Below are 144,179 nucleotides of genomic sequence, written 5' to 3'. Positions count from 1 at the left end.
GCCACTTTCTCCCTTTCCCTTTATTATCAGAAAAATAAAGGTCAAATAAACTGGATTATGAAAAATGAAACCAAAACCCACAAAAACAAAAACCCTTGTTTATTTCACGGGCTGGGATCCAAATGGCACAAAGCTAGCTCTTGAAAGTAGAGGAAGGAGCCACGCCTCCCCTCTCCCCTCCCCATCCAGCCCCCCCAAGTCCTCCTGTTAGCTTTTCACTTTTTCTCACTGGTATTATTTCAACTAGCTAGCTAGGAATGAATTGTGATTAATTATATTTCCCTTCTGACTTTGCAGATTCAGGGGCGACTGCTCACTGGCTCCTGTCCTGTGAGAACTTTGTTTACATTTGGCAGTGTGCTTTCAAGTCACTGAAAGCAGTGCTGAATTTGGCTAAAAAATACTTGATAAACTATACCGTCTGTTTTAGGGCTTTAAATAATCACCCGGCTATTTTGTTTTCTTTTTGAATGCAGCCTTCCCCAAAGCCGCTGTAATTTCACTGTGGATCTTCACATCCCGGTTTGCCTGTGTATAGGCTTTTCCTTACACATAGCACAAGACGAAACCAAAAGGGGTCCCGGCCCTCTCTGGTGGGCAGTTCTCAGTGTATCTGTAGCACTTGGACATTAGAAAAGCTTTATTCCCTCATAGAGGACAGGGCAGAGGTTTTTTTAAAAATTTTTTTTTAAAGAAAAGCACCAAGATAAACCTCCAAGGGCCCTGAGGACTCAGTGGGTGTGTCTGTGTTAAATGACCCAGCCAGCTGGACAGGTTGAGGTACAATTTGCTGGAGATATATTAAAAGTGTCTTGGGAAATGAGTCTTAAAAATGTTCCCACTGCTGGTGGGATGCCAATTAGGACCCTGGCGTGCAACTGAGAAAAAATTAAATTGTAACAAGAAACCCCTGATAGTACCATGATGGCTTGTGGGGAAGAAGGTTGAATTCTAGAACTAAAGGGAGAAAATGAACTCTGATGACCCTCCAGCCCAAGCCAGGTCTGCACAGGGCAGGGGATGGGACAGGATAGGGTACCTCCCTTTGACAACCGACATCTGTGTGTATTTTGTAGGTAGCTGAGGTGTTGAACCCGCATTTTCCTGTTTCTTCACTCCGCCCTAGTAATATCCCAAGGGACACAAGAGCAAGACTCTTGTGCAGCCTTACACATAGACATATTTGTCAGCCATTTGTATGATATGTTTTATGCCTAGGAAAAAAGTTTCTGGGTGCATTCAACTTGATCTTTTCCCCAAAGCAAGAACTGTCTAGAAATTCCTATTTAAAATGCAAATGGTCCAAAGAGAGGGAATGGACGTTTATCAGTCATTAATACCATGGTGAGAATTAGTGTCCTTGAATTTGGCTGCTGAACAATTAGGACCTAAAAGAGTGTGACACAGGACAGAGGAGTTTTGATGAATAGAAAGAACTTCCTTGGAGTTGCTCAAGTGCCCAGTCGAGTGAGACTGGGGTGCTCACTGCTCAGGGGACTAGGGTCATCATGAAGTGTTAAGAAGACTTGGGTGAGGGAAGCACACAGAGTGGAGAAAGAGACTACAGAAATGAGATATGAAAGGGCATCAAAATGAATTCCATCAACCTTGACTTTGACTTTAAATTGTCCTTTAAGTAACATGTGAAGTTCTATAAATCTTGTCACTTACAGTTCTGTTTTAGAAATCTCATCTAGTATCTCTGAAATTTTCCTGGTCCATTGGCAGATGGCCTATTAAACTCTGAATTTAAAAGAAAGTAATAAACATATACAACAAGTATAAAACTATGCAAAGTACTTTCACATATGCCCCTTTGGTTATTTTTGTGATCTATCTGGTACACGGTTGATGATTAATAAATGTTTTTTTTTCCAGATGACCTGGATATGTGGAACAGGTCTTAATATTGTTCCCATGTTATGAATGAGGAAATTGAGCCTTGAAGGTGTTGAATTGTCCAAGATCAGGGCAACTTCAATCAGTGCGGAGGCCTCATTCCACTGTTAGTGACCCCTTACAAAAGGCCCAGCATCTTCCCTTGCAGTACTCCACCTCCTCTGGCCCTCCTCAGGTAGCTTGAAAGCAGTGCTTTCTGCTCTGGTTCGGACTCCCAAGGCCAGCTCTCCAGCTTTGCCTCCAAGTGAGAAGAGTCTTGGGCAAGGCTCTGTGTGCTCCATCCTATTAAACCAGGCCCATGTAGAAAAATTGAGTGTAATCTACAGGGAAGTCCTTGACATTTTAATGAAAACCTGCTGAGTCTGCTGAACTTCAAGGTCCCCAGCTGCCCAAGCAGATGGACTTTTCCAGGCAAATTGAGGCCGTGCACAAGATTTTAATTGGAAATAACTCAGATGTCTAAAACAGGGATCAATGGCTCATTTTCTTCTATCAGGTGTGATAAGGCTCGTTTACTAGGAGCACTGTTTGAATCAAGAGTTGTGTCCCCAAAGATCCGAGATCAAATGATTATATGACCTAAAAGGAGTCAGTCCGTTCAAAGTAGGAAGAGCCGATGGGGAAAATGCCTTTGATATTCTCCAGGAGCAGCTTAAAGCCCCATCCAGAGCACTGGATGGTAAAGGCAAGTCCGGAGCTATGTGATAGAGGTGGAGGAGGTGGGGTGCTTACAGCAAGATACTGGTGAGTACAAACCAACTGTGGATAGTATTTGGAGCAGCAGATTGGCCTAAAGGTAGAGAGAGTAGAGATAGTATGCCATGTACACAGTTTGCCCCGTCTTGAACACAAAAATTTGTTTCTCTCACTGCCGCCCACCACCCCTGTATGTCTGGGCCATTCTTGTTCTCTCTGAGATATGAAAGTCACTCTTTCCAGACCCGTGAGTAATCCAGTGGCTGTTGGAATGGGATTTTCTACACCATTCTCTCCCTTTTTATCATGGATGCAGTTCAATCCCAAAGCATTCACAGATACTTTTCAAGCACTCCAGTTGAGACACAAGGATCATAATATTTCTTAGGATTACTCTTTCTTTTAATACACCGTGGCTTTGTTATTCCATGCTATTCCTCTTGAAGTATTACAAGTTATATTTTTCCTTTCTTCCTTTTTTCCCTCTTTTGGGCATATATGTGGGTCATGCAGCTGTAATGTGTAACAACTAATGTGTGAGGAGGAAGAAAAGTGTGTGACCTCTAGGCCTGTACCATCCCCCAGTTAAAGCTATTAGCCACTTACATGCGCAATTAACCAGTTGATTCTTAGATTGAAGGCTGAAGGAGCTAATTGCAGGTACAAAAATTTCACCCAGATAAAAAAGGTTTGTCTGGAAATTTATTCTTTAAACTTTCTTCTGCAGGTAGTGTGCATGTATGTATGTATGTACTTTAGGTTGACCCATCTCCCTGTTTACACTCTTCATAATTACTGATGGCCTCCAGTGGAATCCGCTATTTGAGCCATAAATAGCTTCTACCAGATCACATTCCATTCAAGTTCTGGCACCACGTACTCTTGCAGGCTCTTTCTGTATAGTAAATTTTCTCTTAAATCTAGAATCCTGAAATAATTTATTAGAAAATATGAATGTCGTATTGTGTGTGTCTCTCTCGGTATATATGTATTGAATATCTTACTAGGAAGTATCTCTGGGAGGGGGATTCATATTTATTGATAACCTACCTTGTACCAGGCACTTCTATCTATTATCTTATTTATGTTCTAAATAACCCGGTGAGGTTGGTAGACTATATCCATTTAATACATGAGGTTACTGAGGTTCTACAAAGTGGAGTAACCTGCCCATGGTCACACAACTTGTCTTACATGTATTTGGTGTCTGATTCTGGCTTTTTGTGTTACTCAACACAAACTTCGGCTTGATAAAATTCCACAAATTGGACAAACTCCATTCTTAGTCTCTGTGTAGATACAAAATGCTGTAGTTCAACACCGTTCTCTTTATACTGTCTCTTTTAGAGCTAGTGGTGGTGAGACTGAGCAGATCATCTCATACTGCACATGTTACACAGTCCGTCTGGATTTCAACTTCAGGCCTTTTCACAATGGCACAGGGTGGTACTGAGGTAGCATGTTTGCTACATTTTTCTCTGTGTTCCTCTTCCATTTTTCATGAACATTTCTCTGGCAGCCCTACTTTTGGATGCCCTGGGAGTCTTCGTTTGGCCGAGGACATGTCCATCTAGCTCTTGCCCTCCGTAGGTAGCATTCCATGATGTGGATCTTCCCTTCCCATTTCCACCCAGCCTCTTTCAACAAAGGCCTTGAACTCCAATGCTTCTGCCCCTCAGGCTGTGCTCTGTGTTTCCTAACTAATTAACAAAATAATTCTGCAAAAATATGGAGATTGTTAGATGTTAATGGGTAAATAAATTATGATGTAGCCACTATCTTTCACTATCAGTTTCGTCTTTGGAAAAATGAAAGGATGGGACTGAAGAAGCTCTAACATTCCATCTTTTTCAATTTCATTTTCAATCTATGATCCATGAACCTCCACACGTTATTCTTACATTTTGACAAGGACCTTCCGTACATAATGGGTCTTAATTAAATGAGCACTCTTTCCTCTTCTGCCCCTTAAATGGAATGTCCAGGTTTAACGCTTAGCCATCTCCCCCCTTGTGGGGCATCTTTATGACCCCACATTTATGCTAATGACTCCTAAATCTATGTTTCCAGTCTGCCTCTGACCTTGAACACCAGATGTCTACATATAACTTCGTTTGCTACCATTTTCATTTGGGTTTTTTATAGTCCCTTGAAATTTACTAAATACAGAAGAAAATCATCATTTTTATATTCTCCCCAGCTGCTCTTCCTTCCTTATTCACCATAAGTGAATAATGCCGCTCTTTTTATGACCACTGGAGAAATTTGGTGATAGTCTTATGTTCTCTTCCTTCTTCATTTCCTACAACCATTCCAGTCCATCCAACGTGTTTTTTTATTCATCTTAAACTTCTCTTTCATTTGTCCTTAACTCCTCAGAATAGCCTTTATTGATTTTGTTAGAAATTTTTGCAATGACCTTGTAGAGGTTTCCCCTCGTCTAGCTCCGTTTTATGCTAAATCTTTCTGTCACACTTATGCCACAGGGTCAGTAGGAGAAGCAAATAAGATAAGCAACATGGACGTGTTTTATACAATTTAAGTGTGTACTAGAGTGCTCTATTGTTTGTTGTGTTCTGGAAGACAAAGAGCAGATGATTCTGGCTTCTGAGTCTTTGCTGCTTCTGTGTCTAGAGTGGGCCACTTTCTTTCCCCTCTTTGAAAAGAATACCCATTCCTTAAGACTATTATAATGCATGCCCACATCTTCCAGAAGCATGATCTGAACATCATAACCCTCTTTAATAGCTCTTCTTTCTAAACACCTGTGCTTCTACCCTTTGCTTTTTGTTAGTTATTCTCTTGATGTGCTATTTGATTTCTTGGTTTGTGGTTTGTTCTCCACAGTCAGGTTGAAAGGTCGCTTGAAGGCAGGGACGGTATATTTGTTCTTTTTTAAAGCTTATTAGAAGAACACCACGTGGATGGACAAATGGATGAACGGGCGGACACTTCAGTGGCCATCTGTTTTATTTGGCTTGGGGCTATAAATCTGGAACATGCAATCTATATGAGAAGTATTCCTAACTCCCTTTGTCACAGAGGCCTAGTTACCCAAGTAAAGGAACAGTATCAGGATCCTCAACTTCTTATTTCACTCAGGGCCAGAGAGAATGAAGCTGGTGGAAATACCAGGAGCCAATGTATTTTTGACACCTTTTACATCTAGTGCTTGTCTTTTTTGCATGGTGTACTAGAAAGAGATGGCACAGGAAGGTGCACTAGCTGGGTGGTGTGCAAGGCAAAGGAGGCATCCGCACTGCATTGTGCTTGGGCCTCTCTCTAGCAAGCAAGTCACAGTTTGGTGCCCATTGTTTCCTCTGCTCAAATGGGCATGTTCAGCACTTCTCTAGCAAATGTTGTCAGTGTCCCCTCTTGCTTATCCAAATACACAATTGGGCAATAAAAGAAACCGTGGAAAATATGCAGTGCCAGAGGTCTTCATTCATTGTTGATTTTAAATAAACCTTGATGCACAGGATGAAAAGAGCCATTAGTAGGAAAGAGTTTAAACTACATTAGAGGAGAGGAGAAAATTGTCCAACATTTGGTCAGTCTGACAAGGGAAAAGGGAATGTGGGGTGGGGGCAAGCTATTAGAGACAGAATGACTTTCTTGCACAATGGCAATGAAGAGCAGGCATGGGGTGGAATAAAATGCTGGTGTGGGTCTGGAAACAATGCTTAAATATCTGCAAAGTTTCCAGGCAGGAGAACAATTCTTTCTTTACACTTAAAAACATTACAAATGCCTTCATGCTTCCCCCTTTCTTCTTCCAACTCTGCCTCCTCCTTCCTTTGATTCTTTGTCTATGCAACTTAAAGTATATTTGAGGTGCTTAAAGGAAGCCTTCAACTACTGTTTAACAAGTCAATACTAATTATTGTTTAGCACTGGATTATGGGCCGGATCATGGAATTAAAACAGAGCTGTTAGGACACCTTTGTACCTGGCAAAGAGTTAATGAGCACATGCTGGGTGCCTGTAGTAAACTGCCAGGCTGGTTTACTATTTTATTTCAGTGGCACAGGAAAAAAAATCTAATAAATTGTTTTACTTTCATCTCTATGCTTCCTTCCTTCATTAGGAAAATGAGGAAGCTTCATTGTAAGGTTTATCCTAAATTGAAAAATTATTTTTGATATTGTTCAATTAATTGGTTATCTAGAGTGGTGCAGGTATGTATACTGGAAGAAGAAAAAAATTACAGACAAATCTGGTATCAGCAAAAGGTGCTAGATTAATAGCATAAATCACAAAGAATGTGGTTTACCTCTTGAGGCCATGGATGGCTCCTCATGACAATGTGTGCACGTGTATTGTTGATACAGAATACAGACAGTAGTGTGTATGTGTGTGTGTGTGTGTAGTATAGCAGTGGTTTCTGATTCCAGGTCCAGTCATTTGGGGTTTCTTGGTCAGGGCTTCACAGCTAGGACAGCATGGGGGTGGGGAGGAAAGCTGGGAAGACCAGGGGTGAGTTACGAACAACCTCTTTGTTCTGATTAGATGTCCAGCTGGGATGGTGAGCAGACTTCTCATAGAAGCTCAATTCACCAGATCTCTGAGCAAGTAAATGGTCAGGGCTTTGGGGGTCCCATTGACTGGAGTGAGATTTGAACCAATGACCTGTAAGTGTGAATGCTATTGCTATTGTTAGGTCATGTGCTATTTAGCTTGACCCTCTCACAAACTCCCATGGGCTCATCAAAAGTAACATTTAGACACGTTCAGCACTGAAACGTGGGATACAGATGACTGGCCCATTAAACCAGGTGGTCAGGTCTAAAGTTGATATTAAAAGCTTTGGGAATGTTCAGTAAAATATATTATCTGTATAAATTCTCCAAATTTTCTTACATGAACACAAAGCAGGAGAAATACTCTATACATAAATCACAGTATATGGAGTATAATGTATGGCTTAATAACAGATGTTATTTTTCTTCAGGTTAAGTCTTATTACTTACTTCAGTAATTTACAATATTAGAGTTGCTTTGTGGGAACTAGGAGTCCATTAAGATGTGTATCTTATGCAGCTAGTATTACGTGTAATATTAAAAAAAACAACTCTTAATCTCTAACCTCTGTATTGCATAAAGGTTCAGAGAGGATCAATTATAGATAAATAGAGGGGAGATCTCAGAGGACTTGCAAACCTATTGGCAGTTTCTCAAGATACTGTACTGGGTTTGTATATATTGGTATTTAGTTTTTCCATGGCTCAGACAAGGAGAAATGTTGTATTTGGTTTTATTTGAAAGCAAGAGATGGGGCCAAAGGGAACTTTTGGCCTCCACTTTCTGCTTTTAGACCACGTAAAGTAAGCATTCCTACCAGAGGTGTTTAATGGTGTACTCAGTCTTATTTTTTTGTAATACAAGTGTGAATGGATGCCTCAGGCTATGCAAGCTCCACCTCTCAGAACCTCAGAGGCTGTGGGAGTGATCCCTGCCCTTCTGACCTATCCTTAATTGGCCTATAGTCCAAGAAGCAATTAAAACTAAGGGTCTGATTCATGAAATGTGAATATGCCATTTAAATGTGTGCAGGGGGATTCCTGTTCATGACACTGGAATAGAAGCAGCATGGACTTTATTTTTATCCTCAAAGTCTACCTTTCTTTTACTTTTCTTTCTTTTTTTTGAGTTTACTTTTATTTTCTCCTCTGGGCCCTAAATGCCCTCCATCCTTTTTCTGACAATTCTAAAGTCAGCTTCAAAGCCAAGGTTGAGATCCGGTCCTTGGGTACACGTCATGATAGCCCGTTGACCTGGCCCTCACGCTGCCCACTCTGGGCTAGAGATTTTAATCATGATTTTTTCCATATCTATTCTTATTACTTAATCATTTTTATGTTTTTCCCACCAGTATGTGAGAAGAGAACTCTAGAAACTGAGTTGAGCGTTGCTGTCTGCAGAGATGGAAACTATAGGAAAGCTACCAGACCTTGCCAGAGCTAAGCTTCATAAATGAGCTGGGGGAAGAGAAAGTACCCCTGAATTCCAAGAAGTTTAATTATAATACCAGGGAAACCCTCACTTGCAAAATCACTGTTTACATTCTCCCACAGTTTATATACCCCTTAATCTCAGCCCTCCACTCCATACTATTAAACTCCTAATGTTAATATACTGAGTTTCTGAAATCCCTGTGGAAATTCTGTTAAGTTGAACATGATTCTTGGGAAGCACTTCATAAATTTCTCTGTTATTTGTTTTAGAACTAACTCTGAGAAACAGAGGGAGTCTTTTGTAGGAGATACTAATTAGAGCACAGAAATCATACATTTTTTAGTTCAAACATAAATCCAAGCTCAGGAGTCCATTTGAGATGTCTTTTAGACTAATGTCCGACCCTAGGAAAGAATTGTAATAATATGCCCTTGAGAATATTGTGCTAGCTGTCTGGACAAACTAAGTTGACAAATAATCACTTGATTCAGTTCTTGGGTTTTCTTTGTCTAATAAACAATAGTCTTAGTCTTTATTATTTCCTGCATTTTGTATTCTGCTACTCACAAAATTTCCATTTATTTTCCAGAATGGTGCTATAGGCCTTGTTATCTTGGGCTCTTTTTTGAGCCTCTCAAGTAGGGTAGGAGGTTATCTGCTACTTTAGCCCAGTAAAGGGCTGCATCTACACCACACCAAACAACCAGGCAGAAAGTGAAAAAATTCAGCCCGTCTCGCAGATGGCCCCAGATGCATGGCATGGTGTAGACGGAAACAGCCAGATGGCTGGATGGATTTTTCCCTTTCCATCTGGGTGCGTGACATGGTGGAGATGCAGCCAAAGTGTTGAGCCAAAAGAAAATGCCAGCCAAGGAGATGAGGTATTGCTACTTTCCAGGCACCTAATTCCTGCTGGGTGGTACTGTGACCTTGGTTTAATTTAGTCTTTCAGAAGCAGGTCGCCCTAATGGGCACAGTGATTGTCAACCCGCAGAAATACAGAGGGAGGCACACAGACCCACAGAGCCTTGGAGAGAATGAGTCATTTCTTTTCTTGGGAGCACAGGTCTTTGACTGACTTGGTGGGAATGAGGACTCCTCAGGAAGACCCTTTCCTTCCAGATCTCTAGGGGTCAGTAAGCTGGAGGCACTACAAACACCAAGTGAAAACAAAAACATCAAGGGGCTTGCTGTCTATCACGGGCATCACTAAATCTCTTAGAACAACCCTGGGCAGTGAATTATGGCAGCATGGAATTGACTTACAGTTTATTTCTAGTAACAGGCAGTTACTATGTCAAATCTGAAACCATTCAGAAAGGCCTATAAAAATATATGACAAAGTAACAGGCTACCTCTTGCTCCTTTTAGCATGTTTATGGGTTTAAACTGCATTGAGCTTGTGTTTATAGAAATGGACACGGGGGTTGCTTATGTCCTATTCTTTTTCTCTCTCCCGGCCCTGCAATCAGCTCTTTTGTGACCAGGGGGTGGTATCCAAGATCTTTGTAATGTTTGCACTCCCAACTGGAGTTATTATTCTGCTTAGAGGCAGTCTTATTGATGAGCATACAACTTGCATTTTTCTGGAATAGTTGAAGTTCTTTTGTTGAAGAACAGGATAGTTAAATGACAGTTGCAAAAGAAAATCATTTCCACGTTACCTTTCACCCACTCTCCCCCTTCCTGGGCTGTTTGACACTTACTGAGAAACTAATTGCAGCCTGAGTGGGGCCACGGGACAAATGCTGCAATCCAGGCATAATGCGACACCAAATATAATAAGGTAACATATTGTTAAAAGTCAATACCCCAAGTCTAACAATACGGTGTCACAGACTCCTAAACGTGTAACCATATAATACATAATTGTCATCTGCAGAGAAAAGATCTAATTTTGATAATGCATATTGAGATTGGTTGTCTGAAAAATGCTTATGGCTCCAGAAGGTTTGACAGTCCTGAATATCACATAATAGCATGTAGCCAAGGAACATGGGATGAAGGGAAGAAAAAAAGACTCTATTCCAGAACACAAGCACTCCCACTCACAGTTTTATTTTTAAAAGAACACGATTCTGCTCAGACAATGAGCAAGCTTACTGTGAAGGGTGATTTGTTCCTGGGTTTCCATGCCTGCAATTTGTGTGTGTGTATGTGTGTGTGTGTACATACATGTGAAGGTCCCAATCCATCCTCCGGGGTCTGACCTGTAGGATCCTGCTTTGACAGCCACAAATATCCTGAGATCTCTGACTTATGAGGACTGATTGTAGCTTTACATTTCATAGAGATTAAGCAAATCAATGCACTATTGAGATATACTAATACCTGCAGATTGCCTTAATTGTAGGAAATAGCTCTTAAGTATTTTAGGGTAGCTGTGGTCAGCATCCTTCTTATAGTCTGTGTATAGACTTACTGTATTACTTTCCTTCTTTCTCACCCTAAAACACTGTTTTTAAATCAAAGACACACCTTCTAACCCGTGGTACCTTAAAGTTGAGGAAATATTGTCATAAAAAGTGCTAGCTGCTATTTATTGGATGTATATAGTGTCCCTAAGGTAGCAAAAGACCTTTGATAGGTTCTTCTTTTAAATCTCATGTCAACTCTATGGAGGAGCTAATTTTATTTCTGTTTTACAGATGAGGATTCCAAGGCCCAGAGCCACTGATATTTCAGGATCGATTTACCCACAAATGGGTTACCTCATAGCAAGGTATAGGGCAGTGCGGTGCTTTGTTTCCATATCAGTAACTTTGATGGGGTCCACTGACCTGGATCACTGATCCTTGATTCTATTAGCTCCTGTAAACTTGGCTCTCCTACTAGATGGTTCGCATTGCTTTCAAACTGCTGGAACATTTGCATGTATCTCTTGTCTCATGTTTTTCACCTGAGGCTGCCCTATCAATATATATTTGTGACTGTGCCTCAGATCCCTTTACTAATGAAGGCTTCTCAAGGGCAGGGACATTTCTGTGGCCCTTCATCAAGCACACCATCAAAGCACTTAGTCTGCACATTGTGTGTGAACCCTGAATGTATGTGGAACAAGTATGTGGCATAAAAAAGCAATAAACATCAGCCTGGTACTGTTTAAAGAGTGTGAAAGGAACTTTGAGGTCATCAACCTTGCTTCTCGACAGCCTCTGACTGCCTGTGGCACTTCCTTCTTGAGGCTCGTTTTTTATTTGTTCATTCATTCATTCATTCATTCATTTATTTCTTCATCAGTTTTTTAATTGTACTTAGTTCTATGTCCAAAGTATTGGGTAAATTCCCCAAGGAACATAGAGAGAAATAAGAAATAAAACCTCTGTCTCGGAGGGTTGGGATTGTAATCCAGTTGCTGAGATCACACAGCTATAAATATTAGAGGAGACTGGAGTGTGAGGCCTATGTAAGATGTTGAGGTGGTTATTTTTATGATAATTATTTAAATATCACTCAGTGTAGAGCATGTTAATTGCTCTGGGAGTTCATGGAAGGGAGCAATGTCAACATGGATCATTGGGGAAGGCATTTGGGGGCGATGGTTGTACTCGTGGAAGTGAGGAACAGCACCAGGAAACAGCAGAAGTAAGTGAGGGTCAGGTGCAGTAGTCATTTCCATTTTAGCTGAAGGTGAAATGCTGGTGCAGAAGTGACCACAGCCGAAGTACATGCTTGGGCAGAATCATAGAAGGCATTGAGGGGCACGTCAACGTGCTTGGGGAGATGCTGAGAGGGTTTGAGAAAGGGAGAGGTCTGATTGGGTTTGTGGCCTTGGAATATGGATGGTCTTACTTTAGGGTGACTCCTCCGAGGAATGGGTGGAATCAGGAGAGAATGAAGAACATAGTTTAGAAGGGTGTTTTTTTTTGTTCAAATACATTTAAAATATTTATATTTAAAAAGATAGGAAAAGTTTCTCTTTAAAAACTAGAAATGTTCAAGAAGATTCTAAGTGCTGACAACTATGTACCTGATATATCAATAGCATGGAATCCTCATTGTATGGTAAGGACGTAGTTGTTGGGGACTCAAGTGGGTGAGGCTGGGGGGGATTGGACCGCCAAGGCAGCTGCAAGCAAAGCATAGTTGGGAGGTAGAGCCAAGGGGGAAAGTCTGCCTCTATGCACAGCAGGTCTGTGGAAGCATAATTCCCTGGGATGCTCTGAGAAAAATGGGTAGATAGGGAGGAATGTGGCAGGAAACTAACAGTTACTAAATTCCTCTAGAATGAGCATAGAATGCTATGCTTTTTCCTTTTTTCCTTTGATCCCTCCTTAAATCCCCACAACATCCCAATGAGGAAGGTGTTATGACCATTTCACCTGTGAAAAAAATGAAGCTCAGAGAATTCAAATGACTTTTCCAAAGTTACAAAACCAGATTTTGTGTTGGATTTTGTCCCAAGAGCTGGTCAACCCATGCTGTCCTCGCTGCACCAGCAACATTATATTGACACGCCAGAACTCTGTCTGTTGTTGGAGTCGCAGAGGTGGTACATGCCTCCCAGCTGCATTGCTAATACACCCCTGCCCAGGCTGTGTGGATCTTAGCCCCCTCATCACAACAGGAAGAAATGGGTACATCAGAGAAACAAGTCCCTTCCCTCCCAAAATTCAGAACAGAGATGGCTCAAGCCACCTGTGCTTCTTTCCCTGGCTTTCCATCTGGGATCAGGAGGGTAAGATGTTCTGGTCAATCACAGAGTGAGCTGGAACCTTAAACAGGGAATGCAGTGAGGAAGGCAAAAGAGAAACACTCCAATAAGTGTTTGTCCTGTCTAGTTTTATTTACCTTTCCTTTACTCCTCCCATTTGTAAAGACCCTGCCCTTAATATGGGGACGAAAATTGTGCGTCTTTAGGGACTCAGTTTGTCATTGATCCATTCCGAGCTCCTCTTCTTGCTTGAGGGTGGATTTGGGGTGTTAAGGTGGCAAAGCTGTGAACATCCCCTGGAGGCTAGAATAGTGCCTCCCAACATTTTCCCTGCCATGGCACAAATATAAAATGACAATATTTGGATAGAGCACTGGCCCAGAGCTCTGGCCCCTCTGGTTTTCTGGAGGCCTCGGCTGTGACCCATACGAGGCATGCCTCTGTGCACACCGACTAGAGGCCCAGAGCCGGAAAGGGCCGCCACTCTTCACGCTCAGCAGTGGATTCATAGATTTACCATCACAGGCTAGTAAAGGCCCCTGCATGTCTATAATTTCTTAGGGTCTCAGTATTTTAAAAAATGGAAAAATTCCCCAAATGGAGCAGCAAAATTGTGATGCAGTGGAAATATATGATTCACATGATAATCACAGAATTTATAAAATAATATGCATCATAGAGTATGAATAACTCTATGACACAAGTTTAACCTATGTAGTGAGTATATTCTTTTAAGCCTCTCAGCATATCCGGGTGTAATTTCATCTGCAGAACATGCTAAAAGTCTTCATTTGATTCCTGGGTAAACTTGGAGTCCAGGCTAAATGTTCCCTCCCACCTACTCACGAAATAAGCCCTGGTGGGTAATAAAGATTGGAAATGATGAAGATATATCAGGTGATTGCTATGTGCCCAGAACTATGCTTTTACATGGTCTGTTTACTTAATTCCCACAGCAAGTCTAATTGTTCCTCTTTTACAGATGGACAGACTGAGGTTTAGAGGGACAGGTTAAGTAACTTGCCCAAACCTGCACGGATATTGAACAGTGGCAGTCTGATGCTGCTACCATTGGCACCACTAGACTATGCCGCCGGAATTCCTAGAGCATTCTTTTTAGATGCAGGAGGAAAAAGAGAAACAAACTGCAAGCATTATTTGCTAGCAACTGGTCTTAAAAGCTGATCCCTCAGAGGTACCAACAGTGCAGGGTGAGGGAGGTAAATGTGTAGCACAGTTAGTGAAGTTCTTCACGCTCATAAGTAGCCAATGGACCATTACTTAGGGTTGCTAGATTTTGCAAACAAAAATACATGATGCCCAGATAAGTCTGAATTTCATATAAACAAGGAATGATTTTTTTAGTGCAACCATGTCCCAGATATTGCATGGGACATGCTAATACTAAAAAAATTATTCCTTGCTTATCTGAAATTCAAATGTAACTGGGAGTCCTGTATTTTATCTGGCAACCCTAACATCATTGATACTGTCTGTTGGCAAGTAGGGGTTTCCTTTAACATTTTTGATTTCTCGATAGTACTAGACAAAGGCAAGTATTTAAAATGGAAAAAATAAATAATTGTGACCATAAAATCACAGGAAAGAGAGAACATCAGAGAGTTATTACAGTTTTGTTGCTCTTTGCTAGGCAGTGACTGTGTTCATACCCAAAATAGACTGGGTTTTTGTGTCTTACCCTCAAGACAAATCAGAGGAAGCAACTGAGGCCATGAGCCCAGATTTGGGAAATCTCAGGGTATGTAGTGAACATTTGGGAAATAAAAATAAGAGAAATGCTCTTCATGGGCTTTCCTTGGTGTGAATCTCTAAGAAGAAGTAAAAAGGGGTGACATTATGTAGTTGAGAAGATGGAAGATATTTCTAAGTAGAAGAGAACAGACCTGGGTGTGCACACGGACACAATGCCAAATTCCTTGGAGCTGTTGTGAGTGGAAGGGGGTCAACGGGCTTGGAAACTGGTCAGAATGTGTCATGAAGGGCAAAGAATAAATCTGTGGAGTACCAAGTATCAAGCAGTTGAATAGCGTTGAATAGTGTTCTTCCAAAATTCTTGTCTTCTGGAAGGTGAATATGACTTTAATCAGAAATAGGGTTATTGCAGATGAAGTCAAGTTACAATGAGTTCACATAGAAATAGAATGTGACCTAAGTGCAGTATCACTGGTGTCCATATAAGAAACAGTAAATGTGGACACAGAGATGCAGGCACACAGGGAGAATGCCATGTGAAGATGGAGGCGGAGATCAGAGTGATATATCTACAAGCCAAGGGACACCAAGGATTTCTGGTGACCACCAGAAGCTAGAAAGATGCAAGGAAGCTTCCTCCCCTAGAATCTTCAGACAGAATGCAGCCTGGCCAATGTCTTGATTTCAGAGTTTCATTCTTTAGAATTGTGAAAATAAGTTTTTGTTGTTAGTAGCCACCCAGATTGTGGTAATTTGTCATGGCAGCCCTAGGATACCAACAAAAGTATGTGCCAGATTCTGTGTTGTTACTTATTACTTTCCAAGTGGATAAAAAGGTCAGATGTCACAGAGGAAAGCTGGGGAGAAAAGACAATGCTCCACATGTTCTCTACTTTAATTAACCTCTAAAACAGACTCAGAAAGGACTGGGGCCGGCGAACTTTCTGTGAAAGGTCTGACAGTAAATATCTCAGGCTTCGCTGGCCGTGGGTTCCCTGCCACAACCACTCGCTGCTGCCTTTGTAGAGGACAAGCAGTGTAGACAGCACATGAACAAACGGGCTTGGCTGTGCTCCTGTGAAACTTTATTTACAAAAACAGGCAGTTGGCTGGTAGGCTGCGTTTGACCCCTGGCTATAGCCTGCCAAGTTCTGACAGAAGGCATGGCTTTGCAGACCTCCCTTGCCTTGTGACCATGTGGACATTTGCAGCTCGCTACGTTGTTTGAAATTCCACTTGTGTGTTCTTGATTTCTCTCATGCTTGGTGGCATGGAAAATCATGGAAGTCGTATTTTGTCAGGCTAAGGGACATCTTTAGTGAGTGTGACTCTCAATGCTATGTACTTGTGCCCTGGGCTGCCATTGCTGGAGGTGGGGAGTTTGCCTTTAACCACCACTCTCAGGACCAGCATTGGAGCCAGCCAAGGAAGGTAGACTCATCCTTGATGATGAGAACTCACCTTGTTCTCTAGGCTGGGTTCTGAGCAACCTTTTGACTCACTACAAAAGTCACATCTTCCCTCCAAAGGATTTGCAAAAGGGTCTGGCAAGGAGCCCCAGTGAAGAGTTCCAAGCCCTTCCTGTACTGACCACATCATTGGAGTAAGTGCTCAGCTTCCTGGGGCAGCTCTTGGGAAAGGGTGGTGCCTCAGCTGCATGTGTAAGTGGTACTAGGCTTATTAGAAAGGTCATTACCATCATCTGCTAGGCTCACTTCAATTGTCTGGCCCAGATGTGGTAGGCAGTTAGGCACATACTCGAGCAATCCAGGCATTCAGCCATTCCTAAGACTGGGGACACCAGCCAGATTTGCCCAGGCAACCACCACCGTTACTTCCCAGCCAAGTACCCATCACCTCCAAGAAGTCATTCTTCCTGCAGTAGCTTTTCTGAAAGCATCAGCTACTTCCAGGCCTCGTCTCAGTGGAGGAGCAGCTGCACACATCACCGTTTATCGGTACATCTGAGAGGGGTCCCTTCCCCTGCTCGCTGCTGCAGACGTGGGTCTCAGCAGGGCCCTTCTGGCGGATTCTGCAGGACACTTTTTTGCCCTCTCCACTGCAGAGTGTTAGTTTCCTACTCACCACAGTGCTCTTCCCTGTCAGAGGGATGCTGGGTGTGTGAGGACAGGTAATGCCTGAGACTCACTTGAGGCTGTCAGATGTGATTTCACCTCGCCGTTTGAGGCGCTGAAAGAAATGCTGGGTTTCATTGGAAAGTTGAGTCTTACTTGGATACAGGGAGCGATTGTCAGACAGTCTGTTCACTTTTGATTTTTAAAATTGAAATGCACTATAATGTGTTATTATATGCTATATATTTACATAATGTATTATATATTATAATTATGTTACTGTTAATTATTAATTCTGGTGATGATATGACTTTCAAGACTCTCAAGAGATAATCTCCTGTTTAATTCAGAGGAGAAAAGCATTGTAGGTTTGCACAAATAAAATATTCTCCAGTAGCAATACAACCAGAATGGTATCTGCAAACACCTTAGCTTTGCCGAGCTTCTGAGCCAACCCCAGGGTGTCCACGGAGAGGTACCACATTAAATAATTCACTGTAAGTGTTTAGAGTCATATTATCTTCTAGGAAAGTAAAAACATTTACGAAGCTTTTCCAGTGTAGCTCCGCAGACTGTTTCTCCACAGACTGAATGCTAGTAACACACACCTTAACCTCTTGGGAGCATGCAGTTTGCTGACATACACCTGCTCTGTCCAAGTATCAGCCTGACCAGAGAGAGGGCAAACACTAGTAATCTTGTTGAAACAATTAGAATTATGGGCGGCCCTGGCTAAATGTATATAATTATTCTGTACGTGCAAGTGGGAAATCCTGGTAGTGCCGAAGCAGGGAACACATACACCATTGTGTATGCAGCACTTTGTGAAAAATGGGGGAAATAGCAGTGTGTTTCCTGGGAGTGAGGTGGAATGTCCACTGCTTGGCATTTGAATGACAGAGGTGGAAGTCACTTTGAGGGGCTCCTCACTGACTCATATGTTTAAATGGACTACAAAGGTCCTGTAACCGCATGGTGCATGGGGTGTGTGTGGCCTCTCTGCCCCAGGGTGGGCTGACCTTGAGAAAGTGGGACTGACTCCTTGTGATGCAAGCTCCCTCGGCTGAGCTTCTGGCCATTTCCACCACCATTGTCCCTGGGCTACTCAGGTTTACTCAGCAAGGCATTTAGACAGCCACCTGAGTAAAGGCATTTGAGTCCCCACCTCCTAGTGATCCACAGCAGGGCTCAACACACTTTTTTTGCAAATGTGCAGATAGTAAATATTTTAGTCCGTGTGCGCCCCATAGTCTCTATCATTACGACTCAGCTCTGTTCACGACACGGTAGTATAAACAAACCGTGGCCAATACATAAATGAACAGACCCAGCTGTGTTCCAATAAAACTTTACCAAAACAGGCAACAAGCAGGATTTTGCCTTCAGGCTGTAGTTTGCTGACTCCTGGTCTGTGGGGGCAAACAGAAGCTATTCCTCGCCGTGTGCAAATCTTATATTTATAGGTTCAACCTGGAACAATACAAAGATCATTAAATTAGGAACGAGAAGGCGTGGACTGTAACCTCAGTTCCGCCATGGCAAACAGTAACTTGTTAACCTTCATGCCTAAATTTTCTCTTCAGAAACAAAGGGTTTAGATTAAATGATATCTAAGGTTCTTTGCAGTTGAAAAATTGGATCTGCTTTTAGTATTGTTAGTTCTAATTTAGAGGCTCTACAGAATATACTTCCTATGTCTTCATTGTCATGTAGAGTTCTTAATGGCAAAGGTGGCGTATTGGAGGGGGTCCTGGGAGAGAGAGTGATGCTTCCTCTAGGGCCTGTTCACTGTTTCCTAAACCTGGCCCTAGACCCCCTTGGTCTGGGACTCTGGTCATCCTCTTAGGAAATTCCATGTTTGAAACATTCCCTCCTGGCGCCCTTTTTCTTCACTGATGATGGTAGAAGCGAGAAGTGATGTTTCCTGCTTTTGTTCAATTGCCCCCGAGGATGAGCTCTTGGGAAATTATTGCTCCTTCATTTGAGTGAGTTCTCTCTTCAGCGGACTAGAGTGGAGCCCGCACTTTAGGTCAGTGTGTCTTTCCCCAGAGGGCTTGGCGTGGTGAGGAGCACGTGGCAGGTGACCACGGTGATTGTGTTGATTTAAGTTCAAGGAAGAAGGTGATCACTCCACATTCACCTGGAAGATTGCTGGAGAGCTTGTGGGATAACCTCAAGATAGGTAAGAAAATCCATGTTAATTATAATTGTAGCTCTGATGTGTTGAACACTCCAGGGGATGATGTTGGTACTCCGACCAAATACTCTTGGATCTTTTTTTTTTTTTTTTACCATTGTTGTGTGCCCCCTGGCCACTTTACTTCTAATGGTCAGCAACAGCATCTCTTCTGCAGAACTACCTTCAGACTTCCAGAGCCTGTTTTGTCCATGGTTTGGAGAACTGAAAGGTACCTGGGAGTTCAGATCTCCTCGGGGGTGGGGTGGGGCTTGACCAATGACTGGCACGCCCAGGAATATACATGCCCAGTTTCTTGCCTCGTGGTAACTCTGAGGCCTAATTTACACTCTAGAGTTCCCTTGGGGATCAGGGTGAAGTTACCGGTCATGGGATTTCCCTGAAATCAAGTTCTTTCCTGGCCATCTCCCCTGTCTTGTCCTCCTTTTCCCACCCCTGTCCAGATTTGTAGAATTTCTTAGCAAGTCACAGATACACGTTAGTCCTCATGTGAGGGTCTGATTCTAGGGAAGCCTCTAAAACAATAACTTATGTTGCAGCCACTGGATTGGGCACTTGGCATGGTTTGTCATTGATCCTCCGCTCCATCCTGCAAGGTAGGCACTACCATCCCCATTCTGCCGATGAGGAAACAGAGAAGTCAGTAAGAATAATGACTTTCTGGAGTAATTCAAGAGTAATGACTCAGCTCGAAAGTGGTGAATCCAGAATCCCAAGTCCAGAATTCCAGCTCTGTATCTGGAGTCTGCCCCTTTCCAATCTTGAGTTTTGTTACAGGAAAAGTGAAACATTTTCAGAGAGGGGCTATCACAGAGGTGCTAGAGGGTCTCTGCAGTTTTGTCTCAGAGAAAACTCTGCTTTAGGAAGAGCTCTTTCACCCACACCAGGACAGGGTGATTTTCACCTCTTCCCAGGAGGGCTGGGGAACCTGGGCATCTAGAAAGGGTGGGTCTTTTCTTGTTTTTAATACAAAACACCAGACTATGTAAACTAGCAGCTGTCAGAAATATTGACCTTGTCTCTCTCCAGTACCAGTAAAAAAATTAAGTTATGATTCTATCCTCTGCAGAAATGGGCTTTCCTGGGGCTGGGGTAGTCATGGGCCTCATCTATAAGCGATTCATCCCAGTGGCGTTGGTAATTGTTTTCATTCAGTGACTACCCCCCCGCTTCTGGTGAATCTCTTGCATTTCCACAGTTAATGGTTAAACAGGACTCGGGCTGATATTTGCATCTCTCCCAGCCTCTGGCAATCTGATTATTAGTGCAATAAATGTACAACATTTAATAACTCTTCACTTTTCCACTTTGAAGTCATTAGTTGTCTCCAGGTTGACTATGAAGAACTTCAAATTCAATTCATTAACATTTCCTTCAATAGTCCTCTTAACAATGCAGGTCTGGCCTTCCCATTATGTACCGACACTAATAAAGGTTTTTACTTCTAACCTATTATTAATTAAAAAATTAAAAAGGGCCCTTCACTCTCTTCATTTCTGAAAAAGGTTTATATCCTCTCTGTGTGAACTGTAGAGAGGCCTTCAGAGTATGGCTTGTAGTGTTTGATAATTGCTATCAAGGTAAATAATTTAGCTGGTCCGACAGAGTGCACTTCTTCCTGCCTTGAGTGGTTGGCTCGGGATGCGGCCAGTCGGGCAAACCTGACCCGAGGCAAAGAGAGAAACGGAGCTGAATGAAACTTGCATTGGGAGCGAAGAAAAGGCGGCCTTTCCTGGGCGTTGCTGCGGCGACCTCTCAAGCTCGCTGTGACCTGGAACACCGCTGTCCTTCCCACATCTGCAGCCAGACAGGGCTGTCCAGACCCCCGGAGGCCCAGCAGACAGAGGCGTCTTTCCCCAGAGGCTTTCAAGATTTTGCCATGAAGGACAAATGAACAGGCACAGATTTTCTGGATGCCCTAATCTTTTCTTTCCCTACTTCAAAGCTTCTGCATTGCCTCTGAGCCTGTAATTACCCTGGAGGTATTTTAGACTCGAAGCGACACCAGCAAAATTGCACTTCCTGATCATGGGAGTCCACAGTTGTGTTTAATCAATTATGAAGCTGGTCACGAGATGGAGTTTTTCAGCCATAACCATTAAAGGGGAATCATTGTCTGGCCCAACTCCTCGTGCTCAGGGTAGGGGACCCGCAATCTGAAATTAAAGAAACACTAGCCACTTGATGTGGTTTAATTTAGTCTCTGCCTCCTTAATTAAAAGCATACCATTACCCACCCACATAACAAACTGACACTTTTATGCCAGACTGTAACTCAAAAAAAATGGCAAAAGTTAGGTGGAGCTAAAATACTGATTTTTAGACACCAGCAGAAGCTCCCAAATACCACAGTAAAATCTAGAAGCTTTACTTAAACTGGAAGCTTCCAACAAGCATCTAGGCTATTTGAGAGTAAGTTTTCTGTCTGTATGTGTCCCTCTTCTGACCTTCCTCATCCCCTCTCAGTCTGTTGTCTGCGCAGTGTGCTCGCTCTTGGCTGCTCTCCCTATCTCCGTCTTTGTTGCTGTCTTTCTCTCTCTGTCTGTCTACCTCTCCATCTGTCTCGCTCCGTCTGTATCTTTCTCTCTACCTCTGTATCTGTCTCTGCCTCTGTGCCTTTCTCTTTCTCTCTGCCTCTTTTTTTTTACTGTCTCTTTGCCTCTCTGTCTATGTCTGTTTCTCTCCTGTCCAGTCTCATGCACACACACATCACAACTGACACACATCCTGTGTGTCTTTTGGTCAGACCTGGGGCATTCCAAGGGAAAGAAATTCAGATAAACCCTCAAAGCCTTGAATTCTCCCATAATCCTGGCCATGCAGCCATGAGCCTGGAGAGGCCTGGCTTGGAGGAGCTCATCTGTGGCACCTGTCCATGGTGGGTGCAGGACCATATAAGCCACGCTGCATGTCTGGGATGAAGCTCCACTTGCCAGTTCTATTCTGAGATGTCCAGGAGCCTTCAGAGGCTTAACCTGTCTGCTCGGGAGTTAATTCCATACACTCAGTCAGGCCAGCTGGGCTGCTCTCTGCTCGTATCTCTTGCCATGCACTTCCTTGTGGTGCATAAGCCTGAATTGAGGCAGCCAGACCACCTGTCCCGGCCAGCATCCTTGGCTTACTTCTCTTCCCCACACCCGCCCAACTTACATCATTTTTGGTGGCAATTTGTTTTTCTACTTTGAGAGGTCCCATAGCACAGTGGCTTGGAATGGGAACAGTCACACTGTTGTGTTCAAATTATTGCTTTGCAATTTTCCAGTTAAGCAATTGCATCTCGGTTTTCACATCTGTAAAATGGAGATGGTGACAGTAATGACTTCAGATGTTTTTTTAATGAAGATCCAAGGAGTTAATTCAGATTAAGAACTTAGAATAGCATATAACAAACTCAATATGTTATTAACTTTTAAAATCTGTTGCCAGTTCCCATTTCCATATCTTTGAATGAACCACGACAGGCCAGATTATAAAATTTCAGCAGTTCAGAACTGAAAGGCCTTACAATTGACCAAACAGAACCCCTCATTTTTAATTTTTTTAATTTAATTTAATTTTTTAAAGATTTTATTCATTTATCTTTAGAGGGGAAGGGAAGGAGAGAGGGGACAGAGGGAGAGAAACATCAATGTATGGTTGCTTCTTGTGAGTCCCCTGCTGGGAACTGGCCTGCAACCCAGGTATGTGTCCTGATTGGGAATCAAACCTCGATCCCTTAGTTCGAAGGCCCGTGCTCAATCCACTGAGCAACACCAACCAGGACCAGAACCCCTCATTTTTTTAAATGAAGAAACTCAGGCCTGGTGAGATAACATAACCAACATATTAAGCAGATTCAGTGGTGGAGCAGACTCTGCTTAATCCAGTGCTCTTTCAAACATGCTCTTTGAAAATATTTCTCCTTGCTCCTTACAAGAGCTCTCAGGGACTTGGTATTCCTAGGAAAAGCAACACCTCAGAGTGCAGGGTTTAAAACTAAAGCTTGATGACCAGCTCAGTTCGCGAAAGCAGTCAGTGGGCTCTGTGGAAGGACCTGCAGGATGCTTCAAAGGCCCCAAAGTGTTCCCCTGCTGGTGCTGGACACCCCACCTTTTCTTGGGTCCTGAGTTTTGGATAGTAATTGCATCAGGAGAAAACAAGATCTCATTTTCAAACAGTGTGCATAGTTCTCTGAATATACAGAAAGCACTGAACATTTTAGTATGAATGAGATACCTTTTCTACTCTGAAATGCTTGGAAACCTTAGGCTCCAGTGAAAAAAATATTTCTGAAAATGGGAAAGTATATGGAAAAAGCAGAGGTCCCTGGAAACAAGCTATTTGGAGTCTCCAGTTTTGCCTAGAGCTAGAGTGACCCTGTGCTTCCAACCGCATTTCCCCTTCCCCTTGGTTGCCTCTGCCTAGATGAATAATAGATTGGGAATGAATGTTTGTAAGCAAGCCCTGGAATGGTTGGGTGACTAACCTGTGGTTGGTAACAAGTTACCCAGATGGGTGTTGGCTGTCCATCCCTGGTGATGGTCATGCTGCAGGCACCGTCACCTTCCAGATTTAAATCAGAAAGACAGGAGTGAGGTGGCCCTTCCCTTCATCCCCTCCCCAGCCAAGCCCACAGGATGCACAGCCTGGGCAGAGGTGACTCCGGGACCTAGTGTGGAGTCTTCTTCCCTGTCAGCTCTTGGCTGCCAGCAATGCTCCTGCCATGGCCACCTCTAAGAACCTCAGATTGAACTGAAAATCACACTGCCTGAGTGAGGAGCTGAGGGTGGAGGTTCAACTCAGGAGGTACAAATTTCTTCATTTTGACTTAGAAACCTGGCATGCTCCTGTGTGATTGGTGTTTCTGAGGACTGCATTGCCCAGTCCTAGTACACAGCTCAGGTCTGAGGTGGAAAAGCAAAACAGAGGGCATGTGCTTCCTGATGTGATGTCCTGAGAAATTCCCACCCAAACGCATAACCTGAACCTAATAGTGAGAAAATATCGGGCAGCCAAATGTAGGGATGTTCTACAAATACCTGGCCTGTGCTCTTCAAAAACACCAGCCTGAAAGACCAATCTAATTTATAAGAGGAACTCCAGGTCTCCACTGAGACCACCGATGGCTGCTAACCTGTACCTATAACCTATCTTCATGTAAAATTCCAGCACTTCCTGTTTCTACCAGAGCCCTAGATGGTGAAGAAAAACCATAATGGCCATGCCAACTATAGTTCTCCCACCTTCAAATGCAAAGAAACATTGCTCTTTATTATAGGGAGGTGGCTCTCTGGCCAGATCACATGTAGCATGTTTCACAAAAGCAGTGATTTGGAGAGAAAATGTTGAAACTCTGAAAAACAACAAACCACGTTCATAGAAATTGTCACCCTCAGTGTAACCCTATGGCGGCAGCCTGCTGGCAGAGGGAAGGGCATTAGGCTGTGCCATCCTTGAGAAAAGGCCAGATTGTCCTCCCGGAAAGTAGGGCCAGTTTCCCTGCAGTTTCAGACCCTTGACAGCCCCTTCCCAGGGCTTAATTCAGAATGCGATGCCCTCTAGGGCAGGACTTGCTCTATGACCTCAGGTCTTAATTTCCTCTCCTGCACAATGAGAAGGAAATGTCTGTGGTCTCCTCTAATTCTAAATTTGTATGACTATATTAATAGAATACAACAAGCTATAAGGATATGTGTGCATTGACTGGTATGTTATTGGTTTGGGATATCTCCTATAAAGTCTGCAATTTGATGCTTGTAAAGTAATGGGGATGACTTCTGTGTAAGTCTGAGCACTTCATTCATTAATCTCACTTAGAAAAAAAAATCTCACTTAGAAATGGCTCTGGTAAAGAGCCTTTCTTTATAGTGTTTGTTCAGATCTAGTTGTATACCCTGAATAGGAGAATGTATGTTGTACCTCTGTTACTCTGAAAAGCAGCATTTATGACGTGGCTATTTCTGAACCTGAACTCCAGATTATGATGGGGTCCCGCTATCATGTCCTCCTCACATCTGGAAAACATAACCTTATAGTCTCTGTAACTAAGACCATCACTTATTGCCTACACAAAAGCAGACCAGCGGTTTTAAGTGAAGTTTCTGTAACAGATGGTTTTAAAAATGAATAAAACCAATGACTCTTTTCTTGCATGCAAAACATGGCATACGATATTGGGGCTCCTTGTACCTTCAGAAAGGACTTCAATGCCAGATTAAGATTTTCTGCTATACAGTTGCAGATATGCTGTAGCTGCACAACAAATATTTGTTTAGTGGTAGTTTGAAAAATAAAGGTACCTAAAATCAAATCATTACAAATTTCTGACTCTAAGAGGTCAAAAGGTAGACAAGTGTCCTGAACCCCCAAACTAGACCTTTTTAAATCACTACTGCCACTAAAATATCCCCCGTTGAGTCTCTGCTAAACTTCTGGCCTTGGCTGGGATGTCCTGCCAACTCCAGGCTCCTCTTGACTTGGAGGACTGTCCCATTTCTTGGGAATAGTAGGAGATCAATGGGAGACATAGGTGAGTCTTAGGAGGTCACACTCTCATTTTTCTGCGGATGAAGAATCTTTGTGCAGGTAGAGGTCACTTACATGCAAAACATTCTGGTCACATAGCTTGCTAAGCAGAGCCCTGTGGGGAATGCCTACAGATATGCTGCCCGAGACATTGCTCTGTACTTCGTCCCCATCACTTTAAAACTTCCAGACAAATGCCAGAATAAGAGAGTAGGAGAAACACATTGCTCAGTCAGTTTGGCGTTTTCTCTCTGTTCTTTGCTTTTGAATTTTTGGTTGTTGACCATTGTCTAGGACCATATGGCTCTCTGCTTTCATCTATGTCTCCTCTCTAGTTCCCCACACAATGTTGGGACTGTTTGCAAGGCTCCTTTCCATCAGTCTGCCTAGAAGCATATGACATCTTGGGGATTTGCATTTTTTTAAATTTAATCATTAGCTTAATGTTTAGGGGACATTAGTCATAGGAAGTTAGTCTCATTCATCCAGATGCGTTTTTGAGAGTTACAGCTCTTCCCTCTGCACCATAATGCCCCCCTTGAGCATGCTTTCCCCCATTTCCTTTTAAAAACACTCTGTTCTTCTGGAACTCTCAAATGAAGATATCAAAGCTGGAAGGAATTATTAATTCAGAAATTACATTTGAGTCTTCCAGAGGCGCTGTACCTGGCTGGAGCTGGGGAGGATCTGTGCTGGTGTATGGTCAGGAAATGACTTAAACCTGATCTTCAAGGGCTTGCAATTGTTCCCCTGGAAAAAGGGGAGGCATTTCTCTTGCCTACAACCCTCTGGAGAGATTAGAGTCCAGTGTTTGCTTCTCTTTCAATGGATATGAATGAATGAGCTTGCTCCCCAGGCTTTTGGCCAAGAGAACTGGGAACCATTCTTGGAAGTTGAGCTGCTTTTTGAGTTCTTGGGCTTTGTAAGTTGCTAGAAAGATGGCTCTAGAGGGGAAGGTGGGGCTCGACATGACTTTCCAAATATTGACTTTAGATAAAAGGGAAGAAGATTTTTCCATGTGAGCAAATTACATGAACAAACATGTGGAGGTAGTATAATAAGGAATATTCCCATCCCCTGAGGACATCCATCTAAATGTAAACAGGAAATCAAAGTTGCAGAGCCCAGATAGGGAAGACCGGGGCACAGGTAGAAGGCTTTCTTGCCATATTTTTCAGAGTTTAGTTTTATTTTCTGTGTAACCTAGAGCCATTAAAAACATAAGTTCAAGAGTTTTAGCATCACAGAAGAGCCTTAGAATGATGAATTAGTGATAATTCTGTAGTTAATCTCATGGGGGTCCCTCTTGGGGGCTTTCTTTATCAAAAAACCATGATAATTATACTTTTCTTGATAATGAAATCTTCATTCTCTTATAGTTTCCATTCTTTATATGTGTAGGGCCCCCTTTCAATTTTAAATGTGGTTTGAATATCTTTCACTAACCCTCCCCTCTCCGAGTGGAGCTGTTGGACTGTTCTTGTTCCAAACACAAAATGTATATACTAGCTCTATGTAGACTATAGAGAGTGTTTTCATTCTTTTATAACATTATAATATGCCATTGTGTAGATGTTTATTAATTTATTTAACCTGTCTGCTGTTGATGGGTAGTTAGGTTGTTTCCAATATTATTGCTATGTTATTATTATTATCATTATTATTATTATTATGTTTTGTTATATGATTTTGCAAATTATACTATACATTCATACCTATATCATTTTATATATGTGTTGGTATATTTGTAAGGTAAGTCCCTAGAAATATTATGCATGGGTCAAAAGTGTATCATTTTTAGTTTTGATGGATGCTGTTGGATTGCTTATCCTAGAGATTGCTCCAATTCACACTTTTTTCAGTGGTGTATAAGAATGTCAGTATCTTCCAGTTCACCACCACAACCTGCTACTCATCTCTTTTATCTCTGCCAATCTGATACATGGGAAAGATTACTCATTATAGTTGTAATTGCATTTCCACAGAGAAAACTAAAGGCATTGGAGAAAAAACCCTAATTTTATCTCTACTATAACCATAAACATATATGATTCCACTCTTGTCACTTTTAACTCCTGCCTGTGGCACTGAAAAATGTGCACTCCCCTCAGTCAAGGACTAGACCTTTCATATATACTTTACATCTAATCCCTTTTTTTTATTCTCAGACAATAATCTTCATTGGTAAACCATTTTTTCTCCTGCATCAAACTTTCCTCCTTACAAGACTCTTTCCATGGACTTAAACAAGCATTAGTAGCTCCCAGTCTTAAAATATCTCCTCTCAACTCCTGTATCTTCCTCCAGTTACTACCCTTATTCTCCTTCACAGCCAAGTCACATAAAAAATGTCTGTACAAATGTCTGTTCCTCCCCTTGCCACCTGACACCTGTTCTTTAGTACATACACAGGTGTCTTTTTTATTCACCAACTCCAGTCTGTTCTTGTTGAGGTTACCAATGGCCTCTGTGTTGCTCCACCACGTATTGACTATTCAGCTCTCATTTTTCTTGACCTCTTTTTAGTAGCATTTGTCAAAGTTGATTTCCCTTTTATTCTGATTTTCTCAGTGTTCATGACACCACACTCTCTGGTTTCCCTTTTACACTGCTCATCACCCCTCTTGGCCTCCTCCTTCCTTACCAGGTCCTGGTTGTTGTCATCCCTAAGAGCATAGTATCTATGTATTCTTATATTTTATTCTTTCCCAAAGAGAATTTATTTTTTCTTCTTTTTTAAAAATTTATTTAATTATTTTTCAAGTACGGTTTTCTGTCTATTACTCCCATCCCCCCCCGTGTTTCCCCCCTCCCTCCCATTTCCACCCGTCTCATTTGTTGTCCATGTGTTCTTTATATTTGTTCCTCTAAATCCCCTCCCCTATTTCCCCTGAAATTTCCTCCCCTCTCCCCTCTGGTCACTGTCAGCCTGTTCTCTATTTCAGTGTCTTTGGTTATATTTTGCTTGCTTGTTTGTTTTGTTGTTTAGCTTCCTGTTAAAGGTGAGATCATATGGTATTTGTCCTTCAACACCTGGCTTATTTCACTCAGCATAATGCTTTCCAGTTCCATCCATGTTGCAAAAGGTAGGAGCTCCTTCTTTCTTTCTGCTGCATAGAATTCCATTGTGTATATGTACCATAGTTTTTTGATCCATTCATTTACTGACGAGCACCTAGGTTGCTTCTAACTCTTGGCTATTATAAATTGTGCTGCTATGAACATTGGGGTGCATATGTTCTTTGGGATTGGTGTTTTAGGGTTCTTAGGATACAAGTTCCAGCAGTGGAATTGCTGGGTCAAAAGGCAGGTCCATTTGTAGTTTTCTGAGAAAATTCCATACTGTTTTCCATAGTGGTTGTACCAGTCTGCAACCCCACCAACAGTGGACTAGAGTCCCATTTTCCCCACACCCTCTCCAACATTTGTTGTTTATTGCTTTGTTTATGATAGCCATCCAAAAAGAATTTATTTTACTCCCAGTGATTTAAACACCACCTACATGAATTGTCTCCCAAATGTCTGTCTCTAGCTGCAACTTCTCTTTGGAGTTCTAGGCCTGTATGTCCAACTCTATATTTTAAATCTGCAATTGCATAACTTACTTGCCTTTTATTTTTTATTTATTTTTTTAAAACATTTTATTTATTTATCTTTAGAGAGGAAGGGAAGGAGAGAAGGAGAGAAACATCAATGTATGGTTGCCTCTCATGAGTCTCCTGCTGGGAACTGGCCTGCAACCCAGGCATGTGCCTTGACTGGGAATCGAACCACGATCGTGTGGTTCACAGGCTTGCACTCAATCTACTTAGCTACACCAGCCAGGGCTCTTACTTGCCTTTTAAATGTAAGATGTCCAGAACTAAAACCTCTCTGCACTCCCCCCCTTGCACTCAAATATTTCTTTTCTCTAGTATTTTCCATCTCTATAAGTGGTGCCTTCAGAAATATGGTTGTGCCTGCAGCCAATTTAAGTATTATACTGGCAAACTCTCACAGCTCCATTCCATGTAAAATATGTTAACATTTCTATTCTTTTATCTTTGATTTAGATCTTGATTCCACCAGGTTTTTCCATTTCTAATGATTCTGCCTTTGTCAAAGCCACATCTCTTTCCTGGGCCACCATGGCAGCCTCTAGCTGATGTCCCTATTTTCACTCTTACCCGTTCATGAAACAGCCAAAGTTTCTAAGCATGCTGACTAGATAATATTACTTCCCTTCTTAAAACCTTTTCTATATAGGCTTTGTATCATACTGACAATAAAATCTGAACTCTCCATCATGGTATAGCAGAGACTACCTACCATTGGACTTCCCGATATCCATGCTCCCCCACAATTCTATCCTTCATCCCAGTAACAAAATCTGCCTGGTTACAAGATTTCATTTCTCTCCCTCCCTTGCAAACAGGTGTGGTTCTGTAACAGTCTGGCCAAATATATGTAAATGGAAATGTAGCCTGAGAGTTCAGGGAAGGATCCTTTAAGGAAGCTTCCCCTTGGCCTGTTCTTCATACCTTCTTCCTTTTGTTTGGGGCAAATCTGATGGCTGGATCTATGCAGTCTGTCTTGGACCATGATGGGAACTGTCAAATGGAAGCCACATGCTGGATGGCAGTGTAGTAAGATAGAAGGAATCCTAGTCCTAAAGTCCATGGAGCTGTGATTTTAACCCTGGACCGCTAATCTCTGGATTTCTTCAATGTGTTTTTTTCTTCATGTCACTGTTATGTTGTGTTTTGGTTATATGCAGCTGAACTTAATTTTAACTGATCATGTGGCTCGTAAGGCCCTCTGTGATGATCTGGCCCCAGCTTCCCTCTTCAACCTCGTCTTGTGCGCCTGTCCCCCTGGATCAATGTCTGCGCCCCACACTGTTCTACTGTCAGTTTCTTGAACTTCTTCCCACCTCAGGGCCTTCACACCTGTCATACCCCTGCCTGGAACGCTCTTCTACTACTTTGTCTGAATAAATGTCATTTACTTGGAGAGGACTTTTCTGATTCTCTGATGCAAATTATGTTTCCTGTATCTTTCACACCATTAATTTTTCTTCACAATACTGATAACCACTTGAAATGGTGTATTTATTTGTGAGCTTTTTTACATCTGTCTTCTTACAGGGCAAAATCATGCCTATTCTTATACTCAGATCCTAATTCTAAGCCAGGCATCTACTTAGATAGAAATCATGTGAATGGAAGAAAATACAGAGTACAGTTTAGAGAGTGGGATCAAGAATCTAAGAGATGATTGCCCTGGCTGGTGTAGCTCAGTAGATTGAGTGCGGGCCTGCGAACCACACGATCACGGTTTGATTCCCAGTCAGGGCACATGCCTGGGTTGCAGGCCAGTTCCCAGTTCCGGTTCCTGGCAGCAGACACCTGAGAGGCAACCATACATTGCTATTTCTCTCCCTCTCTCCTTCCCTTCCCCTCTAAAGATAAATAAATAAAATCTTTTAAAAAAAAGAATCTAAGAGATGAGATTTAATCCTAACTCTTACTGTCTGTGGGACTTAACCATGTTACTTACCCTCTTTAAGCCTCATTTTACTGATCTTTAAATGAGGCTAATAGTTGAATATTCCTGAGGGGACTGTGGTAAAGATTAAATAACCAGATAAAACTAAAGAATTCAACATAATGTCCTTCACAGAGGAAATGCTCAGTATACACAAGCTATTATTAATGAATAAATGAAGAAATCAATGAAAAAAGCCAAGGTCGTTTTAGCAGCTTGTTATCTGACCCAGGAAAGAGACCAAGGCTTCAATAGTGGCCTTTATTTGCTGAGGTCACAATGCCTTCAGCCAAAGGACAATGGAAATATTGTTTGTCATGTGCATTTTGAACATTTACCTTGACCCTTTTGTAGGGGAACTCAAATGCTCCTGACCTGACAAGGCCCACCCTTGGCCTTTGATAGTGATTTCTCTGGTCTGTACTACACTTTGACTCACTCTCCTGGCACCCACCCCAAGATCCAGAACTATGATTCTTCAAGTCCATGTCTTATCTTTGTCTACGGATGCCAGGCTCTCCCATGGTGGACCATGTCCTATGTGCTTACTCTCCCCTAACTCCTCCTCTGCCTAAGGAGTAAAATCTTTCTAAAAGTGAGATTTTAATCTTTATTATCTAATGAGGGTGAAAAACAAAACACCAAGAAGTGAAGAATATGGGAAGGGAGGGAGTGGTTGTCTTCCTGTGTATAAACAACTATTCACCCAATTATTTCAACCCCCTGCAAGATTTGGAGAAACCACCTCAAAGTTTGTTTTGATTCTATCAGGGAAATGCCAAAGCCAGTTTGGAAAGGCTTCAACCCTTCCCCAGATGAGCTGTCTTTCTATTTATAAAGTATTCCAAAGTCCTGAATTCAGTAAGAATGGAGTAGACACACATACACATGCACACACATATGCATACGCACACACAGCCACACAACAGCCCACTGTGGATTCGCTGTAGTACTGGCTTGAACATTCAAGAGAATACTTGAATAATACTTACCTACCTCACTGGGGTGTTGTTAACGATTAATTACTTAATGTTTGTAGAACACTTTGCAGATGTAAAGTGCTTGTGTAAGTGCTAAGTGTTATTATTATTAAGCAGAAGTTCTATGGTTTGGCTGAAAATATTTTTTGTAATCACACATTTAACTGTAAATAAATCAAGTTTATTTACAAGGAGGTTTTTCCTTTTAGCATTACTTCTTGGTTATTATCACTTAACTAATTTCTTTTATTTTCATTTGGGTTACAAATAGAGCTGCCTCATCCTGAAAACCTCTACTTTTCAGATACTTCTAAGAATATCCTACGAAAATATACATCCAAGGACACCACTCATTTCCTCAGGAGTGAGGCTGATTGTGCATTTCTTCAGCAAGGACTCTATACCTACCCAGGCTCCAAGGCCTTCTCTGTAGGGATCCTGTCTCATTTAGTCCTAAACTGAAAAAATAAAGCATACAGAACGGTATCCTGTCAAGTAGGTCAGCAGAATAGATTTGAAGATGATAAGAACAGTCATGATAACAAAAATAGCGACTGGAGGTATTTTGGTTTCATTTTTTCCTTCCCTGTCTTCAATCTGTCTTTGTTCTGCAGAAGAATGTGAAGAGGTGGAGGTAGTGGCTAAGGAAGAAGCAAGTGGCTTCTATGGCACAGGGATATGCAAACTGTCCAGTGCAAGAGCAGCCTTAATGAAGTAGTAAACTGTCTAAGTCCATAGCCACCTGCAAGGAAATTTCTTTCTTCCAGTGCCTTAGGCAATTCCATGGGAGTCTCGCTGGATCTTTAATGAACTTAGTAGACTATAAATCAACAAGGAATATGACATTGGGGAAAGGGATGAAACAGAAGAAAGTCAGACAATGAAGCCTCCTGCTGCTCCCTTCTAAAAAGCACACTGTGTTTTTGATGGAGCATATTCTTTGGCATGTGTGTGTATATATTTGAAGATATGGCTGGACAGTGGCTATTTTTAGCAGGGGCTTAAATTCTCCAGATATTGGATCAGTACCATGGGAGGGTTACATCCTTAATGTGTAATTCTAGGGTAGGTGGGAACAATCAGGTTGAATTACTGACATGGTGAGGAAATGAAAAGTCAAACTGCTGACCACGCGTATTTTATATTATTTAATTAAAAGTTGATAACGGCGTATGAATGAACCACAAATCAGATAAAAATGGCAGCATTTTCTCATATTTAACACATATTTGACTTGTGGTTCTGTGACAATTTGCCAGGTCTATGATGTCTCCAAATAGAAAGTCAGGAGTGTAATTAAAAAATACTGCCGGGGAGAAGCAATATTCCCTCCAACCTGAGCAGAGCTAATCTCAGCCACAGTTCCCATCACTGTTATTCCTACTTAATGAGACTCTCCTCTATTTTGTGCTTTATCTTGAAGTAAAAAAGGGAAATCATCAGAATTTTTATTTTAAATGTACCATGTGCCTTTTATAGAAATAAAGAGAATGGATGGATTATGAATTCTAAGTGTCAAGATTCCCTATTTATTCTTTTTAATGAAGTCTCATTAAAAATCCAACAGTCAGTCATTCAAAGTTGTCTCTCAGAAGAGAACTGCCAATTCACTGGGTTAGCTTTAGAGTTTTTGGTTTCATCAGATGAGTGGTTGTGGAGAATGTGTCCCTCTAGTCTTCTTCAGTATCACTGGATTAGCTATTCCTAAACTGTGCAGAGAATGTTCTCAGTGCATCACATCTCTTTAGCACTCATTCAAACATACCTGGTACACAGCACAGCATTGTCAGACCCTGAAATAGTACCACAAAGCCCCAAGAGTCTGCAACTCTTTTTTTTAAAAAATTTATTTATTTATCTTTAGAGAGGAAGGGAAGGAGAGAAGGAGAGAAATATCAATGTATGGTTGCCTCTCATGAGTCCCCTGCCGGGAACTGGCCTGCAACCCAGGCATGTGCCCTGACTGGGAATCGAACCGCGATTGTGCGCTCAATCCACTGAGCTACACCAGCCAGGGCAAGAGTCTGCAACTCTTGCTGCCTGGTTCCACTTGGCTTTTAGACCAAGTGAGGAGATTTTGGTCCATTTTCTAGTTTCTAATCTCTAATTATTTGATGATTCAGATCCTTTACTCATTCTTCCTTAGAAATTTTCACACAGAGCTTTCACTGTACCTTGGTTTTTCTGTTAGGGGGGAGAAAAAAGTACATATATATCTTCAATGACAAATTATAGGTAATTATTTGACATTTTGGTACCATTTTCTGCTTTGAATTGTGTGAGATTTTGAGGTATTTTTACATTAGAATCTGGTCTCATACTGCCACTATCCATACTTCCTTTATCTTTAGTCAGAATAAATGTCCTACTCTTTGAATTAAAATCTTGCATCTTATCCTTTATTTCCCAAAATTAATAGATTGTTTTAGTAAGTGTTTTGCTTGGATACAGGACAAAGAATTTGGTATTTTATCAATAGAGAGAGGCTTCAATTTGTAGGCAAAGGAAAAGTATAGAGGCTGGTGATTCCACATAAAGAACCCAACCCATGTTCTTACATCCTGAGCAAGCCCAGTAAGAGTGTTGCCCACGAGGGGTGGAAATCAGGGAGGGAAAGTCCTGCACCATATCATCTGGGAAGAACGATTATCTGGCTCAGACTGATAGGTACAGCTGGGTGTTGAGGGGATTTGGGAAGTTGGTACCATCAAACCAAAGATGAATATGAGAATGATAACAGAATACACATGGGGAAAGAGTTAAGAACACAGTGGAACTGGGTGAGAGACATGTTTCAAGAGAGGAGTTCAGACCTGAGATTATTTTGTAAGTATGGAAGAGAGAATTTGCATTCCCCCTGAAATACTACCCAGTGGCCATTGAGACAGTGTTCATGGTGGCTTAAAGAATTTTCAAAAGGTGTGGAAGTAAGTAGGAGCATAAGACCCACTCAATGGAGCAAAGGCAGGGCATGTACTCTCATTGCCTATCGGAAATACATATAAACTTAGTCTGAAGAAATAGAAGAGAGTCAGAATTACTCTGTGTCATAAATTTTAAGACATTCATGTTCTAACATTTTAGCATCTCTAGGTTTGGTTTGTACCTCACAGTTGATGACATTTAGGATTTAGTAATGTATGATTTAACGCGAATGCTTTTCATGAAGTCACAAGGCAGAGATGCACCCCTAGCCATAAGCAGTCCTCGGCAGATGCAAGGGGCAGCAGTGGGCAGGGGCGTGCTTTCGGTGGCTTGCTCACGGGGAGTATTTTGAATATGGCTCTTTTACCTATCATGATGATTTTTCAAATGAAATTTTAGGAAAGTCTCACTCAGATGCTAAATCTCAGCTTCCTTTTTTCTGATGCCGCCACACATTGCTTCTCTTTTTTCCATTTTGACTTACATGTGTTTAGAGAAAAGCAGAGATGGTGGGAGGTCAAGTTAAATTCAGCTCCTCACTAAGGCTTTCCTAGACCACCCAGCAAATAACCATCACATCACCTTGTTTTATTCTATTATTATAGGACTTCCAATTTTCTGATATTTTTCTAATAATTCACTGGTTAATTTTGTTTGTGATTCATCTTCTCTGCTAGAATGTACACTTGAAAAGGGCTTTATTCACTTACATGTCCTCTGTGCTTAGAATAGTGCCTGGCACATAGCTGACTCTTTGTAAACACATGTGAATGAGTAAGCGAATGAATATATGACCTTGAAAAGCATTGAACTCTTCCCTGGAGAGTTAGGGCTCCCTTGAGCAAATATATTTAATGAGAATTATATCTAACTAATGTGTTTTATGGTGTCTTGTGGGTTCCTCTGCCTTTCTCATATATCTTTTAATGAAATAAAAAACTTTAAGAATCTGTGATTCTGAATTTTTAAGACAGCAACCTCTAAAATATAGCTTGAGATTTTCCAGAATCTTAAATTAAAGCCTCCTCATTTCCCTGTCTGGGCTTACGCATGCTGACCTAACTTCAAATCCGCCGACAGCTATTATTCACCCTAAAATTAAAAAGTAAGAAAACAACCTCTCTTCATGCAAACAGACATTCATGAAAAGTTTTGTTCTTGTTACGTTGGCTATGGTCTGTCTGAGTGATCCATATTTATATGGTTATAAAATATCTCTCACATGTTTAAAATAGATTTATAATGAATGTTATACTAGCAGTTATAATTACTAAGGTTATCACTTCAACAAATTTAAACCCACTGAAAATACTGTCCAAGGAAATTAATCTACCTCCACATACAGGCAACTCTCAAAATAGCTCACTTATTGCCTAGAGATGGAAATCATGCTAGGAGAAATTGTGAAAAACGGACATGAGTCATAGAAGCAACTTTTAGCTTAACCTACATTAATCCCTTGAATAAGCATCACTCTCAGAATGAAAATTAACCTCTTTGATTTTAGCAGATCAACTCCCATTATGCCTTCATTCCAAGTTAAAAGCAAAAATGTAAACAAAACCTGTTAATGTTTTGAGTGTGTGTGATGCTGAGTCATTCAGGAATTACATAAAGAATGTCTCTTGCTAAATGAAAGAGCAATTGGAAAGGCAGGTATATGTGAGGGGAATTACTCTCACTTGATCATGTGAGGGCCATCTAGATACTGGCAGGGGTCCTTGTCATGCTGGGAAATAGTAGTCTAGACGGTGTCATCATCATCTTTAGTGTGATGGTTCAAGGCGTGGTACTCATGTGGGTAAATAGTGTTTATCATTCCTTCATTCTGAAAGTCTTGTCCTTCTTTGTTCCACTTGGTGAGTGAATTTGTCTGACCTGTAATCACCCAGGCTCATTTACGCCCCAACCCTTAACTGACCATCCACTACATTGCAGATGCTTAGTGTCCCCAGACCCCATCACACTAAGGCTGGGTTCTGGGGATACTAAGATAGAGAACCTGGTCTTTCCATTCAGACAGCTTGGGCGTGTCTCTGGCTTTCCGGACATTGTAGCAGTGTGGAAATGACACCGGGGCGTCTGAGCCGGAAGTGGAAAAAGAGTCATCATATGCCTGAAGCATGTCTTATTTTGGGGCGATTGAAAAGTGAGTTATAGACCCAGCTACCAAATGATTGACAGAAACTTCTCTTTTGATCTAAATGTTTCCATCTTTAATAGACATGACCATTGGGGTTGGGTAACTCCTTGGGCACTTCTTTTTATTTGTTTAGATCTATAGCCATGCCAGGTATGTGTCATCATCTCCTTTTTACCTATTAGGAACCTGAGGCTTAAGAGAAATTTTATTAGATACCTGTGGCTGCTCTAACAAATTATCATTAACTGGGCAGCTTAAAACAGCAGAAACTCTTCCCGCTACAGTTTTAGAGGCCCAGAGTCTGAAATCTAGGTGTTGGTAGGGCTGTGTTCCCTCTGGAAGTTCTGGGGGAGAATCCGTTCTTCACCTCTTCCAGCTTCTGGTGGCTCTTGATGTCCCTTAACCTGTAACTGCATCATTCTCATTTTTACCTCTGTGGTCACACTGCCTTCTTTTCTTCTGTTCGTGTGTCTGTTCTATAAAAATGCATGCGGTTTCATCGAGGACCTACATGGGTAACCCAGGACTTTCTCCTCCACTCAAAATCATTAATTTCGTTACATCTGCAAAGACCCTTTTTACTAGTAAGGTAACATTCACAGGTTCCCAGGATTTGACATGGGTATCTTCTTGGGAGACATTTTCCCATCTACCCCAGAGGTTAAGCCTTTGCTCAGTGGTATGAATCCGGCAGAGATGGGGTTTGAACACAGCCAAGTCTGGTTTAGAATCTACTCTCCTCAACCTGTACACTGACTCTTTGGAAGCCACGTGGCCATTCAGGTGATGGTGAGGTTTCAAGGCAGTTATATAAGTAGTTTCCACCTAGACATCTAGCATAAAGAACTTGGATGCAGTTTTTGTTGACAGAGTGTTTATTACCATTTTGCTCTTGGTTCACTCACTAGGGATGAGCCAGTACTTGAAGAGTATCTGAGCTGGTCCAGGCTCTGTGCTGGGGCGGAGACTCAGCAGTGAGCAGAAACAGCCACCACTCCTTCCTCCACGCTCACTGTCTGGGGGCAGAGGCGCGGAGGTGGATGTGCAGCATCACACAAATGAATGGGTGATCACAAACTAAGAAGGAAAGGGAGACATGGAGCAAGGGAAGCTGACCCAGGCTGGGTGTGAGGAGAACTTTTCCCCGAGGAAGCGATGTTTGAGCCCAGGTTTGAAAGCTGAGTAGGCAGCAGGGATAAACATTCCGGAAAGATGGAATGGCATATGTAAAGGCCCTGTGGCAGGAGAGTTAGTCGGCTTTTTAGGAATTGAAGTCAGACTGCAGCGCCAAGTGAGGCAGCCTCATCAGTATGAACATTTGTTTCTATGTGTAGTGACTGGTTGTGGAAGAAGATTTAATAAATTATCTTATATTGTCAAGTTCTTTGAGGGCAAGAAATGTGGTTTTTGCATCTCTGATAGCTCTGGCCCAGCATGGTGTCTGCTGTAGGGTACACGCTCAATGCCGTGCTTGTTGGTCGACTTAATGAGCCGGTGAAATAGCCACAGTCCTGCTTCCGAGACATTCTTCTTCCAAGCCAGGGGGTCAGAGGATAGCGGGGATATTGTGGCCATTGCTTACTTCCACACGGTTGTACCCTGTGAGCAAAGGGCTGATGAGGGGGCTGGCAGTCAAGGCCTTTGTGCACATGGTTGTGAAGAAATATGCCAAGGCCACTGGCCTGAGGAGAGAAAGCTGAGAAAATAAAACCCCAAACAGCTTCCTCAACCCTCTACACCAGGGGTGCCCAACCTTTTGGCACTTCTGGGCCACACTGGAAGAAAAGTGTTGTCTTGAGCCACACACGAAATACACTAACACTAATGAAAACTGATGAGCAAAAAAAAAAAGGTTTTAAGTAAATTTGTGATTCTGTGTTGAGCCGCAGTCATAGCCATCCTGGGCTGCATGTGGCCCGAGGGCCACAATTCGTCCCTGGCACTGACAGCAATGACTGTGTCTTGAGACCATGGCACCAGCACCCTGTTGATTCTGCCATTTCCTACGAGGGGCAGGAGAATGGGAGGCTTTTCTGCCAGCCGACCTCGATTTCTGTCGCTTCATTTTTAGGGCACAGCACCAGAAAAGGGCTAGCGTTGGACCTTGAAGGAGCAGACAGGCCCTGAGGAAGGTTTTCCAGTCTTACCCTCTGAGAGTGCTACCTTGTGCCCCGCCTGCAGACTGGGCTGCCTCCTGTTGGAGGGAATGTAGGTGACGCACAGTCTTTATAAACATTCATTTAGCTTCTTTATCTGAGAGGGAGCAAATTTTATTTCTACGCAAAACCCATTCAAAAGGACAAGGTCTTGGGTATTGCCTTAGAACTCATTCACTGAGAGTTTTCATTGGGACGAATCCTGGCTGGTTGTTTTAGTCGCATACATGCCATGGAGGTTTCATAGGCAAGGAGGTGCAGGCCCGTGCCTGTAACTGCCACCGTTCCAGACGGAAAGCTCTCAGGGCTGATAGATTGTATCTGGGACAATATCAATTGCGTGCAGTGGTGTCTACTCAGAGATGAGTATTATTTTTTAAATTTACTCCCCAAAGAGAAATTCTCGGCCAACCCATGACCCTTGTACCTCTGTGACTATTTTTATTCCACCCCTTCCTTACTTTCCCCTCCTCCTTCTCTCTTCTCTTTATTCTTGAGATGGAATGTGGCCCTAAATATGGACAGTGAATCAGGAGAGTTCTGGGATCTGGTGTGAGTAGCTGTGCCACCTAGGACGTGTCACAGAACCTCTGTGGGCCTCAGTTTCCTCACATGTCATATGGAGCCCTGGACTCTCTGAGGACCCTTGAAGAGCCCACTTCACGTCCCTCTTGCCTCTTTCTCCGCAAGTCAGTCCGTACCCGCAAGGCCCTTGTCTTCTCTTTCCAGTCATGTTCTATACTTACATCCCCTTTCTCCTCTTCCCTCTCTCTCCCTTGCTCTTTTGGGGAGCGAAGGATTACAAGTCAGATTTGGTGTTTATCCTCTTTTGGACAATAATGGAGAGCTCTCTAAGTCCCAGTTGATAAGAGATTGGGCAGATGCTACAAACAAGGGTTTGCACTATTTGGTTAGGACATCTTCCTGTGATGTCACAGGCTGGGGAGAAGCCAGGGACTGCCAGAACGTGACAGTTCATGATATAAAAAGGAATTGGGAAGAGTGGGACCACATAAGGCATCTCTTGCCCTTTCTTATGTGTTTTCATTTATTTCCTTGTCAGGGGCACAGTCCTCATGGCCCTTTCTCAGAGGGCGGCCCAGAGATGCCCCAGCCATTTCTCCTCACAGAGCTCCAACTTCTCCCCCGACAGCAGCAATGTTGGGTAAATTCGCAGGAGACTGTCTTCCTCCTTTCATCTGTTCCCCCAGATTATACCTTCTTTCCACTTTGTTTTACAAAGACAAGACCACCTTAGAACATGGCTTCTTCCAAAAGAGCGTTTGGCAGCTTTTTCCCAAGCCTGAGGGGAGACTGAGAAGTGGTTTCTTCTTTCTCTTAATACAGGTATTAAGCTGACTTAATATTCACTTACTCTGAAAAATCCCACTTCACAGAAACATTTTTTTAACACGAGCCAAAGCGTTTCTCCCTAATTCAGCACAATTGCGCCTGGTTTATATCCATTGATGTTAAATGATTTCCCGTTTAATATCAATTGGAAATGGCTGATTTCCTACCCCAAACAGTACTTAATGTCAATTATGGCAGGCAAGGCAGAGCAGTTTTTCAATTAACTCCACCACTCCATTTTGTTTGCCGGCAAGTGGTGCAAAATACATGCACACAGAGCCGCTTTGTGAAACAGTGACAGAGGACTCAGTATCGAGTTTTCTCCCCGCCCCTGACCGCTGGGTTGGCAGGTGTTTATGGTGTGGGCGTGGGTGTGGGGTGGGTGGGTGAAGGACCTCACCTTTCCTACTTTGCCCAGGGTCCAGTCGTGGTTTATTGGGAACCTGTCCTTCCTTCAGAGAACCCTCTGCTGTGTTGATCACCAGAACTTGTTTGGGAAAGTACAGCACTTAGCTGTAAATAGTCTTGTTAGAACAGAATTCATAGAAATGTGGAAGGGGTATGGATTAATAGAGAGAATATGACTGTCAGGTGATTCTCTAGTAATTCTCAGAGAGCCTGGGCATGGTTGCCCTGTAAGGCTGAGTGTGGCAGCTCACATTTATTAAGTACCTGCTACTCTGGGTTGGCAATGTTGTTAGTTTGAATCTTGTCAGTGACTTGTAAGAGATAGTTTACACCTGTTTCATACATGTCCCCATCTGAGGCCGATAGGTTTGTCTAATGCCATTGAGCTGGCTATTCAGTGGTTGAAGCTGGAGTTCAAATCCAGGGCTGATAGACTCTATCTCATGGACCAGTCTTCCATTCTAGTGAAACAAATGGCATCCAGTGGTTTCTCCTCTCTTTGGTCTAGGATCCAGAGCTTTGCACAGTCTCTTCTCATGCTGCCTTGTGTTCCCCCACCTCTCTCTCCGGGGAAGCCTTTCCTCATACTTCTGTCTGTGCTAATTCCACATGTCTCAGAGATTAGCTTGAGTTGTCTAGGAAACGTTTCTTGACTGTGCTGGTCACCTTGGGCACTTCACTCTGAACTTTTTCAGCGTTTCTGCACTAAGATCCTTTGCTAATATTGTGCACATATGGCTGCAGGAAGTTTCTTAAGAGCAGAAACCATTTGGGTGAAGGGACTCATGGATCTGAGCTGAAATCCAGTTCTGTCATTTTCCTACCTAACTCCTACATGCAACAAAGATGTATTAAGTGCTTACTGTGTCCAGGCATTTTGCTGGGAGCTGTTGGTACCTTGGTACCAAGGAGCCTGTATACCAGTGGAGTGAACAGACACTGAAGAGACAGCTTCAATGGAGTGTGAGAATTACTTTGGGGTTGTCCAAGACAGAGGCACTTAGCTCAGTGGTGGCGGACGTAGAGAAATCAGAGAAACTTCTTTGTATTGGACATCTGAACTGAGTTTGGAGGCTGTGGTTAAACAATAATAGGATAGGTCAGAGAGGGGTGGGCACCTGAGGGGATGTTTTAGCATAGGAGTCAGCAGCTGCTTGGGTACTGATATCACTGGGCCTGGCAGGTTTTTGAAACTCTTAAGGCTCAGTCTTTCACCTACACATTCATCATTGGGATGATGTAAGGATGGATAACAGCATACATTCACTGAGTCCTTACTCTGAGCGTTGCGTGGTTATAAGTGCTTTATTTGTATTAACTCATTGAATCTTCATAATGATTTTATGAGGTAGGTTAGCAATGTGCTCATTTTACAGATGAGGAAACTGAATCGCTAAGAGTTTAATGAACTTGTCCAAAGTAACCAAGCTGGTGAGAGGTAGGGCTAGAATTCAGAGCTGGTGGTCTAGCTCCCAAAGCTAATCTTTTAGCCATTAATCTAGCTCCCAAAGCTAATCATTTAGCCATAACAGCTTTTATGCTGTTTCTTCAATGAACAGCTGCATATGGATCAGAGTGCAGTCCTGAATAAAGCAATCACTCCATTAATAGTTATTGCCTTGATTTCTTCATTTCTACATTTAAAAATCCTTTTTCTTCAGAGAGATAGGTTCTCTCCACTTTAGAACATCACTTTCTTGGGTATAGGACTGTGGTAACTACATGGTGATCCCCTCTCCCTCCACTTTGGGACCTATTTCAATGCTGTGCAAATAGAGAGCATATGAAATAGGATGCTGAGATAGGTGCTTGTGCAGATGAAGGTCACCAGCCAGATTAAGAAAAAGTGAAGCTTCTTATTTATAAGGTTTATTAGGCATCAGAAATGCAGAGGATTTCTCGTCTTAGTATTACCAAGTGGGTGGACACTCTTTTCTTAGCTACTTTTTCTAAGATGGCTCAGAAATGAGCTTTTGGGGGCTAGGACATGGCCTCTTGAGCTCTCAGAATCCAAAATAACTCATGTATTTTGAGGTGGTTCGAGTGTCATACTGGCTAATGCAAGTTTTCCATCCTGACCAATTTATTTGGAGGATTTATCAGATACTAGTGCAGGGGTTGATCCCATTTGTTGAAAAATACAATATATTATGCAAGTATTGTTCGGACCAGCACTTAAAGATATACCGTATTTTGCTGTGTATAATGCACACCCAAATTCTTGGCCCAACATTTCAGAAAAAAATTCTTTCATTTTAATTTTTTAATTCAATTACTTATTTATTTATATTTAGAAACAAAACTGATTATCATATATCAGGGTATTGTTTTGCATATATATATTATGATTGCTTTCTATGGTTATACTTTTAATACATATGCATAAATAAAATAATTAAAATATTTATATAGGTACAGAATTTGTACTACCCATATATAATGTAAATCCTTATTTTTTACTCAAAAGTTTGAGCAAAAAAGGCACATTATACATGGCAAAGTGTGGTACATTTTACTTTTTTTCCCTTCCCATGTCTTTCATTGACCTACATAAGACATTCTGTATATCACACATGTTTCTGAGATATTCAGGTTTGTGTAAAAATCTATGGGATTATTTAATAGGACTGTTTGATGGGAATTTGGATTTTCTTTGAAATTCTTATAGTCATAAGTTAATTTACATTTTTTAAACTTAAGGTGGAGAAGTCAAAGAACTTCCATGCATAATCCATGGACATGAATTGAGTGTGGGGAGGCTTGCTGGAGGGAAGGAGGGAACTAGGTGGAGGGGGACAAAAGGGGAAACACTGGGACAACTGTAATAGCACAATCAATAAAATATAGTCTAAAATTTATTTAAAAAATAAAATCTATTAAAAAACATAAGGTGATTAAAGTGATTCATACATTCTAGTTGTGTTTATTTTACGATATGTTTTTGAGTTTTTAGGATCAACTTTGAACATTTTAAAAGGGAAGGAGAACCAAAGAGAATGGACATAGGGAGGAGAGGGGACTCAAGACCTCTTAATAAGTTATGGAGTCAGCATATTATTGTTTTTAAAAGAATGGTACCACAATACAACTTTTCCGCAGTAATTTCTAGCCTAGACAAACAAAGAGAGTTCTGCTATGTGACATTAGACAGTATTTATGGGCATTATCCCATCCATCCTTGCAGTATCTCAGAATGTCAGGAGAATAAATATCTTCTTGAATTCAGGCTGGCTCAAGGTCAATGCTCAGAAGCCAGACCTTTGGACTCCCTCTTAATACACATCTGACTCCCAGTGGTTGTCCCGTGCCCTGATTGAAAGCTTCCTTCTCTAGGGTGGGGCCTTCAGAATTTCAAAGAATGGACAAGAAGAGGTTTACGAAGAAATGAGAAGTTTATAAAGAATGCCTACTACATGCCCAGTACTGTGCTACGCAGATTTTAAACACCTTCATAATTGCTCAGAGGAAGCCCAGTTCTCTATGCCTTATGTACATGTCCCTTTGGTGTATGTAGTATTTACAACACTAGGTGGTGATTATGCCAGGGCACCCCAGGCTTTGACAAACAGAAACAGGCATTTTCCACAACATAGGGGCATCAGGCCCACACTATTATATCCATCTTACAGATATGGTAGAAATATGATCTCAACATCCCTAAGCAGAAATGCTTGACATTTGTTTCAGGTCTCTCCTTGGTGCTTTTAATTTTTCACCTCCAAGGGCATCTAATCCAGCTGCTAATTAAGGGAAAAACAGAGGCAGCAGATGAGAAGTGTGACTTTTATTTTTCCTTTCAAAGCGATTTAAACCTTTGGAAGGTACACAAATGTAGTCCTATTATTCAAGTTAATTTATAGTCTTTCCCCTGTCCACCACAAGGAATTTATGAACCTGGAAGAGCTGAAGTCCCTTGGCAAAGTAAACAAACTGTAACTCAGGGTTGCATACTTCTGAGGAGCCTCTTTCCTCAGGTTTTATTCTCACACCAGAGGTGAAAAGATAATTTGGTGAGCTGTACTTTGTCTCACTGGGAGCAGCCCAGAGCCTGCCTGTACCCTGCAGGGAGAGAGCGGCTGACTAGCCATCTGTGGGTTAACAAAGAGTAGCTGCCATTGTCCTGGTGATAACGATGAGGACAGTAAGAGCTGGCATTTACTGAGATGTCACCATGAGTCAGGTACCACCCTACACACTTCAGCCTTACCACAGCTCTTTAAAATAGATAGTTATTATCTCCATTTTGCAAACGAGGAAACTGAGGCTTTTTAGATGTCTGGATATTTTTTTGCCAGATGCAAAGTCAGAATGTGACTTACACAATTTGTCTACAGATGGGACGTTCAGTGTAGAATGGCTCTGGGGTGGGGAGAATGGCATTGGATAGTGTTCTCTCTAAGGGAGAGATTTCTCGTTCTCTCTTTGTCTCCCCCCTCTTCCCCAGACAGTGAACACTGGACTGAGAGTCAGGAGGTTGGTGTTCCAGTCTAAGCCCTAGAAGGTGCTGCCCCCTGATCTGGGACAAATTCCTCCCCCTCTTCTGGTCCCAGTTTCCTTATTGATAAAAAGAGAGGGACACATAGGAAGCTGATGTCTAGGGCCCATGGCTCTCAGTTTCCATGGCTTCAGGATTCTGTGAACCAAGACGATCGATCTTTGCCTTTCAACCCCTCCCTCCTCCGCCCTCGTGTGTGGGTCAGCGATGCTTCTCTTGGATGTGCAAGGCACTGAAAAGAAAGAAAGTTGTTTTTTTTATGTGCTGTATACCAGACGACCTTGACGTGATGGACTGTGGGATCCGGTGACACTGCACACTCAGTACTATTCAACACTTTGCCTGAAAGGGAGAAAGGAATGGATTTATTGACTTGCGACTTTGACTCAGGCCCGTGTATCAGGCCTGTTATTATGTGGAATGATTAGGCTGTAGTGGTGGGGACAAGTTAAACTAGAACAACAAAAGACCTCCTTAACCTTTACCTGGACACAAGGCCATTCATAATGACTTACATAGTTTGGAAAACTAAATCTCTTCTGGAGCACCCAGTACTTTTGCAGCCCCAGAAAATGAGCAGAAAAGAGGAAGACGGATGGGTGAGGGGGATGAAATGTAATCCAATTCTGCATAGTCCTGTTTAGAATACTGAGTTCAGGTCCATGTCAAAAAGCAGCAATGGCTTAGAGACCATCATCATTTTTTTTGGCTTGAAAAGGAATTTGAAACCAGATACAATGGTTGCTCACTGAGAAGACTTCCAACTATTTGTTGTCCCCTAAACAAATTGTGCTATTTCTGAAAGGTATTTTCCCTCTTGAAGGAACCACATGCGTTCTATTAATGTGAAAGGAACTAGATACATAGAGCTTTCACACACACATACACACAGTATCACACACAAGGTCTTCTTGAAAAGCTGAAGTATCTGCAACCATCTCAGACTTCTCTCACTTCTGAAAAGAAAAACCAAAAACACTTCTTCCCTTCTAGCTCAGCTCCCTGGCTCAGCCAGATGAGCCATATCTCTTTTGGTGGAATGGCTACAACATCAACCATTTATAATACTGGGTAGATGGGTTTCTAGTCAGACACTTTTTATGAATACTGAGTTTTAACAGAGCCAGAAATGACAGAAGGATCAGAGAATCAGAGTATTAAGTTTGAAGAGACTTTATCAATCACCTGACCCAGGGGTAAACAGACTTTTTCTTTAAAGTCCAGATGGTAAATACGTAAGGCTTTGCAGGCCAGTCAGTCTTTGTCACAAATACTGAGATCTGCTGTCACAGCAAGAAAGCAGCCATGGACAATACATAAACAAGTGCGTGTGCCTGTGTTCCATAAACTTGACTTAGGAAAATAAGTGACAAGCCAGATTTGGCCCACAGGCTGTAGTTTGCTGACCCCAGTCTGACCTATTGATCAGATGACACAGACTGAAGCCAGGAGATGGGAAGAGGCTGATCCCAAGGCCAACTCAGACAGCTAGCCATGGAGCTAGGACTGGAGATTTGTGGAGGGGGGATCAGATGCTTAACTCCAGAGTCCCTGGTCTGGAGACTTCCTTTAACTATGTGGTCTTCGTCCACTTGAACTCATTCGTATCCTAAAGCAATTGGTTGTAAAAATTAATTTATAAGGTACAATGTGGAAGCCATGCTTGGTTAATGTAAAGGTCATGGCTGGGGGTGAGCTGAGATGTGTGTGTGTGTGTGTGTGTGTTGGTGACCTTGAAACCAAACACTTGCTCACACTCATCACCCAAGTAGGGTCTGACCACATCCATGGACTTACATGGGCCCGTGGGCAGAAATATAAATCCTTTCCATCACTGGGGCACAGCCTTAGGCAAACATGCCTGGGAGAACTTGGGAGGGGGGTTAATACAAGAGATATGAGATTACAGTGGGGCTTTAAGAGGAACACATGTGTGTGCACCCGTGTGTGTGTGCACCCACACAGTGAGGAAGTGTGGTAGAAGTGGCCCAACTTAACCTCTTTGGTGAAGGATGGTGCAACCATGTGCTTGCTATTATATAGAAGAGACTTACTTCCACTGCACCCACTCCCCCTGGTACTACAGGACTCTAATCTTGCAGAACCAATGGTATTATTTCAGAGACTGCCCTTTGAAGCAGGCCTACTTGTCTGGTTGCTTTGGGGTGAAATTTGAGGAAGAGTTTCCCCCCATCCTTAAAAATGTACAGAAAAGTTGGAAGAATTATATAGTGACCACCAGGTTTCAACAATAGTTGCTTGGTCTATATGTAAATGTCTAATCACACACATATTTATATACACACATACATACACACATATATGTACTGAAGCACTTAAAATTAAGTTGCAGACATCATGACACTTCACCTAAATCCTTCTGAATGTACTTCCTAAAATAGAAACATTCTTCTAAATAACCATATTACCATTACTATACCTAAGAATAAATGTTGAAGTCTCCAAGATGTCACTTGTAACTAGTTAAATTTCGGTACCAGGATGCAATCAAGGTTCACACATCACATTTGCTTGTAGTATTGATTTAGGTTCCTTTAATTTATGAGAGTCCAACAACACCCCTACTTTAAGAGTAAAGATTTTCCTTGGAAGATAAGGGTACAGCTGTCTTTTAGAATACCCCATCATCTGAATGCGCTTGCTCAATTTCTCTTGGTGTCATCTGATTTTTTCCTCTGTGCCCTGTTATTTCCTAGAACTGAAGTTAGCACTGAAGGCCTCTCGGGATTCCCACCAGGCCTTGATGTCTAGGATATTTCACAGGAGGCTCTATGTGCTTGACATCGCTGCTCACCAGGGTGCATATTTGTCAGGACATCCCACTGTCTTTGTTCTCAAGTTTGATCATTTGGCTAAGGCAGTGAGCATAATCACTCCCCAAAGTAGGCTTATTTTTTTCCTTTAGATGATATCTTGAAATCTTGTAACTATCTTGCTCCTCATAAACCTCCACCTCACAGTTTTAGCAAATATAAAAATATAGATGCCCAATTAAATTTGAATTTCAAATAAACAATGAATAACATTTTTGTATGATTATGTCCCACCCCAAATAATGCATGGGGGCATATGCATACTAAAATTTTTGCTGTTGTTTGTCTGAAATTCAAATAAAACTGGGCATCCTGTATCTCCTCTGGCAAACCTGGTCTCTGAGAGCTTCAGCTGGGGTGCATGGAGGGTGGGACGTTGTGGAAAAGGAGGAGAGAGGAAAAGATACCAAATGCTAAAGATAAACTTACATAGACCCAGTGACACACCTAAAGACAAGTTTGTACCTAAAGGTTGGGGAGATGTGGTTAGAGATGATGGAGACGCAATCACAAAGGATTGGGCTGGTCACAGTGATGTATGAAGATGCTCTGAAAGATGCTTATTTCATGCAATGTGTACTCTTCTAATTCCTACTGCATTGAACCCCCTGGGTGGGCTGTAGTTTAAGACAGAGTAGTGTTCTGATGGTTGTTTCTCAATTTTTTAATGGATTTTGGATAGTGAAGGGGCCTTGAAGCTTGGAGTCTAGGGAAATGGTGTGGACCAGTGTTTCTCTAACATCATTGTATATACAAGTCATCTAGGACCTCGTGAAAGTAGGTCTGGNCAGTGATGTATGAAGATGCTCTGAAAAGATGCTTATTTCATGCAGTGTGTACTCTTCTAATTCCTACTGCATTGAACCCCCTGGGTGGGCTGTAGTTTAAGACAGAGTAGTGTTCTGATGGTTGTTTCTCGATTTTTTAATGGATTTTGGATAGTGAAGGGGCCTTGAAGCTTGGAGTCTAGGGAAATGGTGTGGACCAGTGTTTCTCTAACATCATTGTATATACAAGTCATCTAGGACCTCGTGAAAGTAGGTCTGGGTTGGGCCTGAGACTCTGATTTTCTGACAAGCTTCTGCTTGATGCTAACTTCTCATGTGGTCTTCCACCTTTGTAACGTAGTAGATGAATGAAGGTACTGGGGCCAAAGACACCTGGTTTCAGGTCTTCACTTTGCAACTTTTCATCTTCATGTTTATGTATTGGGAAACTCACACAATCTTTCTAAACTTCAGTTTCCTCTTCTGTAAAATAATATGAATTATATTGAGCAAACAAGGTTGATACAAGGATGAAGTCAAATAGTGGCCACAAAGTGCTTGTGATGATAGCTTAGTATGTTATGAGGTATACAATAAATATTTGCTATTTTTACTACTATGAACATTAACCTTATATGCAAAATGAGTAGATATCTCCAAGCTCATGTATTTTACTCTCTTGGAGTAGAGAGCCACCCCCAATTCGACGTGATTTATTATACAGTATACAAAGTACAACAAACCAAGGGGGCAGCTGTCTTCTTATTCAGAGTAGTATATTGCTTCCTAGAAAAAAAACCCCACATATTTTCCAGAGGGGACAACTGATTAAGAGCAGTGAGTTCTATGAAGGGAAGAGAGCTGTGAGACGTAGAACTAGTAGCAGCCCTGAGATGTAAACAGTAGCAGGTGAGGGGGAGGGAGGGCTCCATAAATAATAAGCCAACTGGCATGTAGAACAGCGTGGTGTTATGGAGTGTGAGGGACAAACAGCCTTACCTCGTTGTATAGCCGATACTCAAATCCAGTTTCCTAAAGGAAATTAGAGGTAACATAGCAGGGGCTGCTACGTGTGGACAGTGGAAATTCATTAGAAAGAAATGACATCCTACTTTTGATTCCACACAGTAAAGGTTTGCTTTTGGGGGGTTTTTGGATGACTCCTTCCATTGTATAATGATGGTAATATGGCCAGATCATGAGAGATTTAAAACCTGAAATCAGAGTTGTGATTTTGGGAGGGCCTGTGCATATGTACATCTGACTGTACCTGAGATTTTAAGCCAGACAAATTTGAATCTCTGTCCCAAGTGCTAGAGAGTAGTGGCCAAGAGAATTAGCTCCAGAGTCAGATTGCCTGGGTTGAAATCCATGGCAACCACTTATTAGCCATGTGACCTTGGGCTAATTATTTAACCTCCCTGTGCCTCAGTTTTCTCATCTGTAAAATGGGGATAAGAATCACCATATNTAATAAGCCAACTGGCATGTCGAACAGCGTGGTGTTATGGAGTGTGAGGGACAAACAGCCTTACCTCGTTGTATAGCCAATACTCAAATCCAGTTTCCTAAAGGAAATTAGAGATAACATAGCAGGGGCTGCTACGTGTGGACAGTGGAAATTCATTAGAAACAAATGACATCCTACTTTTGATTCCACACAGTAAAGGTTTGCTTTTGGGGGGGTTTTGGATGACTCCTTCCATTGTATAATAATGGTAATATGGCCAGATCATGAGAGATTTAAAACCTGAAATCAGAGTTGTGATTTTGGGAGGGCCTGTGCATATGTACATCTGACTGTACCTGAGATTTTAAGCCAGACAAATTTGAATCTCTGTCCCAAGTGCTAGAGAGTAGTGGCCAAGAGAATTAGCTCCAGAGTCAGATTGCCTGGGTTGAAATCCATGGCAACCACTTATTAGCCATGTGACCTTGGGCTAATTATTTAACCTCCCTGTGCCTCAGTTTTCTCATCTGTAAAATGGGGATAAGAATCACCATATTTTTCTCATGGCATTATTATAAAGTTTAAATAATTAAAACTACATAAAGTACATAACATAGTGCTCAATAAAATAGTAGCTCAATGAATAACATCACTACTGATTCTTCAAATACTATGTAAATAACAGTTGATTCTTTTTTGTGTGTCCAACCATGAAAACACAATGTTATCTTTCAGGGCTATGTCTTTACAAACAGCCATGAGATAGTATCTTGCTCCTGTTTAAGCTGCATGTCAGGGCATGTAGCAATCTGAGCTGAAGAGGTCTGTTTGGTTGAAGTTGAGGCAGGAGTGGGGAGACTGTGGTGAGGGGTACTTGCAAGGCCTGAGCAAGAGGTGTGGCAACATCATGGTGCATGAAGCCAGATGAAGCACTGAAGGGACTCATTAGGTCACCTGATTCAGAAGGTTGAGATTGAGACCACCTAGCTGATGGTTGTGATGGAATGTGAGGAATTGATGCTACGGAGGTTGGAACAGGGTCAGGTGGGCCACGATGTGCTGGTGAACACAGACCAAGACTTTAGTGCCAGCTATGGTTAGGTCAGCTGTCTCTTCAGTTATACAAACCTTAAACCTAGAGAGATCATCTTGACAACCCCAAACCCCCATAGCTAATCAGAGACTTTTGCTCCTAATTTGCTTTCACTTTCCTTTCATTTCTACCTCCACCACCACCCTTAGCCAAGCCACACCATCTTTCACTTGGATATAAAAGAGTCCAAACAGACCCCTCTGCTTCCATGCTGTCTTCCTTCCTTTCTCTTCTCCACCTGCAGCCAGAGGGACTTTTTGTAAAAATCAATATGATTATGAGGTATCCTGTAAGAGCTTTCCATGGTTCTTAGGACAAAATCGCAACTCCTAAAGAGTGTGGTCAAACTCCCACGTATTCATCTGCAGCCCCGTCTTCTCCCAGGTGCCCTGTCATCCTGTGTCCCAGCAACGCTGGCCTTCCTTCAGCCCCACCGCTCACCACAGTGCACCCTGCTCTTGAGGCTGTAGTTGCCTCTGCCTGGAGCACTCTTTCCCCCTTTTCCTACTCAACAGCTTCTTATCCTCCCAATCAGAAGCCAAGCCCCAGTGATATTGTCCTGGATCTCCCTAATCAGGTCAACCCTGCCTTCCCATTGTAGGCCATCAGAGAACACCAGGAGTTTCTCCTTTTTTTACACAGTTAAAATTACACATTTATTTGCAATGAATAATTAATAAGCTCCATTAAGGCAAGAATCATGTTCGGTTTTACTCAGCATTGTGTCTCTAAAGCAGAGCATGGTGTTTACCCTATACTACGTATTTGATACATGTTGGTTGACTGAATAAATGCATGTATGAATGAATGGGTGCAGTAATGAATGAGCAGAGACTCAGGCAGAATCAGGGTATGGGATTATATGGCAATATAGATTCCCAAGTGGCACTGACAACTATGTCATTCTACCAGGAGATGGCTCAGATTTCCCCTGATTGGCCTCATTCCTAGAGCTGACCTTTTAGGCCATGAGGGGTCTTCACTCTCATTAACGGTCAGAAATGCAGAGGCTGCAGCTGGTTGGTTCATCTCCATCCTCGAGTCAGTGTGTGGCACATGATGGACACCTAATCCTTTTTTTTTCTTTTGCCTAATGATTGAATGAATCCTTGCTCAGGAAGAAATAAGGCTGCCACATTCTCATGTTATCTACGATTGTACTGTTGGCAGTGGGGTTGGGATGACTGGTTTCTATTGGGGTTGGTATAGCTGATGCCTCTGACTACGTCTCAGAGCTGCCTTTCCTTGGGAAAGGGTTCTGAACGCTGTTCCTTGGTGTTCTAGGCTACTCACCACCTGACCTTTGGCTACACTGTGGTGTTCCAAACCCAAGCCCTCTCAGTCTGGGGTGAATTATTTAAAACTATTTTATTGATTTATTTTAGAGAGGGGGTGAGGGAGGGAGAGACAGAGGGAGAGAAACATCAGCTGGTTGCCTCTCGCAAGCCCCCAAGCGGGGACCTTTCCCTCAACCCAGGCACGTGCCCTGACCGGGAATCAAACCAGTGACCTTTTCGTCTGTGGGACAACACCCAGCCCACTGAGTCACACCAGTTAGGGCTAGGATGCCTCCGGACCAAGGCTGTTGTCATTCCCCTAGGACACTAAGCTGGGTCAGGAATCCTGCTTCTCTGTCCTCAGCCTGGGAGTACCTCTGTTTCCTCAGTCCTTCGGAGGAAATGACTTTTACGGAAAGAATAGACCCAGGCCCCAGTTTCTTGGCAGCCAGAACTGGAGGTAGAATGTAAGCTGAGCCTCATCCTTTCCGCCTGCACTTTACAAATATCTCATTCTTTGTTTCCCTCCAACAACATGCGATGACCCTTTGGCGAGTCCTTAGTGCTGAATTTCTTTTTTATGGAGGCAGCCGTAAAAACTCCAGGGCCTCCGATAGGCCGTGCTGGGATGCAGAGCGGATGTAAATCACTCGAGCATTGGCCGGGTTCGGTGGACAGATTTCTAGGTTCAGTGAAACTTTCCTTTCCCAAATAAATCAAATTCTGGCCTATGACCATCTAAGCTGGGAACACTTCTGAAGTGTCTGAATTGAGGCTGAGCTTGGAGGTTGTCCTGCTTGGGTGACGGGTGTGGGTTTTGTAGTGAGCATGAGGAAAACTCACCATGCAGACTTTTGCACTTTCCCTCTTGCTTGAGGCTTTTCGAACTTTTTGCCGTTGTTCCCTCAAATAAAATGGATGCAAAGCATGTACAAAGGAAACTGAGCAGGCCTTGGAGTAAGGATTCAGAGTTGAACCCAAGCTTTGGTGGTGGAGACATTTTTATTTGAAAAGAAGTGTGTATGTGCGTGCGCACGTGTGCACCGTGAATGTTCTCCACAGCCACAAAGAACAGCTGTGTCTGAGTCCTTATGAGGGATTTGTATGGGGAATGGTGTTGAGAAGACTGACTTTTGAGAACACTTGGAATTTTAGGGTTGCCCCAAAGTGTCCGTTATCTTGCTGCGACTCAAATAAACTTGATGGTTAGACAGGGGTATCAAACCCATTTTCACTGGGGTTTGAAAATGGGTTTGAAGCCACATCAGCCTTGTGGTTGCCTTCAAAGGGCTGAGTGCAATTTTAGGACTGTATAAATGTAACTACTCCTTAACGAGGGGCAAAGAGATTGGCATTGCCACCGGGTAGAAACAAGGTGTTGGGCCAGATAAAACAAGGTGGAGGGCGGGATTTGGCCCTTGGGCCTTGTTTGTTACCTGTAGGTTAGAGGGACTTGCCTTTTGCTTTTGGGCTCAGTTTTATCGTTTCAAATGGTGTATTTTTCCCCATCATAGGCTAAGTGCCCATAAGCTTGTTTACTATAGGAGTCCCAAACACAGACCATAAAGGGACACCACATGTCCAGAATGGGTAATTGAGCAAGTCACTCACCCCACCTCTTACCTGTGGGGGAGCCCTCAGGAATGGAAATGTGCAGCTTCTCTGAAGCCAGATGTAAGTCAGGTGGGGGACTCACTGACACTCACTAATGGCCCAGTTATCACAGAATAGCACAGTGCCATTAACAACTGATTATACACATTATTGGGTAGCTCACAGCTAATGGGACCTGTCACGAGATCTCAGAAGACTGGGCTTATGATCTGTTGATAAATAGGTACGTGGTACACGTGGGTCAGTCATTTCCTTGTTAAGAAGAAAGGAGGAAATGAAGTGACAGCCTGAGCAGTTTCACGTAGACCAAGGCTACGTGTCTGCCTGGAGGTTGGTGTCAGGACACAGGGCCTGGGGGTGTGCTGAGGTGCAGTGGGGTGTGTCTCCATGCCTGTCCTGCAAGTGTAAAGGGTGGCTTTATGTGAGGTGACGCCATGGGGGTTTAGAAAGTACTTGGGAACTTCAACATTCCAAGGGAAGGTGTCCCCCTCCTAACAGTCCCCTTGGAAAGCTAGAAAGTAGCCTTTGTTTTCATATTTTCATGTGGGTTTTTTTTTTGGGGGGGAGGAGGTATTCTTTTTGTGTGTGCTCCATTGTGTCAAATCTTTGAAGGAGTCATTTGCAAATGTGAAATAGACAGGGATGGGAATATCACTGCAGACTAGTACTGTGTAGTTTAAACAATGGGTGAGGACCACTTCCCATCATGCTACAATTACCCAGGACGATAGTGAAGTAGATCTGAACTTTAGACCACGAATATAGATGGGCGACATTATTTTATGTAAATCACGTTATATCTGTGTTAGCTCAGAAAAGAAATTTAATCTCATTCATTCTGGTGGAGAGAAGTGGGGTGAGGACATTTCTCGGGGCCCCCTGGCATCACTCCACCCTGGGCATTGTTCAGCCCTAACCTGCATTGGTTCCTGAAAGCCTGGTGAATGCAATGCTTCCTCAGCAACACATTTTGCCAAAGCCGGGAGTCCTTCTGTCTAGGGCCAGCCTCCTTAGGTGCATGATGCCAATTGTTCATGAGAGGTCCTGTCACCTCCCCAGGGTATTGCAATAGATTCCGGGAGTCTCACTTCCCTCTGGTCCCTTCTCAGTCTTTGGAAACCCAAAAGCATTTTTTTTTGCTTTCTTATATCTCATGGAGCCCAAACTTTTAGGGAGAAAAAAGGACAGGCGGGGACTTCTCTGCAGGCAATTTTTTCTTTCAGTTTTTACAATCCTCTGCTAAAATAAGGGGACGCAAAGAGCTAGGCTCTCTTTGGAAACCAAGCAAGGGGAAATATAGTGAAAACAAAACACATTAGTATGGCATCCCATTATGCTACTGTGATAAAGGTGGTGATGGCAGGTGATGAAGATACTGGCATACTGCTGTGGAATTTCAAAGCACTACCTTGTGTGATCCCTGTAGGAGGTCAATAAGACCAGATGGTATGCCAAAAGGAAATGAAGACTCAGAGAGGTTCTGTGAGTTGGCCAAAGCCACACAGCAAGTTAGGTACAAGTTCTGATTCGTTGGTTCAACATAGTTTTCTCTGAAAGAGGCCACATGTTGCCTTTTTTGTTTGTTGTTTGGAGAACACCAGACTCAAATCTTCTGGGGCAGTGACTGATGCTGACTTAGACAGTCATGGAGAGGTGGGGTCTTGAACACCCAGGGCTGTTATGTTAGCAGAAGAAATCCTGAGACTCACCAGACCCTGCAAAATCGGCCTGCCTTCCGAGTAGGCAGGGTACCTATTAGGTCAGACTGAACTTGACCCTGTACCATAGGTGATGGGCTCTCCTGGAAAGGAAAGAAAGTTTATTTTGGTGTTATTTTTCTCCTATGCATCAATCTCCCTAAACTTCTGCTACTCTTTTCCTTGTACCAGGACTAGCTGTTTGCTCAATTATTCTGACAGTGAAAATGGTTAAGGGTTGGCCAGAAGAGGCAGAAAAAGAATTGTGCTAGAAGGAAAGAGAAATGTTCTATATATCCAGGGAGACACAGATTTATTTTAGTTTTAGTAGTTCTTATCCAAATTCATACAAAGTAGTTAATGAAACCTAGAAAAAGGCCTGTATGCAAACACACACACACACACACACACACACACAGATGCACACACTGTCTCTCACACAGAGACACACACAGGCACACCCCTTCCTAGGATTTTTTCACTCTTGCTTGAATTATGTTGAGCTGTTTGGTCTATTGGTTCAGTACCCCAAGCCTAGTGCAGTATCGTCATCCCTTGCTTTACAACACAGTCATTATATCCCTAAACCACATTGTGATACACGGTGCCTTCTGTTTACGACTCCCGAAACTCCCACTCCATATATCACCTGCCATAAAACCCATCAAACCGCTGCTACTAGAATGGTGCACAGTGGTCCAAGCAGGAGCCAGGCAAATTGTGGGATACCCTACTGTGGTTAATGAGAGTGAAAATGTGGTTAGGATTTTATTCAGGCGATGTTCATTTGCAGGGCCATTGTAGTGAGATGGCAAAGAAAGATTCTTTTGTTAACTTGAATGACAATATATTTTCTATTGTATGGAGTGGCTCAGTGCAGAGTTTGCCAAGTTATTTGTCAATTGTAAATAAGTCAAACTGTGACCTTGAACAGCTAGATTTTTCATTGCTTGGGGGTCTTGAAAACTAATTAATATACTGAGATTGTGAGATTGAGTATCCGAAACCTGTTGCCAGATTTTAAAGCACAGTAGTGCAACTTGACTCTAATAAAGACAACAAAGAAGTTGAAGCGGAATGCCCCTCTCTGTAGCATAGATACAATTTGTTGTGTCTTCTACTTGGGAGATTTAAAAATGGAAGTTGGAGGACAGGAGAGAGGACATTGTGTCTTCGGAGTTTTCTGCGTTCTTCTGAGACCTGCACATAGGCAGGAAATTCGGAGTAATGTCTGAACCCCTGAGAGGTATGTAAGGATCTTTATTCAAAAATAATTAGGGCAATTAAACATCGCTCTGTAAATAATGTTAAATACTTGTTCTGTAAATAATGTTAATTCAAAGGAACTCCCACCTCTTCCCACACTGTCTGTCTCCTTCTGTCTAACTCAAGAGCCTAAACATTTTGATCCCAGAGAAAGGATCTCTTAAAAATCATTAAATACATGCAGGTGTTTTACTCAAGGGAAATAACATAAACTTCTCTTTTGTTAGTCCATGACTCACCTTGGTGTCTCACAGCTCTTTCTTCCCCTTTAAACAACTAATTGTGTGGCATGGAGGACATATACAGCTAATGGTACTGGAAAACTTTGTTCCACACGCGTTGATCCATTTATGAAAACTTTAAAGAAAAAGTGAGCACAGCATATGTATGGCATGTCTGGTCTCATTAACTCGTTAATTCATCATGGAAGCAGAGCTTGTCCCTGGCAGGCTCTTTTCTCTCTATTTTGACCTTCTCCACGGCTCTCCCCAGGGTGACGGGGGTGTCATTGCTGCCAAAGTTCCAGAGCTGGCATGGACACCGCACCAGCCTCCGGTTCTCCACGAAGTACTTCCCGTATCTCATTCACTTGGCACACCCAAAAAGGCTAGGAAGTGGGTCGTAGCGTACTTCCCACTTTACAGGTGAAACACATGAGAGACCCATGGAGATTAAGCAATTTTCCAAAGGTCAAGTGTGTGGATGGAAGAGGCAGGACCTACCGTGGTCTTCTTTTCTATAAACCTTTCTTCTTCCTCCTTCTGATTCTCTTGGGTTCTCTCTTCCCCAGCCCTCTTCCCGCCATCCTTTTCTTTCAGATCTTGTTCTCTTCTGGGGAAAATGCGTGGCCAAGGGCCGAGTTACACAGCCCCTCCCCGCTCCCAGGTAAGCATGCGCCTTGATGCCCGTGCAGGGCTCTTGTTTCCCGGAGGCCCCTAGAATGGGGCTGTTCCTGGGAATGTCACGTGCCACCGCCTCAGCAGAGCAGCTGTTGGAAGGGAGGCACTAAGCCTGCTTCTTAAGTGCTGTGGGCTGGGCTGGCCTGCAATGAACAGATTTCCTTAGAGATGCGATGCATGCCTCTGGATTCGTATCTTGACAATCTTACCTGTGGAAGGAAGTGGAGTTAATATTGCCAGGGAGGACTAAATAGGGGCTGAAAGAAGAGTCCCATAAAGCTTTCATGGGTGATACCATGAAATTCTGTGTACTTTCAGGAGGATCATCTACCCCGATACTACCTCACTGTAAGGCCGAGGCAAACCAGTCACCAGGTAAAAACAAAGGGTGGCACAGGAAGAACATGATTCCCCAGGGCAGGGCTGCAGGTCGTGGGGCAGAGTTTTCAGGCCGCACCCTTTTGTGATCTGCTTGACTTCTTTTGGAGAAATCGATTTCAATTGCATCATATTGTTTTCAAAAAAGTCCACCCCCAAACAGCACCACAAAAAGGAAATTAAACTATAAAAAATGCATTAAGGTAAGGGTAAGAATCTAAGCTACTGGCCCAGAAACAAGTCAAATCAAAGATAAGAATAGAACTTGTAAGTTGCTCTAGTTAGACATTACAGATGCCACCAGTATTTATAATTGCTTGATATAAAACAGTCTACTTTGCCGTGGATGCTGACATCATCAGCGTAGCACTTAAGACTTAGGGATCTCCAAGTACTTTATAAGCATCCCTTTACTTATTCAGTTCTTGTGGGAAGTCAGATAAACAGAAAGAACCATTAACCAAGGCACATGGGTAGAAGCATTCCAGTTGGAAATGAATTCTCCACATGGGGGCTTAGGGATGATTTGGGGACTAGCGAAGTATTGTTGGCCCTCAAAAGGCTTGGATACGTTCTCTCTCTCACTCAACCCTCTCGTACATTGTAATTCGTGATTCTGGCATTACAGATCTGTATTAAGAGAGGCAGTTAAAGAGGGCTATTTATATTCTAGCCTTGGAGGTGCCATTAACTAGCCATGTGACCTTGGCTTATTCTCTCTCCCATGCCTACCGTCCAAGGTTATTTTGAAGATCAAGCAAAAAAAAAATAATGTGGTCAAACCTAGGAAAGTCTAGAGTACAAAACAATTCTATTATAATTATAGAAGGAGAAAGAGAAGAAAAACAAAAGAAAGATATAATTAAAAAAATTAAGTTGAAGATCTGTCACAGTATTTTGCAGGCATGTAAACACAATATCAACTTTAATGCAGGTATGGTTGTGCCCTTCCTAATTATTTCTTACACCTGGATGTTGCCCATGGGAAAATTCTCTCAGAGGCCATGCATTTAGGGTCTTGTATATTTTCAGGTTTCCTTATTAAGTAGAAACCAGAAACCTTTTTATGTCTCCCTGGGGACACCTCCAGAGCTTGTATCAGCAAAAAAGAAATCATAACCCGAGGTGTTGGGGTTAGAACAGAAATTCAGAAGGGGCTCAACCCCAGAGAAATGGGAGACCACTTCACCTGGCTGGCCCTGGGGGCTGCGCGGCCTGTGATCTTCTCCTGGCTATGGAATGGTCATCGTGTGTAAAAGGAGCTTTGACTTTTTAATGAGGAAAGAGTTTAGAGGGGGGTGTGTGTGCTGATCAAAAAGTTTGGGTCTCTTCATTAGCAATAGGAAAAAAGCAGCAGAGAGGGAGAAGGAAGAAAAATTACCTAACAGATATTACTCTGGGGACGCAGAATATGGTGCGATATGTTATCTGTGATATTTTCTTCTAAAAAGTTTGGACCTGACCATATATTTTATTGCTCATTGTTTTTAGGCTCACCAGATCACTCTTTCCGATGCTTAATCCACCAGTTTGTTTTGTTTCGACCTGGGTGTTCTGGGGTTTGAAAGAAATGGGAGTCATGGTCACTGACCCAGAAAAACGTATGGACTGGTCAAGGAGAAGGTGCTGGTAAAAAGAGCACGAAGTAAGAGAATTTGCAATTAAGTGCTGCATGAAATGGCAAAGACGACCCGTGCTTGGGGGCTCAGAGAAAGCCGAATGCCCGTGCGGAGAAGCTGGCCTTGGAGTTGCAGGTTGGGGTAGGGAGGCCTGGAGGTGCTGGGCCAGAAGTGGCAGAGAGGTGTGGGTAGAATTTGGAGAGACTCACCTCTATAAACACCTTGGTTCTGTGAGCCTGGGACCAGCAGGGGGAGCACAAGGTAATAAACAGCTTTGGTTTGAGAACTTGACTGTGCTCTTTGGAGCTCCAGGAAAACGAATGGATCACTCACTGCTGCCTTCCTCCCCTTACATGTGCCTGCAGTTTTTCAAAGCCTACGATGTCTTGCTCCCCTGCTCACTTACAAAACTAGTGCAGGGTAAATGCAGAAACAAACCCCAAACCAAACTAACCAAGAGAGCCCACAAGCGAACACAGCAAATCCAAGCAAGGACAAAACAGTGGCATTTAGTTCTTAACTGTTCTCTCAGCAACTCCAGTCCTCTGGCTTCCCAGTGTTTGGAACAGTCGGGTGAAAAGCAGAACTCACAGAGTGTCACATAGCTCAGAGTCTGTCACTGGGATGTTTCCTCTTCCTTGGGGGAGATGAGCTATTTAACAAAATATAGCAAATTAAGGACCGTTAGAAAGGAGACTTGGGGGAACTCTTGCGATATTTATAAGGCTTCAGTGGCGAACATAAAGAAGTCTGCAGCCTCATGTTTGTTCTCAGCAGAACCACTTCAAGTTTTTAGAAACTTGGTCACACGTGGCCGTAGATGTGTTTGAGTGAGGCTCCAGCTTAACTGAGCTGGCTCTGCCCGGCCCTCCAGGGCCCCTTGCATGAGTCTTCCATCCCTTCATCCCAGAAACACAACTCTGCCTGCCTTGGGGCCTTTGCGCATGCTGTTTCCACTGAAACCTCACACTCCATCTCCTCCTCAACCTTTGTTTTGCCCAGTTAATTTTAACTCAGCGTTCACAGTCAACTCAGGCGTCACTTCTTAGGAAAGTCACCCATAACCTACTGACCAGGTATGTCTCCTATACATTTTTAAAGGCATTTTGTACTTTTTATTCACCACACTTAACAAAGTTTGTAATCACATATGTGTATCTGTGTGACTGTTCCACTCGCCATCCTTCACCTCACTTATTGAAAGCTGTGGGATGCAGGGACTGTCCTTTCACATGTCACTGGCTCCTCAGCGTGAGGTACAATGCCTGATACCCAATAAAACTCAATAACCACTTATTTATTAGATTAAAAAAGGACAATAATTATCGAGGGCTAACACGAGGTGTTCTATCCTGCTAGGGGATATGGGAGTAGAAAGAATAATCAAGACTTGGAGATGACAGTAACATCAGGAAGGCCTTGACAAATACTCATTTTTAAGAAGAGGAATGAAATGGGGAGAAAAGTGGGAAGAGCACTGGGAGAGAGACTGAACAGGGGAGTGTGCACAGTGCTGCTGACAGCTGCGTGGGAACATGTGGCAGAATATGTGGGGATATTGCCCTATGCCTCAGTAGGTTGAACCCCCCAATCATAGTTCAATGGACTATGATCTAAAGAATGTTACTGATTACACTACTCTTTCTCCACTGGCCTCCCACCCTTGAATTCATTCTACACTCTTTATGTCCTGCTCAGTGTCCTCGAGGCTGACCCTAGCTTCTGATTGGATTTAAGCCTTGGAAGGCACTGGGTTGGACTGGTGGGAGGGCGGGAGGAGAGAGAAGGTGGGTGCACATCCTTGTTGGCAGCTGCACCTCTGCATCACCTAAGCTCCTGCTCTGTGGTCCTCACCGTTGGCCCAGCTCTTACCCACCCGCCTCAGGAAACCATTTCCTACCTTCATTCCATCAGTCTCCTGTCTCTATGTGCCTCTCTGCTTGTCCTTTGGTCTTCGTTTCCATAATTCTGCTTACTCCTCTGTCAGTAGCCCTTTCTTTCAAATCTCCTCATTTGAACTATCTGGAGACAACTCTGTTTCCTGCTGAGACCCTGACTCATACACTTACTTTCTGCAAGGCACTTGCTTGCGTGTTGCATTTTGGTGCAGTGTTAGGGACAGGACCACCTGCCAACAGGCAATGTGATTACAACTGGCCATTTATCTAGATTCACATTAGAAGCATCCTCTTTGCCTCTGGCCAGCACGTTGGCCACTAGATTCTTGGCTCTGTCCGTAGAGGGAAAGATGTCTCTTTCTACTCCTTCTACTCTGCATGTGAGGCTACACTATTAATGACCTGGTCTCAAATCTAAAATCTATGACTGAAGACATGGGGCTTAGGAAACCCCAAGCTGACAGGGGCATGGAGAATAGAACCATTAGCAGGTAAGAGTGCTTATTAGATATCCCGTCGGCAAAATTTAGGTCACCATTTTTTTAACTGGATTACTTCATTAGCTACCTCACTTACCTAATTTATTTTGCTGGTGCAGGCCCTGAGTCTAACTGCTCCCTTCCTCCCCTCCCCCCAAAAAGTATTGCAAAGTAGAACAGGAGAATATAGGTGTAAGAGACACATCTCTCCTGGTTCCAGTTCTATTTTGATATTATTGGCTAGTTAGATTTTCCTCCTTGGACGTATTGAATGTATACCTGTAGATCTATAAAATGTCCAGTTAAGAAACCAAATAAAAGTGTTCTGGACCCAACTCGGTTATACTGATATATAATGTAAGGCCTTAAAAAATAGAAGAGAATAATTTAAATATGTTTTTAAACTTATGGCACAATATTTCTTCTGACACTCCCCTCACCCAACTCTCTGCCAGATACCCAGCACAAGAAAATACTAAGAGTGAATTTTCTAAATTAGGAATTGAGAAATGACCCACTTACAGAAAATCAAATGCAGTCTCTCTCGTGTTCTTCAAGTACCCGAAGAAAATATACGGAGGGCTCATTTTAGAATCTGCTACAGAAAGGGCTCACGCTTGATCTGCGGAGTCCTGTTCACTAAGGAAGCCTTTGCGTGTAGGATGGGACGTTGGAGTAGAAGGTACAGGGGCCTGGATCCTGTCTTCACTTGGGCTTAATGGGACTGGGCTTAATGTCACCCAGAATGCAAAGACTTGAAGGACAGAAATATGGTGGGGATTGAAGGTGAAATGGTGACCTGATTGCTTATTCTAATTTTAGTCTCCTTCAGATTATTTTACAGAAAATCCTGTGTTATACAACTTGTATGTTCCTGTAACTAGACTCATTTTTTTTTGTTTTTTTCTTCTTGAGGTTATACAATGGTTTCTCTCGCATTCCTGAGGAGGAATTCCTACTCAGAGGCCATTGTCTATAATCCCAGGGCTTCAAAGGGTGCTGACGTGGCCCCTCCCGGCACTCCGTGTGCCAGCCCTCCTCCTCTCTCAGTCTACAGTGGGGATAAACAAAGATAAACAGAAATATCTGGACTGTGCCAGAATTAAACCTCCTTATATTTTCCTTAACCAGTATCCCCATCCTTTTCTTTCTCAAGAGGTATATAGCTAAAGGAAAATTAAGATTTTTACAGTTGGTCTGGAGCCTTTGCCACATGTAGGGGACTGTTCACAGCGCTGACTTCTAAGCGTGTTGACTATGCTTCACAGCAGAAATTCACTTAAGTAATAATTCCAAGCCTTGCTGTGTTGGTGCTCCAGGGTGACTAGCCTCACTTCAAGGAGAGTCAAAAGATGCTTGAGAGAAATGATTTAAAATTTGGTTTCATTTTAACACATGGACCAATTAGTTGTAATGGCCTGGGAGTCAGAAGAATAGCTGCATTTCTGCCGTGAGCGTGTGCAATTCAGGGCCATTCCCTGAACTCTTCTGAGCAGCACGTTCCTCTGTGTGAGTTGAAACGTTTGGATGCAAGACTTTTGCGCTGCACAACTGCAGGGGGCGCTATTCGCACTGTGGTCTATGTGGTGCTTCAGGGAGGCTCTATTTCCATAGACCACAGTGAGAGTGATGTCCTTTGGAACAGTGCATTGCTGAGACCTAGGCTTGACCTCTAAATCAGTAAATACCAATTAGGTACCCATTATGTGACCAACAATAGAGAGGCATGTACAAGGCAAAAGGCACAGTGCAAAGCATTCCAAGTAGGGGAGGGCACCTACTAGAGGGTGAAAATTATTTCACATATGTGTTCATGTACTTGTTTCACAGACATGTGTTAAGAATCTAGCAAGCGCCAGAAATTGTGCTAGGTTAATCCACGTTTTTTTCTTTGAAACTCAGCTCGTATCAGACTTCCTTCATGAAGACCCAATTCCTCCCTCGAGGAGCTTACAAGCTTATGGAGAATAAATAGGAGCTTGTGGTAAGTACAAGCAATAGCTGCATGAGCCTGAGCTTTTTGGATTATCTGATGTTTTATATTATTCATGTATTTATTTTCTCTTGTGATGAGTAACTGAGATGTCACCATACTTCAACTAATATTTACTGAAGCATTGTTAAGAATGCAAAAGTGGGTGTCATATAATGTGTGCTGTTGAGAGTTAGGAAAGTCAGGCAGATTTGAAAAGAACACAAATAGGCGTTGTTAAGGGCTCAGTGTTGTGCTATGGGATTCTGAGGGGAAGGAGGAGCAGTGCGGGAGAGAGAGAGAGGGAGGACACTTAAACTTCTTGGCTTAGAGAATCAAAAAGGTCTCTTTGCAGGAGATGCCAGTAAGATGACTCATTTTTGTTCTTCCAGGGTTGGCCTGGTGACTGTTAAACACTTTCACAGCCCCTGGCACGTTGCCTTGATAGCATGTCTCTCAGTTGTCACTCATTATTTTATTATTTGAATAATGTCTATGCCTAGATTGTCTAGAATAATGTCTAGATTGTAAGCTCTTTGTGGGTAGAGACTGTGTCCTTCTTGCTCACTATGGTATTCCCAGGGTCTTGAATGGTGCCAGTTTAGAAGGAAGTCAAAAATATTTTTAAAAAATGAGTGAATGAGGGGGACCTGAAGAATAGGTAGAAACTGGGGCAGAGAAGAAGAAGTCTTTCAGGTGGAAAGAACAGTTTGGACAATTGCTATGGGTAAGTGGCCCACCATTGATCCTTAGAGATTTTAAGAATGTTAGAAATGGCGAACTCCGTCTGATCCTCTGATTGAATGACCAGAGGGCACATTAAGAGAGACTGTGGCAGGTGCACAGAGGATCTCTAACCTCTCCTCCACAAACTCAAGAGAGATTGATCATTCCTGATTTTATTTAAGTTCTTTTTGAACCTAGTAGGTGCTCATTAAATACTTGAAAATGGGATTAGAGCATGGATGAATATACTGATCTTTTCTGTCCAACAACTTTATGGAACAACAAGCTATCATTACCTCCCCCTGCGCCCTCCTGATTCTTACTTAAGCCATGTCTCTATGCTGTGAGAAAAATGGTGCAATATGTGGGGGGAAAGCAGGGCATCTGGTTCACCAGATATGCATATGGCCACAGCATATGGCAAACCCAGGGCATTTGACCATCGTGCTCATTAGGATGTGCCGGCAAACCGGATGCCGCACATTCACTGTGTCTGTGTCGTTTTTCTCTCAGCATGTCGACCTGGTGTTAATCATCAGGACATACTTGCCTTTCTCCAGCAAATCACCTCCTCCACTCCTTTCACTTCAGATTTCTTCTGAAATCCCTTCCTCTTTTGCAGGTGCTTGCAACTGGCCAGTGGCCTTCAAGGCTTGCAAGGCTGATCTTACTCTACAGATCCCACTAACAACATCCACAAATTACACAACCAACAAAGAGGGAACACTGAGGGAACAACTGAGAGACACCCTCCTCCTTAGGGCGCAAGAAGGAAATGCAAGGTTTGTTTGCATTAAGGAGTTAAGGGAAATAGTCTATTTTGCTCAGAGTCTGGGGTAATTAACTTTGCACAGAAAAAAAGAAAAAAGAAAATCCAACCACCCCAGAGGCCCTGATTTTTTTCACTCAGGGACTTGACAACTTCAGAAAGGGGAGGGCCAGGGAGAGTGTAACCCACTCACAACCCTGGCAAACAAAACAAAACAAAACAAAATGACAAGCAATTCAAACGATTGAGAGCAGATCAATCTTTGAATGTGAGTTCCTCATAAATTTTGCATATTTGATAGTTTTTCCCCTAAAATGTCCTTGCTCCAGCTTTTCCAGGTCCATTGATGTTTCTATTCCCCTCCATGCACGCACTCCGTCCCCCGACTTCTCTACAGAAATTTTGTTTTGTGGTTCCCATTGGTGGTTGCCACACCGTTCATTTAGTACATTTGCGAGTGCCGTCGTTGTCCAGGTTGCCCCTCTCCTGTTGCATTTTGAAAACTGAGAAAGGAGATCAGAGCTCACATTAACCCCAATGTTATCCCCTTGTGCTTTTCATTCACTGCTTTTCTTTGTTTATAATCTTTCAGCAAATTTTCAATCCATATGATGATACTCGCATCAAAGTCAATTAGAACCTGATTCACAAAGTAGACTGACCACTGCCTTCTGTCAGTCTTTTCTTGAATTCCAGCTGTCTACTGTTGATACACATTCACTTTTTTTCTAGATGTACTTTATTCCTTTCATCTGCTATTAACTATCAAAAAAGTAACAAATTTGTCCATAAGGATTTATTCTTCACATAGTTCTCCTCTCTTTCTAAGCATTGCTGATGATTTGATGGAACTCAAAATAGTTACAGATTTTTCTCATTTAATACCCACTCCATTATTTCAAGGCAGGAAAAGTACAGATTCTTTTCTTTTAAATAGTTTTATAGACAAAGTGAAAGATTTTTCATTCTTGCTTCAAATTCATTGTGAAAACAGAAGGCAGTTCTCCCAGATGGAAATCTGTCATATCATTATGGAAATGTCAGATTTCCACCCGGGGCATATTGACAAAAAGCCATAGTTTTTGCCCAGGGGGTGGAATTTCGCAAAATTTCCCAAGAAGATCTGCGCTCCTTGCTAGAAGACAGAGACAATTCCCCCCTACCCCCATTTCCGATTTAAGAGACTGAGCTCTAAGAGATTGGTTTCAGGCAAATACCCAAAGAGGAAAAAAGAAGATTTTAGCTTCCCCATTGCTGGCCATGAGGCCTTGGCAGGTTCGTGAGTCAATCAGGGCTGTATCTGCTTTACTGGCATAGTTACCCTGAGCTGTAACTCTGTTGGCGGTATCACATAATACGAGTATGTCATGTTGCCGAACGGAGGAGAGATTTTATTCTTTAACTTACCTGATTTTGCCATTGTAAATATCTCCCCTTTACTTAATAGATCTCTCCTAACTTTGGTAAGTGTATTTTTTTTCTCCTGGGAATGGGGTGTTTTAAACCTCCATTAGTGAAGTATTCATGCATGCATTAGAAATATTAGCAAATCATGTCCACATTAATGAATGATAGGACATTTAGAGGAAAATAAAACAATCCCCAAACATTTTCATACATTTATAGTCATCAGAATGACACACTTTAAATAGATGAAGGAGATTTGTGAGTGGCATAAGTCATGGCAGAAATAGCCTTGGGACATGAGTTACTCTATTCTGTTACGTAAAAGTCTCGCTGCCTTGTCTAATAGCCAAGCAGATTAGCAAGTACAATGCAAGGGATCTATATATTTTTCTAAACTAAAGATTTGCTGTTCTCAACAAAAAACCCTCCTCCAAAGATTACACCAGTATAGGTACTCAGCTTCATTAATGTAAATGACTCCAATGTATGTATTTCCCTAGCAGAAATACCTGCATTTAAAAAAATGCAGCAATAACTTCAAACTTCAAAGGTCTAAACTTCAAAAGGTTTCTTGCATTCTGCTTGATGGGACAGCATCTTATGCACACATGCTTTTTTCCCTGCTAAATGCCTTAATAATGAGCTTGGGTTCAGATTTTGTGAATCAGAGCCAAGTAACTCTATTTTATTATATTTGCTGGGAAATGAACTAGCTCAGGGTAATTAGGAAAGCAATTTTATTAGCTTCTATTTCATAAAGATTGTTTTTTAATCAGAGTCAGAACTCAGTAGAAATGATTCTGTGCTCATTGCTTGGGTCTCAGGAAATGAAGTGGGGCACCGCAGGTCCTAACCCTCAGCAAAACCGATGTGACGAAGGCAGAAGCTTTGCTCTTAATCTCTAACAATGCTGTAAAAATAAACCCAATCTGATGGCATTGTAAATAAAAGGGTCACAGCTAACGGTTACCTGCATCTAGTTGATTATAGACTAGAGCCTGGATAACTGAAAGAGTTTAAACTTTCTTTTAGCCGACCAAGAAGTCCTGGATTCAAGTTGTGAACAGTCCTGGTTTGGGGGCTCTGGGGTGAAAGGGTGGGTAGGAAGAAAAATAAAACACCAGATTAGGTGAATATGTCTTCAAGAGACAAATGAGAGAAGGAATTGGGACGGATGGTGTATTTAGATAATGTAGCGCAGCTGTGAAGAAGACAAATGCTCTACTGAGGCGCACGGCATCTAAGGGGGGTGTCGAGTATAGGAAAATGGAATTCCTGTAATCATGCCTCTCCTGGCAGCCACTTACAGAGCATGGCGTACTGTTTGGGGCACCTCATTATAAGGAGAACATCAATACTGTAAATTAGAGAGAACTCAGAGAAGGGTGACAAAAAAGATAAAAGGATTAGAAGAGATGACCTATAAAGAAAGGTTAAAGGAACATAACATTTAACGCTTTCAAGGAAGAGGAGCTGGAGAGATGGAAGCCTATGCGAACTGTCTACAAATATTTGAGCAATAATAATTTTAAGGAAAGCCGGGGATTGCTTGCCGTGGTTGAGAACGGTCTAATAAGAAGTAACGGCTTGAAACTAAGATAAGGGGAAACTGTCGGTTAGGAGACATTAGGAAAAATTCTTCCCAGTAAGGGCAATTAGGCACTGAAGTGAACCGCCTGGGAGGTGGCTGGGGCCCCCATCACTGCCCATGTGGTGTGTATCCAAGGGGAGCTCAAACGCTCAGGAAGTTCCTCTGAAAGCAAAGAAAGCTGCCTGTTTTCTGAGGACATTCCTGTACTGGAGAACAAGCCCAGAAAAATCCAGGTCTTGCCCAATGGCCCCAACTGTAATTTAAAGTTTGTGGTGCATACAGAGTGTGGGAGTGGATGAGTAAATAGCTCACAAGAGAAAAGCCCATCCTATGTGGATGGCAAACATCTTTCCAAAAAGCTGTTATTTTCTACTGTTGGTCATTAGTGTTGGTGTTCCTCATTTCCCTCTACAGTCATCAAGACATTTGCATAAATCATTGCGCAACACCTCCAGAAGTCAGAGCTGAAGTGGGAAGGGAGAGATGCCTCTGACAGGGAAGCCCATTTAAAAATGAATGGTGTGAGGTTGTGTACATCAGTGTCTGTTGTGCAAGCGAAGGGAAATGGAGAAAATTGCCCTGTTTTATCATGTCGGATAAGCTGGAACAGGTGACACCGTGATCAGGTGTGCATGCATAATCACTCCCCCAAATAATCGCCATGTGGAATAATTTCCCCCCAAATCTTGCAGCTTCAACTTATTCTCTGTGAGTGGCTCATAAATCTTGGCCTTGAATGTGAATCAAGATTCCAAGCTGCAGGCTCAGGGGTTTGTTGGATTTATTCAACTTTAGTCTTTATTTATAGACATAAAAGTGTGTTATTGGTTGTGATATCCAAACAAAAGAAAACAGATTGTAAGCATCCATTAATGTTTTCCCAAAAGGGAAATAGCACATTTCTCCCAGGTCTTTCATTCTCTCCCTTGTAATATTAAGATGATGTCATAAACTTGTAATTACTTTGTGATGTTCTTGTGCACTTTCTATCTGTTGGTTCAGAGAGACACAAATTCCCTCTCTGATCAGAATGCAGTGAACAGTATCAGCAGGTGGAAGATGAGTCTTTGGTGGCTTGCAATTTAGAAACTCTGAATTGAATTCATTCTATTTAAATCTTTGAATTCATACTATTTAAACTCCGTTCTCTGAGAGGGGAAAGATGCTTTTTGAAAATCTTGGGCCTCGCATTATAAACATGAGTAAGGTGTTAATTTACTGGAGCAGTTACTCTTACTACCAGAAAACAAAATTGTTTTGGCTTACGAATGAGGCTATACGAAAACATATTGCATTTACCTGGCAGAAATTTTTCATCCATAAACTATATACGGGAAAGAAAGATACTTTAAAAGATGGAGTATATTCATATGCATGATACTAGATGTTTGTCTTTGAAGGACCTGAGACATTAGAAAAATAGAAAATACAAGATTTTTGTTCTGTGAAGAAATGATCAAAAGATAGTGACTTTCTATTTTCTTGGAAAAATCTCTGTTCTTTTTCTCCAAAGTCATCTCTTCAATTCTAAAAAAAACCAAAAAACGAGGCCGTAAAGTACCTATTTCCAAGTCTTCTTTTAGCCTTGCTCAGATTTCTTATTGCTCATTGCTAACCATTTTAATTTCTGACCTCTTCTGGTCCACTAGTTATAGACCCATTCACTGACCCTCTAGGATTTCCAACTCGGTGATTTATGTCCTTGCCATATTCACGTGAAGCAGCAGCAACTGAAAGAGAGAGAGGGAAAGAGAGAGAAAGAATCTTCTGTTTGGTGTGGGAACTGTTCTTTACACTTTTCTTTTCTTATAATCTTAACAATAAACTTAATGCTGGATATTTTAGATGTCCCCCTGGGTGGGGGGGAGGGATTCTCGTTTGAGTTTTAATTGCTACAGCTATCATAGACTTGAGAGGCAACATACATTTCTTGGAGTGGTGAGTCTGGGGCAGGATGGAATGAGAAGTGATCCCACTGTCTCTAGTCTGATCCACAAGGCTCTTTACTTCTGGGATGAGAAGTCAATACTGACTTCAGATGAGAGGTTGGGGTCTGGGGAAGCTTGCTTCAACTTTGGCCTTAGTACCATCTCTCTCCTATGGGGAGGCAAAGCCCCTTTTCCTTTAACATGTAAGTATTGAGGGTTTGGGCGCCATTGTTAGAAAGAGCTGAGGTACTCTTATCATTCATTTAGTATATGCCTGCCTCAGTCGTCTTTTATGTTGGTGAGTAGACCAACAAATGTGTGGCACCTGCCATCCTCAGGAGAGTTATTCGCATTTAGGGTTGTGTTAAAGGTACTTTGGCTTTAGATCTTTGTTTTGGTAATTTTGTATATTTTCTTTTCTGTACCCTTTTCTCCTCTGTTTAGTTTCTAGTCCTTTCCCCTACTCTCTGAATTCTTTACAAAACCTAGGTCTCCAGAAAAATGACCACTTCCCATGTGAGTCCAGCTCCAAGATCAACTTTATTTCACTCTGACCCAGGCGTGTGTCATGCGGTAACATGGTTCAAAATTGAACACAAATGCAGACGAGTGAGCTTCTTTGTTAGGATGTGGAGTTGCCCGGTATGTCAATCCAGTTTAGTCACTAGAATCTGAAAACTTAATCATACGTTCTAAGAAGAGGCTTTGATAAAGAATTTTACTTCTGCATGTTCATTTAAGATTTAGACTTGACGTATTAACGCCAAATTTAAAATTGTGTCCTCTTCATTGCAATCCTCTGTCGTTACAAGGTTCTAATAAATATTATGTCCTCCCATCATGCAATTAAAATTTTCCACCTCATTTCACAATGCAAAACAGTCACATGTTGTCAATCAATTTGAAACATGATTTTTTGACATCATGTAATTTCACTTCATTTTTTCAGACAGACATCACACCAGGAAATTATTTAAGAAAGAATTCTATTATATCTTTATTTTTCCACCAAATTTCACCTTCAAATGCAGTCATTTGTGTACATTTCAGTAATTTCAATAATAAACTCACAAGGAGAGAGAATGGCAGCTTCTCAGACAGACTCTCACATATGGGTTTTTCCACTCTCGCAAGGCTGCAGCTCAGTTGTGGGCACCTGGTTAGAAAAGATCTTTTTAGCTACGGGAAGTTTACAAGTCTTGCTGCACAAAGTGAAAAGGTTGCTGCTGAAACAGCTACCACCTGGGAAGCTGGGAGACAACCATGCATGTGCTTTTGAACTTTCCTCTGTTTAATAACTAGCAGACACTAATGATTTGCCAAACATCCTGATTTTAAATAGTGGTAGTCAAAAGCAAGGCTGCCTGCTGGTTGTCAGGTAGCCCACCTGTTCTCCAAACCAAAGTTCCCCTGACCTGTGCCCAACGCAAAGCTGTTATCCTTTAAACCACTGCTAGATGCGCATGTTCACCGTGTTGGGTTCTCTCCCTAACATTCCAGGCTGCTGTCAGAGAGGAGCTTCTTCCTGGGAGCCCTGTGTTGCCTTTTCAATAACGCATGATCCCTGGGGAATGATCTCAGCCACAGTCTGGAGAGTTTGGAGTGGGGATTGGGAGGGAGAAAGGCTGCTGCTCATTCTGTGAGCAGCAAGGGAGAGTTCATGGGAGAATGTTGACTAAGGCACTGCTCTATTTAGAATAGGATAAATATCACTTCCTAATTTTTTAAAATAGCGGGGTGGGGATTTCAGGAAGGGTCAACCTTATTATTTGTGATTTTGTGTAGCTTTTGTGAGAGGAAAAATAGAAAACAGCTAGTGGTGAGTGTTGGGAAGATGTCCATGAGGTAGAGCCGGGTTGAAGCATGTCTGGAGTTTCTGGTAGGGTGAGAAAGGTGGTTTTTTATGAAAACAAAGGGGCCTTAGGAGGCCGGAGAGCTCTGTTTTGGTGTGACCTAAAGTACAAAGGTGATTAGGAAAATTTATTAAATACTAGTTTGCTTATCATCTACTAGCACAATAAATTTTATTTAATAAGAACTTGTAATTTTCAAAATCATATGAATTTTCCAATGGACCAGGTTACTGTTTCTAGCCAACCATGTAATAGCAAAAATGTGGAGTCCCCTAGGCCTAGGCGCTTTCTTAACATTCTATAATTACTTGTTTAAGATATTCTAGTTTTATATAGATACTATGATGTAGATATCAACAAATATATTGAAGTGAAACATTTAATAGCACAGGAAAAATTCTTTTAAGATATCCCATCTAGTACTGAATATTGTATTAAAGTGATTACATTTAGGGTTTTATTAATAGTTAATCTTTGAAAGTACTTGGTATGGAGTAGGACTTCATGACATATTTTTGAATACCTACTATGTACTCTGCTTTATAGATAGTATGCCATTTATATCCCACTCCCACCAAAGTTGGTATTATTATCTCTTTTTTATGCTGTGAAATCTGAGACTCACACTGATCATGTGGCTTATAAAGTAGCAGAGCTCAAAATCAAATTTCCCATATCCTAAATGTTTGCTCAATGAATGTTGACAATTAAATCCATACCATATTCACTTATGGATATTCATACATACTTATCCATTAATTATACCCACACACACCAGAATACTCATCTGTTTTTTGATGGGATGGTTAGCAAATTCAAAGAAGATCCTTTGTGATAGGCAATAGCATGCTTCACCCATTTTTATTCTAAGTAAAGATCTTTGTAATGTTCTTGAAGCTCCAATACAGAGGGGTTGTCTCTAGGGACCAGGGGAATGCTTGACTTTGTTCTTTAAAGCCAGTTGTGCTACAAATGAAGAAAGCAGTTAGTATTCATCGTCCTTGGTGATTTTTGTCTCTCTCTCTCTGGTCTCATATAGTGCTTATCACTGTGGTACTTAAATGCGTTGACATGCTCGCTAACTTCTCACAAAACTGTACTGGAAGGAGAATGGCTTCCTCTTTTGAGCTGTTCAGTGTCTAGCCCACAGACAATCATTTAATTTTCTCTCTTTTTAAAAGATTTTGTTTATTTATAATTAGAGAGAGGGGATGGGAGGGAGAAAGAGAGGAAGAGAAACATCAATGTGTGGTTGCCTTTCATGCCCCTACTGGGGACCTGCAACCCAGGCACGTGCCCTGAGTGGGAATCAAACCGGTGACCCCTTGGTTTGCAGGCTGGTGCTCAATCCACTGAGCCACACAAGCAAGGGCTCATTTAAGTTTCTCAATGTTGAAAGTCCTTTATCCCCTGAACTCCTATGTTGTTTACACTTGCCCAACATTAGTGCAATGAAATTCTTTTGTGATAGTGAGTAGCCCTTTGAACATCGATGTAATACTAAAGAGTTTATGTCATGGTGTGTCTACATACTACTTACCACTTATTTTAGAAATTATCTGGTACAAGGAAGAGAATATATCTGAATAAGCTTTTAAAAGTATGTTTTCAAAAGGCTTCGTGGGCATCTCATGAAACTCATGTGTACTAATACAGTTTTGCTTCTCAGAAATGGCAGTAGAAGGAGACATCTACTCACTCCTCCTCCCGATTATCTCCTCATCTCCCCTCTGTGCTCTCTTTGTTTCTGTGCTTTATTTTCATCTCTGATGACTGGTTTCTCTGTTTACATATCTGCTTACACATGGACCATCATGGCTGCCTTCGAATGGTGGCCTTAGACTACAAACCTGCGTGATCATTCAGCTCATACTTCCTCACATCAAAGTAACACAGATTCTAGTGTCCCTATTTCAAATTCCCTAGAGAAAGAATCTGCTCCACCTGGGGCCACATGTCCACTAAACAGTTGTGATGAGGGCAGATGACTGGAAAGGAGAGCTCAGGCATATTGGGCTGCTTCTTTCAGGACCCTGTGAAGGTCTCCTAAGAGATGGATTAGAGGTAGAGAGGTTTGTCTCTCTAGAATCAAGTATAGTAAGAATTGTCTGTAGGAAAAAAGGTGGACTTAACTATGTACACTGATGGATTTTTAAGTGACCATACTTAAGAGAGAGAAACAAAATTCTCATACAAAAAAAAAATGGTGCCCTGCACATTTTTAGATAGAGGAGCTTCTGCAAAGGATCAAGAAAGCAGAGGTCATTGATCTTAGATCTGAGGTCAAGGATCTTCATTCTTTCTGCACTGAGGTCAGAAAGTATTTATTTTGCTCCTTTTTGGTAAGGTTTTACTCCTGTTTCCATGTCCAAACCCATTTGTTGGAATCCAGGGAAAAGAGCAAGTTGAATATGCCAAATATTCTCCCAAGCTTCTACTCCTCCAACCCTAGAATACAGTGGAAAGCTACTTAGTCCACTCTAATCTGTGTGGTTTTGATATGCAGACACAGCTGCCAACAGGTATTATTGGCTTTGTGCAGATGGCCCCCCACATCCTAAAGACCACTGAAAAATTCAGGTAGCTATTCAGCTATTTCTATCAAGATGCTTGTAGATCATAACCAGTGTTTCTAGTAATCCTGAGTAGATTTCTGTGGTTTTCTGAGGAAAGGTTAAATTATAATCAATTCTTGGGGAGGGTTTGATTGGAGGGCATCTTCTCCTGGTGCCTGGGGTCTCTTGCCTTTCCCTGGCAACACCATCAGGGTCTGGGTGCATGTTACCTTTATTCAGTTCCACTGCTTTTCTCCAGACTTGCCTTGTACCCAGGAAGCCAGTTCACTCCTGTGATACGAAGCATCCGTATTTGAACAGGCTGAGACATCAAGTTTCTTCCTTTCGTTCCGAGGTTCTAAGCAGAATTGTTAATCCATGACGACATGACCAATGTGTCCTATTAGGTAAGAGATATAATCCCAGTTTAATATTGTGTTTCCATATTTTCTTTTCCAGTAAATGCTTTTCACAGAGGTTGCTGGCCCTGAAATATGTGGCTGAGGGTTTATGAGGGACTGATTTTTGTTCAATTAGAGACATACATGTCCACAGGAGCCCCACGTACTATACTGTAGTTCTACTAAAGGGGACTTCTGGTACAGAACACCTTTGTGCTTTTCCCATCTTCTAAAAACTGGTTTAAGAGCATTACATTTTGTGCCTACTGCTTCAGTCCTTAGCCTTGCTTAAGGAATCTAACTTTGGGTGAGGCTGAAAGATGGCCACCCATGCATGCTATCAAATTGCTCCATAGGTAAAATATGAAAACTTGATGAATCCAAGCTTAAAATAGTTACACAACAACAGAAGAGCCACTGGCTTCCTTCTATTTTTCTTTTTGAAGCCTTGTTGCGCATGGGCAAAGAGACCAATGGCCCTAATAGCCCTAGGTTTCTCCCCCTTTCAGGGTCTTGGAAACAACAGCAAGCAAACTTACTACACACTGTTCTAAATGCTCCACCTGGCTCATCTCATTTCATTCCAAATACCATCTAAGGAGGTAGGCGCTTTCATTACCCCAATTTATAGATGAATAAACTGAGGCTCTGAGAACTTACCTAACTTGTGGAGAGTCGCGAAGCATGAAAGGGGTGGCTTTGCGACTCTCCACAAGTTTGGAACCCAGTGTGGCTCCAAACTTTGTGTCCGTAGCCACTACATCACACTGCTTTTGGAACAGAAAGTCATCCAGTCACTGGTAACTTGATCATTTAAAGGGCATGACTGAGGTGCCCCCTTTCCCTGGTGGTGATTCCTTTGTCGTCATATCTAAATTCCCTGCCTCAGATCTTAAACCCGAGGATGCTTCCAAAATCATCTCCTGTTGTGTGGTTTTGAAGATAAGAAGGAAAAGGGGGAAAAACAAGATCAAGAAGAGAAGAAACAATGAGGAGGCATTGGGGCTGGGCGGGATGAGTAGGAGGAGCAAGAGGATTTTTAGTACAGTGAAACTACTCTGTGTGATACTGTAACAAGGGATGAATGTCATTACGCATTTCTCCCAACCTATAGAATGCACAGCACCAAGAGTGAACCTTAATGTAAACTGTGGACTTTGGCGAATTCTGGACTGTGGATGTGTCCAAGTAGGTTCATCGGTTGTAGCATTTGAACCTCTCAGGTTGGGGGATGTGCATGTGTGAGGACAGGGTTGTATGAGAAATCTCTGAACCTTCCACTTAATTTTGTTGTGAACCTAAAGCTACTTTCAAAAATAAAGTTTTTTTTTTTAAAGCTAGAAGGAGAATGACAGAAATGTGCCAGGAATCTTGTTTGTGATCCTTTGAAGAAGGACAGTGGAACACAAGGGACACTGCTTTCCTGTTGGGAAATGCTCTCTGTTTTCGTTGGCTTCTTTCTCTGCTAAAGGGGCCCCACAGATGACAGAAAGCAGGGTATCGGAGAATAGGCACTATGAAAGACTGAGAGGCAAGGCTCTCCCGGAAGTGGGAAGATAAACGTTATCTCAGTTTCCCATGATGCTGCATTCAGTGAGTTACCCACACGAGGGAGTGTGGGGAGCAGAGTCCAGCCCTTCAGGGAGAAATCAAGAATTAGAAGACCCTGGGTCCATCCTTCTCTCTCCAAAGAAGACCAGTGGGTCTGTGGCAGGGGAGAAGTCAGGGCAGGACTCTCTCATGGAAGGAGTTTTAATGGGAGCATTTAGGTAAAACCTAATAGTGTAATCAGAAAGAGATCCCAGCCCCTTCCCTGCAGGCTGTACAGTGCTAAATTATGGCAGGCGAGTGCCCAGTGTGAACCCCTTGCCTGCACCCACCTACTTCCTAACCCTCTTAGCTTCTTCCCCCTTTAGTTCTTGTTATCATTGAACAAATGTTATAGTCTGTTTGTTTATTTATTTATTTATTTATTATTTAGCTTCTTTCTCTATGAAGTATAAGCTCCATAGGGACAGGGATTTTGAACTATTTTGATCACAATTAGGGGTCTTCTTAGGTGCTCAATAAATATTGTTGAAGGAAGGAAGGTGGTTGTTGGACATCCATTAGGGTAGTCAGGCCAGGAGGCCAGGTCTTTGCTCCCTTGTTCAAGCTAGCTGTTCTGTCTCCCTATCATTGTCTCAAGTCTCAGCTATTTTATGGCCAGGTGGCTGGTGAATAAATTTCTCTATTTTGGCCTGGACTTTTTATCCTCTCTCTTTTTCTCTTTTTTCCTATCCTCCATACTGTATTTCATCCACTATTTCTGACAAAATTTTCGTGTTAAGCCATGGAGTGATGTGGGAAAGATGAGGATGACAAGATAGGGTAGACAAGGTGGCTAGCAATTTGTCCCAGGAGACAGGTGGTTGGAGAGCGCCCTGGTGTCAGGAAAGCCGACTCAAAGGGGTGCAGCCATCCTGCTCTAGGTCCATAAAACAATGTTAGCGAGACAGAGAATGAAACATTAGCCCACATCCATGATGGCTGTTATGCTTTTCTCAGGAAAGAAAGTGTCAAAATCTCCCTTAATAGCATTTCCTGGGCAAATATTATAAGTCACTCAAGAATAAATATTAGAGCATCCCATGGTAAGTACCATTGCTATCTCTTTCCCTCCTCCTATTTTGTAGATGAAGAAACAGAAGCAAGAAGAGGTTAACTAATTTGCTTGAGACTAAGAACTAATGGAGGAGAGTTGAATTTCATACCTGTGTACCCAGCTCTGGCTCCAGAGTCAACACGTCCATCCCCTACAAAGGCTACCTCCCCAATATTTATTAATATTTTTGAAGAGTTTGTTATGTATGATCTCATTAAAAATCTTCCACAATTCTCTAGATCTTTACAAAGGAGATGACAAAAAATCATTGGAAGGTAGGGAGCTATTTTAAATTCAAAGAAAAGAAATTTTCTGATTTGATTTGTTTGTGTTAATACATTGATTATCTAGTATATATATGTATACATATGTATTAAATATATATGAACATACATAGATCAGCATGTATACACACATGTATATATATTCAAATGCTACATGAATATATTTTGTCTAATCTATACAAAGCTTCATCAATATTTCTTCTTTATTCTCTTCTATGCCAGCAGCTTTCTTTATGCATTTCCATTTTCCACATTTTTCAGAGTGATTGGATTAGGTTGCATACACTTCTCCTGAAATATTAAGTGCACACCATCCACATCCACATGCTTTGGTTCTATAGTTATGATCTATCATTTCAAAAACCCATGTGTTAAAAAAGAGCAGAACGGGTCCTGAGTGCTATGAAGTATTAGGTCCAAAGAACCCCTTGCCATTCATCTTCTCACTAATGCAAGGACTAACAAGACCCCAGAGTTTCTGTTCCATTGGCAGATCCTTTGTCCTGAAACCACACACACACACACTCATGCTCACATGTATGCATATCCACACTCACTTGCTCCCATCCACTTTTTGTATCCAAGAGCATTAATTCAATTCATAATGAGTAAGCTGCTGCATTGTCAACTAGGAGGATACCTAACTAGTGTGCCAGTCCTGAAATTCTTAGAGGAGATGTGTTATCAGCACAAACGTCAGTCCAGATTGTTGAGCTTTGTCTGCAGGGTGATTTGGGGAAAAAGTAGATGCAGAAATGGTTGGGCAAGACATCATTTTTAACTTTTAATTGCCTCAACTGGATGTTGTCTGTTTCCATAATCTTTCTTTCTTATGACCTTTATCATTAAATACCCCCAGGATCTTCTTCCTTTTTTTCCTTCTGATTTCTTAAAAATATGATTAGTCAGCCTTCCTTGCTTGCCTTATGGAAATTGGTCTCACTGATTTGGAGTCAAGCCATGCTTGTTGCATTATAATTTCCTGGCTGGTGGTGTCTCACTGTGTTAACTTTCTGTATAGCGCCATGTCTGCATTAGGTCCACAAATTCGTTTCCCCCCTTTATTCCAGTGAATTTCTGTTGTGATGCATGCTCACACCCCTAAGTGTACATTCACTTTACTTCTGTCTTTCCTTGAAGTTCACTGCTTAGGACTTCTGCACCCCTGTCCTCAGCCTTGTGAGATTTCATGACTGGTCTAACGTTGACTCTACAAGTAGAACAAAACCACTGACCCCTTCAATATGCTTTCAGATAAATTCCTGGGAAAAATCAATTTGATTGAATTAGTTTGTTCAAATGGAAAATATCTTGTGTCCTGTATAGACATGATGTTATTCACTGGGTATTTCAGTCACTAGTTCTTTATGCTTATAAAGTCTACAAAGCCAAAAAATCCAGATTTGGCCAGTCAGCTTTGTCTGCACAGTTCCCCAAATAAGTATACTCATATCCTGGTGCTTAACTTCATGGACCAAATGTCCTAATTATTTTGCGAATTTTTCATTGTTCAGCTGGGTGTTTTGGCTTTCCATAGACTCGGATTACAGAGTGCTTCCCAGTATATGCCCCTTTGCATCTGCTTTATTGATGTGAAACAAAGTTTCATGTGCTCATAGGTTTTAATTTAAAAAGAAAAGCTAATGAATATTGGATCACATTCTTCGGGGAAGGCAATAAGCCTTGTGTGTATATATAAAAAGCTACCACCCTCTGATTGTCAAAGTTTACTTCTTTCTTTTCAGATTCTTCTTTGTATTGTTTTACAATCTAGGTATATCTGTTTAACATGAAATGCAGAAAATGACAGGGCTCAGACAGCTACTGCATCCAGTGACAAAGATTACTGTCATCCTGGCTCATCAGTTAATTCATCATTGGCAATGGTCCATTCCATTTCCTGGTAGCCTAGCAACAGCCAATGAGGGGGAGGGCTGTTTGCCATGTGACAATGGTATGTGGTACTTTCCAGAATGCTTTTACATAAAAATAGGATGATAATTTATAAATTTACATTTTTATTTTAATAAATGGGAATATTTGGTTTTAGGGGTTGACATTCAAAAGAGAGACAATTTTATTTTGCAGACCATGACTTTAAAGTGCTGGACTAGTGACTTGATAACAGAAATGGAGCTATCAATTTCACACATAAACAGGGTTTAAAGTTGAGCCGGTGAATGCCTTACTTTACCTTAGAATAAATGACATTCCGCCACAGAGTAACTCTAAGAAAATAATATAATTAAATGAGAGCTGTTCTTATATCAGTGCACACCCCCCCACACACACATGACATAGAATTTTGAGTCTGAACTTTGGCTCCTAATTTTCTTTATCACTGGATAGAAAAAAGCAAAGAGATCCATGAGCAACAACAATTATTGTCCCCCACATTGAAAAAAACATCTTTCAGTTTCTCACAACCCTCCTAACGCTCTATTGATGATTCATGGTTCGGCAACTCATTTGAAAATCTGCTCATTTGTTTTCACTGATTGAATTCCCTGATTGCTAGTGTGTGCAAACGCGTTAGCTACTTCTGAAGCCATCTTCTGTTAAAGAATTGATGGGAAATCCTATTTAAATGTCATAGTGCTTTTTCTCTTGTTGTGACATTATCATTGAGTAAATAGTTTGATTTTAGTGCGATCGTTTAAAATATCTATAATCACCTCTTCATAAATATTTTTTAAATCTATACTTAGCCCCATATGCAGAGATAGGAGGGAGAAAATAGGAAACTACCTAAGACATGAATTCCGTTAAATATTAAAGAGATCTCATCAATGATTTTATTAGTCTCTGAGTTCAGTAAAGGCCTCACTGACATCTGAAGCCTAATGATTTTTTAAAATATATTTAAAGCTTTGCACTGCTCCTTTAAATATTGAACAATATTGAAAAATATTGAAGCCCCTTTTTTTTGTATATTAGCTTTAGGCAGAACTGTTGTATGATTTCCACTCCTTTCATGACATTGTAATGATGTTACCACATACAACTTTATCTTGCATGAAAAGGTGAAGTCATGAGTGATTTCTCCAATTTAAAAGCACTCAACCCTCACAGTGCTAGAAATGAATATTTTGCATATATTCATGCAACAATGATTCAATTTAAGATTTCTATTTTCAAACATTGCTTGAAACCTTCACTACGTTAGTAGTAAAATTGCCAAAATGTATAATAAGATTTATTATAGATGAGTAGCATTTTATTTAGTATTTCATGTTAACATGCTTTTAGGGTTACCTGGTTTAGCAGGAGAATTCATCTTTCTTTTCTAATCAGAGATAACATTTTATTGTATTTTTTAAAATAGTCTTCCCGAACACACATGCATATATATACTGTGGCGCCAACCAAATTTTCTCTTGCTGGCAACACAAACCCAAACATTGCTCATGTCAAAGCTTAGTGTACCCTCTACAAAGCCTCTCTGATTTTAAAAAAAAAAAAAGGAGACAGCCTTCCATTTCTCTTTCGTAATCCTGTCCCTTCTCTCCAGAATAGCTGTAGAACCCTTTTACTATGCATCCTTAAAGTGGGTTCAGAATTTTGCTGCAGACTTTCCCCTTTAAAGGGGTCTTGTTACACTCTTGTTTATGCTGGTTCTTCATGCTGTAACAGCATGAAGAGGCAGCATCATAAGTTTCCTAGATGCCACATCACAGCATATGTTGCAGGCACAGAAAGTGTAGGGTGGCCAGCTCTGAACTGAGGGGTTTTGTGTGTGAAAAAGGCTTTGACAGATGGAGGAAGAGCTGTAGCTAACCATGGTTACCTATGGGCCTGTGATTGCCATGGGGTAGGCACAAAAAATATAAACTCTATCTATTTCTGTATTCATTATACATTCTTAGACTCTTAAATCTTTCCATTGCAGATTTTCAATCATTTCAGCAACGAAGGAGGGATATTCCCACAGACCCATTTTGCAGGCATTAAAGCAATGCTTCAAGGACACATGCGTGCCACCACACACATATACCTCCTTACACGAAACGGGGCCCTGTGCATGCAGGCAAGCTTGGGCCAGAACAGGTTTACACCCAAAGCACACACTCCTCTCTCCAGAAAGGAAATCCTAACTTGAGTTTCATTTAGAAGAGACTTACAGTTGCTGGCAACCAGCCCATTTGTTGGTGCAAAGGCACACACAGATGACACATTTATTCAAATGCAGGGATTGTTTGATTACTTTAAATTTTATAGTTGAAAAAGTTATAACATGGCGGAGTTGTAACATGCCAGCTAGTGACTTGTTCTGCATTTTGTGGAGGGAACAAGAGGGGCAATCTTATTAGGCCTCTGGGTGGGCCAAATTTTCCTAATTACATGGAAATCAGGGTCAGTCCCTAGACTAGTATCTTATCTACATGGAGTAAACACTCCCTGCTGTCACTAATGTCCTATAAATCATGTTAAAGAGAAACATAATTAACATTTTTGATCAAGTTACAATTCAGAGTCATGAGGTGCTTGAGTGAATAAAGCTACCGTCTGTACTCTTTTGCAACCCCCCGCCACCTATGATTGAGATACCCACAGGAGGAAGTGAGTTTGGGTGAGGAAATCCTCAGCATCATGACTGCATCCAGTTTCAGGGATCTGAGCTCATCAGGCAGCGAAGGGCGTGGGGTGCATAGGAGAAGCAACCCCATCTCTGAGAAGAGTTAAGAAACATTTTTTTTTTTAGTCTGGTGAAAGCGTATCCTTTCTGTGCATGGCCAAATTGGTTCTGCTTGTCTTTCAAACCATTTGAAGAGGACAGTGTTCCTGGCTAAAGGTCAGGTGGTTTTGCACAAATCATTTTTATCTTTGCTCTGCATATATCTTGAGAAAATTTCCATCCAATTGCAAAAGGTAATTAAAACTCAGCTCATCTGGAGGTGAGTGCCCAAGTGGAAGAGTTGAGATATATTTCCAAGGTTTCTAGTCCTCAGGACAACATCCAGGGAGAACCCTGAAGTTTCTGCTGTGGGAAATAGTGCTTTTCTTTCTTTCAGTGACAGAGGAGACTTCAGTTGCAAATTTCCCTAGAAGTTACTGTACACTTGCATTCACATCAAGATTAGGAGTTGATAATGATGCCTTGGTGGAGGGAGTAAAGAAAGGGGAGAGAGCAAAAGGGAGCCCTCGGTGTCCAACCAGACCAGTAAAAGGGAGAGAAAGGCAGGAAGAGGAGGTCATATGATTGTAATAATCTTCCTAAACATCATGGTTTTGATCTGGGTTTGGTTCTAGCTCTGTGAAGGTCTCCGCAAATATCAATGACAATAAAAATTGGGATGGTAATGGAGTGTACCCCCATTCCACCAGCCGCCGACACCCATATCAATTCAATGTAATCGGAGAAAGAACCTGGCCCTCGGTCCTTCCATTGGCCTGGGTACCAGGGAGGAGTGCAATGTGCCCTGGCAGCATGCCCGAGTTCGGGATTAGGGCTCTTCCTGCATTCCTTCTGGCTCTTCCCATTGATGCCGTCTGCCAGTTTGCCTCATCCCCTTGTCCCACCATCCAGTGCTGGCTTGGTCCCTCCTGCATGGGGTGGGGGTGGAACCTCTGAGAGGAAGTTGTCCTGGTCACTTCTGCTCCGTCAGCTGGGTGTGGGATGGGGGAGTGAGGGATGTGCCTGTTGCTAGGTTATGCTAAGACCTCTAATTTAAATAAATAAATACAGTATTAATAGCCCAGGATCTGTGTGTACTCCAGAAAGTACTTTTCTACTAGGATAATGTAGGTTATATTGTTCTTGAGGTATACTTATGGGAACTACAGGTTCTGAGTTTCTGAAATCTGTTTCAATATTAGAGTTTGAATTATTGTATTTAGTGATATAGGTATGTATTTGTGTGTGTGTTTTGGTGAAGTGTATGTTTTTAGTTATGTAATGATATTCTTAAGTCCATTTAAGAATAATAATAACTAAATGTGGTTTAAATGTTATAACTTGGACAGGCTTTTTATATAAATGAAGTCACAAAGAAAATGAATTTCTTTATGAGGACTGGAGTTCTAAATTATGACTCAGGATATATGGTCACTGGAAATATGCATACTGTCCTTCTTTCTTCTTGGGTCGAAATGCCTGGAAAACAAATGGTTAAAAACAGAGATCCAGCCACACTGGTCATTTGGCTGCATGGCCCGAACTGACCCTGCTGCTTCTCTCCCTTGTGCCCCTACACAGAGCCCACCACCGTTTTACTCCTTTCTTTCATTTTGCTGTATGAGGTTTTACTTTGCCGAATTCAGACAAGCTGACCTATGTCTAAAACAAAGGAAAGAAACACAATTTGAATTATTCTGAGAAAAAAGGTCTTTATTTCCTTCTTTTAAGGATCCTGTTAACTTGACCTTGTACTGTTGGCCCGGAGCTGCAGTCCATACATGTTTTCCTTGAAATCTCTCGAGTGATTTCTAACAGTTATGCTTTCAAGGGGTGGCTGCATCAGTGTGACCATCTCAGGCCCCAAAGAGGGAAAGCTCATTGAAAGAGATAATTTGACTAAGTTTTTGCCTAAATAGGCCTATGGTCTTTACTCAAAGCTTATCCACGCAGGGAGGTCCCGATGACTATCCTATTTAAAATTGTATGACAACTCTGCATCTTCCTGCCACACTCACTTTCTGCCCTCTTCTCTGTACTTTGTCTACAGGGTATATGGGACCTACTCTATGAGGCCTGTCCAGAAAGTGTCCAGCCATATGAAATGAAAAATAGAGGTATTTGTTGAAGAAGATACAAGGTACAAGAAACATTACATGTAGGACAATGACGCCTCAGCCCCCTTCAAAGTAGGTTCCTTGGGACCTCACACTGTTCTCCCAGCATCTCTGCCACTCTTCAAAATACTGCAAAATCCTTTGTGGTGCATTAGGGGATGTGTTGTCGTGGAAGCCGCCAATCATTGGTTGCCCAAAGCTACGTCCCTTTTCCTCAAATTGCATTTTTCAACCAACGAAGAACATTGGGGTAGTTCTCCTCATTCATTGTTTGGCATACACATGATGGACAAGACCTTTCCAATGAGAAAACACAGTTAACATGGTCTTGGTCTTGCTGCGACTGCCACGCCTTTTTCAGGCACAGAAAACCAGGAGACTTCCTTGGGGACAACTAGGCCTTTGTTTTCGGATCATGACTGTAGACCCACAGTTCATCTCTTATTATGACTATCTTGAGAAAATGTGGTTCATTGGTAGCAGTTCAAATCAAGTCATTAGCAAGTGCAGCACAGTGTTCCTTCTGCTGTGGTAGCAGTAGCTGGGGAACACATTTTGCCACAACACGTTTCATGTCAAGATCCTGCTTCAAAATCTTGGACGCATTAGTTTTTGTAGACTCCAGATCAGCTTCTAGATCTCACACTGTCAGTCACCCATCTGTTGACTGCAGCCTTTGCATGTTCAGCATTCTCAGGTGCTCTGCTTGTTGTAGGCCTTCCAGAACGTGAGTCACTTTCAACAGATTCTTGACCATCTTTGAAGCATTTGTGCTACACTCATTGCATTGTCCCCAAAAGCCTTCTGAATCATCCAAATAGTTTCCACAGAGGAATGTTCAAGTTTAATGCAAACTCTGACACAGATTCATTGCTCTACTTGCCCATCATTTTGAATGTGATGGCCACACAGTACATATGCTCAGTCAACAACATCTACTGTCCCCACTGACTAGTACAGTGAAGTCATCGTTGTTCATGCATGTGCATTCCAGTCCACTCTCCTTGGCTGCCAGGTTATGTATATGTCATGCAAACTGTTCTCATCATGTTAACAATGGCTGGAATTTTTGTGGACAGACCTCATATATTTTAATTATTTGTTTGTTGTCTGTCTCTCAACCCAGCCACCGCTTCAGACATACTATAAATTCTATAGTGCAACCTCTATTTTGTTGACTGAATCCCCAGGACCTAGAATAGTATCTGATACACTGTGGCACTGAAGAAATATTTGTCAGATTAATAAATGGAATAAGTGCATTGGATTTATCAACTTTACTTTTCAAAATATGTAATGTAAATTTAAATTTGATGAATTATCCAGTTTTAGTTGTCTTTTTTGCTGTCTCTTCCTGTCTTTACTGTGTTGGTCATTTTCTGTGTCTTGCTCCTTTGACAATTTATGTCACACCAAAATGTGGGAGGAGAAACAAACAATTCATTTTCAAAGTTGTTTTACCTCATGTGGACCAAGAACACTGGCTCTGTCAGCAGAAATGTCACCTTCTACCCGTCTGTTTTGATATGTTAAGGACATTGTTCTGTTTTACACACTGTCCTTTAGTCTTCATGGTTTCTGGGAGAAGAATTTGATCACAGTTCACTTAACACATTCCCCAAAGGGAAAGAACTGGGCTTGGTAGCTGGAGGCTGCTGTCCTGGCATGGAGAAGCCTGGAGTTTGAAGGCACTGAATTTTAGGAAGCTTTCCATCTTTTGACTCTTGGTAATACAAATACAATTCGTATTATATGCAACTGTTGACCATCAACAGTCAGCAAAAGCTAGCTACCATGTCTTAATCTTCTTTTATACACACACACACATACATATACATCTCCACACACACACACATATGTACACCTACACACTCACATATATGTAATAGAGTATAAACATGATACATACACATAAATTATGTGTGGATATATGTGATGTGTGTGTGTACACAGACACACACATAGAGAGAGTGAACTGAGAAACAATATGTTGAATAATGCTAGGGTTGGTATGACCAGGCATAATTCTGCTTTTTGTTCCAGGCTGCTGCTTTACCCTGCACGAGGAGCCCATGCCTCTTTACTTTCTGTCCCTCTTTGCTTTTCTTCTAGATGGGAAAACATGCACTACACCTGCAAGTATTTTTTATGAGATGTTTGGGATTTTTCTGGGTTCTTTCCCAGAGGTGACTGTGTTTCAGTGGCACTGAATGAATAATGCAAAATAGTCTACGTGCTGTATACACTGAGTAATCACTGGGAATTCTTCAAAACAATCTCAGGTTGGTAAAATTTTCCACAGAAAATAATAATAACGGTAACAATAGCAGCCCCAGCAACAATAAACAAGATATGCCCTGTATGCTTCTGCCCAATTATTAGCTAATAATGCATAATTATGATTAATTCCACTCTTTAAATGCAGATACTAAATAGCAATAACCATTTATTTTATGTTTTTGTGTTATTTTCCTGCACGTCCTTTATGTCAATTATGTGTTTTCAGGCACATCTGATTGTGCTCTACTGTGGTTTCGATGGTTTGGTAATTGTACATTAAAAAAAAATAACAACACGTGTTTAGTATAAAAATTAATTACGTTAAGCATTCCTACTAATTTTGCCAGGCAAAAAAATGGCTTCCCACAAATTTTCAGCATAAAGTGGGTGGCCAGCCCACTTAGCAGCTTTATGATCTGTGGCTGGGTTTTGCGAGTGAGCTCTATCAGGCAGTTTTCCCAAAGCTGGAGACGCAATACAGTGGCTGGCAGCATGGCCCTGCTCTGGTCCCCGTATTCCCTTAAAATTTATCTCTGACCTCCCTGGTATCACCTATTTACAACCAATTACAATGATAAAAACAGTGCTGAAAACATTTAGCAATGTCCCTGCAATCCAAGTTTTCAGGGCTTCTGCTGGCAAGCTGGATGGTCAGGGATGTAGCTTCCTTCTTTTGGCTAGGTACTATTTTATGAGGTTGATTCCTGGTAATTAGACTAACATTAGATTTGCTGGAAAAAAATCTACCCATAAAATTCATGGGAGCAGAGAAGGGGGGCTGTTGTGGAGGGGAGAAAAGGAGGGGAGGGCCAGAATGTGAAGAAATTGGCTAAAAAAACTCTGCTCAATATTGCAATCTTTCGGAAATATTTTCTTGTGATGCATTAAAAATATCTGATTCTTAAAACAATTTTCTGCTTCCGTAACTCAAAATAGCATTCAGTAAGGGGGAGGGAGAATGTAGCAATTAGTTGGCTTTATTTCTGAGGTTTTATTACTTTGATTCTTTTTTATTTAATCAGCCACGAATACGGGTACCAGCATACGGTGACTTTTCCTTGAAATGTGCTTCCTGCCCAGAACAGTGGCTTGTGATTGTAGGTTAATGTTAATGAAACATAAAAAGGCAGACCCTTTTTAGGAAAATTTGTTATTAACAAATAAAGGCTTGGTAACATTTAGAATCACACCATTGAAAATACGGCTGGAGCAGATTTGGGAGTCAGCCCGCTATGCTCAAGTGATAAATTTGTTTACATCCTTTAAAAGTTCTAACTCAGTACAGACGAGGTGACGTCCTACTTTTCACATTCATGTTCAATTCACAAGCATAAAGAGAGTCTGAGCCATTAGGGAAGCTTTCATTTTGGCTGGGGAAGGATGAAATGATAGTGATAGTGGCTTTCATAGCAGAAAATAATTGTATACTTTTCTTATTATTTTTGGCAAGGCACACACATTTCGGCTTTCCCATGTATTACATCATTACATTGTATAATGCATCATAATGATAGAGTGAATAGAGATGAAGAAATGCCAGCGTCTGCTGCAAGTTAAAAGACAGAGACACTGCATGCATTTTCAGCTGGGGAGGCTGCCGTTCAGCGAAGTGTTCTCCGAGATGAAACAAAGCTGCCTTCCCACTTGGCATTCACATTAATTGTGGACTTGCCAACCGGCCAGCTTCATTGGTGTATAAATTAGTGGGGAATAATTTCCCTTGTCTCAAAAACCTGAATATCTGAGGAATGCTTCCTGAGATGGTGACTTATTTGGTTTTTTTCTGTGGTTTGCACCCAGCTTCCAGAATACCTCCAGGATCTGCTAAACACACACACACACACACACATGCACACACACGCATGCACACACAACCTCTGTGTTCTACCCTGGCATACGCATGTGGGAGGTAATGGCTATTATCTGGACAAATAGAAGTTTTATGGTTTTCAGCAGAACATTTTTCAGATGTATTAAAATAAATCATTTCTCAAATCCTCATTATTAAAAAATGAAAATCCATTGACATCTCCTGGAGAGATATTTAAACATGCTGATCATTATTAATAATAATACTAATAAATACTAATTGAGAGTCAATGATGGTCTAGGACCTGCCAATCAGGATATGTCAATGGGATGTGAAGATAACCAGTTACAAAGGAAAAGAAAGTTTTAGTTTATTTGTTATATTTGTTTGCCATTCTGTTGGATAATAAATGCTTTTTTAGTGACTAAAATATATTTATTTTTAGTAATCCCAACTTAGCCAAATCTATTTGATATACTGCCTCCTAATGTGTTCTCTAATTCTTAGTGCTACCCAAATAATTATAGTGACCATAAATATATCCAGGGCTTTCCATGTCTCTTTAACCTTTTTTTAAAAAAATATTTTATTTATTTATTTTTAGATAGAGGGGAAGGGAAGGAGAGAGAGTGGGAGAGAAACATCAATGTGTGGTTGCCTCTCATGTGTCCCCTACTGGGAACAGGGCTGCAACCCAGGCATGTGCCCTGACTGGGAATCGAACCAGTGACCCTTTGCTTCACAGGCCCGTGCTCAGTCCACTGAACTACACCAGCCAGGGCTCTTTAACCTTTTATAATTACAATGAACTGAATCCTAAACAGTCCTCCTTCATTCCATGACTGTGAACATATTATATGCTTTCTATTGCACTGACACCAAAGATATAAAGGCGAACAACAGGATAGAGCCTCTAGTCTTGGTGCTCATGTTCTAGAGGTCTAGCCATCTTCACACCAAAACCCCAGCCATCCTAGGGTCTGCACACTTACATCGAATCTATTTTTACAGTCACTTGTAGTTGGACCAATTAGCCTTGAGCTTACTGAGAAAGGCCACATTGGTCTTAATATTTATTCTATCACCTTAAGCCTTGGAAGAAAACAACAGCAGACCCAAAAATGCTAAACCAGGTAGTTGGAGACAAAATTCATGGATGTTTCCATTGCTGCCTGTTTATTTGGGCATTAAGGAGATTTTCTGTCCTTTAGATAATAGAATATTTGGACTTTTACTAGTTATGCAATACAAATAGAGATTTCTTAGTTATTTATTTAGTCAGTTACTCTGTTACTTGGGTGTTTACATGTATCCACACACATTACAGCTGCCAAGTGCTTTACAATTTAAAAAAACATTTTTGAATACAGTACCTCATTTGCTTAATGGTGAAAATCATGGGTTTTGGAGTCATCCAGATAAATAGGCCTGGGTTCAAACAGTGCCTTTATATCTGGGTTCGAATAGTGGCCATATATTTACTAAGTGACCTTAAATTCTGTAAGCTTCAATTACCTCCTTGTAAAATGATGATAACTATTTCACAGGGTTGCTATGAGAGTCTATGAGATAATCCATTAAACTATCTTATAGGAGATATTCAGTAAGTGGTAGCTATTATTTTTATTGTCATTTAAAAATAATTTTTGATTTTTGTTACCAGTCTATGAAGCGACCTACTAATGAGCCTGTGAAATGTTGCTTATTTTCATCTCTGTGTGGCTGCAGATGTAGACTCCTTTTCCTGAGATTCCAGAAGACTTCCCCTTTCTTCGTTTAAATGTTTCCTACCTATTTCTTAGGGCTCAGGGTGAGGTCCTTCTCCTGACTTCAGTACTTCAGTTCCATACGTTGCTCCGTAAATATTTACATAGCCTCACTGTATGCAAGTCACTCTGTTACGTGCTGCAAATACAGGACAAAAATTGTCCTTGCCACCATGGTGCTTACATTCTAGCCGAGGAAACCTTTCAACAAATATTGCACAGATAAGTGCTTACTTTGGATTGCATAAAGATCTTCCAAGGTGAAGTTCAGGATATGAAGGACACATCCCTGGGAACTGACATAATCTGGGATTGGAAAAATTTGTTGGAGGAGGGGATATTACATTGAGATCTGAAAGATGAGGAGGATTAATCCAAGGGAAGGGGGTCAAGCAGGATGGAGAGAGAATCTACTATGTTCTCCAGCCGCGCAAAGCCTTGAGGAGCTTGCAGCCTGCCTTCTAGGGTCTTTTGACTTAGGGAAGCACGTTCTCAGACCACCCTTGTGAACAACGAACTGCCTTTTCTTGACAGCCCAGAAATGCTTACTTCTGGAACTATTTATTGGACATCTTTCCCAATAAGCCTTGTTCATCCATCCATTCATTCATTCAACAAATATTTACAGAACATCTAGGGAGATCCCAACAATAGAAATATCCATGCTCTACATGCATTTATGTAATCAACTGTCTCTCAGGTATATTTTTGTGACTCTAGATCTGGTTTTGCTTACTATGTTACAATCGGGATGGCAGGAGATGGATCTTTTATCACTTTTGGTCCCATCAAGTAGTTTGTACACGGTAGGCACTCGATAGACAACCTCAAGTGACCTCTGTGCTGATCTCTCACATGGTCATCTGACATGTACTTTCTAAATCCCTGGCAACATCCTGCAATGTTGAATGTTTCTAGCCTAACAAAAACACATAATTAGGAAGGTAAATCTGCTGAAGCTGAAACAAATCATTTAATTCATTCCACAAGCCAAATGGAAAATGATTTTGAGATTATCCACCGTATTGGGTTATCTGCTCTACTGCTCCGTACCATTAGCTCAGGCAGTTGGGAATTGCTTGCAATTCACAAAGAAGCAGATTGTGTTTGGTTTGCGTTGGCTGTGTACCCTCCTCTGAAGTGGCTGCAAGTCCTCTCCAATTCAGCTAAGGCAGCCAGTCAGGATGGCCAATAAGCCAAGTAGGTTTCTCCCATGTGGGTGCTTCTGTGCAGTGGGGAGCTCATGTGAATGTGTGTACGCCTACTGTCCTCCACTCTCGTTCTGAATCAGCTGAAGGTGGTGCCTAGTGGATACTTCATCCGCATTTCTGGATGACACAATGACTTCTGTTAACCTTTCTTGTGTCTTAGGGGTAAAAGTGACCCAATACTGATAACATTTTCCTTTCATAAGGGGTGGATGCTGCCTCTGTTTTCAAGAGGTTTTAAAAAGGCATCCTGACCATGCAGACGCTCCCTTGTCCGAGGGAGAAGGTGGGGTGCCGGACATTTTAGCAGGTGAATCTACTCATCTGCTTTAACACAGGGCACACTGCTTTGAGATCTCTTCCTGCTCCTCTGGCTTTTGAAAGTTATGTGTCTCAATAGTGCAGAGTAGGGTAGAGACACCATTAGACACACTGTAGGAACCTACCCTTAGGCCAACTTGCTTTATTCAAGGACCACATGGAAAGAAAACAGCTGATAAAAGCTGCACATATGGAAGTTACGGTTTTTAGGTAGGTAGTTCTAAGGCGACCGAGGCCCAATTCTGCAGGTTTATAGAGTCTGGATGTCTATTCATAAAACCTGGGAAAGAGCCCTTCAGTAGTTGACTGACCGTGAAGAAGATGGGGAACACATGGATGGAAGGGTAAATAGGCAGATAGACGATTATTTTCAATAGCAAAGTCACTGAATACCCCTACAGAATTCAGTGGGTAAGGTCGCACTTGACACACAACTGGCCTGTAAGCATTACCGTGGAAAGCAAGGTGCCTCTGCACTCTCCTGCTACTCAGCTGCTCCTACCTGCAAGGGAGGAGCGCCGCCACGGTGCCTGTGACACATCTGGCCTGCCCTGTGGCACCCCTGCCATTGCAGGCCCCCTTTTCAGTTGTCAGCACAGGCACACTTTACTCAAGTGGGGATTATTAGTCCTGAGGGGAGCTATTGGTGGCGACAAGTCTCCTTCCTCTACTCACAGCCCTAACCCTCCTGGAATTTCAACTAAAGCTGTATATTGAGAATCCACAGGATTATTCAGACAGACTTTCATGCTAGTCCTTTTCTGTTTTGCCCCAGGGAGAATCTGGCCAACTATATATTCATTGCTATTTTCCCCATTATTTATTACCTAGACAGAATAGCATGATTAATTATTGATCATAGACCAGTAACTGATTAAAGTATGGTTCTGATCAGCAGTCAAAAGTCATTTGTTTCCAGGCATTCATGGTTTCTGCATGGAGAGGGGCAGAACAATACTCTCTTTCCCGTGCATAAAATATGACACCTGTAGGCAGGCTGTGTTATAAGACAGCAACAGGGTCCTTTGACCATGCTTTGTCTTAATAAATGGGAAATAATGATTTGTCAGAAAAGAGAACTGCTTGGAAGATTTACATGTAGAGAATACGATGTGAAGTATAATAGGAGGATTCTAATTAGAATTGTTTTTCATGGACTAAATGCTTTGCTGAAGAGAAACTCACTAGGAATAGCTTTTTACCATCTGGGAAGAATATCAAATTTTGTCTCATTCTTACTTTATTTTGGGGTTTGTTCTTCCTCTCCACCTTTCCTTAATCTCTCCTCTCCCTGTCTTCCTTTCCTTCTTGTTCCTCCCTTCCTCCTTTTTTTTTACACTTTTCATTGAATTTTCTATATCAGGAGTTGATAAACTATGGCCCTGGGTCGAAGCTGGACTACCACCTGCTTCTGTAAATGAAGTTTTGGAAAACAACCAGGCTCATTCATTTTCACATTGTCTGTAGGAGCTTTTGTACTATAATGGCAGTTACAACAGAGATCATATTACCCACAAAGCCTAAAATATTTACTATCTGGCTCTTTACAGGAGAAAATATGCTGACCCCTAGACTATGTGCCAAGCATGCATAAGTAAGACACTGTCACAAATAAGACACAGTCCCTTTCCTCAGTGGCTTCAGAGTTATGTGAACATATAATGTAGTATATTCTGGAGAATAGGACAATGGACATCTGAATGAAGTACTGTGGGAACCAGGGGACAAACAGTATGTATTTGGGAAGTGGGATTGGAGGATGACATCTCAGCAAATGTAATATTTGAGTTGGGAGTTTTTTGGCAGTTTGGAAGTAGAGAAAAAGAATCAGGACTTGAATTCTATAGCTCAAGTATTTTATTTCAATCCCCACAAAATACCCAATCCAAAGTTACAATTTCTTCGCTGGAGGACATACACTTTTTTTGCCCTGGCTGGTAATGAAGTGATTACTGATCTTCTGCTTAGAAGCATCTCCTACATTGATGGCTTTGTGGAAGCTAATTTTTCTCTGGGATATTAGAAGACATGGACTTGGTGGAAATGGAGCTTCTGATGGTGGGAAGTGGCCGAACTCTCTCAGACATCGTGGGATGCTTGTAGAAGCTACTGCTTTTGTCTCAAAAAAAAAAAAAATACAGGGTCTGGCACAAATAACAGGTTCTTCCTTTTTATTATAAAATCTTTTATTACAAAATCATAAACATGTAATTCTGTAACATAACACTGTCACGCTCAAGCACACGGTATGATATTTTAGGTGAAATATTCAAATTGCTGTCCATCTCGTGTGAGATATTCACATACCCTACCAACCACACTCAAGCCAGCTTACTTCTGCTGGACCCTGTACAAGAGGTGTCTTCATTGCTCTGATCATTGCAAATAGGAGTCAGCCGGTACCAGGTGAGGAGGAGATTCCCATGTACCTGAAGATAGAAGCAGCCTTAGGGTTTCCAGCAGTATTTGCTGCCCGAGAGTGGTGTCCCTGAAGTTTTGGCAGTGAACCTCTTTCACTGCCCCTCTTTGAACTGAGCTGGAAGCTAAGTTCATTCCAGAAACAAGCAAACATGATTTTTCTTCCCTCTTCTAAAAAAGGTTCAAACTCAAAGTGGGCAGTTTATAACAAGAACCTAGTTTCAGTGCACGTAAGGCATTTTCCAGGCTAAGCAAGCAAACAAACAACAACAAAAACAAAAACCCAGTTATGGAAATCAGGCAAAGACCAAAAACCATCTCTATCAGGTATATGAATTCTCTCTTCCTTAGAACAAAAAGTAGAGTGGGCACCAGTTTGCTCTGTAGAAAAAGGGAAATCGGAGGAGAGTGATGAAAATCATTTAAAAATGAGTTTTTAAAAAATTAGACAGCAAGCCTTTTCCCAAAGAAGAAGAAGAAGAAGAAGAAGAAGAAGAAGAAGAAGAAGAAGAAGAAGAAGAAGAAGAAGAAAGAAAAAAAATCTACCAGAATAGGTGAAACCATTATACTTGACTTTCCAATTATCAGTTCCTGAGTGAGAGAATTTTAATCTAAAATTTCTAAGGCAAATGCAACTTTTCTTATTGAATGTGGAGGAGTGACAGTTGAGTAACCTAGCTTATTCTGACTTTTATACATTAACTTTTGGAATCTTGTCCCTGGAGTTGTCAGGTTCTCTAATCCAAAAACTGTCGAAGCTTCTGGCATACCTAAGACGGGTAATGGTGTCAGGCTATGAGCCTGGGACTTGAGCCAACCCAGCCAATCCCTGTTCTTCATTCCTTAGCTTGTGGCCTGGACCAAGTCACCTAATTTCTCTGAAGCCTGATTTCTTCATTTGTAAAGTGGGGCTAGTAATAGTGATGTGAGGTGGCAATTGTGAGATTTTTATGAAGTAACACACATAAAGCAGTTATACTATGCCCAGCACAAAGCAGGTGATGAATAAATCTTAGCTATTTTTACTTTTAGTTTAATGTTACAGTAATTTGATTTCCTAGGAGGTTAGGATATTAGAGAATGATTTGGACTTTCAAGTTCACATGTTTGCCCACACACATTTGGAATGTGCTCACTGAGTCCATTAAAATCAGAATGATGGTTCTGAGCAATGTGTGAGCGCGAATTTCTGAATACATGCTTGAAGAATGGATAACAGAAAGGACAATAGAACCTTTAGGAGACAAGTCTATTTACTCACCATCCATTGAATGAGCATTATGTGTTAGATACTGGGCAATGGCTTAGTAAACAAAGATAAATAAAATATTGTTCTTGGCTCAAGATTTAATAGCCTAGTTACTCTATGGACATGTTAACAGAAGATTAAATTCTGTATGAAAATGCCACCATGGCATCTACGGGGTTCAGATGGCAGCAAGGAGACAGGAAAAGCCTCATTGAATATGCTTTTGAGCTGCAATTCAAAGAATGAGCAGGTGTTTTTCAGGCAGGCAGGAAGTGAAGGGAGGGCCTGCCAGGCAGAAGGAACCAGGCGGAAAGTCCCAGTCCCAGTTCAACACTGCTGGAGTGTGAAGAACGTGTAGGAGATGGCAGTGGGAGATGTGGCTGCGCAGGCTGGCTGAGCCCTAGATGCCCCACAAGGTGTTCCGTTTCAATCCTGTAGGTGAGAGGGAGCCATGGAGAAATTTCGAGTAGTTGAGTCACATGATCTAAGATGCTTGTTAGAAATACCTTTTGGTTGGCAAAATGTCGGATTAAAGGAAACATGGAGGTTAGGGAGATAGATAGGTTATGAGGGTATTGTAAGTGCCCAGGCAAGAGGTGCAGTTCTGACTCTGGGTGTGGCAGTGAGGAGGAACAGGAGGGAAAGAGATGTGAGTGACACTGAAGAGGTAGGAACTGATACAGATGGACAGGCCTTGATTATTACTTGAGTGAAGTGTGCTTCAGGTGTGCACTATGGACGACATGGACAGAAATTTGATATATGCCTCTGAAATCTCCTGTGATCTGTGGTGGGACCTGGTCTACAGTATGGACTTTTGTGGGTTCCATTTAGGTGGCCAGTGTTGACCTGTTCATATTAGCTTTTTAAGACTCTAAATAGGACCACAGATTCAGTCCTCCCAGTTCCATTCTGGTGAATTGGTATCTGGTTGCATATCTTATAATGGATAAGCCTAAGTCAAGGTTGAGTGCCCACAGTCTGTGGAACTTACTTATCATCAAAAAGAAATAGTGGACAATTCACACTTTCACCACCAATTCTGGCTTCTTGGAAGCTCTAAATGAAAACTTCAATCTGTCAGAGATCATATTTATATAGAATATTATCCACTGTCCAACCATTCCTCTATCTGTCTAAACATCTGTCTACCCTTCATTGATTACCTTTGACTAGTCACAAAATTTGCCCAAGTTTTAACAGGCAATATGAATCAATTTACTAACAATCGCCATTATGAAAGAGTCAGGAAAATTCAAGGTATAGATTTGGAAACGTTTTTTGGTCACATTTAAAATCCACAAAGCCTGCGTATTTGCTTACTCTCATAATACAAATCTGTGTTTGTTAATATCCAGTATGCAATTTTGTAAACGTGACATAAGCATTTTGCACATCAAAGATTGTGTGTGTGTGGTGTGTGAATAGAATGTTTCTTTTTAAAAGGGTACTTGCTAATGAAGTAATTAGTAGAGATAAATATTTTTGGTATATATGTATGTGTAAATATGTGTATATATGTGTGTATATACATATTCAATCTGATTCTTAATATATGCTAATTTCCATAGCACATGTAATATTAAAAGAAAATCTGGTAATGCTTTAAATGTCCTATCATTGTGAATTCATTTTATATTCATTGTAATAGCATTGATCAAAATGAATTCATTTGGTATTCATGTAGATGTCACATGTACTTCCATAGGTGTTTCATTGTAAATTAGCATTTCTCAGAGGACACTTAAAATAAGTGTTACTGAAAGTCCTTATTACACATATTGCTGAGATTAGTACATTAAGGATCATGTACTTACATAGTACTAATGCATTTCTGCCACTTAAAATACTACATTACCTATTTCTGATATCTAGCAAATATCTAAGGCAATTTTGAGAATTACTGACATCCTAAAGGAAGTGGTATTTTATGATTAAGCGAGTTGCCTATATTTTGCTCTGTTATTTTTTTAAAACTAAAGTTCTGAAAAGGGGATTAAAAATGAAATTTATATGATGACAACAATGGTTTTTAAATGACATTCATATAGTCAGGCACCAAAAGAATATAAAACCTTATCTAATTTAATTTTTGACCAATCATGTTGTTTAAAAAAATTAGGTGAAGCGAAGAGTTTGTGGACCAGACTACATAGATTTGCCAAGAAAACATTGAATTCCTGGATACACCATGTCTGAGCTTGACTGATCTCAGAAGCAACAAATAAACACAAGCACATAAAGGATCATCTGCATTTTCTATTTATGCCTTTCTTGTAACTCACTCATTACTATTTAGGGTAAAACTTTTGTTATGATTATAATGAATATTGGGAGGAAATAGTAGTGACAGTTGGTTCTAGGGACATTCACAAGTCAAGAAACGGTGTTTTGGGCTTCTCTCAACTACCTGGGAATTCTGACAGAGAAAGGAGAAGGTTCTGGTGACTGATGTGGCAGTGGCAATGGGCTTGCAGATCCACCAGGGAAGCTTTGGGATTCACGCGGATATTCTGAGTGCTGGCTGGGATGTCTGTCTTAGAGTCACACTTCAAAAAGATGTGTAATATGCTTTGGAAAATAAGGTTTTCCAGTACACTGTTGGTGGGAATGGGAAAATGGTACAGTTACTCTAGAAAACAGTATGGAGGTTCCTCAAAAAATTAAAAATAGAACTACCATACCAGCCACCCCACTTTTGGGTATTAATCCAAAAGACTTGAAATTAGAATCTCAAAGAGGTATTAGCACACCCATGTTTATTTTTGAAGCATTAACCACAATGGACAAGAGGTGGGACAGCCCCAGTGTTCATTGTGGGATGAGTAGATAAAGAAAAGGTGGTACATACATACAGTGAAATATTATTCAGCCTCAAAAAAAAGGGAACTTCTGTAATATGCAACAACCTAGGTGCATCTTGAGGACGTAATACTAGATGAAATAAGCCAGTCACAGAAGGACAAACACTGCAAGACCTCACTTAAGTGAGATGTGTGAAATTGTGAAATTCATAGAATTGAGGAGTAGAATTGTGATTGCAGGGGATGAGGGCTGGGCAGGTCGAGGTAATGAGGAGTCACTAATTGAGGAGCATCACGTTTTAGTTCAGTGAGGTAAGTTCTAGAGATCTGCTCCACCACGTTGTACCTGTAGTGAGCAACATAGCATGTACCCTTAAGACCTTGCTAAGAAAGTAGATCTCGTGTTAAGTGTTCATACCACAATAAAATCTAAAAAATAGTGTTTTGAAATAAAAAGCTGTGCATTAAAGGGATTTAAGATCACATAAAGGAAAATGTAGTGCTTCCCAGGCCTGCCCAGTCATTCATTGTAGGTCCGACGTTCTATTTTCTTTTTAAATTCAGTTGTTTTTATCTTCCTCTCTGCACAGGCCTTCCACTTTGCTGTCCACACCTGGTAACACATTGAAGGACCGTCCCCTCAGCCGCACTGTCGGGAGACAGCACCTTATTTGGTGCTGACTCAGTGGGAGCCAAGTTTCCAGCAGGCTACCAACTCACACCTGCAGAATTTGCCGGCACATCCGTTTTGCAAACACTCAAAATGGGTAATTGGGCACACAAATGCCTATTTGCATTGCAATTTGGCATTTGTATACACAGTGATGGATTTTTTTCATGTGCAAATGTAGGGGATGCAAGTGCAAAATAGATGTCCTTAAGAAGGAGGGGTGCCTTTAAAAACATATATATCTTTTCAGAAAGCTGCTAGAATTTTGAGGAGTGCCAGGATAATAGGTAGGTAGATGGATATATTTTACTTTTCTCCCCCCATTCAGGGACTGTCCTGAAAGAAGATGGTTCATGTGTTACTTTTGAAGAAGGGCGCCTTTTTTTTTCAAATTAGGCAGAGAGACATACAGGGTTTTTTTTTTCATGCTAATAAAGGAGTTTCCTAAGGTATGGTGGAGTCAGGTAATACTTCAGCTCTAATGAAATGTGGGTTTTTACATTCTTTGAGTGTCTGACGTTATATGATGAGTGCCATACACTGGTTTTGAGGTGCGTTGTTCTGTTTAATGTCAATATTATATACACAAACACACCAAAATATTTGGAACCACAGATTTTGGTAATTGATCAGGATGATGCAGAAAAGAATGATGATGGCCCTGGACAGGGAACAGATGCAGAGTGTTGAGGTGCTTCAGGTGTTCCTGCTCATTTTCTGGTTTCTTTGTTACTTCTACCTGCCCTTGACTTTCACCAGTGTTTCTCACTTATCATGTCCAGAAGGGCTGAAGAAAGGAGTATCCACCCACCTAAGGGATCTGAGGCTATGGCCCAGGACAATGACCTCTTCTGTGCTGGTCACTAACTTGCCCCAGGTCCTAGTGTCACATCAGAGTCTATATCTTCCTCCCATCTCGTCAGCCCATGGCAGCTTGCAGGACCACTTCTTGGCTCTTTGGGATGCTGGCTTTCCTGCTCAGTTGTAGTTCCACTTCCTTCCTCTGTTTTGGCAATTCTTGTGATATTCTGTGGAATCCGCTTCTAGGGGAGCTAAATCTGTGGGCAGGAGATGGTTCAGATGTGAACTTCTGTCCAACTATGGGTATCAAATGAGGGCTTTGTCCCTGGCTCTCCACTCCTTCCTCTGAACACACGTACTTTTTGTGAGTCCAGGCACAGTTAGGACTTGAGTTGTCACCTGTAGTCTGTTCTATATCACCCGCCCATGTTTGCTCAGTTTCGTTGTGTTGTTGCTATCGCTAAATTAACATGTCCCATATCAAATTTGGTCTCTCCATAGTTTCCTCCCCTTCGTATTTGACTTCCTGTCAAATCTTCTCCCCTCTCCTGTCTTTTTAATCCTCACCATGGTCTTTAGTCTTTAATTTTTCTCTCCTACCCTCATCCCAAGGCCATCAAATCTTGTTCAGACTTCATTCAAGATGTCTCCCGGGTCCTAAGCCTTTCTCTTTACTACAACCATCACCACCTGGTCCTCTTTTTTTTTTTAAGATTTTATTTATTTATCTTTAGAGGGGAAGGGAAGGAGATAGGGAGTGAAATATCAATGTATGGTTGCCTCTCATGCATCCCCTGCTGGGAACTGGCCTGCAACCCAGGTATGTGCCCTGACTGGGAATCGAACTGCAATCCTCTGGTTCGCAGGCCCGTGCTCAATCCACTGAGCTGCACCAGCCAGGGCTCATCTGGTCCTCTTATGACTGGATGGTGGTATTTACTGTCTGAGATGTCTCTCTGCTATTGTTCCATTAAATGCCCTGCTTGCTATGGCTTTCATCTGATTATGAGCTAAAGAAATTTCATGTTATCAGATCAAGTTCCAACTCCCCATCTTGGGCTTTGAGGCACACCACATTATTTCCCACAGTATTAGTGGGAAATTCTTTGACAGATTCTTTACTCCAGACTTTTTTCTTCCTTTGCCCCCATATGTCTCTCTCTTACCTGCGACTGTCATTTTCATGTGGATTCCCCAACCTGAAATGTTTCCCCGCCCCGCCCCCCGGTCATATTTATCTAACTCCCAAAACATAGAAAGGAACTACTTTGAATTGTCCTAACCCAACACAAGTTTCTCCAATTCTGACTCCTGCCACACAGAGAGCCTTATACAGGAGAGTAGATCTACATGGATCAAGCATTTCCTTGAATTATTTTTTCAGGTCTTGCACTACACTAGAATTTCTTTAAGGGTGGTCACTGTACTTTATACTTTTATGTCTTTTTTTGATAGTTAGCACAGTGCTAGTTGCATGGAAAATGTCTCTCTTGAGTTAATTTGTCTTCATATATTGGAGGGCTGGAGCTTAGAAGAAAAGACTAAAGAGTTAGTAGTGTGGAAAGTCATGAAACTCCCTTAAACATTCTCTATTTACAATGCTGCCTGCACACTAGGTTATTATTGCTTTCTTTAAACTCCTGTTCCTCCCCTTTTCTCCTCCTCCTGAGTAACAAGGGCCTAATAGGCTTCATGTATAAGTGCCTATTTTTATTAAAGACAAGTGTAATCTTTTGTAGCCCAAATGTCCCTATCATAAATGCTAACGGAGAAAAATATTAGGACTCATTTATTTATGAACCTGTTAATAATGAGGTGCAGTTATGAAAAAAAAAAGGCTTCCTCAGCAAGAGCTCCTGAACAAACAATGCACACTGGGGAAAAAGAAGCTAGTTAGCCTTCTTGACTTAGATAAAGCTATGGAGAAATGACAAGTGCCAGTAATTAGCACAGCCTCTTCAACGAGATAACCCTATACATCTTTGTCTATTTCAATCACCAAAGACTCTGATTCAGTGTAAAATTAAACCTTGGATGCCATCAATTTCTGTTAACCTCTTTATATTGTTCTGTTTCCATGCCTATGTGATAGATAGATTTTGTCACTTTATTAAATGGTGACATCTCCACAGACACGTGACCTAAAAAACTGTTTGCTCCCTAGCAGAGGATTCTTAACCATCCCCTGGTATGTTTCCCAACCAGGGAACGAGATGCATTTTTACATCCCACTGGTGAACTCCTAGTCTTAAGAACTTGACACTGTTTGTTTGGGTTACCCTGTGATTGGTGGCTCACCTCAAACTTTCCCGTTCCCAAATAATCTAGTTAGAATACGAGTCAAGGTCTAGATTCTGGATCAGGCTGTTTATTATATTTACATATCTATTAATAAAACTGATTTGAGGCATCTTCTCCTTCCGTATTTGTTTTTCCTTCTTTCCACTTGATACCAACTTCTAGACTATTTTAAAGTCTCCTGACACCTGGCAACTTCAATAGTTTTAATCTGAGATATTTTGAAATTTTACTGCTTAATATCCTTTGCTGCCAATAGGCTTTTATGAATTTGTTCATTATTGCAAGAAATATTATTGTAGGTTATATCTTTATTGTAGGTTATTATTCAAATTTGTAAATTATAAGAATTTACAATTTAACTTTGGTACAGGTTTATCTTCAGTAGGTCATGTGTAGACTCCAAAATGAAGGAAAGAAACCTGTAGAAGCAGCAAACATGGCGTGTCCTAAGCTGTCCTGTCGGCACTGGCCCAGGCTGGCATGTTGTTCCTGTACGAGGTGACCCTGTGACCAGGGCACAGGAGCACGTGACTTAGGAAAAAAGTGTACAGAGCTGTTTCCACCCCCACGAGCTCTCAATTCCCTACTCCCCTTCTCTAAATTCCTTCCCAGCTTTATGTCATTAAATGTTTCCTACCATTTAATGTTGCCCAGGTTTATATTCCCTCGGTGCTCGTCTCAGGAATCTCATGTCTTTGGATGGATAATAGTTTTGTTTTAATGTGCTTCTCCCACCTTTTCTTAACTATGTTGTGCTCGTTCCCCCCAATTCAGGTGATGATACCACACACCTAGTCCCGTGTGGAGAGAGGGCCACCCAAATTCAGCATCTGTAACCCTTTTACATTGAGCCCTGATTTCAGTGGCTCCCTGGGAAATATTACAAGCTATCATTTATAGGTATTTACACAATATTTTAAGATACACATTATGTAGCCAATAGAGCAAAACAGCTCACAACAAGTAAATGGAATAAAGCACATTTAGATGGTGTTTGAAAGCACAGGTTGCTTTGTGGTGAATGGTGGGGGAGCCTTTCTGACAGATGCTGTTTATCAGGGGGACTCTGTTCAGAGTCTTTACCTTGTTTCTGTGATTGTTTTCCATGACCTGGGTTAGATAGAAAGGACCATGGAGTAAAAGTCACTGTGATCTCTAAATTTGCAAAGTTTTCAGTAGTTAAAGAAAGAGGTAGTGAAGGAGGGGGAAAATGGCATAAAGAAAATTAGAAAACAGGCAAGAAAGTTAGAGGAACCTTGATACTTTGGAAACAAAGAAAATCACCCTGTGCATTTATTATGGGCTAAAAAGTGTTACATATCTCCTTGAGAAAGATATAAAAAATATGTTCCTTGCTTGTAAGTGGCTATGACTGGGGCTATTTGGATCACTAGCCAGGCCTATGAACACCGTATGAATCAAATTATTGGAACAAATTCCAAATCGGCACATATATGAATTTTATTTGAGAGTTTCATCAGAAGAAAACAAAAATAATTTTTCGAGGGAGCTGCTATGCAACTTGCACTCCTAAATGTTGAAAAGTCTTCAGAATAGAACGCTTCAGCTCGTATTCAAGTTTTCCTTTGCTCAGTTCCAGCTCTCCCCACTTCCTGTTGTTCTCGATGATCCCCACCCACAACCTCCAGGGCTGGACAAGGCCTCTGACTGGAGGGCCATCTCTGCCCAGCGATTTCCTTTCCTTCCCTCTTTTTCTCCTCGATGGTTTGAGCTTTAAGTTTCTTCTCCAGACATTTCCCGACTTTTCAGATGTGTTCTGAATGTCCCATCCCTATTAAAAAAGAAAAATGAAAGAGAGAAAGGAAGGAAGGAAGGAAGGAAGGAAGGAAGGAAGGGAGGAAGGAAGGAAGGGAGGGAGAAAGAAAGAAAGAAAGAAAGAAAGAAAGAAAGAAAGAAAGAAAGAAAGGCTCATGCGAAAGAAGCTCATGCGGTTTGATTTTCATTATTTTTAGGTGTTAAGTTTTAGATTAGCACACTATGTCTTAAACCACTGTATTAGAATGCTGCTTGACTCACTTCCAAATTGAAGACCTTTTAAAAAAATTGAAGCAGTCCAATAATTTTAAATCACTCTACACTGTGCATTGCAATTTAAAATTATTGGAGTGCTTCAAATTTTTATAAGCCCTTGAATTTGGAAGTGATCAAGGTTCTAGGCATACTCACTGTAGAGCAATTTAAAATTATAAGAGCTGTCAAATTTTTATATAAGCACTTCAGTTAGAAAAGGGATTTGGGTTCTGGGCATGTGCAGAGAAGAGCCATTTAAATTATTAAAAGTACTTCAATTTTTTCCCCCCAAGCACCTGATTTTGGAAGAGTTTTGGTTTGTGCAGTCCAAAGTGACAACTTTCTTTGAGCGAGCCTGTGTAAAGACACTTTCCATTCTTCATATGGGGGATCTGTAGGCAGCGGGCCCTCTGGGGTGATCTGGAGGACACCAGGGGAGCGTGTTATCCCCGAACACCTCTATGACTTGGCATCTTGTCACTTTTACAGGTTGGGGGGTGGTAAAAGCATTTCCAGAAGGCCTCTGTTAACATGCTGATTTCTCATAGTGATGTATCAGTGAGAAGCGTGGCTCTGGGGGACTGAAGGTCAACATTCTGGCAGGGAGGATGGGAGAGACAGGTTTCTGCCCCAAGCCCTCTCTCCTGGGGATGATAGGCAAGGGCCTGGGCATGCAGTACGGGGTCTCTTTGTTCCTGATGCTGTGGCTGAGAATCCTCCAGGTGGCCTCAGAGCAGGAAACAGGCAGGAGTGTAAAACTCACTTTGTGTGTGAAGATTTCACTGAGCATCCATGCCCACCCCCCCTTAAAGGAATCATTAGAAAAGGGAGGTTCTCTGATACTTTTCATGTTCATTTGCATTATGGCTTGCCCAGGACATCAATTTTATTCTTTCTGAGAAGTAGAATATTATTCATCTGAAGCATTTTAAGGGGAAAATTGAAAGGAAGGTGGAATCAATAGGTTCAGCTTTAAGGTTGATTCTTCTTATTTTATCTTTTGGTTGGGAATTTCAGCAACGTGAGAGAAAAAGAAGGGGGAAAAATCTAACAAAATGTAAATAATGTTTCCCTTTCAAAGGTTTATTTACAACAAAGGGAAAGGGAAGATAAATGATGTAAAATTTAGGCACTTTACAATTGTAATTTGTATTACTTTCTCACCTCAGTGAGACTTGGGTGACTGTTTCAAATATTTACCTTTATAAGAATATGACAGTCGTGCTGCCATATGTGGCTGTGACATTTGGAAAATGTTTGTGGGACCTCGGATTCCTTAAAGGGGAAATGACTTTAAATCAGGAAGCTTGCATGCAAAAAATATCCGATTTCTTTCTCTGAACTTCTTCAGACGGATGTTGATTTTTTGAGTGTCGAAACCCTCATTGTTGTAGACTGTGAAGGGTTTAGTTCTATTTATCCACTGAGGTCTGAGGTGGAACTTTGGAGGTCCCCACATATGTGCCATTTTCTCCCCCAGGCACACAGCCAAGGCAGGGGCCAGGAGATTCCCTGACTTCCCACAGAACTCAGTGCTCTGGGCCTCCCTCTTCTTGCCTAAAAGTGAAAGACACCCCCTTCTTTCTCTTGGAGTTGGGGGGCTGAGCTAATGTTTGGAAAATGGACACCACTTAATCTGGAAAACTGTAGTTCCTTAAAGAGTAACAAGGGGCTTGTGTACGTCCAAGCCTTTGTTAGAAGTGGGCAAATTCTTCAGGGGTCTGTGGAGGTTGATTCAGCACTGGTCGGCAAACTCTCTTCCGTCTGGACCATGGGCACAGGCCGGTGTTGCGGCTCGCCAGCCTTTGTCCCTCCCGTGATGGCATGAGACTTTACTTCAGAGTCAGCAATGCAAGGACAGCTTCCTGTGTCTCTCAGGCCAGATGTCATTCCATCATGTTAATCCAGAAGTTAACACATTAATAAATATATTAATGAATTAAATCACCATCTGTATATTGAATATGAGTCATTGTGTTAGGTGCTAAAAGGTACAAAGATAAAAAAGAAGTAGTCATTCTCAATAGCCTTAGAAGGATGTGTGCCTGAATGGCTGAAATATAGCCTATCATATTTTATTATAATGTATTTTTATAATAGATTATAAAACATGATAAAAGATATAATACATATGCTATACTACTATTACTTTTCATACGAGGCCTGACTCATTGTAGTATTCCCACATAGAGCATACTTGTTTTACTGGTATAGTTGCTCAATAAATAAGCACTAATTAAATGTAAAAAGTAGAAGGGGTACAAACTAGATACTTGAGCAGGGCCTCCTGCAGTTGGGAAATACGGAAACAATCTGGGGGCTTTTAAAAAGTTCTGACTCCCAAGGGCCTCATCCCTAGGAATTCTGATTTAATCAGACCACGGAATCAGCATATTTAAAAGTTCCCCAACTTTGAGAAGCACCTCCCTGGGGGACCTCTGAGTCAGTGAGCAATGAATGGCACTTGGGGAGCCCTCAGAGGCTGTTTTCCAGAGGAGGGCATGCTGGAGCCTGGAGTAGGGGCCTGATTCAGACAGAATTTGATGCGGGGCCGGGAGGGAGAAAATGGCATTCCCAGGAGCAGGGACACCGTGGGCAAGGACAGAAGCAGGAAAGTGCCTCACGGGTCTGGCCAGAGTCAAAGCCTGGAGTGACCCTTCATCTGCAGTGTGAGAGGGTATAGTGGAAAAAAAAAAGGGCTGAAACAATGGATCAGGGTCACACATGGAGGAACTTGCATGCTTCTCCAGAAAGTTTAAATTCATTTTACACATGCTGGGGAATCACTGGAGGTTTGGAAGCCAGGGAGTGGCATGATCGGACCTTTATTTTAGGAAAACATGGATGCATTGTGGACCATGAAGTAGAGATAGGGAAAATTGGAGCAAAGGAAACCGTTTGGGGAGCTATGGCTTCCGATAGACTGGGGGAGGGAGGGGGCAAGTCTGTGCTAGACCAGTCTGAAGGGGAGTGGAGAGAAGAGAGTGTATTTGGGAGATATTTATGAGATAACCTTGAATAGATGTGTTGGATACTTGTGTATTGAGCTTGAAGACCAGGGCGCTGTCAGGGAACACCCAGAGGGAATACAGAAGGAGCAGGTTCTGAAACAGTTGTGTAAGCAGGGCTGCTGTACAGAACGCCTGGTACTGGTCCAGCACTCAGGGGCAAGATTCAGCCTGACGTGCAGAAGTTGCCACCCACAACCCGTTCTCTCCCATTATTTAGGCCTTTGTTTTGGTTTTCCCTTTATCCACGGCACTTGAACCAAGTACACGTTTTGTTTCACAGCACACATCCAACTCCAGTGCTCTGTTTTTGATCAGCAGAGCTGCCATTTTCCTCCGGGCTTCTAGAAGAAGGCCATGTGTAGCTCTTACACCTTCCTCAAGCATGAAAGTTTTGAATAAAAGCCAGTCATAGAATTAAGTCAGGGCAAAGTGGTGTCAGGGGTGAAATTCAAAAGACAATACGTAATAATTGGTTTTAAAACAGGAGCCAGATGAATCATAAGGTCAGACCTATGAAAGGAAAAAGCTTTCTCCAGAAGACTCTGGGGCTACAGCTACAAGAGGCTGATAGGAGACAAACTGTGGCAGAGCCTCCAGCTCGAGACCTGCCTGGGAAACTGCTCACCGTCTCCCGTGTGTCTGAAAACACTCAGGGAGGATGAAGAGATCGTCTCTTCCAGCTGTTTACAGCTTCCCCTGAAAACTCTGTCCACTATGTCTACTTTGTTTCCTCCGGAGAACCCATGGGTCAGAGAGAAGGAAGACAGGGCCTTAGGAGGTCAGAGTGTCAATGTATTTGCCAGAAACCAGTGGTCCCTGAGGGGAGAAGCTGTGGGAGGCAAGTGTGGGTCTCAGCTCTCTAGAGCCGAGAGGGAGATGAAATACTGCCTCACAGCCCATTCTTACGGGGATGGGCACTGAGGCCAGAGTATGTGGTGACTTGCGCAGAATGATCAGCTAAGTGTCAATGGGGTCAGTGATAGGACCAGGGCCTCCTGGCTTCCAGGCCAGAGCAGGCCCACCTCACCGCCACCCCGAGGGCAGGCTGCCCCAGGACTCTGCACCTGGATGACTGACTGCAGGGTGGGGGGCAAGGCGAATCCCATTCCTTCAAAAATCTGTTTTGTCCTTTTGCTCCTTTGTTCCACTTACTAGCTTTTGTTCTAGCTTTTACTCTGTTTCATCAACCTGAAGTGCAAATTTCAGATGGCATGTTTGAGTTGGGGTGGAAAGATTGAAACAGGATTTTTTTCATAAGAAACCTGTACATCATTGCCGGGTCCTGGGCCGCCTCTCCACGTGTGGCTACCCACGTTTCCTTGTTGGGCCCCTTTTGTTACATTAGTGGAATCCTGTTTTGAAAGCTTTTCCCCTATGCAAATGTTTGCATGAACCGTATTGACCTCTTTGGGCTCCTCATACTCACACTCTTTCCTTCTGAGCTTCCCCCCTGCCGTGTTATATGCTGCCTGACCTGCCGCCCCTGACCATCACTAAGGGTCTCAGGGATGCAGGCAGATCTCAATAAGTGACCCATTTATTCCCTCTTGGAAATTTGCAATCGGGATACAGTGTTCTCCTTAGCTAGATCTGGAAGGCCGTGGGAACTGCTGCAGTGGGATATGGGGGGTCTAGCAGCTGCCAAGAGCGCAGCTTCTGGGGCCGATCTGCCAGGGCTCCCATGCCAATCGCACCCTTCCCTAGCCGTGCAGCCTTGGGCAAGTCCTCTCTCTGCCCTCGTTTCCACAGTTGAAAAATGGAAACAATAATAAATCACAAATGAATAATATAGTTGAATAAATAATAAATAATAAAACAAGAGACAGAAATACCAACAGTATTGCTATGCTATGTATTATGTGCCTAGAACAGTGCTAGTAGCTACTCAAATGCTTGCTATGGTTATTGTTAATAATAGCAGGAGTAGTATTAGCACCACCATCATCATTATGGTGCCTTCTAGATGGTGTGTGAGGAAAGCCAGAAGAGGAAATGGTGCTGTGGAGAGAAACAGGGAATACACAGGTATAAAGAGAGGAGTTCCATCAGCATCTCATGGGTTAGAGAAACATAAAGGTGGAGAGAATACAACTTTGGGGTTTGATGCCTCTCCAGGCCACAGTTCTGTTATCTCTTGACACCCAAACAGACTTCTCCCCCGTAGGTCTTCTGAATTCCTTCTATAATAAAACTTCTCCTCTGAGTTTCTTTGAATGAGCTTTGCTCCATGTGGACCAGAGGATTTCCAAAGAAGAACCAAGGCAAGTCATGCGGGAAAGAAAATGGACAGCCATCTCTTCCCTGCAAGGCCAGTGTCCCGGCTTAGCTCAGTCCATGCCCAGGCTGCTGTCTGCCAAACCCCGATTTGGGTAATTCGGTTTCCATTAGCCAGGCCTGCTCTCAGGGCAGCAGGTGCTGCCCCGGCCATTGTGGTGAGCCCCGTGAGCCGTGACACGGCCACAGGCATAGGTGATCTCCTGGAAAGCAGTACTAGCTCCCTCAGAGAAAGTGTGTCTTGTTCAATTTTGTATCCATGACACCTAGCAGAGTATCTGGCACACAGAAGGGCTCAAGGAATGCTGATTATGCAGTACATAAAGAAGAAGAAGAAGAAAAAAGAAGAAGCAGTATGTCCCTGGGGCTGAATGGCCAGGCAGTAAAGACTTAGCAAGTCAGAGAAGGAAGAGACTGCCCTAGGGTGGGGGAGTAGGGACTACATTTTCCATTTTTGAGGGTTAATGTCCCTGATGGGAGTATCATGTGTGACAACTTTTGGAATGTAAATTTGATCTGTTTTTACTCCCATTCTTAGACCACCTTCTTCACTCTCTCAGTCAATCGCTGATACAAAAATTTCCTGAAAAATTGAAACAGGAAAATCAGGACTTGCGAATACATGAATTTACTTTAGATTTTATCATTCATTGTACAATTAATAAATTGCAGTTTGGATTTCTGAGTGGGTTCAGGTTTTACTATAATCTTTATAGTGCATGGGGTCCTTCTGTGCTTTGAATGAATGGAGATTCATTTCTCCTTACCTTTGCGTCCTGCTGAAGAGGGAGAGCAGGTGGGAAGCAAATCTTGACCTAGGCATTAGCCTTCATCTTCCTGGGCTTTTCTAGGGGGTGATAATAAAGACATTTAGCCATGAGTACTGCACAGGCTCCAGTAAAGGAGGATCGGGGTTGCTCCAATCAGAAGGGGCCTGGCTGGAAACATCCTGTCCAGTGAGTTCTCACTGAATACCAACCTTGTTCTCCCAGATTTGGTTCCTAAGAATTTGGAAAGAGTTTTCTTTCTTTCTTTTTTTTCTTAGTATTTTTGGGAGGAGAGAGAGAGAGAGAAAGGGAGAGAGAGAGATATTTCTTGTTCCATCCATTCATGCATTCATGGGTTAATTCTTGTTTGTACTCTGACCAGGTATAGAACCTGCAACCTTGGCATATCTGGACAATGCTCTAACCAACTGAGCCACATGGCCAGGGCTCAGCAGGAATTTTTTTTCTTTTAGAAACACATTGATACCCATCCCAGACTTCTAAGCATGATCTCATTTGAACACTGTAAGTGTACCTCACATGCCAGGAGTTTAGGGGTCACTGCGGCAAAGCCCATTCCCATAATTGAACATAATCCTACCGATACTTTGCATCTCTTCTGGTCAGGAAAATGGAGGCAATTTTCAACACTTGCCTTCATTTCATTACTTAGAATGTACATACATGTAGGCAAAGAGAAAAAAAATGGAGCAGAGATTTTTGTAATGTGGCTCCTGGCCTTTCTAGTCTCTCTCCACAGTGATCACGTCATGCACCCGACACACATGTTTAGATATAGTGAGAAGCTTAGGGGAAGGACATGGGCCCTTTTGGAGCCCATTTCTAGCATCAAGAATGAGAGTGGCACATCACCTGCCTCCACCTCTTGTGACATGCTTCACAGAGACACATCCAGTCGCCAGCCGCCTCCTTTTCTCTTTAACTGAAACTTCCCTCCTTGATGATTTCACTTCAGACACTGCTTTCCCCTAAATCTCTCCTTGACTAGAATCATGCTAATGTTGACAGTTCCTCCCCCCTCAACCCCCTTTGTTACATCCTGCAACCAAGAGAGAGTGTGAGGTGAGCTTGTCGGAGGAGATGAAAGATGGCAAGAAATAGGTGTTTGGGGACCCGTTCTTTGGTGACATGGACTCCGCAGTCCTTTTTTCACTCTCGGTGCCTCACTCCCTCTCTCTCCCTCTCCCTCGCTCCCCCTGCCCGCTCTCCCTCTCATTCTCTCTGAAATGGTGTGCGCCTCCAGTAATTTACATAATACTCTTCTGACACCTTTACTTTAGTCATCAATCACAGTACCTTCTCTCAGTCTATCTTTTGTCTGAGCATGTCTCTTCTTTATCAGGCCATGCACAAAAGATTAATTTCACAGTTTTTCTCCCTTCTTTCTTTCCTTGCAAGATACAAAGCTCATGAAATGACAGAAGCAAGATAATGAAAACAACAATGCAAGCAATTTTTTTTGTTCTTGCAGGTTGGATCTCGAGATACTTTTTCTACCTCATTGTGTGCCATCTGTCTTGGAAAAGGTCTGCTCTGTATTTTTTTTAATACCTTTCTGATGCTGCTCAGTAGACTACCTGGGGTGGGGGTGGGGAGCTTACATATTTAAATCAGGTCAGAGGCTTTGGTTTTGAAAATCTTTGGAACAAATAAAGCAAGGGGCCCATCTCTAATGGAGGCATGGACTATTGCACAATGCCCACGCCCCAATTAATATTAATGAGATCTTATGCATAGCCAATTTATGACATTTGATTGACTCACCCAACCACCCTTCAACTGTCTTATAAAGTGAAATATATGACAAGGATGGCCTTATTTACATATGCATATGTTCTTAATATTAATTAGGGGAATGGGTCTAACGACTGGGAGACAATTGGGCACTGGCAAAAACAGAAAAAAGAAATCCACCACCCGTGAAACAGAAAAGTGCTCCATGTCCTGTCCCTGCACTGGAACAAAAGAAGTTGACTAGAAGAAAAAAAGAACTCCTGCCCATATTTCCTCTCTTTCTCTGGTTTCACAGGATTCATAGTTTTAAAAAAGCAAAATATTTACCACAGCATTGGTGTGATTTATGTTTTTTCTTCCATTTCAGTTGGAAAAGGCTAAATAGATTGTGGAACAACATGAGATAAAAGCCTAGTTCAACTGTACGCCGATGGCCATGGGTCAGATCACTCCCACCAGCTAGTGGGATGCTGCGGCTTCAGGAGGGTGCAGTGTCTCACAGGGACACGGGTCAGACACAGGACAGGGGCTGTGTCCGGAGAAAGTGTTCCCAAGGACATGTGTGTTAGCAGGGTCACTGATGGCATTTATTCCCATAGTGGAGTGACTAGGAAAGACTCCTCTGACGCAGCCTAATGAAGCCTGGAGAAGAGTCAAACTGCATGGGTTTTGTTGTTGGACTTGGTAGCCACACATACTCTGATTTTTTTCTTTTAAACCATCTTTTAAAGCCAAACTGTGATGATCTTTGACTTTGCTGATAAAAGGAAAAACATTTTTATATCAGAGCACACTCTATATGCTGAAGGACATTAAAACCAGGCAGCTAGCAGGCTCTGGACAGCAGAACAGCATATGGTCATGTGTGTTTGCTTTATGGCTCCATAAGTAATAACCATTCTAAATAATAATAGTGTATGTTACTTGGGTGCTTATTCTATACCAGATATTATGGAAAGCATTTTCCACAGTCTGTCTTATGCCAGCTCTGTATAGGTTTAGATACCTATTCCAGAAATCCCTACTCCAGTGGATGGCACCCCAGAGAGATACAGGCCATGACCAAGGTCACACGGCTGGGAACGACAAGGCCAGTATTCATACCTGGGTGGACTGTGGCTCAGGTGTGGTCTCTCTCTGGGTCTTGCAAGGTCAGGATCACTTAAGGACATTGTGAGTGGAAGTAGTTCACCCTTGAGTCAATAAAAACAGCAACAAGTACTATAGGAAGAGGGACGCACTGTGCTTCCTTTTAAGATAGCCAATGGCCTAGCCACCACCATGGTGTTCAAGTAAATAGTTACATTCGACAGTAGACATGATTTTTTTTGGTCACACAGGTAAAGAAAGTGACATATGGAAAGAAACTTGATTAATCAGCTGGTGAAGACAGTGCCGTAGAACAAAATAGTATCCATTTGTATTTAACCTTTATGAGTGAAAACTCTTTATGGAATAGAGTCTTTGGGGATGTACATCTTCCAGAGTTTGCTAGGATGGTCATGCACACAGAGAAGGAAGAGTGGGGTGCATAGGTGAGGCTGGACGAGGCTCGTGCTGGGCGGAGTCTTTGATGCTAACATTAGACACAGGGGGCGAGGCCTCCAGAACCAGGAATGGTCCACGGATTCTTCTTCTCTCAAGTCCCCACTCCTTCTCTGAAGCCTGGTGGCTGGGCACAGCTGGAAGTTAAAACTCGGTGGGGATTTTGCCTTCTGATACAATTTCTAGTGAGTGTTATGAGCTGCCACACCCCTCACCTGGCTCTCTAGTCCAAATCTGTGCACGCTTCATGGGAATTCTCGTTAGCAGAGGGGATGGGAGGAGCAGGGAATAGCAAGGAGACATTTAGAAGGAGAGAAGAGGTGACACTTTCTCCCCAGAGTCCCCAGGCTTGAGTGTGGCACTTAGAGGATTGATGGGGACCCATATGATGAGTTCTTTCCTCTGATAACCATTCATTCTGCCCAAACTTGATACTTTCTAAAGAAATTATCTCTGCTGCTGAGAATGCTTTGACTACAATGTAATGATGTGACAGGTAGTGAAAGAGTGTGTGTATGAAGAAATCATGGAGCTGATGTGCTTTATTCTCTTCTCACATTAAAAATATGTTCATTAAACAAGGGCTTGTTTGCAGAGAGATGATAGGAGAAGGAAGTAGAGAGGGGGGACAGAAGTGTGCCGGATGCCAGTTTATCGCATCTCCACCTAACTGAGCAAGAGTCTGCCTAGCAGGGTGGGTAAGAATGTGGGCTCTGGGTCCAAATGCCTAGAGTTATGTTCCTTATGAGCTCTAGCTCTTACGCACTGGGTGCCTGTAGGCATGTTACTTAACCTGCCTGTACCTCAGTTTTACCTTCTGTGAAGGAGGTGCAGTACCATACCCATGCTATCTTGGATTGTTGTGAAAGGAAATTAAAGGAACAGTGCTTGGCCCAGAGTAAGTGCTCAAATGCATTCTCATTATTATTGCTACCAGGTTTAGCCACATGGTTGATGCATGAAACTGCCTACCTTTCCCACTAAGCATTCTTGGAATTTACTCAAGGGTTTTTTAAAAAAGAAACATGTATTGCCACTGCCAGTCACTGTGCCAGTTGCTGGCAATAAGCAGGACAAGTATGACCATTGCCCTCTGAGTTTGTGGTCTAGCTGAGCAAAAAGATATTTAATAGATGAATACAACAGAGTAAATCAATGCTAAGAGGGAGGATTTATGAGAGTTGAGGGAGGGGGCAGAACAGGAACTGCCTGAGTCCAGATGTCAGGGAGGATCAGAGAGCTGGGATCCGAAGGACAGGTCAGAGGCAGCCAGCAACTGGAGGGGGTCAAGGAGCAGTGGAATGGAGAGAGGTGGCAAGAGCAGCATTCGTAAACTTCCAGAGGTGGGAAGGGGCAGAAATAGGGTCAAGGACCATAGGAGACCTGAGTGGATAGATCTGAACTACAGGAAAGAAAATGGCAGAGGAAACGGGGGGATGTGGCCAGAGGAGCCAGCCATGTGAGTGTGACTAGCGGGAGCGGGATTTCTGCCGTGAGTTGTGGGAAATCACTGGCGAATTTAAAGCTAGACAGGAAGATGTGATGAGCTGCACATTTTGAAAAGACAGCTAGACTGGAAGGGTGAGGGAAGAGGGAGAGGGGCACCTGGCTGGGGAGGGAACAGCTACCCCAATGATGGTTAAGGAGAGGAGCAAACTCCAAGGGTAAATTATCCCCCAGTATCCATTGACCAAACGGTTGTCCCTTAACCAACTGCTAGGGCTTATCTCAAGCCAGTCCAGTGAGGGCAGGTCATGTATTTCGGTGTAAGAAGACTCTCTCTAAAGTTCAACACCCATCCATGAGCTCCAGGAGCTAGCTCCAAAAGCATTTTTACTTAAACCCTGTGTTCTACCTTCCTGTCCCAAAGGAAAATGTGTCAAGAGTACTTTAGGAGAAAGTACCCCAATGGTTTCTCTCTCTTCACCTTCTCTGTCTCTGTCTCTCTCTCTCCCTGGCAGTGAAAAGGCTGACCTGTGGATTCCTTCGCAGGAGGACAAAGAACCAGGTGGAAATGCTGACCATTTCTTCTCCCAACTGCGCCGGCCTTAGGGATAAGACACACAGTAGGAGCTTACTCAATGCAATTGACTCATCTGGTCCCGTGGTCACCATGTTCTCTCCTGAAAAGGAAATGGGGTTTGGGGAAAGGGATATTTCTGTGGTCGCCAAATCTTCCTTTTCCATCTGCTCAGCATTCACCGAGGTAGCAGCAGTCCACTTCTGTGGAGGGGAGGACACTGGCAGAGGAAGCCAGGGCTGACTCACTCGCCCGGGAAGTTCAACCCCAAGTCTATCATTCAGCTCAACTGCCTGTCAGGTCTCTAGGGTTCCCAGGCCTGTTGGCTGCCATTTGGACCAACATTTGGGAAGTGGGATGCTTATGGAATCCATTTCAATTTTGGCAGTCAGAACAAAGAACTAGGCAGGCTGGAATGGAGCAAAGAGGTATAAATGTAGCCCAGAGCAGGGTGTCTCATGGCTGACCCTTTTGTGGCAAGGGTGGAGTGTTTGGAGGGGGGAAGGGTATATACAAGGAGACCATTTAAACTTGTACAACAAGCCAAAAGAGGGGGAGCCAAATTGCAAAGGAGTTCTCACGCAGCTGCCTCCCAGAGATGAGCAGACCCAGTTTTTATGTGTTCATCTGCAGGTCAAAGGATTCTTGAGCTGTATTGTACAGCTCAAAGGGAGTTGAGATGGGCATCTTATGTATTTGTGGGATTCAGCACAATCTGGGACCCTGCTAATAGGATGTGCCACTTCCTGGGAGGGCTAAAACAAGCTTGGCTACTCGTGGTCCCCTCAACACTGCATCCTAAGGAACGTGGGCATTTGCAGGCAAATCTCCATCCAACATGCACACTCACACACACCCCAGTGAGCCCTGTTCTGCTTGAAAACACTCTAAAATATTCTCCGTCCTTCATATACAGGGGAAAGCCCTTTAGGCGTTAGATACTGCAGTAATTACTATATAATGGAGTAAATACTATACTATAATAATTAACTTGTAAACCTTGAAATAACATTTACTGCAATTTAGACCAAATATGAACTGTGAGTAATGAAGCTCGATCCAACATGAAATCATTTGCAGGGTGCTTTAAACATATGCCCGGGAAGGGAAAGAGCAGTTTCCCATTGTTACCAGAATGGACCCAGCCGAGGCCCTCACACACGGGAAGCACACACAGCTGCCGTTCTTTTCAAATATCTTGTTAGCATTTTTTTCCTTTTTTAATAAGTTGCTTTCCTTTCACCTTTTCCTAAACTGTCCTTTCAGGCTGTCAGAAGTAGCCCGGGGTTTTGGTTTGAATTTAGTTTTTACTCAAATGATTGGAAATGCTCTATGCAAAATTAACATTTAAAGCCTGGGCAGGAGTCTCGCAACTGGGCAGAGGGCAAGAAGGTTCTTGGGTTGCCTACCTCAGCAGTAAACTATGGATGCTTCTGGAAAGCAGATCAATAACACAAAGCTGCTTTTGACCACAGCGGTGCCAGGAGCTTGGGACACCTAGAAGGTAACAAAGCCTTTTGTGTACTCAGCCTGTGGTCTTTTGCTTCCAAACCCCCATGGCATGCACAGGCCTGTTCAACATCTGAACAACTCTGGGTAGGGGAGAAGTGCAGCGGGCAGATTTGTCTCTCTCCATTCCTCCCTATTCTACTTACACAGTAAAGGTAAGGAAGGGACTTGTATTGGGTGGAACCAGTTAAAATTGCTGATTTTCTAGGTCGAAGCAATGTAATATCACCAACACCATATGGTTCAACCTAAAACGAAATGCATGATATGTGCCTTCTGACATTAGACCCTTGTGCCTTCCTCTGAGCACCGTGTAGGCTCCAGATCCAGTTTGTAAGGGGCCCCTGTTGATTTCACATTGCCCAGCTCCCTCCCCTCCCCTCTCAGAGTCGTGCTTTTGGGAAACATCACTGTCCTTCACTTACCTTTCTAGTATTTTCGCTGTAGTCAGGCTGAACCACTTGTGTTCTATTTTAGCATTTCCAACTCTGGAACTTTGTGCTTTCAGGTCCCCTCTCTCCCAGAATGACCTTTTGGCTGGCTTGAATCCTGCCCATCCTTTTAAAGAGACAATTCAAACCTAACTTTTCTCTAATGCCTTTCTTAAACAAAAAATATTTGAGTTGTGAATAATAATAGCTAACATTTTATCAAGCACTTCTGATGTGCTAGGGGCATCCCAGGGATTATTCTGTCTGATCTACACAAACCCCATAGGAGACAGGTACCCTATTGTAGAGACAAGAAAATGGACATGTACACTAAGGTTTGAAAATGTATGAAAAGTCACATGACCTAGCCTGTCAAAGGATTTCTCTTTGGTGGCCAAGGCCTGGAGCTGACAATCATAGCAAAGCACGGTCCAGTCCAAGAGCCATGGATGCCATCTCCGATACTTGAAGCTTTGGATGGATAAAAGGGAGGCGATGTTTGTACACATTGCCGAGATCCAGGGCCAGTGTGAGGTGTCAGTTCATGACAATATCCAAATCATTCCAAGTCTTGGAAAATGGGCTGCCTGTCTGTTGAAAATGAAATGGGTTGCCCAGTGGGAAGGCGTGAGATGCCTATCACTGAAGATGTCCAAGTGGGAACTGTGGGTATGGAATACACAGACACACGATCTCTCCAGCAGAACAGCTGGTGGCCAAGGGCATGGGCTCCCCAGTAAACTGCCTGGGTTCAGAGCCCCAGCTCTATGATGGTAGTCTGCATCTCACACTTATTTTCTTTCTTTCTTTCTTTTTAAATTTTTTTATTTTAATTGTTCAAGTAGAGTTTTCTTCCTTGTACCCCCATCCCAGCCCACCCCCCAGCCCTCCCCACCTCCCTCCCATTTTCACCACCCTCCTTGTTATTATTGCCCATGTGTCCTTTATCCCCTGCAAACCCTTCACCCTTTTCCCCTATAAACCCCTCCCCTCTCCCCTCTGGTCACTGTCAGCCTGTTCTCAATTTCAGTGTGTTTGGTTATATTTTGCATGTTTGTTTGTTTTGTTGATTAGGTTCCTGTTAAAGGTGAGATCATATGGTATTTGTCTTTCACTGCCTGGCTTATTTCACTCAGCATAATACTTTCCAAGTTCCCTCCACACTGTCACAAAGGGTAGGAGCTCCTTCTTTCTTTCTGCTGCATTGAATTCCATTGTGCAAATGTACCATAGTTTTTTGATCCATTCATTGAATCTAAGAACCCTGAAACACCAATCCAAAAGAACCTATGCACCACAATGTTCATAGCAGCACAATTCACACTTGTTTTCTCATCATGTACCCGCTACACAGATCCACTCCTCCATACACCTAACATACAGTTTCTTGAATTCATAAATACTACTCATGCTTCTCAAACCTTAATTAAAGTAGGAATTGTTTTAACCTGGGGACTTTGCTAAAATGCAGTGTCTGATTCAGTCAGCCTGGGGTGTGACCTGAGATTCTGCATTTCTCATACATTTCCAGGTAATGAATGCTGGGATGCTGGGTACAAGGCCACACTTTGAGTGGCAAGTTCTTGTCTCATATGCCCACCCTTTATCTTTAAAAGTTGTAATATTAACTATTTTTTTCTATTAGGCTTTAGATAAATAGTAACAATTGATTGATTGCTTAGATGTACTCTCCACTCCAAGAAGGCCAAGTTTTGGCGATATGATAAATAATTCTTTAAGTGCCCACTCCCCAATACGGCCGACCCCTGCTAGGGCCCACCCATATCACTCTTTGCCTTCATGCCAACAAATACATTGTTAAAAATTCCGTAAGATTTTCTTCCTTTCCTCTTTTCTGAAAATTGCTCTGACATCTCTCCTAGTATTTACCAGTGGAGATTTTAATTGGGACATGGATAAGGTTTTGAGCAAATGGTAAACAGTGGGAATTTAGATCAGTTAGGCCAGCAGTTTCAACCATGGCTCTCTGCAGAGATAATTATTTTAGGGGAAACGTATATTCAGATCTGTCCGATTATTCCCATATATGCCATCAGTCTTTGTTTGCAAATACTTTGTAGGATCGCTTTTCTCCATATATCTTCAGAGCACGTGACCACCTGCACTTCCGCTCCTTGAGGGACCTGAAAGTGTTAATGTTCTCTCTGTCTAGTGCAAGCTGTTGGCATCGCAGATGGGCTTTTGCTCACTGCTGGATCCCGGAGACTTCTGTGTGTGCATCTTGATATTGGCACAATGGGTTGAAATCATATTTATTGTTTTCTTCCTCAGAAGGATCAGAGATGGAGGAGTTGAATGCTTTTAAGCAGTTTTTCAAGAAACAAAAGGCTACATTTTTGAAATGCCAGCTATTACCAGTCCACAGTTCAGACTCTAGGAAGACTCGTTAGCACTTGCATGGATCCCTCCCTCCCTGGAAACAGTGCAGGAATCACACTCTGAGATGTGACCATTGAAATAGACTCAAAGTCAATGTGCATAATTACTTACCACAACAGTGGTTAATGTGCCCTGAAATATTCCCAGCTCCCCTTGGTCTGGGGCTTGATGGTTGATATTCAGATTTTCTTGGTAAATGTCTTGGATGTTTTGCTTACACCGTTTCCCAAAATACCTCTGGATTATAACACATGTGCTTCCCCTCACTATCTAGGTGTGGAACTGGACGGAGGAAGGAAAGCCTCAGAGAGCTGTCACATTACAGCTGTGATGGGGAATAAATGATGTCCTGGAATGTGAGCACTAAAAAGGGCCATAGTAATCATCTCTGGTCTAGTTCAACCTACTCCTTTTATAAATGAGGAAATGGAGGCCCAGAGAGGTAGAGTGACTTGCCCACAGTTGCACAGCTAATTAGTGGCTGAGTCAAAACGAAAGCCCGATTTCCTCAATCAGTCTTGTGCTGTTTTTCTCTCAAAGTGGACGGCTTCTAGGGTATGCACCCAGTGCGGTGCAAAGGGCTGGTTTCGTATTTGGGGTCTTTGGTAAAAGCCTGGTCCTCCTTGCATTACCCCAGGCCACACACAACTACATCTCAAATCCTCTGCCCCAGGGAGGGTATTTTCCACGTCTGCCCCTTGCTGCCCTCTTCTGTCCTGACACTCTGAGCTCTGGCACGCAGTCCCAGGCTCTGAAACCTTCAGTGCAGTCATGGCCTGAACCGTCTTCCTTAGTCAGAGCTTCCTGTCCCACAGTTATGTTGAGCTTTTTTCCTTCTTTGTCAAAACTTCTCCATCCTCTGTCTCATTCCTTTGGGTCATGTTTTTTTTTGTGTGTGTGACACCAGAGACAATGAATGATGTGTTGTCATGCACACTAGTAATGTACTTTCCCTTGAGCAGTACCTCCAGCAATAACCCAGACGAGTGACCTTGGATCAGAGTTCGGTGCACCAGGGGCACAGGTGGGCAGGAGTGAGGATGGAGGGTGATGCCATGTTCATAAAACATCCTGACATTTCCCTCTGTGTGCAGGCCATCCCTGCCTGGGCACAGCGCTGCAGTGTCCACCCAGGGAGTGAGTGGCAGCCTTCTCAGATGACCCAGGCAGTGGGGAGAACCCAAAGCACAGAAGACATTGTTCTTCCCTTTCAGAATGCACAGAAAGAAAAGAGAGAATGCACAGAAAAATAGGGCAACCTGGAAAGACACCAAGCCACAGTCCAGCAAAGAGTTGTGTGACCACAGGGGAAGGGGGTTGGGACAAAGTTAGTGAGGAGGCAGTGGTTGGATTAAGCCTTGCATGAGAGTGATGATCTAGTTGGTATATCTATTGGGGTGGAGGATGCTGAAGAGAGGTTGGGGTACTAAGGGGAGGGGTGTTGCAGAAATGAAACAACATGGACACCTAAGAGGCAGAGAGGCACACGTGACTGCCTGGTGGGGGACAGAATAATACCCAGTGTGCTTGGCTCAGACTGACTCTTGCCAGTGAATTAATACAATGTGCTGGCAGACCAGTCCTTAATGTGCAGCTGGTCCTAGAGACAGAGCCCCCTCATACCTTGTCTCCCTGCAGGTCTGACACCCTCATTCCAGCCGGGACTGCTCTTGGACTTTGTGTAGACCTTAAGCTTCCCTTGGTCCTCCCTGGGGACCTCTCTCTGGCATCTGCCCAGATGCTCCTGTCCTTCCTTCTGCCTCTCTAGCCTGACTTTTCCTTTCAGTGCCCACATTCCTCTCTTTTCCTCTGTGAAAACTTCTCTAAACATTTTATAATGGGTAGGAAACCCATCCCATTAACACATGTCTGAAAAAAATTTTCACTTCATAATTTTCCTTAAGTTGAATAAAATATGACTCTAAGTGCTGGTCTGCCAGAATGATGGTGAATTCAATCTCGGTGATTGTTAGGGCTTTCTCCTCATTTGGTGGGCCTCTGGGTTTCAATCCATCATGCTTACGTCAGATCTCCTCTCTCTCCAAGCCCATGTCCTCCTTGAAGGTAGGTGACTGCCACCATCGGGCTTTGCAGAGCGTGTAGGATTTAGGTTTGGGGTCCCATCGCCCAGGGTCCAACCTTCCTCGGGAAACTGCCCAGCTGATTCCCTGAGGTCTTCTGCTACTGGGAGTGGGGTCTCTGCTTTCACAGGACCTGCTAGTATCCCCCCTTGTCTTTGTCTTGCTGTCTTTCCTCCCTTGAGCTCCCCGCAAGCTACCTTCCTTTTTGTGACCTCCGGGCTCTGGCGTATCCTCATTAGTGGATTTAGGTTTTTAGTGATGGCACTTGGGCATCTGCAGCTTCCCACTTGCTACACAAACCTTCCAGAGCCAAGGGGCACCAAGGGCATGGCTTCATTCTTAGGAGAGGTAGGATTTCGGCAAGACAGAGGAGAATACGCAGGGAATGAAACTCCAACTGGTAGGTCAGTACATCATCTGAATTACAATTCCATTCATCCTTTGGATTCTAGATTTAGACGGGTTACCCACCTAAACTAACTCTCCCTGCCCTAGTTTTATTATCTATAAAGTAGCAATAATATTAATAATTATTTCCTAGGGTTGTTACAAGAATTAAATCGCATAATACCTCCATGTTACATAGATCAGTACCTGGATCACAGTTAAGCTCTTAAAAACTGTGAGCTGCTTCATTAGTTATTATTCATTTGACCATTAACATGCCGTAGAGGACTGTTAATGATTTTATTATGAATGGCAGTCAGCGTGCACGTGTGATTAAAGTTCCTTGCCCACTACTGCGATGCTCAATACTTTCTTGGTGATTCTGACTTGACAGAAGGAGCAAGATTTGTCCCACGGGTCCCAGAGGAGAGTCTGCGCCCTGAATAACTATTCCAACTATTGCTCACCATATGTCCACAACCCAAAAAAATAATCATTTTGGAGGGCAGGAAATGAGCACACATGTGCACGTCTGCAGAGAGTCGCCTGCTGAAATCGACATGTAAGGCATGTTTACCACCGAGGCAAATGCCTTCATGTGTTTGTAAGTGGCTAATTCTGAGCACCCAAAAGGGAAGACAAGAGAAGCCAAATTCCAATGGCATCATGTGTTTGTTATTTTGGGGCAAGGTTATGTGGAAGGAGAGCTTCCCTTGCCTGGAACAATTTAAGGGGGAGAAATGAAGTATTTAAAGGTATTTTAATGATCATGAAAGGCACTGGCTTAATAGGGCAGGAAGCTATGGTTCTCTTTTTAGTCCCAGAAGGAAAATAACAAGGCTGCAGCTTAGCCTTCCCTGTAGAGTCATAAACTGGACTGCAAAGAGGCAGCCCCTTGAGACACACTCTCTGGGTTTCTGTGGCCCTTTTACTGTGGGTCTGTTTGCTTAGGTTTTCTATGTGTTTATTAATTAATGATCACAGCAATGGGCTTAGGTAGCAGCAACCTGTGAGAGGTTCTGGGAGAAGCCATTGCCTTCTGGTATGCAGGATTCTGGACTTTCCCGAACAAGCTGGCCTACGTGGTTCCACGTTTTCTGCTGACTGCTTAGGCCTCCATCACTGTGTCCCCCATGAACACAGGCATCTTTTTCTTCTGTTCCTTCCCTGCTCAGACACTGAAGTTCCCCACACCAGTCACTACTTTTACCGTCAGCATCACATGATTCTCATTATATGCAAGTTATATTTTATAAAGTTATGAGGAATACTGAGTTGGGAAGACTGAACCATTGCTCCTAAGGGAAATACAAGGTTAGGTTCCTGCAAGCCTCTGGTCCCCACATTTTAATCAACTAATGGATATATAATCTTGTTATGTGTGTTTTTGTTTAAAGATGTCTTACAAGCAGCCTACTAAGCACTCTGGGTGAATTGGTGATCCAGAGCTCAATGGAAGTGAGCCTTGCAGCAGGCAGGCCCTAAAGCACTTTCCCCTCCACTTAAATGTTTTCTGTTCCAGCTTGTGGACCTGAACTTTGAGCCCAGACGTTTTCTTCCCTTAAACCCTAAGTGGTGCAGATTTTACTTCCGCTGAATTTGTACCCTCAATACCCCACGTCTGTGTCACAGACCCCAGTTTGACCATCTGGCCCTCGAGTCTGTGTTCAGTTCTGCTTGTGGTCTCTGCTGTGGCTCTCACTTGTGACCTGAAGCCTCCTACAGCAAACCCTGTCTACCTATTGCCCCAGGCTCAGTCTTTTGACATCTCCCACTCTGCGATGAAATTATTTTTTTAAGTGCTAAGAGAATATTTTTCATCTCCTGGATTCCTTTCATCTCTAAAATCAATTGACTCTTCATAAAACATGCCTTGGAGCGGGTGGGGCCCTCAAGCCAGCCTGTTCAGCATGTGTTACCCATATCACGTGGAGGTCATCATCAGGCTCTGAGCCTGGCTAGCATCAGCCTCCCATTCCTGACAGCTCCTCCAATGGCTGTTCCATGGAAGGCATTATGAGAGAGGAAAAGAGTCCAAACAGTACACTTCCAAATGAGATGACATCATTGTGAAAGGCTAAACTGGGCGTGTGGAAGACAGGGCATCTCAAAGAAACTAGGCCTTGAAATCATCAGGAGAACATTTAGCAGATGACCAGACGGCTACAAATGGGGCTGTGTTTGAACAGCCATCAGCTTTCACGGCAGCATTTGTTTCCAGGTTCTTCAAGATGATCACACCAGAGTGACTAGTGTGGCTTCTCCAGGAGAAATGTGTGCATTTCCCAAAGGTGTTCCTCCACTTTGCTTTCTTGCATTTAATCTCATTTGTGCTTTTGTTGCTTTAGCTCCAGCTGTTTTTTTTTCCTCAGTTTCCTTTCCTGCAGCTTCATCATCTTCCTTTTAATACCTTCCTTCTCCCTTTCTGCTATATCCTCCTGCTCTGTGCAGCCATGCGCACAGGGACATACATGCTTTGGATTAGAATCCAAAACCAATTATCCTCTGAATGTGTGAGGACTCAGTTGTGGACAAACAGCCTTAGATGGTGCTTTCTTTGGGGCTCCGTTTGTGAAAGCACATGGCCTGTTCTTCAGTTTGAGAAAAAATATGCCATGGGAAAGTTCTGCTGTAACTAAGGAAGACACACTCTGTGTGAGACTGACACCACTTGTACAGGGCCGTCTGATATTCTCATAATTACCACTAGGGAATGAATTTGGCAGGCAGGATTTCCGTCCTTCATTAAACAGAGACATAAACGGAAGCTCAGGACCACCCAGCAGCTCCTCTGTCTCAAACAGAGTGGTGGAACAGGGATTAGGATCCAGGACTCTTATCTCAAAGCCAGGCCTGATCAGTCACAGCTTAGCCTGCGTGTGCCACTGTGCCACTACTGACCAACTGTTTGCACGGAAGGAGCTGCCTTTGCACTTGGCCAACCCCAGGCAGCCAATCCTGCTCTGTCCAGATACCCTCACATACCCATCCTTGGGTGTCTCATAGGTGCCATCATCCCATTACCTGGAATGCCCTCTTCCCAGAGCCAGGGTACCTGGTTAGATACAGAAATCAAATTATAGCTCAGTAAACTGAGCCTTAGCATGGCGGTGCCTTCTGGGAAATCAGCCTGTGGAGGGGCTAATGCGATTGAATTAGAGAGTATGCATCTTTTAAAGGCATAATATGGTAAATACAATTCATGTTGCAAGAAACACTTTATGTGAAAAGGTACTTGCCTCATCCCATTCTCCCCCAGCCTCTGTTTGTGTGTGTGTGTGTGTGTGTGTGTGTGTGTTTTATTTTACACTGCAAGATCAGTGTGCCCAGGATACATCTATCTCCCTGTGTCTCTCTCTTTGGCTCATCTCCTCAAAGACAAGGAGGGCTCCCTCCTTCCCAAAGGGGCAGTGGAAAGAGGAGGAAGTACACAGTGATTTATCTCAGCCTGTCAGTTGTTTTGAGGACACCGGCAATGGAGGGTGCCTGCCCCGCCTCAGTCGTCCCCTCTGAGAAAGAGCTCCGCCTTTCATTAAAAGCACTGCTCAACGCCCCTTGAAAAGGACCTCTGAGCTCATTGTCAGCTTTCCAGTGCAGCACAGCACCAGGACAGGGTCTGGGGCCTTTGCTTCCAGGCAGCCTCCTATTAGAGCTGAGCAGAGAGCCAGCGGAAGGCAAATCCTTCTCTTCTGGAAGGGTTCTTGGTTGGTGGTGTTGGTGTCACTCGAGAGAGTTTCATTTGTGGTATAAATGAGAAGCAAGCATTGCAAGGGACAGTTATAGCAAATCAGAGGATGGTGGATGGTTCCAACCTTTATTCCCATTATGTGTCATAATAAACGTCTCAGTAGGAAAGACAGCATGTGCAGAGTCAGACGGAATCGCCCAGGCTGCAGCTCTGCAGAGCAGTTGGAGGAATCACCGATGTAAAAACATAATGTGGCCAGAGGATGAGACCACACCTCCAGCCAAAGCCCTCAAATCTCTCTGCGTCCTCTAGGAAACGTGGCACCCGGGGCTCATTATTTGCTAATGTCAGAGTCAAGGCAGATCTAGTTGCATATTGATTGCAACTCTGAGGCAGAGCTGGATGTGTATGAGGAGGATGCGTATGAGCTTTGATCTGGTGAGAGTCTCACGGTTTACAGAAGTTATAGGCTTCAGTCTCCTAATGGCCCACGGAAAAGCTGGTCACATGCCAGTTTTTTAGCTTCAAGGAAGCCAAACACAGGAGGTTCCATGACATACCTCAAGTTTCAGCTAAGTGACTAGGAAGGCCTGGCTTCTGAATCTTGGGCCACTCCAGAAAACGTTGAGTTTCCTGTGAAGGGGAACGCACTCTATTTCAACGTATACCTGATTATCATCCCCAAAGATCCTGTCTTCTCATCCCGTTTATTCCTTCATAAGCCAGTAGAACTTAGGGCCAAAGAGACCTCTATCCAGTCCCTCTGGGTTTGCTTAACTCAGAAAAATTTGGTGACTGGAAAGGTCTGTCACTCTCACAGACAAAAATGGTCTAATGTGTCATCGTCATAAGGGTCTGCTTATGTAAACTAAGTTTCTTCATATAACTTGACACTTCTCACAGAATGACCTTGCAAATCTAAAGAAATTACCTCCAGGATTCTAGGTGGGGCTCAGTCATGTCCCTGGGATGGATGGAGAAGAGGAAATTCTTTATTCTGATCCAGAGAAAGCATACCCTTGGAAATGGAACTAATCTTACTTTCTCCAAGAGTTAAATAGCAGTGACTGTGAGCTTGACAATGATATCAACAGGCCTGGAGATGTTAAGTAACTGGTTAGCTAGGTTCCGTGCCTGCTCTGGGAGTGCGCATCCTGCCTTCGGAATTTCCATTGGTTTAGGGAAGAATTCACAACATCCAGGGAGCTATGTCTGTTGAACTTGAATTCTAAGTTGAAGTTGAATGCACAAGGCTCTATCCCATTGAGTCTATTTCAGCCTTAGTGAAATGACTAGTGAGCTTGAGCGTGGACTGTTCTGAAAGGGCAAGGCCAATAGTGGGGGTGGGCAGCCTCGTCGGTGAAAGGCTGGGTAGAGTGCTTCCCGTGGTATCTGTTGCAACAGCTCAGCTCTGTTGTTGTAAGGAGAAAACAACACGGGCTAGATTTGGCCCATGGGCCACAGTTTTCTGATCTCTGATTTATACAATAAGACTTAGATAATTCTTTGATTTCCTTTCAAAAGCAGTACCTCCTTCACCGCTGAATGAGGATTCCAGTGTTTTTCCCCTCACGGTGTTGAATGCACCCCTACTTACACAAGTAGGCACAGATATCAATCTTTTATGAAGTGCATGAATGCAGATGAACCTTACACACACAGACAGACAGACAGACTTGTGCAACACCAGATGCGTGTTCTCAAACCCATCTGGGTGCACATGAGCGAATGTACATACAAGCACTCAGCAGTTCATGTGACTGGATTCCCACGTTGGGTATTTCACCCAACTCTTTAAAATCACAACTGTGCTTAGAAAGGCATCAGGTACCCAAGCTCTTTACCTAGTTCCCTTTGTCACCTATTGCTTGCTGTAAAGAAACCTGAGTGGTGACGCCAGCAGTAGCAACATTCTGTATCAGAAGGTGAAAACTTCCTGCCATTCCCACACTGTTCCTTCCCATCTCTCTCTCTTGCCTGCAGGCTGCCTGCAATACTGGCCAAGAAGCAGCAGCTTTTCCACTTCCCCCTCTGTGTGCAGGGCTGAAGGCCTGGCATGGAGAACTGCAGAGGAAATTGAGTTTCAGGTTCTAGTAGAAGGCTTTCTGCGTCTGTGGGCCATCTACATCGTTTCTCTTGCAGAGGGGAGGACTGGGACAAGCAGCAGGGTCCAAGAGGCTCATTCTTTTTCCAAACATGTTTCACAGTTTACTTAGGGCAAGAAGCACAAGTTGCCCTGAGAGCCTGCCTGCCTGAGTTCTTTCTGGGCTCTGCAGTTGAGGGAGAAGCACGGTGGACAGAATTGAGTGGTTTTTATTCCAGAATTCATTTAAAATATTTGCCTCCAATTTCCTGGCCTTTGCAGAAATGCAGAATGTAAACATCTTCAAGGAAGTGGCTGGGCAAGGTGTTGTCCTGGAAGAATGGAGTGTCCTGGAATTGAGGGTGAGTTGTGGGGAGGAGGGGGGAGACATAGTATTAGGTTGGCCAAAAAGTTCATCTGGTTTTCTCTGTGAGATGGCTCTAGTAGTGCTTAGCTGTCTTTAACTTCATTTGAAACAATTCTGTTAGTTTGTATTGTGACAGTTGACATATCAGCTGTGCATTTAAAGGAAACTGATCAAAATAGGTGAATTTTTGTGTGGCCATTTTATTACCGAAGATGGAAGAAAAAAAGCACCATTTTTGGCATATTATGCTTTATTGTTTCAAGAAAGATAAAAACGCAACTGAAATGCAAAAAGAAAAAAAAAGATTTGTGCAGTGTATGGAGAAGGCACTCTGACTGATCAAACATGTCAGAAGTGGTTTGTGAAGTTTCCTGCTGGAGATTTCTCGCTGGATGACGCTCCATGGTTTGGTAGAAGTTGATAATGGTCAAACTGAGACCTTAATTGAGAACAATCGATGTTATACCATGTGGGAGAGAGCCAACATGTTCAAAATATCCAAATCAATAAAGTATTGGTGAAAATGAAAAATGTGTCTTTCATTTTATTTGTCTTTTGTTTTATGGAATAAAGCATATGGACTTTTTGGCCAACTCAAGAGTTCCCTAGCACAACTCTCTGTTGGGCGGGAGAGGAGGAAGAGCCATCCTGGCTCAGGTGGGCACATCAGCAGAGTCACCTGTGAGTGGCATGCAGCAGCAAGGTCCTGCTGAAGCTGTCAGCAGAGAGAGCCCCTGCCCATCCTGGGTGAGGGATGGGGCTCAGTAAGATTGAGAGTTATTCTCAACCTTTGGCTCTGAACCTTGTAAGCTAACCTGCAACCTTCAGCATCCATTTCTTTCTCAACATAAAAATATTCTTAGAGTGCCTGCCATTGAAGAAAACTCCCAAATTTAGTTACATAGCTATTCATTTAATGCATTGCCTTAGGCCAGAGTTTGCTCCACTTGGTTAGGTGCGAGAAAGTCTTTCAATGTCCTGAAACTGTATACCAAAGTACAAGGGAATTTTTCTATATGCATATATGAATTTTTTGAGTGGTTGTGGGTGGCTTCATAGCTTTGATCAAATTCACCAGGAGATTTGTGCTGTCTACAAGGTTAAGAAGTATTTTCTGAAGCCAAGGGAGTCTTGCCCTAGTGGTTGAATTTCGAGCACCATGGCAGGTGTGTGTAAAAAGTATTCCTTCTCCAGGTGCTGTGAACTCGCTGTCCTGCATAGAGGGTCTCATCCTCTGGTGTACAGGTAGCATGGGAATAGGTGATAGAATGCCCAATTTACCAAGGGTTGTGACAGTTTGTAGCAAAGAAGGGGCTGAACTAGCTCTCCAGGTCTTTGGTCTGTGATGGCTAAGCTAAAGCTAAATGCATGTCCCAGCCACATATGGAATAGATTTACCACTTTGCGAGACATAGAAACAATAATGGCAGCTTTAGCTCTCAGCACCTTGCATGGATTAACTCTTGTAATCCTCGCATCCACCTTATGAAGTCACAAGTCAATTTCCCTTCACAGCTGAAAGAATCAAGGCACAGCGAGCTAGGTAACTTGCTCAAGTTCATTCAACAAGGGTAGAAAAGTTCCCTTTCTCATGGTTGGAAGGGCTATTGGCACAGAAAAGGCTTTTTGCACAGGTCCTGGGCAGCTTCTGTCTCCATGGTGCCAGGCTGGGCAAACATTCCCACATGCACAGCAGCCCATTCTCACATGTGAATGTGCCTTTCAAGAGCACACAGCTCCTCTTTCTCCGACCTTCCCACCCATGGCTGCATCCCCGGTGGCTTGGCCCACCAGGTCCCTGGCCTGAATAATCTAGCAGGAGCACACTCCAAGGTGCCTGCCAGCATCCCTGCCTGGCCCTGCTGACTCCCGGTTTGGAGTTTCATAAAAAGCTGGAACCTGGCTCACCCTACCCCTCCTTCTGCCCAGGCTTAACCAGAGGGAGGGCAGTTGTTTCTTCCCTTCATGTGACCAACTGTAGCCTCAGAGGACGTCTTTCTGATGCTCTCTCCCTTTGCATTAGATGTTTTCCCCTCTTTGAGAGCCCCTAAGAAATGTCAATAAGTGGAAGTTGGGGAGAAAATGCCTTAGGGGAAGTGTGGGGAGAGTGTAGTTCCACTACCTGCTAGATGTGTGATATTGGCTAGTTGCTTTCACCTCTCTGAGCCTCAATTTCCATTTCTTTAGAGGGAAAAGGAAGAATAATAATAGTTATTCCATTGGTCGTTGGAAACATTAAACGAGATGTTTTCATCACTCAGTCCAAGATTGCTGTTCGTGTTGAGGTAGAGAGAATGAGAGGTCACTGTGGACTATAGCGCTAAGGGTGGGGACTTGCAGGTTTTGATATTCACAGAGGTGGAGGGAAGGATTCCAGAACAGGGCAAAGCAGAGGTGAAAGCACAGAGGGACAGAGAGGTGTGGGCGGGAGTGTGAAGGGTCTGGAAGTTCCTCCAGTGCCCGGGTTCATTAGGGCAGCAGGCCAGGTGTAGTTGGGAAGAACAGATGGAGATTTTTTTAAATTGGTGATGCATTTGGGTCTTTATTAGGTAGATAATTGGGGATCATTTAGAAAGTTTCTGAACAGAATGGAAACGTGGTAAATGTTATTAAATGGTATTTGAGAATGATTAACGAGACAGCAATATGTAGAAAAGAGATGTGACAGACTGTCATGAATTTACCAAAGCTGGTTTGCTTTCCCTCCTGAGAATATGAACTACATTTCTCAGTCTCCCCTGTGGCAAGGAGAGGTCATGTGACTGAGTTTGACCAATTAGTGTTAGAGGAAGAGACATGCACCACTTCCAGGCTTTGCCCATTAACTGGTCCTACACTTTCCCTTTCCCACCCGCCAGCTAGGAGCGGATGATCAGGAGTAGAGCTTCGAACTTCTGGGGGTTGGTGGGGCCTCAAGTTGCAAGGAGCCGGGGTCACTGAGTGGCAGTGTGGGCCACAGCCCCCTCTCCTCTTGCTGCCTGATGGACTTTGTGTGGGTAAGAAAGAAACGTGTATTGTGTCAAGTTACCGAGGGACTGGGATTATTTGTTACAGCAGTCAGCCTACCTACCTAATACAGGTGGGAGGAGAGACAGACCACAGAAAAATCAAGTGCTCTGATTCAGGGATGAAATAAAAAGCTCTGACTTCCTTGGTAGAGGCTGAAGTGAAAATAAGACAAAGGTATTCCCTTGGGCAGATTCACAGGACTTGATGACTAAGCAGTGTGTGTGTGTGTGTGTGTGTTTAGGGAGGAGTGAATAAGATAAATTAGTTTTAAAAATGCTTGTGATTTTCAAATGTAGTGACTAAGAAAATGGTAGCATCATTGACATGAATTAAGATATCAGAAGATAAGATAGATCTGGGAAAAATGATGAAGTTTATTCTATTTGCTGTAAATTTGAGGTGATGGAATAAAAAGAAGTATCTAGACACCACTGGCACTACTGTGGGTTTCTTACCACTGGCACTATTGATATTTCAGGCCCGATAATTGTTTGTGTTTTAGGGGTTGTCTGATGTATTGTAGGATGTTTAACAGCAGCCTTGACCTCCATCCACCAGGTGCTCCTTTCCCCCACCAGTTTTGTGAACTCACAATGTCATCATGTCGTGATGTCTGCAGACATTGTCAAATGTCCAGGGGAGTAGGTGAAGAAAACCTGTTCTTGTCGAGAGTGTGGTCTAGAAGAGTATCGGTGACGCGGGTGAGTGTGCACGGCCAGGGCTCTGTGAAGCACCATACGTCATCAGGACACTTTCAGTTCTGCAAGGCTCAGACATCTGCCAACTGCCAGCAGTTTGCAGCTGTACAGGCCCCACTGGAAGGTGTCTCCAGGATTTCAGGCTGCATTTTGATGGATCTTCCTGTGCTCTATATTCTGGGCATCAGAGAGGGTGAAGGTGGGGGCAGGAAACCTGGGGCCTGGGCACAGCAACTCAGGAGAGTCATGGTGAGGACCAATCCTGGCTTTCCTTCCAAAGTCCCAAGGCAGGGGCAGTGTGGCCTCTCTGAAGCCAGAGAGAGGACAAGGATCTCTGAGACATGTGTGTTTGCTTCAACATATCATCAACTGAGCCTGTAACAAAGCTTTCCAAACGGTGTGAGCAAGCCTCCCAGGCGGCAACTGGCAGTGTAGTTTGGGAGGATTCCCTTTTCATTTCCTATGTTTTATGGGGTTTTTTTTCTGATGCATTTCAAAGAGCATTTTTACAAGCTAGTATTCTATATTGCTCTGCCTGTACTCCAAGAAAAGATAAATATTTTCAATGTGTTTTCTGAGGCATATGCTCCCATTGAGAGAATGTATCCCTTATGGACAGAGCTATTTTGACCTCATTAGCTGGGCAGATCAGAGAGAATTTGACAAACAGGCCCCTGTACACCTAGGAAGCCTCCCTTAGTTTCCAGATGAGCTGGCAGGTTGGTACCACTGGGGGAGCACCTGGGGTTTCCTACAGGGCTGCAACAGGAAGCCCAGGGGAGCCTAGGGAACATGTTTATCAGTGAAAGAGACCTAGCAGAGTGACCTTGCTCCTGGGTCCCAATTCCAGGGTTTCACTTAGTGGGAGTTGAGAGGAGAGGCTGGAGAGCTGGCTCAGATTTCTGCAGAGGCTCTGGGACCCCCTTGGGAAGCTCACACAGATTGCAAAGCCTCTGATGGGGACCTGCAGTGGCTTTCTTCCTGAAAGGCATGCAGAAGTTTTCACTGGATAGAGTGTGACCAGCTCGTAGTTCTACTGAGACACTCCGTTTTAGCAGTGAAAGTGCTACATCCCATGAAACTCTCTGCCCCCGGCTAACCAGAAAGAGTTGGTCACCCCAGCCAGATGAATGGGCCCAGGTGGCAGCTGTTTGTGCCCTGAGGCAAGAGGGCAAAGCCCATTCCTCCCAACCTCCTTTATAATTCAGACATTCAACCTCTGAATGTTTTGCATTATATTTCAGATCTAGAATGCCAGTTTCAGACTTGCTAGTTGGGTGATTTGAGAGATGTCCCATGAAATTTCTGAGACTAAGTATTCACATCTGTGATTTTAGGTCATTATACTTAAAATCAACAGTTGTTTTGTGGATCATACTAGATTATTGTATGTAAAATACTTGTCATGCAAAGGCCCTCACAGCATAGATAATAAGAGATGGTATCTATTTCTATAATTAATATCTGGTCCCCAGGATCCTTTATTAATAGGCAATAATTCTAAAAAAGGATGATCTTGTAGACCCACATCCCCTAACGACTCGGCTCAGTGTCGACCTTCTTCGTACTTGAATCACCAGCATCCTTAACACAACTGATAACACTGTACAGAAAACATTGTGAAGCACTTTCTCTACTAGAAATAGAAGCCTACTTGATTTCTTTTTTTATTCTCTTCTAATAGATCCTCCTCAAATTGCCAACATGTTGGGGGGGTCCCCAAGGTTTAGTCCTGGATGGTCTTGTTTCTGCCCATCTTTATCCTTTAGATGACCTCAGTGGCTTTAAACACCATCCTGCCACTGACATTTTTGAATTTGCATCTCAATCTCAACTTCTTCCCTTTGGTGTAGTGGTTTGTACTTCATTTATTCTCAGTAGCAGGTGTAAGAGTTCCCTTTGTCTCACATCTTTGTCAAAATGTATGTCATCAGCCTTGTGTTTTTCTCCCCTCTGATGAGAGCAAAATGGTACTGTGTTATTTACTCCTCGCCCATCTTTCTATCATTTAACCCTGTTTCTGGTTCTCAAGGCATTCTGATTCTGAAGCCTCTTTGCTATGAGACCATATTAGGGATGGGTGGGTCTGAGACTTGAGTATCCTTGGGGGCAACTTCATAGTGTTTTTCCTTGACATTCAAAGGACCGAGGCAAGAAGAAACCAGCTTCCTCTTGTCTAGAAGCCAAGACTGGGAACCGTTATGTTTATTTCTCATTCTGCCCAGGGAGATTACCTATTTTAATTTATTTATCTTTTTCTTTTCTTTATCCTTTAAAAATTAAGGTGTGACCATCAAATTAAGTATATAACTTTTAAACTCACACACAAGGATTCAGTCTGAATCATGTAACATTGCTTAAAGTTTTATCATCATCATTTTTCAGTTCTTTGGCAGATGCCTTTCTGAGTATCTTAACTTACTTATAGGACAAAGTGGGAGTAAAATAATAAATAAAGAAGCAAACAAACAAACAAATAAATAAATAATCTGTTTATACTCATGACATATTTTTAAATGATATTAGAAGTAGTAAATATTATTGCCTTGAGGGTGAATATAATGTCTGGAAATAACTAAATGGTGACACATAATTATTAGTTTAAGTTGCTGTGTGACCTTGGGCAAGTTTAGCTCCCTAAGTCATTTTTTTACTGATGTATTAAATAAAGCTTTCCAGGCATCAAGGGTCTTTTTAGCACTTATATTCTGTGGTCTGGAGGGCCACTCAGTTATTTGACAGCTCAGAGATTAATACCCTATGTTGCTATTTGGGTGCTTCTTTCTGTGGCGGACGAATGTGTGTGTGACATATGTGTGCTGTGTGTGGGTGTGTACGTGTGCACAGGGCCTGGGATCACAGGATGGCACAACTTAAGGCCGACTGTGACCCTGAGATACTGTCTACTTCAGTCCCTCTCTTTAGACCGAACCATATTCAGAAATTATCTAAAGTGACCAATCTACATTGAAATTCACCATAAACCATAAAGTTTTTTGTTTTTGTTTATATTTATAAGAAATTCATTTTCAAGATTAAATTGAATCTCTCATGCAGGCCTCCCCTCATGGTCTCCCTTGTTTGTCTTGGAGATGGGTGGACACACAGTGTAGAACATGAAACTTAAAAATGTGAATTGGAAGTCTATGTAACATCTACCTCTTTAAGAAGAGGACAGCATGACAGAATGATAGACATCTGGTAAACATGGGAATAGCAAAAACTTCCCCTTATTAAAAAAAGTCTGTCTGTTATTGTCTGTCTATCGATCTATCTATCTATCCATCCATCCATCCATCTATCCATCAATCATCTGTCTATCTTACACATCTATATTGGCCTAAAGAACAAAGAGGTAACATTTTCTTTTGGTGGGTCTGTCCCATTGTATTGTTAGTGGTTTTTGTCTTCAGAGGCTAAGGGATGTCAGAAGCAGCCATCTGCACTAATACTAGACACACAAGCAAACAAAAACTCACACAGAAGTGTGAATTTGAGGGCCATTTAACACTGTAAATTTCCCCCTTGGGTAACAGTTATGGAAACATGTATGCTAATTGACAATGCAGTGTGGTACTTTGTGAATGTGAACAGTGTTACTTGTCCTCATAATTCCTCTTTTTATGGATGGTGGTGAGCCTGTCCGGAGGATGTCACACCCAGCCTTGTTATCCAGGAAGCTGTCTCCTGACTGAATATTGTCGAATATCCCCCACATATGTACTCATACTGTTTGAATCAATATCTGACTCACTGTGCCTACAACTAGAGTTTTAGTGTCCAAATAACATGCTGCCTTATTTCTTGGTTTGAGAGGAAGTTATTACTTTATTTTAATTTCCTCATTTAGTTATTCCCACCTGTAGTAGGTAAGGGATATTATTAGACTTAAGAGAGGAGCCTTCAGTTGTCTTAAACTACTTGGCTTCCTAGCAATGGTGGTTGTAAACTACACTTCAGTACAAAAGTCACTTACTGGGACCTGGGAGGGGCACCCACAAAGACAGAATTTTTTAAAGCCTAAATTAGCCCTTTTTCTATTCATCAGGATGCTAATCTTCCCAAAGAACTGTGCTGTCTCTTTGATGAGTACAAAGACTGGTCACTGCAGGCTGACGGTTTGGGTTTTAATCCTTGGCTTAGTGTTACGGCTAGACGTGTGATCTTGAGAAAGGCATACCATCACTTTGAATGTCATTTTTTCCCAACCGTATAATGGGCATGTGATTAGAGTTGTTTTGATGATGCCATGAAGATAATCTCTGCAGAGATTTTACAAGGTATTTGGCATATGTTGAGCACTCATTATAAGAAACGTTAAGTTGTCTCAGCAGGAATCTGGAGAGTGAAAGAAGGACTGGGGTCAGCCAGCTAGTCCTGAAATTGCAATTTAGAGTGAATAACCAGCATGTTTTCTCATCTGACCCTCATTCACACCAACCCTATGAAGATGGACTCCAACTTTAGGACACAGAAGGCCTCCTGCCTCTCATTGCTGCAAGGGTCCCAGGTGAGCCCCTTACAACCAAGAACACCCACTCTGCTAGCTTCATGCAATTGTTCTGAGTGCAAATGAGTAAAAACAATGTGTTCAGAAGTTTTAAATGCTATATGCATATCACCTCTATTTTGATCTAGGCATTGTTTATTGCATTTTATTTCTTTAAAAGTCTTCAGGGTGCAAATGCAGGTACAAAGATAGTGTGTGTTGACACAGGTGTGCACAGGGCTTTGAACTTGATCTCATGCACACGGTGAGAGGAAGAGAAGCAGCAAGCATACAGCTTGGCCTTGCAATCTAAATTCTCTAGGTAGGTTCTCCAAATGCTCCAGAATTGCTCCCAAGACAGTGACCTTATGAAGCAAATAGCCCTTAAAAAAAAAGACCGGTGTCATAGAGAAGAGAAAAATAAAGGGGGTTTTGGAATGGGAAGGAGAAACAGGGGAAGAGAAATATTGTAATTGTTAGCAGTGTTTCAAATTGATTTTAGTTACTATTAAAATTACAACTGGATGTGAATTGACAATTTCTTCCCCTTAAAGTGTTCTGGTGCACATGATAAACACTTAATTTAGTGGATTTAGAAGTTCTCTGTGACATCTCATTAGCTGGCAAGTTCTCATAGCCACGTGCTCACAGGTATGTATATGAATGAGGAGGCAGCTGTATTGAATTTGTGTTTCTCCCCCAGTTTATTCTGTGCTTTTGTGTATTTGTTTTGTTTGTATAATCTCTCTAATCCAGTCACAGCCTGATCTTTTTAACGTCAGCCTTGTTTTTCCTCTGCCCACCCCAATTCTCTTCGCTGCGCTATGAGTTCTTAGTGGGTGAGGAGGGTGAGGTACGGCAGAAAAAAAACAGCCCTATTAAATTATAACTCTTAATGGATTGTGAAGGCTCTAATGACATTAGCCACCTAATGGCAAGGTAAAAACCTTTGCAATGTCCTATAACAGGTTGCCATGGGCTTGACAAACCTTTGTGAAATGAGCAAGAGAAAGGAGCTGAAAATGCCCACAACACATACTCCCCCCAGCCCCTGAGGGTCCATCGCCGCCCATGGACATTCCCTTCTTGCTTATTAGCCCCTGAAGGGCATTTTTAATATAAAATATATATAAAGTCTTCCCAAATCAGAAAGGTCTCCAAGTGTCCAATTTAATTGGAATGGAAAATGCTAACTAATTGGCATCAAAATTTGATTTGTGGGAGAAACCTCCTTTTTGTTAGAAACACAACAGTGTGTGTCTGGGAACACCAGCCCAGCCCTTCAAAAATCATCCGTGAGCACCGCCGAGGAATCAATTAAAGTTGATTTGGCATATCTACTTTTGACAAATATAAAGAAATCTCTGATTAGGCAGAGAAGAAAAGCACCTCTCCCTTTCTTGCTCTCTTCCTCCCTCTTTCCTCTGCCTCTTCCTCTCTTCTCCTCATTTCCCTTTAAAGGCAGTAGGTGTCAGAAGGGGGTGGGTAGTGATATGCAAAACACGGCCTCCATAACCAAAGTAGCCTGCAAAATTAGGTGTCAGCATGCAAAGCTTATTGATGTATGAATGCGGAAAATGAAAGGCGGCAGTAGACAGCCGGGGCTAAAGGTGAGACAGGCACAGCGAGAGCAGCTGTAGATCCACGTCAAGGTGTTGCTATATGAGCTCGGGTTTTTTCTGGAGGGCCACAGCCTAACAAGGTAAGCCTGGCCATGAAATGATGGAACAATACAATATAGGCACACACAGTGTGAATACCAAATAAATTGACATGGTGTCTAGTCCCCCCCCTCCTCTTGCACTGCCGCCCCCTTCAAAGTGTGCCTGTGTATTCATTAATAAATTCATATTCTGAGTTTTCAATAAAAGAGGAAAATGCAGTGTAAACTGGAGTTACTTAGTGACACCCAGCTCATTGCTTTTTATTGTTGCTTGCAGCTACGGAGCCTTCACAGTGCACTAGTAGAATTTATTACTGTCTGTCTCTGTAGCAAGTTGGCGAAGTGCGCCTTTTGAAGAAAATTGACCCACACTTCATGAATATGATGAAAAATGCCAATAACACTACAAAGACGAAGCTCTTGACATTACTCTGCAAAGAGCTAAAAGACAGTAATGAAAGTATTGCAATTACAAATCATTCATTACCTCCTCTCCAGCCAATCGCCACCTTCCCTCCTCTTTTTTCTTTTTGACCACTCTCCAGCTCGGCGGGCTGCCCCAGGTGCTGTTTTGCACAGCATCATGGGAAATGGAGGGTGGATGAAAGCCCCAACTGACTTCTCAAAGAAGGAAAAAGGATGCAAGAGCAAAAGGATGGAAGGGTTGGCAGGAATGTGGTAAAAGTGACCATCCTATTGCACCTGGAAATAGAAGGTATAAAAGAAAAGTTCTTAAAAGCAGTGGTCAGAAGGTCGTGACTTTGTTGTGTGGCCTCTTCCATCTGAGAACTGGAACTAAGAGCACTCCACTGGCCCTGGCCAGTATGGCTCAGTTGGTTGGAGCTTTGTCCCTAAACCAAATGGTTGAGGGTTGTATTTCTTGTCAGAGCACATACCTAGGTTGTGAGTTCGATACTAAGTCCAGGAACTATGGGAAGCAACCAATCGATGTTTCTCTCTCTCCTCCTCTCTCTCTAAAAAGCAATGAAAAAATAAAAATAAATTAAAAAATAGAGAAAAAAACCATTCTACTGACTTCTTTGCTAGATCGGTTCCATTTTGACAGGGTCCTTTATAGTCTGGCTTTAGGGAAAACACCTGTAATCTTTTATCTTTTATTATTAGTTAGTACTCCAATTCAGACACTGGCAAATGCATTATCAAAAACATGTATTACTTCATGTTCAATGTAAGAAACTGGCCTATCTTCCTTTCCTTAAGGTGATACTGAAAAAGTCAAAACAAAATGAGAAGGAGGAAGGGAAGGAGGGAGGGAGAGAGAGAGAGAGAGAGAGAGAAGAGACAAAGAAAAGGGTGGGGGCAGGGGAAGGGAGATGAGAAGACTAACTTTGGAGTATAACTTTAGACTTTAACATGTTGAAAGGATGAAGGCCCTTGCCCTTCCTGTTTTGACAGCTTTCTGGCATGGGCCTTCTGTTGCATATGCTTATACTGTTGATCTTTAGAGTCTTGGTTTGCTTTATTTTTAATTTATTTTGGGTATGTGTGGAGGGATGTGTGAATACGTGCATTTGTAGTCTCCTGTACATCTTACCTAGAAAGATAGCACAATTATCTTCTGCTTAGGCAAAAATAAAGGCTATTAACATTTTTGAAACTTTGCACAGAGTGCATAAAAGTCAGAAATAGAAGCTGGGGAGAAATTATAAAGAAAAGAAAGTAAGAGCTTCAGAGACCTGCCTTGGGGAGAGGAGAAATAGCAAGCACAGATACCGTGGCATAGTTATTTGACTTTGAGGTGGTCCGGATACCCATTCCATCTCCTGCTGAAAGGTTCCCTTTTCTCTGTGATACTGCTGGAGAGCCGTATTGGAGATTCAGTGTAATTCCACAATACTCCATTAGAAATGCAAATTCCTATGGGAAGGACAGAGTGCAAATCAGTTACATATTAGTATGGAATAGCTATATCAGATTGACTTTCTTTCTAAAATTTAGCTAAACTTTCAATTAGCCATAGGTCACAGAGTATTTTTCATCATGAAACACTAAAATAAGGAGAGCGTGGAGGCTAAGTCCCAGCGGATCTGGACAGTGTGGGACTTAGAATACCCGGGAAGAACTGATTGGGTGGAGAAGGGCAGCAGGTGGCAGAAGCTGTATCGAGGGGAGACGGTGAGAGTGGGCTAAAATAACTTAGCCCCCTTCAAGCCGTTGTTTGAGGTTAGCCCTTTGACCATAATATGGGCAGGAGGCATGCTTTCTCTTCTTCTTCCTTCTTTCTCCTATATTAGATGTTCCTTTGCCTTTTTCTAGGACTCAGAATTAAGGTTAATTGAAACATTGTTATGAATTAGCTTTTGTGGGTAAGTCTCGTAGTCTGAGGACCAAAGTCATAAAAATTTTTTGTTTGTAGGTTAAAATTCATTGTAGGATCCCAAATCCCGATTTATTAACCGACATTCACACTCCCAGCATGGGATAGGCACAGCGAGCTATGAGGGGGTGGCTGGTTATAAATGCCTAATGAGTGGCTGTGCTTACCAGATGCTCATGGGAGTGAGGAAAAACTGTGGCCATTTATTCCATTGTCCTTCCTTCAGGCAAGAAGGTGCTTACACAGCAACACCAATGAACTTCTATAGCTTTTATTTCATCTCTTAAATAATCTCTAACATTTACTAACTCATTTGCCTACCTGATGATCTTAGATGGTGACGACTGGGTCCCACAATCTCTGCCTGTGCACCAGGTGGTCAGCTAAGGGCATGCAGCAGGAATGTTACCGACTGGCATGCACATTACCCCTCTGAACCATGTCCATGGCATCTGTTACCAATGGAAGAAATAGTCATCTTCTTCCACCAAGCCTCAGAATCTTTCTCACGCTGTGGTCCAGGGAACTCCTATTGACAGATCAAAGTTGTGCCAGAGTAGACTTCTTTGTCATCCTCAGTCTTAATATCCCCAGCCAAATATTCTTTCTAGGAGTAGCAATTGACCAATGCATCTCCTAAAGGGGAAACCAAATCTCTGGGTGGTCAGGCTAATAACATAATGGACCCATTTTCATTCTTGTTTTTTCCTTCATTCCACATAAATACTGTGAGAGCCATCAATTTGCCTGGGAACTCTTTTGGGCTATGTAGCTACTACATCTGTGAAACTGGCTAAGGTTTGACTATGAAGCAGGACCTCATGGCCAAGCTGTCTGATACTTAGCCAGCAACTAGCTTACCAAAGAGCAGGGCCATCTGGGTGGAAGATAGAATTAGATGGAGCCACCTTGCTCAGGAGGGCAACAGTGTAGTGGGAGGAGACTACAGTGGAAGATACAAACTATCACAGGGGCTTCTGTCGCACCTGGATTAGTACTGCATGGAAGCTTTATTTTACACTTTAAAAATGAGATTTGCAATATATTACTTGCTAGAAAAGGACAGAAATGACTAGGAGAATAGCAACCACTAAGCAACAGAGCTGAGATGCATACATAAATACAAATATGACACAAACTGTATCTCTACAAGTGTCCATGTTGCTAAATTTGCCCGACCATGAGAGGATTTTGCATATGCTTTTCTACTTTTTGTGTGAGTCAAAACATGCCAGATACTCTTTTTCTTGTAGAAAGAGTGGTAGAGTGAGCCTGGGAATGTAAGTCTAACCGCTCCTTGGGAGAGAGGACTGCGTGTGTATCACCGGGTCTAGCAAAGTGCCTGGCACGTAACGGGTGCTCAGTACATGATGGGTGAATCAAATTGTCCAGAGGGTCAGAGAAGGGGGCAGTGCCTTGAGGGATTGATTTTTGGGCCTAGTCCTCTGGGCCTTCTGTGGGAATGTGATGATGGAATTGAATTTGATATGATACTAGAGTACTTGCTTGAAAGCACAAGGACAGAGTAACTAAGTATTATAGAGCCAGTTACTCAATAGATATTTGTAGATACTCACATACAGGCTTATTTTCCTCCTTCCTTTCATATTATCTTGACCTGGTATACAAATTAGGCTAACACCAGGGTAGGCTGCTGTAAAAATAACTCTCCAAATTTCAGTGGGTGAACACTCCAAAAGTTTATTTCTCATGAATAAAACAGTCCTGTGTAGGTGGAGATGATTTTAGGCCCAAATGAGCCCCAGTCTTCGTAACACTCTTGTTGATGGCCTTTTACTTCAGTGCTATCTTTCCTGCCATATGGAAGCCTCTCAGACCAGAGCTGACTGACTAGGCTTCTCACATCAGACTTTTTTCCTCTTTCCTACTAAGACAAGCCCTGCATATTCAGAAGGTAAGGATGGCGGTACTGGGGCAGATGAGGCAGGCAAATTGGAAAACCTTGCTGCCTCCTGACCACACAGACCTTGAGAAGTGCTTGTGAAGATTCTCTGACGGGTGCTATACCCATACAGGCTGGAGCTGGCATGGATTTCCCTGGAGCCTCTTGATTGCTTTTGCAGTAGTCCTGATGGAAGCCATGGGTGGTGGCGGGGCAGGTGTCTTCTCCTGAATAGTTCCACCAGATTCCTAAGAACACTCTACCCTTTTTAACTTACATTCTGCATGAGA

This window comes from Sturnira hondurensis, unplaced genomic scaffold (genome assembly GCF_014824575.4).
Source record: "Sturnira hondurensis isolate 20B ecotype Veracruz unplaced genomic scaffold, ASM1482457v3 Scaffold0006413, whole genome shotgun sequence".
NCBI classification, from domain to species: Eukaryota; Metazoa; Chordata; class Mammalia; order Chiroptera; family Phyllostomidae; genus Sturnira; species Sturnira hondurensis.
The sequence above is the reverse complement of the archived record's forward strand: the minus strand, read 5'-3'. Positions refer to the sequence as shown.